Source organism: Solanum dulcamara, chromosome 7, assembly GCF_947179165.1.
Source record: "Solanum dulcamara chromosome 7, daSolDulc1.2, whole genome shotgun sequence".
Lineage (NCBI taxonomy): Eukaryota > Viridiplantae > Streptophyta > Magnoliopsida > Solanales > Solanaceae > Solanum > Solanum dulcamara.
The window spans coordinates 3,614,152-3,756,889 of record NC_077243.1 but is presented as its reverse complement, the minus strand read 5'-3'; the positions used below and the strand labels follow the sequence as shown (position 1 = coordinate 3,756,889).

At 33.8% G+C, this 142,738-nt stretch overlaps 14 protein-coding genes across 25 annotated transcripts; 5 read left to right on the top strand and 9 right to left on the bottom strand.

Annotated features, from left to right (window-relative positions):
- The first annotated feature begins 29 nt into the window (after nt 1-29).
- On the top strand, nt 30-650 carry LOC129894469 (non-specific lipid-transfer protein 2-like). The gene has a single exon (XM_055970177.1). The coding sequence runs from the start codon at nt 112-114 to the stop codon at nt 391-393; it is 282 nt and encodes a 93-aa protein (XP_055826152.1). The 5' UTR covers nt 30-111; the 3' UTR covers nt 394-650.
- A 595-nt stretch (nt 651-1,245) lies between these two features.
- Nucleotides 1,246-6,893, bottom strand: LOC129896495 (kinesin-like protein NACK1). 2 transcript variants are annotated; one of them, XM_055972416.1, is made up of 15 exons: nt 6,705-6,893; nt 5,715-6,026; nt 5,519-5,608; nt 5,316-5,416; nt 4,850-4,966; nt 4,681-4,762; nt 4,526-4,593; nt 4,363-4,422; nt 4,153-4,277; nt 3,723-3,921; nt 3,489-3,599; nt 3,315-3,404; nt 2,280-3,230; nt 1,837-2,162; nt 1,246-1,736 (listed from the first exon to the last, which is right to left on the bottom strand). In XM_055972416.1, the coding sequence occupies exons 2-15, from the start codon at nt 5,950-5,952 to the stop codon at nt 1,409-1,411; spliced, it is 2,886 nt and encodes a 961-aa protein (XP_055828391.1). In that variant the 5' UTR covers nt 5,953-6,026; nt 6,705-6,893; the 3' UTR covers nt 1,246-1,408. The 2 variants fall into 2 exon arrangements, with proteins under 2 accessions (XP_055828391.1, XP_055828390.1); XM_055972415.1 differs by having other exon boundaries at nt 5,715-6,012.
- An 11,866-nt stretch (nt 6,894-18,759) lies between these two features.
- LOC129896768 (LEAF RUST 10 DISEASE-RESISTANCE LOCUS RECEPTOR-LIKE PROTEIN KINASE-like 2.1) lies at nt 18,760-22,120 on the top strand. The gene is made up of 3 exons (XM_055972730.1): nt 18,760-20,007; nt 20,439-20,474; nt 20,822-22,120. Exons 1-3 carry the CDS (start codon nt 19,218-19,220, stop codon nt 21,979-21,981), a joined length of 1,986 nt encoding a protein of 661 aa, XP_055828705.1. The 5' UTR covers nt 18,760-19,217; the 3' UTR covers nt 21,982-22,120.
- Nucleotides 22,121-26,051: 3,931 nt separating this feature from the next.
- LOC129894223 (LEAF RUST 10 DISEASE-RESISTANCE LOCUS RECEPTOR-LIKE PROTEIN KINASE-like 1.2) lies at nt 26,052-32,218 on the top strand. Of its 2 annotated transcripts, none has more exons than XM_055969805.1 (4): nt 26,052-26,895; nt 30,623-30,658; nt 30,749-31,006; nt 31,112-32,218. In XM_055969805.1, exons 1-4 carry the CDS (start codon nt 26,121-26,123, stop codon nt 32,044-32,046), a joined length of 2,004 nt encoding a protein of 667 aa, XP_055825780.1. In that variant the 5' UTR covers nt 26,052-26,120; the 3' UTR covers nt 32,047-32,218. The 2 variants fall into 2 exon arrangements, with proteins under 2 accessions (XP_055825780.1, XP_055825779.1); XM_055969804.1 differs by lacking the exon at nt 26,052-26,895 and adding an exon at nt 27,970-29,017.
- Nucleotides 32,219-33,157: 939 nt separating this feature from the next.
- Nucleotides 33,158-36,536, bottom strand: LOC129896492 (protein SAR DEFICIENT 1). Its single transcript, XM_055972413.1, has 7 exons — nt 36,352-36,536; nt 36,190-36,265; nt 35,520-36,084; nt 34,538-34,698; nt 34,264-34,458; nt 34,054-34,150; nt 33,158-33,655 (listed from the first exon to the last, which is right to left on the bottom strand). Exons 1-7 carry the CDS (start codon nt 36,441-36,443, stop codon nt 33,510-33,512), a joined length of 1,332 nt encoding a protein of 443 aa, XP_055828388.1. The 5' UTR covers nt 36,444-36,536; the 3' UTR covers nt 33,158-33,509.
- A 15,845-nt stretch (nt 36,537-52,381) lies between these two features.
- LOC129895890 (glycosyltransferase BC10-like) lies at nt 52,382-56,346 on the bottom strand. The gene is made up of 2 exons (XM_055971672.1): nt 55,472-56,346; nt 52,382-53,011 (listed from the first exon to the last, which is right to left on the bottom strand). Exons 1-2 carry the CDS (start codon nt 56,087-56,089, stop codon nt 52,382-52,384), a joined length of 1,248 nt encoding a protein of 415 aa, XP_055827647.1. The 5' UTR covers nt 56,090-56,346.
- Nucleotides 56,347-59,659: 3,313 nt separating this feature from the next.
- Nucleotides 59,660-62,943, bottom strand: LOC129895371 (AP-3 complex subunit delta). Its single transcript, XM_055971080.1, has one exon. The coding sequence runs from the start codon at nt 62,855-62,857 to the stop codon at nt 59,945-59,947; it is 2,913 nt and encodes a 970-aa protein (XP_055827055.1). The 5' UTR covers nt 62,858-62,943; the 3' UTR covers nt 59,660-59,944.
- Nucleotides 62,944-63,712: 769 nt separating this feature from the next.
- LOC129895661 (histidine--tRNA ligase, chloroplastic/mitochondrial) lies at nt 63,713-76,198 on the bottom strand. Of its 3 annotated transcripts, XM_055971393.1 has the most exons (11): nt 75,787-76,195; nt 75,601-75,696; nt 73,979-74,067; nt 73,703-73,832; nt 71,511-71,603; nt 69,614-69,688; nt 66,726-66,843; nt 65,726-65,868; nt 65,428-65,556; nt 64,241-64,404; nt 63,713-64,127 (listed from the first exon to the last, which is right to left on the bottom strand). In XM_055971393.1, exons 1-11 carry the CDS (start codon nt 76,114-76,116, stop codon nt 63,989-63,991), a joined length of 1,506 nt encoding a protein of 501 aa, XP_055827368.1. In that variant the 5' UTR covers nt 76,117-76,195; the 3' UTR covers nt 63,713-63,988. The 3 variants fall into 3 exon arrangements, with proteins under 3 accessions (XP_055827368.1, XP_055827369.1, XP_055827370.1); XM_055971394.1 differs by lacking the exon at nt 63,713-64,127 and having other exon boundaries at nt 64,316-64,456; nt 75,787-76,198; XM_055971395.1 differs by lacking the exon at nt 63,713-64,127 and having other exon boundaries at nt 64,323-64,450; nt 75,787-76,198.
- A 2,975-nt stretch (nt 76,199-79,173) lies between these two features.
- Nucleotides 79,174-89,584, top strand: LOC129894202 (uncharacterized). Of its 6 annotated transcripts, none has more exons than XM_055969768.1 (13): nt 79,174-79,358; nt 81,402-81,560; nt 81,717-81,841; nt 82,658-82,822; nt 83,524-83,745; nt 83,934-84,011; nt 84,753-85,090; nt 85,166-85,276; nt 85,356-85,843; nt 86,825-86,990; nt 88,401-88,640; nt 88,748-88,882; nt 89,042-89,584. In XM_055969768.1, exons 3-13 carry the CDS (start codon nt 81,736-81,738, stop codon nt 89,165-89,167), a joined length of 2,175 nt encoding a protein of 724 aa, XP_055825743.1. In that variant the 5' UTR covers nt 79,174-79,358; nt 81,402-81,560; nt 81,717-81,735; the 3' UTR covers nt 89,168-89,584. The 6 variants fall into 6 exon arrangements, with proteins under 6 accessions (XP_055825743.1, XP_055825741.1, XP_055825744.1 ...); XM_055969766.1 differs by having other exon boundaries at nt 83,524-83,760; XM_055969767.1 differs by having other exon boundaries at nt 79,175-79,358; nt 83,539-83,760.
- A 1,545-nt stretch (nt 89,585-91,129) lies between these two features.
- On the top strand, nt 91,130-106,797 carry LOC129894970 (zinc finger protein BRUTUS-like). Its single transcript, XM_055970574.1, has 14 exons — nt 91,130-91,746; nt 94,907-95,116; nt 99,283-99,477; nt 99,593-99,957; nt 101,235-101,463; nt 101,750-101,918; nt 102,009-103,214; nt 103,341-103,512; nt 103,614-103,832; nt 103,911-104,048; nt 104,764-104,998; nt 105,125-105,184; nt 105,688-105,759; nt 106,284-106,797. The coding sequence occupies exons 1-14, from the start codon at nt 91,450-91,452 to the stop codon at nt 106,416-106,418; spliced, it is 3,702 nt and encodes a 1,233-aa protein (XP_055826549.1). The 5' UTR covers nt 91,130-91,449; the 3' UTR covers nt 106,419-106,797.
- A 2,637-nt stretch (nt 106,798-109,434) lies between these two features.
- On the bottom strand, nt 109,435-111,267 carry LOC129895158 (uncharacterized). Its single transcript, XM_055970820.1, has 4 exons — nt 110,870-111,267; nt 110,088-110,168; nt 109,926-109,997; nt 109,435-109,841 (listed from the first exon to the last, which is right to left on the bottom strand). Exons 1-4 carry the CDS (start codon nt 111,098-111,100, stop codon nt 109,707-109,709), a joined length of 519 nt encoding a protein of 172 aa, XP_055826795.1. The 5' UTR covers nt 111,101-111,267; the 3' UTR covers nt 109,435-109,706.
- A 5,930-nt stretch (nt 111,268-117,197) lies between these two features.
- On the bottom strand, nt 117,198-118,332 carry LOC129895287 (uncharacterized). The gene has a single exon (XM_055970979.1). It carries the CDS (start codon nt 118,061-118,063, stop codon nt 117,353-117,355), a length of 711 nt encoding a protein of 236 aa, XP_055826954.1. The 5' UTR covers nt 118,064-118,332; the 3' UTR covers nt 117,198-117,352.
- Nucleotides 118,333-125,845: 7,513 nt separating this feature from the next.
- On the bottom strand, nt 125,846-134,653 carry LOC129894122 (AMSH-like ubiquitin thioesterase 1). Of its 3 annotated transcripts, XM_055969652.1 has the most exons (14): nt 134,286-134,653; nt 132,981-133,045; nt 131,632-131,707; nt 131,363-131,554; nt 130,661-130,752; nt 129,937-130,042; nt 128,415-128,461; nt 127,872-128,202; nt 127,692-127,781; nt 127,544-127,606; nt 127,370-127,444; nt 126,936-126,998; nt 126,711-126,763; nt 125,846-126,413 (listed from the first exon to the last, which is right to left on the bottom strand). In XM_055969652.1, exons 1-14 carry the CDS (start codon nt 134,403-134,405, stop codon nt 126,239-126,241), a joined length of 1,548 nt encoding a protein of 515 aa, XP_055825627.1. In that variant the 5' UTR covers nt 134,406-134,653; the 3' UTR covers nt 125,846-126,238. The 3 variants fall into 3 exon arrangements, with proteins under 3 accessions (XP_055825627.1, XP_055825629.1, XP_055825628.1); XM_055969654.1 differs by lacking the exon at nt 132,981-133,045; XM_055969653.1 differs by lacking the exons at nt 132,981-133,045; nt 134,286-134,653 and adding an exon at nt 132,244-132,950.
- A 2,960-nt stretch (nt 134,654-137,613) lies between these two features.
- On the bottom strand, nt 137,614-138,546 carry LOC129893901 (uncharacterized mitochondrial protein AtMg00810-like). Its single transcript, XM_055969332.1, has 3 exons — nt 138,486-138,546; nt 137,863-138,377; nt 137,614-137,772 (listed from the first exon to the last, which is right to left on the bottom strand). Exons 1-3 carry the CDS (start codon nt 138,544-138,546, stop codon nt 137,614-137,616), a joined length of 735 nt encoding a protein of 244 aa, XP_055825307.1.
- Nucleotides 138,547-142,738: the final 4,192 nt, after the last annotated feature.

Genomic DNA, 142,738 nt, shown 5'->3' with positions numbered 1-142,738 from the left:
TTCCTCTATAAATAGATCCATTGACTGAGCTAAAATGCAGCTCATCCAAGTCCTATTCTCCAACTCTCTCTTCTCTATTGAAGGAAAAAAAAAACATCTTCAAGGACAATAATGAAGACAGCATCAAAACTTGCAGTTCTCACAGTTCTAGTTCTGCTTCTTGCTGAAGCACACATCTCTGTAGCTGTAACGTGCAGCCCAATTCAGCTGAGCCCTTGTCTTGGCGCGATCACATCAAATTCACCACCATCTAGACTCTGCTGCAGCAAGATCAAGGAACAAAAGCCTTGCCTCTGCAATTATCTCAAGAACCCAACTTTAAGGAACTATGTCAACTCCCCTGGTGCCAGAAAAGTCGCTAGCACTTGTGGTGTTCCCTACCCCAAATGTTAATACAACATTTGAAGAATCATCTGCTTCTTGCTAGGTGTTGTATGTGGGAAGTGAAAGCAATATGTTTGATGCACTCTTATCTCATGAGAGCCACTGTGTGTGCTATGATCTACACTCTTTGTTTTAGTTATTATGTATCTTTGCTTGCTTTATTTATGCACTCTTGAGTGAAAAGAGATGAAATCATGCTATGTCAACATATTTACAAGTTCTGTCATAAGTACTACTAAGACAATATATATGGTATTTCTCTATGACTCTATGTACCAATGTGCTTGTAATCCAGTTCTCAAATGCAAAAATAAATAGAATTTAACATGCAAGGTCTCAACTCGTGTGTGATCGATCCAGTTCTTTGTTGTTGCTCCTATTCGATAACCAGAACTTCCCAAACAGAGGACAAAAATAACAAGACAGATATAATTAGAGGACTTGTTGGCCCAAACAACAAATGACAGACTTTCGGAGAAAGGAAATAACCAAACAGACTCAAAATACTTCTGGGGAAAAAAACGATTCACCTTTAATTGAGTACATTAAGTCAACCTAAGTGGAGAGTTTGTCAAATCCACTTTGAGGAAGAAAACTAGAATTTGTTGTTGGGACCTAATAAACTCATAATGGGGCATGTTGTTATCGTTCTAGATGAAATTACAGTTCCATATCAAACCTAAGTGTAGGAGGACTTGCTAGAGGGCATAATAATAACAAACCCCTCTGTCTCCAGCTTCATCGATCCTCCTACTATGTGTATGCACAAAATTTTAGTATTGTAGCTAGTGTGATATCTTTCCCATAGACCAACATATGATTGATTTGTTTATTCAGACAAATGAAGCTGGTGGCATGATGTGATGCCTCAAATTCCAATCGTCCATACTGTTCTAAATTAAATCAGTTGTAATGGAACAACTTCGGAGGCTCCAAAATTGGGAGGCTCCAGAGTTTCATATACATGAAAAACAACATGCAATACACAATTAATTTACTTACACAAAAAGAATCTAAGCTTCTCTCACATATGGAGAAGGTCGGAGATTTGGTTCCAGCCAGCGAACCATGGCCTCCTATCTGATGGAAGGACAAAGTTAAGCTCAAACATCTCTCTTGACATGTTACCTCCTTCGCAGAAACCTACGAGCTTTGCCACTATTTCAGCGCTCTCTTTGACATGTTTTTCGTCATGTGGATTTGTCCAAAGCTTGTTAATAAATTGCATTTTCCTCTGTTTTCCCTCCAAAGGAATTTCCCATTTTATGTACAGATAATCTCTTTCTTCAGCTGTCAGACGGGTTGTCAATCTCTTGGCAAGGAATTCTCTTTCCCTCTTCAAAGCTCTAATGCTGAATTCAATTGTAAAATATAAAATCATTAGACTTTGACCATGAGCAAGACTCGCATTTAATAAATAGACCATGGGGAAAGAGAGGAAAAGAAAAACACCTTGATGATAAAGAGACTGTTGGCTCATTTCCAACACGAGCCGGGGTTGAGTTTCCAAGCTCTGCTAGGTGCTGTTGTAACCATGTCAAGCGCCTGAGTTCAACTTCCAGATATATTTCATCCGCAGAGTCTCCCTTGAATAACAGATAGAACTGTGACCTGTGAATAATGGAGACGTAGCAAACATCCCATAAGTCAATAATTTGCTGCCTCTGTTCCTTAAATGTTATTTGCCATGATACTGGGGACTCTTCTGGTATATGATTAATGTTTTCATCATCTTCTAAATTGTATCCAGCCTCTTCATTTGCTTCCAGCTCAAGCACCTACAGACACAAACAAATAATAAAGCAAAATGGAAGATAACTATAATTGCGGCAAAGGGGAGGAATTCCTGAAATATTCAATTAGTGTGACACAAAAACAAAGAGTACAAGCTTTACCTGGCATACGAGGAGCTGCTTTTGGTATTGAAGTTTGGCCACCCGTTCTTTAAGTTCTGTCACATACGATTTTATGTTTCTGACGTTCTCTTCTGCTGCCTCCTGAAACATCTTCTGCATCTTTCTCATGTTCACAGAACTGGAACGGCGATATGGAGTGCCTTCCTTTGATGAAACATCTCCTCCATCACTTTTTGTAGGAGTCTCAGTGTCTTGCATCGGCTGAATTTCACAGGACAAATTATCCAAATCTGGAGCTCTATTTTCAATCTCACAATCCAGTACTTGTCGTGCAGTTGACAGAGGAGAACAAGGAGATTTCAAGAAATTTTGCCTGTTGATACTGTTGCTTGAGGCCAATGGGAGCAACTTTTTCTTCTTTGATGGATGCTTTGCCTTTTGTGTGGTATCATTGCTTGACTGTTGATCATTATTGCTTGGAAGAGACATAACCAGTTTGTCTAATGATTTCTGAACATTTTCTAGCTGTTCTTCAAGATCAGCTATTGTGCTTCCTTGTGAGTGAAGTCTGGCTATCTCTTCCTTCAGGTTGGCACTGACACTCTTATTGACAGCAACGACATTTCCAACTTCAACTTCCTTGCGGACTGGCGGTACTGAACGCATTTCTCTGATCTCTGCTTGCAACTTAGCAATAGTTTCTGCAGCATCCTGATTACCTAGCCTATGACATGCAACTTCTTTTTGCAGTACTTCCAATGCTCGATTTGCTTCATCTCCAAGCTGCTCCTGGAGATGTTCGAGTTTACGAATTTCATGCATGAGCGTAAAAGGGGCAGCCAAAGATTGCCTCATTGACTGCCTTCCCATTGTGTTTCTTGTTCTTTCACCACGGACAGGTGCCTTTTCTTCAAGGTTTGGAGATAATGTGCCGGAGAATGAGAGACATTTCTTCACAATTGGACTAACTGATTCAGATGGTTTCAGTCCCTGATTCAGGAATTCGATATTAGCACAAAGAGACCTTTACTTCACTTTGAATTGTGCACAATACAAGAAAACTTAGATACAAACCTGGTCCTCCTGAAGCTTTCTGCGTAACTCATCAACTTGTGAGTGTGCAAGATCCCTTTGACGCTTCAGCTCCTCGATTTCCATTTCCATCTATAAAAGGGCCAGTCAGTGAGTTAGTTAAATAAATGTTAACACTTAAATTTCATTTTTTAAGGAAATTCATCATTAATGAACCTGTTGAATTTTCAAATCTTTCTCATTAGCTGGCTCTGGGGTGCGCAGCTCTGCTTCCAATCTGGCTACTTCCTTCTGCAAATGCTTGACAAGCTGTTTGTCGGAAACAACCTGATACAAAAGGGAAGAGAGAAGTTCAATATTTTTGTTAAAACTTAAAAGATAAAATGAAAGTACATCTCATAAAAGAGGTACATTCACAATAAGGTTATGACGGCAAGTTACTGAGTGTACCACGTTCACTTGGGCATTGTTTGTGACTTCTTTTGCACGGGTGGCGAAGAAGAGAGTGTTGCGAGATTGTTCAACATGACTAGATGCAGGGCTGAGAGTGCATATTATCGCAGTACGGGCATTTCCACCAAGTGAATGTTGCAATATTCTTGTCAACTTTGAGTCCCGGTAGGGTACATGACCACTTCTTTTTCCCACACTACTTACAGGAAAAAACAATAGAAATGAACCAATCAGATCGGAGAACTGCAGTGACAGAATAAGTTATCAACTGCAGTTAGCTGACAAACAATGAGTTAACTTTTAGCACAGAACTAAAGAAGCACAAAAATATCTGTCCAGATTTTACACTTCACAGCAACAGAGATGAAGAAATCAAGAAATAACTTGAACAAAAATTGAGCTGTCTGTCACATAAGTGACTGCAGACCTGAGCTTTCTAATTACGGTTGTAAGAGTCATCAAACTGAGATTGATATGGCAGCCTTCCCTAAGCCTGGCACCATCTGCATTTGTCTGTGAGGCTCTTTCACTCCCAGCCAAATCAACAAAGTTCTGCAGCACAGACATATTAGGGTAAACAGGTGTCTCTATTGCTTTCAAGTGTCCTCTAAGACAATCAAGGCGGAAGTTCATTTACCAAGCTTGCTACATAAGACCTCACGCAATCAGAACTTTCACGAAGAGTGCTTTCTATTGTCTGCATATGATAAAAAAGTAATAGTAGTCAAGAAAAGTCGTTCGTCTCTAAGGACATGTCAATTTGGGAACACAAGACTTTTGGCACACGATTGAGGACTGACCAGTCTTATTATCTGGTGAGATCGTGAGCTGGTATCGTTTAAGGCGGTTTCACCGACTTGCCTCTGAGCTGCAGAGATTTAAGTGGTACATTTTAAAGAGGGATTCGCTGGGGAAAACTAAAATGAAGCAACTTCAAAAAGAATCAAATTCTTACCCTCACAGATACTAATTAAATGCCTCAGATGTTGGTCATTGCTTGCTGTTTCTTCCACCAATTTCTCGACGACAGTTCCTTTCTGCAAATTAAAAAGATACCATGAAAAATTGATACAGAGAGTGAAGGATATAAATTTGAAGATCCATCAATTTTAGCACAAATATACCTCTGGATCATCAAGAAGCTTGAGATTTCGACCAGATTCAGAATTCAATAGGTCCCTGACATTTTCATTGTAGATCTCCAGTCCAGATATTCTTATTCTAAATTCTCTTTCTGGGGTCTATGACAATGTCAAATGACCAAAAAAAATTAAAAAATTAGGAGCAGTTCCAAGGATAATGGCACTTGGAAAGATTGAAGTTCTGTTTTATTTCAAGCTAAAAAAACTAGTATAAGAACTGTAGTATTTGTAGAAAATACAAGTAACAGGAACTACTTGACTTATCATTTATCACTCATCTAGGATAACGACAGTGTAAACTACATGCTTCAACTATCTCATAGAATAACAACTGTTATCCACTAATTCCAATAATGCCATTTGTGACATGTCTTCAATGACCTTGGAAAATTCTGACATCAAGAAGTATCAGATGACAACAGCAGTGCTTAAGAATGTTGAAGCTTACACTCATTATATGTGAATATATGTCGTTGACAGCTTTCTCAGTAATTCCTCTCATTGTGTAGGTCTTCCCACTGCTGGTTTGTCCATATGCAAATATAGTTGCTGAGATGCAAAGAATGGAAATTAATCCACGATCAAAAGGTTTCTCAAAAGTTATAGAGATTCATATAAAACCTCCCTTCAGAGTATGAGCAAGAGAATTACCATTTATTCCCATCAAAGAGGATAAAGCCACTTTCTTTACTCCTTCCTCATACACGGCTTCAGTTATACTATCTGGACCGAAGACTTTATCTGAGATAAAAGAAAATGTACATTCTCAATCAGATTTTATAGTCTAAATTAAGATAAGACAACGACGATAAGAACGTTAAAGGCAGTAGATGTGCCATTCAATTACCAAATGTGAATGAAGCTGGTTGAGCAGCACGTTCCTGGGGCAGTGGTCTATAAATAATTGTGTGATCATCAATGCACTCCCATGCAGCATGATCTTTGGCTGAAAGCTCCCTTTTGTTCAAAGGCCTTAATCTTACTGTTACAACGATTTTCTCCTCTCTAGTTCGATGTCCACTAGGGGTGGTTGCTGGAGTCCTTTCGATCTTTGAAGCTGGAGTACCAGGTGTTCTAACCGTCATCTTGACTGGAACTAGACTAATAATTCCCCAAAATGAACTCCAGCTGAAAAATGCAAAGGCCTGTTGACACGAGACTGAGATACTTGAATTCTTAGATGTCTTGATGATCTTATTGCAAAAAGGTAACCATTTACACACCTGACCCAGTGCTACAACTTACAAATATCCTTAAACACAATCGATTATGGTTAGGGAAATAGTTGTCTTGTTTTCTTAGCAAAGGTAAAATAGAATAGAGGCAAATCCAAGATTTAAGCCCGCGGGTGAGGAATACCACAACACCATGTTACTCTTTTGTGGCAGTGGGTGAACACTTGATAAAAGTATACACATTTAGAGATTACAGTTCATATTGAAGACAGTAAAGTGAGGAAACACCTCTAAACCTCTACAACACCTGACCCCTGCCAGGTACTACAGAACTGAACCCGATTTTAAAAAATCCAAGGGTCATTCACTTAGATATCAGACTAATTTCCTGTTCTCCACTTCGACAACCAATTTAAACAGCAGGCGTTCATAATTTGACAAAATAATCACTAAATTCCACCAAATTCAAGTCAACATTCGCAGTAAGTACTAACTAGAAAACAAATCGTTTAAGTTATATAATCAGAACTAGTACTTCACTACTACATAAGTGAAGATTATTGAGCGAAATAAGGAAAGAGAATTTAACAACATGAAGTAAAAATTGTTCCACCTGAAATTGAAAAAGGAAACAAAACTCAAAAATTGTTTCTGAGATTTACCTGAAAGGAACAGAAGAAGATTGATTGATTTGCGCCTGAGATCTGATTGAGAGAAAAAAAAGGGATATAGAAATGGAAAGAGTATGAGCTTTAATGGGGGTGTCTCTCTCTTTGATACCGTCTGTAAATTGGGATTTTTGAATTTCGAGTCCCCAACGGCTAGTTGAATTTCTCGTGTTTAAATGAACTTTTCGTTTTAGTCTCGTCAATATATCGCCGATCTTGCGGTGCAGCGCTCTAGGATTAACGGTTTTGTTGTCATTTGTAAATTAATTTCTTTTCAACAAAAGAGACAAAACTGATGGATGTAATTTGCTTTTGATGCCCCCTGAATTTAGGGGGAATGTTATCTTAGACTCTTCCTTTCCTAATATATTTCTCCTACTTTTAACTTTAAAGAGTCTTTCAATTTTGCCTGCCTATCATAAAAGTGTCTCTTCTGTTTCGTTCTTTGGTCCTCCTGTGATACTTGCACAAATAAGAGTCATTTTCTTATCATAAAAAATAGTTTATCGACTCCCGTAATATTTCAATGAAGTTGAATTAAAATAGTATATAATGTTAAGACATAATACATAAATATGTCTTTTAATTTAGCTTCAACTGACATTTATGTCATCTAATTTTGGGTGTGCACAAGTAGACATTTAAGTTTGTGTAAAATTATCATGTACGATACTACGTAAAACGAATGTGTTTATTTATTCAATTTTATACAAGTTTAACTAGCTATTTGTTCGCACTTCGAGTTAAAAGATATAAATATTAGTTAAAGTCAAGTTAAAAGGTTGAATAATCATCTATAAAATCGACTATAAATAAAGGATAACAATTAGAAGGCCCATTTGAGATTTGTCAAGCCCAGCCGTAAGCCCATTTGTTTTGGTACCCATGAAATTTCTCTTCTGTTTTTTTTCTTTCTGTTTTTTAGAAGTAAAAAAATATCCTGTTTTACGTTTCTGGAAAATATATAATAGACTTTTTCACAGTCTTTGTGGAAAATAGTAATCCGTGGAAAATTCATCAATACTAGCAGTCCTCCCTTCGTTGTCCATAAAAATTATCAAAGATAGGCATTTTCCATTAGTCAAAACTGAAAAATTTTATTCTAAGTGAGGTACAACCAACCAAACTTGTATGAGAATTCATTAAGTTTTTGACACGTGAATAGTGGGTTCAATTTAGCTGTAAAAGAGAACAAAAGATCAAGAGAGATCTTGTAATAAGATTCAAAAAAATTTAAATCTATAAATAAAATATTTTCCTTCGATATTTACATCATTAATACTTGCATAATCTAATCAGGGACCAAATAATTTCTTATAAAATAAAACAAAATATAAAAGGGTCACAGTCAAGAAGATTGATACAAAGGTTTCATCACTTATTTTTTCCACCTAATGCTTTTAATTTGATCTAAGGAAAAGTCCAATCTTGTGATTCCATAGTTTGGTCTACGTGTTTAGTCATTATCCTATTATCTTATTTTATACGCCAATCAGCCAATGGTATCAAGTTATGTTGAGTAGCTGATGTTAGTATTTTAATTTAGCATCTCGACAATTCTAATTTCTGCGCACTTTGAATTCAAAAGAATGAAAATGCCTCCTTCCTAGTTTATTGCGTCTAAAATCTTAAACCAGATTGAATTTTCCACAAAGAGAGCCAAAAATGTAGGGATATGAGTAGTAGGCAGTACTGCGTGCGAATACACTGAATTGAAGATTGGGCTACCAGGGTGTCAAACTAAGCTCAAATATAAAGGCCCACCCAATTCTTTAACATATGATAAAATTACTTAAATACATATCTTATTTTATCATAATCTCTAAAATTTCCTACAATTTAAAAAAATTACAAAAATCTCTTCTCAGATGCATCACTATCCCCTCTCGGATACTTCTCTCCCATTAAGTATGTACCATTCGCAATCCGTGAGCTATGTATCCGCAGGTTTCCTGATGTATCCGAGATCCTATAAATTTAAGGAATTATGTAATTTGAGAAAGAATAGGAACTAAATGTAATTAGCTCTGAAAAATATGGAATTTATGTAATTTTTACTAAAAATATTTGGGCAAACTTGTGATTTAGTGACGACAGAAAGCGGGTTGAAATTGAGAATTGAACTGGGCTAAGATGACAATTATTTTTAAATGGAGAATGCTCGAATGAGTTACAATTTAAGAAAAATACGTAATTAGACAAACATTCTTATCATATTTATTAAATCTCACTATGCTTTAAAGTGATTACATCATTTCTCGCTCTTTCTCGAATAGATTAGTACATATTTGATATTGGATAAACAAATACATAATATTGTGACACATAGATACAAAGACGTGGAGGGATGAAGAGGAGAAGAGGTGAGCCTAAGATGAGAGATGCTACATAGATTTGCTAGATATAGTGTATCTAGAGGCAACTCAGACAAAATATATAATTATGGACACTATTAATGCGTTGAGTAATTAGCATCTATACTACTCTGCTTTATGAAAGTTACTCAATTTACCCAGCTTTAAATTATCTTAAGCCTAATCCATAAAAATCTAGGTAGATTGAGCGGGTCCTTAGATTTGGGCTTAGTTTACACCCTTAGACTAATTCATTTTAACCTTTCAATTTCAATCCAATACACTCATTTGATAACCCAGCGCTAGCTCATTTGTTTGAGGACATATCCATGAAAATTAGGGAAGAAAAATAGAAAAGATGACAACATTTACGTTGGAACCTTACGCTTGTGTGGTGCAGGGCGAACTACAACCCAAGTCGCAATTTCTCTCTTCTGCACGACCCAAAAGATTTTGTATATATATAATTACATATATATTATAAAAAGAAGCCTTGTAGACAAAATTCAGATTTCTGAGGCTGGGTCTAAATTAGCCGAACCCTTTTTTATTATTTATTTCCTGCAATATTCTGACTAGGGTGTCAAATGGGTAGGTTGGTTGAAATTGAGAATATTAAAATTGTTGAAATAAAAATTAGGTTGGGTCATGATCCGCCTAAATTTACTTTGGGCTAAAATAAATTGAGCTCAATTGAGCTAAAATTCGGGTTGGGTCATGACCTGCCCAATTTGATCCGCTTAATCTCAATAATTTTAACATATTATTATTTACCTTTTCTAACCACAATTTGAATTTCAATTCAAGAAAATAAAAAAAATAATTTACAAATGGATAGATTAATACTGAAAGATATAAAATAGATAGTAATTCATATCTTTAATATGAAAACATATATTATACCAATGCAAATATAGAGCCTTAAAATGAATTAAAATTGGAGATTAAGTTGGGTTCAATTGAAGATTCTTTTAAAATGGGTTATGGCTTAAATGAGTTGAAACTGAATCAATACAAATTATCTTGAGCCCAACCCACAAAACTTTGGATGAATTGAACGAAATACCTATATTTGAGCTCATTTTCACACCCCTGACTATCAGCTTCATAAAATGCCAAAAAAACTTAATAATATACACGTTGTCTATAGGTGCAGGGGAGGCTGAGACCTTAAAAGCTGCTTTTTCAAGTGTCAGTATAGAGCGGTTTATCCCTGACTATCTTAGGGGAAGATTTCTCTATTCTCCACAATTTTGTAAAAAGCAATAATAAATTATAAGTAAAAAAAATAGTACTATTAGTAGAAAATTTAACCTTTTTATACAAGAGGAAGAAATTATTAAAAGTTTGACAAATCTAAAATACTATGTCTAAAAATAATTAAATAAATTAACTTATAATAAACTTCATAAAAAGATTAACGGCTCTATTCAAATTTGACTGTGGGCAACATACATATTTGGGCCGTCCTGAACAGGTGCAGTCTGCTTAAGAATATGATGTTATTTTTGGAATTTTATATTGTATACTTTACCTAAATTCCATAGTGAAAAAACCCAATTACAATACATTTCTCATTTTTCTTAAATTACCCGATTTTCCTTTTTTCCCCATATTTCTGATACATTACTTATTTTGCTGATACATCAGGTTTTTAGTGTAGAATAATTAATGTTGTTGAGTTATTTATGGACAGTAACATAATTTAAGTTAGGATTGGTTGTTTCAATCAATTACCGTGCTAATTAAGGGAAATAATCCTTAAAAAACATAACAGTTATGAAGAGGAAGAAAAACTCAAAAAATAGAGCAGAACTACAAACAAAAAATTCAATCCAAAATTTGATTTTCATCAAGCGAATCGAGATGAATATCGCGATACTACTGAGACATTCACGAGTTTGGCAATCCGAGGTGAGTTATGAACAATACAAAAGTGATGGAATCGTAGTCGACGACAATGTATCTTACTTGAATCTAAAAGCAGCAATCGTTGCTGAATTGACCATAGATGAATCAGTAAAAATATTGAAATTCGATACATCGTTCAAGGTAACTCATCGCCAATGATTATTCGTAATGATATGGGTGTTAATCTTTACATAGAGTTGAAGAAGAACGAGCTTGGATTCGTAAAGTATCCCCTATGCATAACAACATCTAATAGAAAGAGATGTGAGTTACAATCATTCGACGCTACATCTAGAGCAATTGTTTGTGTTGAATCAAATACGAATGAGTCAAAAAGATTTTGTTTAGATGAATCTGGTAATGTTGTAGCTTGTTATATACCAAAATTGGATGTGACGAACTACATAACTGATACAATTGGTGCAAAAGTGAAGGAGAACCAATTGTATAAGGACAAAGCAATACTAGCTGATCTAATGGTAAAATACAAAATTGATAATGGATTCAATTTCAAAGTTAAAAGATCTGACAGTAAAAGGTATGTGCATTTGCTTCTTTTGGAAATTTGATTTTGTAAAGTTAATTTTGTTGTTTTATATTCATGATACATACTAAGTATTATGTATCAAGTACAACAGTTAAAAAACTTGTTGTCAAAATGTATCAGATACATATGAATCTTTGTGTATCTGATACATGTTAATATTTTTTTATTTTTCTTGTCATTATACATCATAACATTATGTATCTAACTCAGTTCAATAATTTTTCCAGATATACTATTGATTTTGTAAAGTTAATTTTATTATTTTATATTCATGATACTGTAAAGTTAATTTTGTTATTTTATATTCATGATACATACTATGTATTATGTATCAAGTACAACAGTTAAAAAATTTGCTGTTAGAATTTACCTTTATTTGGTCATATTATGCATGAAACTCTATGTATCTGATATATGTTAAAAAAAAATTCTAAAATTATGCAGTTATGTGTTAATATGCTATTCAGACAACTGTTGTTGGAGAATAAAAGCATCATGTTGGAAAAAAATTGATATATTCAAAGTGAGATATTTCAATAGTGAATATTCATGTGCATTAAAAGATAGGATTTTCAACAAAGTTCATGCTACAAAGGCTTTTGTAAGTGCATTCACGATATCTAAATTGGTTAATCATAAGAGAATTCACACCCCTAATGATATACGAAAGGATATTAAAGCAACGTATGAAATTGATATTACCTATCAACAAACATGGCGTGCAAAAGAACATGCTTTGGAGATGTTAAGGGGAAAACCTGTTAATGAATATAAACAGCTGTTTGTATATATACATATGTTAAAAATCGTATATTCAAATTCGTACATAAGTATGCACAAGTCACCAACTGATGAGTTCATGTATCTATTCATAGCGTTAAGGCCATTGATGAGAGGTTTCAGTTTTGTCGACCTGTAGTTGTTGTTGATGGTGCTCATCTTGATGGACCTTATAAAGGGACATTTGTATCAGGTAGCACACTTGATGGGGCAGATCTTACTTTTTGTTACTGTTATGTATTGAATACCAGTGTATCATCTCATTTGACACATTTGCTGTGAATATGATGAATTATAATAGCTATGTTATCATTGTTAATAATTTTTTAGGTTACATATTGCCATTGGCGTATGGTGTTGTTGATACAGAAAATGATTGATCATGAACGTGGTTTTTCCAGAACTTCAAAAATGCATTTGGTGAGAGGTAAAATATGTGTGTTGTATCAGATAGGATCGAAAACATAATCAAGAGTGTAAGCATGGTATTTTCCAATGTCCCTCACTTTGCATGCATATGACATATATGGAAAAATGTGTGTACTAACTAAGGAGGAGCAAAACTGTACTAAGTGACCTCTTCTACTCGATGGCCAAGGCATACAAAAAAGATGAATTTGAAAAATTAATGGCAAAAGTTGAAAAAATTAATCACCAGGTGACACAGTATTTAAAAAATGTGGGGTACGAAAAATGGTCAAGGGTTTATACAACTGTCAACAGGGGGAGAATGATGACTTCTAACATCGCAGAATGTATCAATGGATGTCTTGTTGAAGCACGAGAACTGCCTATAATTGACTTTTTGGAGCAAATGAGAATGTTATTTAGTGCTTAGAAGTTCAAAAAATAGAGAAATAGCAACTTATACAAAATATACTTTGGGTAGAAAATTCTAAGATATCCTAGTATCAAACACAATGAAGTGTTCGAGAATGAAGGTACACACCAGTTATTTTTAAGTAGATATCTACTTAATACATAGTTGCTTGATACATAGCTATTTGATACATCAGTTCAGTATTCATATCTGTGATAATTATTTCCTGCAGGTTGTTGCTTCATCAGAAAATATTTATTTTGTTTATGAATCAAGCATAAGATACATTGTGTGTCTTGAAAGAAAAACATGCAATTATGGCAGGTTTCAACTAGACGAGATACCATATCCACACGCAATTGTAGAAGAGCAAGAACATTACAGACATGTACCCATACTGTTTTGATTACTACAAGCCAGAGGCGTTGGCAAATACTTATGAATTATCAATGGTTCCAATGCCAAATAAGAAAGATTAGTCTGTTCTGAAAGAAATTTTGGAAGAATTCGTCTTACCACTAAGATACAAAAGAATGCCAGGAAGACCGAAGAAAGGAAGAAAAAAGTATTCTAGTGAGAAGATAAGAACGAGCACAACTTCTTGGTCGTTGTGGCCATAAAGGCCACAACAGAAAGACTTGTAATTTCATTCCCAAAGAAAAATAATATTTTGTTATCCCACGATATATTCTATTTGGATCATGTAATTACATCTACATATTTTTTTTACAGTTTAGGGGTTGTGTTTGATATATATTTCAATTAACCAGAATAGTAATTGAATATTAATAATTGCTACATGGATGATTGATAATTATTTTCATTGTAAGTTACTTGGTAGTGATATAGTAAATTCGAGTTCGATAAATGAGAATAGCTGATACATAACCATTCGACATATTCGACATATAAAGGGTTGATATATTGAAGATTGTTGTATTAGTTTTCAACTGAATTGTGGTTGATACATAACATCTTATATTGATATAGGTTATAGATGTATCAAAAGTAGTAAAGTTTGATACATGACAATCTGATACATAAACAGGATGTATCAGAAGCAGTAAAGCTTGATATATGAGAATCTAATACATAAACAAATTGCATCAGAAGCACTAAAGCTTGATACATGAGAATCTGATACATAAACAAATTGTATCAGAAATATTAAAGCTTGATACATGAGAATCTGTTATAAAAAATGTATTAAAATCATTAAATCTTGATACATGAGAATCTGATACATAAACAAGATATATCAAAAGCAGTAAAGTTTGATACATGAGAATCTGAAACATAAACAGGATGTATCAGAATCATTACATTTTGATATATGAGAATCTAATACATAAACAAAATATATCGGAAGCACTAAAGTTTGATACATGAGATTCTAATACATAAACTAGATGTATCAGAAGCATTAAAGAATGATACATGAGAATCTGATATATAAACAAGATGTATCAGAAGCAGTAAAGCTTGATACATGAAAATCCAATATAAAAACACGATGTATCAGAAATAGTCAAGTTTGATATTTGAGAATATGATACATAGACTTTCATCTTATATTCGAGTTTGATAAATGAAAAAAACTTAAAAGTCTGCTAAATTGTTGAATAGCCAAAAAAAATATTTACTATTGGTGCAAAAACATAATTGTATATTCTACTACTATAAAATTCAAAAAATAAAACTACACGACATTCATCGGTTCTCCTTGACTAGGAGAAATAAAATCTCTCTTAGGTTTTTTTGGATCTTCGTTTTCGCTACATAACCATCCTTGGTCTTCCGACAACCGTAATTCCACAATAGTGCGACATATCTTGAACGGAAGAATTCGGCATATAGTGCAGTAGTTGGAATAGAAATTCCATCACTAAGATATTTAGTAGAAATAGCCAGGAAAAGACCACAATCCCTGCAAAAAAAAGGAATACACAACTTTTAAAAAAAAAATGACATATTAATAATTTAAATATGCATATTTGTTAATACTCATAAGCTATTGCTTTCTTGTTATGCAATTCCTTCAATGTATTCAACTGCAAAAGGGTGATGTGCTTCAAGCATGTTACCAGTTGATTTGTCCTTGTATGAATCAATCGATGACCAATCAGTACATTCATTCTTCTAAAAAAATCACTATCGTGAAGGTATGTAGGTAGCATTACTGCTATCTTTTGAATCTCTAGAGAAGGGTTGCTACTTTTTCTTCCAGGTGATAAATCATACACGCGTATCAACCTCTGTTTCAACACAATTACCGTAAGAACCCAATAAAAATTTCTATCATAGTTTATCGGGATGTTTTTGGTTCCTACAAATATAATAATAACAATTATTTAAGAAAATGACTATTGAAATGATATAATACCCTTAATAACTTTGTTCCTGATACATTACCTTTAATGTATCAGTTGAAACATGTTGTTCAAATAATTCTAGAACATCTGATACAATATTTTTTTTGATACATCATCCACTTGTTGTATCGTGTTGGATGGTTCAGCTTCCTGCAAACATAATAACATTTACTTATGATATATGAGCATGAAATGTATCAATATCTATATATCATCACATATTTAGCAGATACAAGATATATGATGTATCAGATTGGTCATAACTTTGTTCCTGATACATTACCTTTAATGTACAGTTGAAATATGTTTTTCAAATGATTATGGAACATCTGATGCATTGTGCTCCTCCAATACAGTAGGAATTTATTGTTGTTCCATCACATGGAATGGTTGAACAAAATCATCTTTTTTAATTTGAGATGATGTGGTAGTCATGTGGTGCACTATATTGTCAATGGCTTTCAAAAAATCAATATGATTTGAATCAATTTTATTTTTTAATTGCTTGAACTTTCGGTCAACCTTAATACAATAATATGAAAAATCAGAATGTATCAACTTATTAAAAGTAAAAATATATTGTGTGTGTTAAATCTTATAGTAATAACCTCCGTATTTCTTTAGAGACATCTTTATTGACTTCTTTAATGCTTTGAATTGCATATGAACAATTTGCTCCGAATGACCGAAAGATTCATCGCCTACCACTGACTTTGTCGCTGATTTTTTATTAGTAGAAACATGATTTTCTGATGGATTTAGTGGTATGACATCCTTATGCATGTTAGCTGTTTCTACTTGAATTGGTTCTTTACCAGGGTAGTCTTCCTTCTTTTGGGAGAAGGTGAAGAAGATGTATCAGCAACATGACTAGATCTTCTTAATAATTTTCTAGGTGGTTTTGTTGAAAAGTCCTCAAATCTGGGGACTTCTTGAGGTTCTGTAAATTTGACCTTGGCAGCTATGTAACAACTTCAAAATGATGTTCACTTCCAGGAATGACAATAGATTCCATTTCATATTGATATGGCATAATATTGGAGCATGGATACTGCAAAAAGACTGGTTGCTAATCAGAAAACAAATCAAGAAATATTATTGTATCAATGTCAGAAATATAGAATGTATCTTAAATGTTATATATAATGAGTCAGTGCATAAACGAATAATATTTAAGTATATTTAATAAGCAATAGATGGTATATTCATTTGCTATAATTATAAACATGATTTCATTAAATATACCTCACTAAAGATGGTAGACATAAAGGTCTTAAATTTTGGTTTGACGGCAACAACACGCCAATTAAGAATTCTGAAAATTTAATTACCCACTCTTACAACAATTTTAAAAGGCACCTGAGATGCACATTCGTAGATCCATGCATTCAGAGCGTATGACATGCCACCCAAACGATACATGTATTTGGCATTTCAAAACTCCTACCTCATTCCTTTTATTAATTTGAAAATTGTTATTTTGCCCCATGGGTATTGCTCATACCTACCATCCTCTACCATCTTAAAATCATCAACAGAAATATGTGAATTACCTAGTTGAGAAAACTAAAAGTGTGAATGAAGTAGAGAATGACCATCTGAACAACGTCTTCATTTGTTTCACATCCTCCAACTAGAAAACGTTGAACGAAACGTCCTTTGTTTACCCCATTTTTTGCACCAAGGAAATATCTAGACAACAATCTACTTGCTGGTGCATCTGGGTACCGAAAATCATTGATATTACCTATACATCGCAAACTAGTAATAATAGCAAATTTCTTGATTGTGAATCGGAGTATGTTACCCTGCACGTGACGAATGTGCAATTCCTCTTTATATTTTTGCTCTACCTCAAGAAGTAAGAGGCATTTGATGATTTGCCCTAGAAAATTGCACTGTGGCATATCTAGGTAGTGACCAAATATGGTTTGCCTAAATAACTATATAGCTTCTTCACCTATTGATGATTTGAAATCATCAATAAAATTAGTCGTATATGCAGTGTCGGATCTCAGGAAGTGTGAAGGGATCTTCTTGATGACGTACTTCATTTTCTGCATTAACATGGAAAATGATTAAATATAACTTGAACTTGATACATAAACAGGATGTATCAGAAGCATTAAAGCTTGATAATTGAAAATCTGATATATATACAAGATGTATCAGAAGCAGTAAAGTTTGGTACATGAGAATCCGATACAAAAACACGATGTATCAGAAGCATTAAAGCTTGATACATAAGAATCTGATACATAAACTAGCTGTATCAGAAGCAGTAAATCTTCAGAAAAAATGACATTTAAATAAATAAATATGTATATATATATATAAGATGTATCAGAAGCATTAAAACTTGATACATAAGAATCTGATACATAAACTAGATATATCAGAAGAAGTAAATCTTCAGAAAAAATGACATTTAAAAAAATAATAAAAAATAATAATAATAATAATAATAATAATAATATATATATATATATATATAGGATGTATCAGAAGCATTAAAGCTTTATACATGAGAATCTGATATATACACAAGATGTATCAGAAACAGTAAAGCTTGACAATGAGAATCTGATACAAAAACACGATATATCAGAAGCAATGAATCTTCAGAAAAAACGACATTTAAAAAAAACACATCTTATATGAACTCATACTTTTGAGAAATTAGGGCATGTTGTAACCCCTTCAATCTTCTTGTCTGCTTCTTTGGGTGCATGTTGAATTGAAGATTTTGACTTCAATTTCTCACGTAGCTTATCCATCACTGCTAGATCGTTACGATGTTTGGATCTAACCTCTTCTAACCTTCTCAAGAGGAATCAGAACCCGGTGAAATAAGAATTCCTTGATTTTTATTCAACTGTGTGATATCAACACTAAAAGATGGAGCGGATTCCATATGTATTAGTGAAGAATATGAGTAAAAAAACACAAAAATTTACAGAAAAAAGCAGAGGAAATCAAAGGAGGTGAGAATGAAGTGAGATTTTAGATAAGGAAAAACTTGAATATGCCTTAAATAGAATCTTGAAATTGAGTAATAGATGTAGAAATTCAAAATCCAAAAACTGACGAAGCGGAGCTTGAAATTAGGCGTGAATTTAGGATAGTTGAGTGAAGTAAAATGTAATGTATCTGTAAGATGGGAGATAGTTAAAAAAAGGGGGATTTTTGATATTTTCTCATATGGTAGAAGATATTAGTAAATATGGTATTATAATATGTGTAAATAGATAATTTTCCCTTTTATATTCCATGCAAAGAAAAAATTCTCAAACACTCATGTCCTTTTCCTGTTCAAGTGTTTCCGCCTCTTTTCCTTTCTTTACTCTGTTTCGTAGAAATTAGTCTAAACCTGTATTTATAGTCTCGACGGAAAGTTTCAAGGTCATTAAATGGAAAGTTACCAATAAGATTGGTATAAAATATTTATCCCTTTTTATCCATTAGAAATTTCTCCTTCTAGTTGTGAACAAAGAAGTTGAAAAGTAAAATTTTCTATAGCAATCACTGGAAAAGTCTTATAAAACGTGAGCAGCCATTTCTTTTTCCTCATGTTTAACAATTCTCAAGTGTGATATCTTTTGTTAGTCAAAACTGAATCAACGTTCACACTTGGACACCTCAATCGAATGATATATTTTGCCAAACTCTTCTAATACATAGGTTTTCCAACCAACCTAGTCTACCATTGATGAGTTCTCACAAATGCATGCTCAAAACATCCCTCTTCCTCGGCTCCACTCCATCATCGCCTTCCTATGCTTCTTGATCACGTCCTCGCCATCCTATGCCCAAGAGGATAAACAGTATTCCACTTGTAATAGCTCCTACAGCTGTGGGAATATTCAAAATATCCGCTTCCCTTTCTGGGGTGGTGATCGACCTCAAGAATGTGGTCTTCCACAATTCGAGCTTGAATGCGAAGCCAATCAGGATCCCCTTATACATATCGATGGTCATAATTTCCGCGTACTTGACATCAATGGAGACATCCAAACCATGAGAATTGCACGAAATGATCTTGAGGAAGACATTTGTCCTGATAGATTCGGTAACACTAGCTTGAATGATGCCCTTTTCCGCTATGGTCCTGACTTTGGGATTCTCATCCTGTTCTATGCTTGTCCTTTTGATATACCTTCTGAATGGAAAAAGTTCACCTTTACCTGCAATAACAGTGGAGAGTCCAGTCATGGTTTCTATCCAGATGCCTCATTTATTTCATACTGGGGACCAAAGTATGGGAATTGTGAGCGTAATGTCACGGTTCCTGTGGTGCAAACGGCATTTAAGCGGTTCCAAGACGAAGGAAGTATGAAGATATTGGAGCTATTGAAGCAAGGGTTTGATGTGGTTTACAACAAAAGCGTATATTGTATGGCTTGTGAGAGGTCAGGGGGATTATGTTGGTCAGAGACATATTTTACGGAGCCAACTTGCCTTTGTCGGTACCGAACTTATTCTTATAACTGCGGTTTTCAAGAACCGGAACAAGGTGTGTTCCATCTCCCTATTCTCTAATCTAACTTGGTTCTGTTTACCAAATATTAGTTGAATTCAATTGGCAGCCCAGAGTTTTCGTACTGGACTTCTGGAAACACTATCGCAATTCGCAAGTGCTGCAATAGGGACTTTTTTTCTGCACTAGGATGAGGCTAAATGTCGAGATTGCCTGAATAACAGAAGCCACTGTGGTGCTCGGATAATGAATCCGATCCCAAAGCAGAACGTGTCGTCATGGTAAATCAAGAAACTAAAAGTCGAAATCCACATTTGATTATAATTCTGTTAATGGAGTAAAACAAAACCTTCTTCCTTCATTGATAAGAAACAGTATAAGGTGATATCTGTTTATTTGTTATACTAATGAAGATCCTTTATTCTGGTTCTGTAACAACTCATCACTTGTTTATCTCTGCATTACAGGCAATAAACGCGATTTCAGGGTGAAGATAGCCCTAGGTAAATGTCTTTTGACCTTGTTCATATTATATTGTCCTTCTCAACAATTACCAAGAACATATATCTCTATATCAGTGAATTCAAACACTCTTTTTTCGTTTGGTTAATTCACTATAACAAAAACAACTTTCAGCCGCAATAAATATATATATTAACAAAGAATGTTAAAGTCTTTACTGGCATTAGTTAATTTTCATTAGATCCAATTTCGCTATAGGTTTTATTGATATTTATAAAGAGTCTTAAAATGTAATTGTCATTGGTAATTGTCAACATATTTAGCAACAATTAAGCAATTGTCGTTCATTAATTGCCACTAAAGATCATTTTTGGTGGATGAATTACAGGTATCTGTGTTGGGATAGGAACAATATTAACCTGCTACATGATCTACTGGTTTGTCTTTAAGAAATCATCTGGTACATGCCTTTTGTTACCAAAGCAGAGGAGGGAACATCAGAATATTGAGGCCTTCCTCAGGCAATATGGATCCCTAGCCCCTAAGGTATACAGCTATTCAGACATTAGGAAAATGACAAATTCACTTCAAGAGAAACTTGGACAAGGTGGTTATGGAGGGGTGTATAAAGGTAACCTTAATGGCCGTCCTGTTGCTGTAAAGATTTTAAATTCTACCAAAGGGAATGGAGAAGACTTTATCAACGAAGTTGCAAGCATCAGTAGAACTTCACATGTTAACATAGTTACTCTGTTGGGATTCTGTTTCAATGGTCGAGAAAGAGCTCTTATTTATGAATTCATGTCGAATGGATCACTCGATCAACACATCTATGGTGAAGATTCTAAGTTGGGATGGGAAAAGTTGTACATAATTGCATTTGGGATAGGTCGTGGACTGGAGTATTTGCACCGAGGATGCAACGCACGAATACTGCATTTCGACATAAAACCTCACAACATCCTTCTTGATGAGGACTTCTGCCCCAAGATATCTGATTTTGGTTTAGCTAAATTATGCCTTCAGAAAGAAAGCATGATATCAATGTTGGAAGCAAGAGGAACCATTGGTTACATTGCTCCGGAAGTATTCTGTAGAAACTTTGGAGGCGTCTCACACAAATCCGATGTTTACAGCTATGGAATGATGGTTCTTGAAATGGTTGGAGGAAGGAGGAACTACAGTGCTGAAAGAAGCCATCATAGTGAAATATACTTCCCGCGTTGGGCTTATCAACGCCTTGTGACAGATGAAGACTTGAATATACACTGCATCGCAACCAAAGAAGACGAAGAAATTGCTAAGAAGATGATACTAGTAGGTTTATGGTGCATTCAAACTGATCCCTCGCAGAGACCACCAATGAGTAAGGCAATTGAAATGCTGGAAGGTAACTTAGAGGCCATCCAATTTCCACCGAAGCCTTTCATATGTTCTCCCTCACGATCAGAAGGATCGTCGATGATCCTTTTGGGGAAGCCAACAAAGCCCTTTATAATTTCTTCTTCCAGTTCAACACTTGATTCTACAGAAGATTTGGTTACGTAGTCTTTCATAAATTTGTTTTTAGTTTTATGTCCTTTTGAAAGACGATAAGTTTAAAGAAAATTAAAAGTTTTAAGTATATTAAGAACGTAGTGTTTACTGAGAATTTTGATCACCAATTTAATTTGTTTTTAAAAAAAGATTTTAGTGACACTTGTAAAATATATCTCGTGTTGTCTTGTTTTCATTATGGAACACATTTAATATTTGGGAAAATGCCAAAAGTATATAGAAAAAGGTTAAAAAACCTTTATATCTAAAAATACTATTTTACTCGTTTTGATGTAAAAATATCCTTGCATTCATCTTTTTAGTTTATTATAACTCTTGAAACTAATAATTTTTTATTATTATTTTAAAAAAATATTTGTCCTGTGTCATTTTCATGTTGGATGAAATAAAAATTACATCTCCACTAAAAAAAATTCATAATTTATCTAAGCCAACAAAATATACCTATTCAAAACTCCAAATTTTTTTTTAAAAAAAAATCTAATAGTTTTTTGTTGTAGTAGCTTTTTCTTCTTATTTTTTTAAGTTTGTTTTGGATCAATGAAGAAGGATATTGTTTTGATTTGGATAAATTATAGGAAAAAATATCTTTTAAAAAAATAGTTTCTTATTTGCTGTAGTTTTTTTTTTAAAAAAATAATTTTTTTATGGTCATCAAACATGTAAATTATTTTGGTTTGGATAAATTATAAAAAAAATTGAAAAACGTTTTTAAATTTTTTTTTAGTTATACATATTATTACAAGCTAGTTAGACAATAACTATCTAAAACCTATCTTGTAATAACTAAAAAAAAAAATTATTTATTTTTTACTATCTTGTAATAACTATTAAAATAATTTTTAATTATTTTGTAATAACTAGAAAATAATTTAGTTATATGTATAACAAACATCTTTTAATTATTTTATTTATGCGTATTGTAAAAAAATCAATATTATTAAGCAGAAAAGAAAAATCAAGCAAAGAACTAAAAATATCTAGTCTTTTTATTTCTTTGATTAACCGAATAAACCAAATTCTAGTCTTATTTATCAACATAACTTTTTTTAAAAAAAAGTGACAGAGGGTTGTTTGACAAGGAAATACAAAACATGGATAGTTTGTCAAAGGAAAGACCATTCAACACTTGTTTCTTGATGAACGTGCTAATTCTGCTTAAAGTTTTTAACAAGATTACCAACCCCAAAGTTTTTAACTAGATCTCGAAGCGAGACTGAGATGGTTTGAGCATGTGAAGAGGAAATACACAAGTATTCCAGTATGAAGTTGTGAAAGATTGGTTGTGGATGGTTTGAGAAAAGATAGGCCGAGTAAGTATTGGAGGGATGTTATTAGACAGAACATGACACAACTTTAACTCATCAAGGACATGACTTTAATTAGATAGAACTCTATGCAGAAAACATATTAGGGTAACAGGCTAGTAGACAGTTGTCTCACTTATCCTTCCATACAACTAGTCATAATATTCCTCTTGTAATTACTTGTTCTTCGATTTTTGTTACGAGATGTTTTTTTTTAGTTCGAATATAATAAATTATGTTGTAGTTATTGTAATATTGTTCCTTTATTCAGAATGCTCTGTCATGCTATTTTTAGTATTTTGTCGTGGTCTCTTGGAGAAGTATATTTTTTTTGGCTTAGATAAATTGTGGGGAAAAAATTAGTGAAGGTGGAATTTTTATTTCATCAAATAAGAAAATGACATATGATAAATATTTTTAAAAAATAAAAAATAAAGAGAGAGTTGTTAGTTTCAAGGGTTATAATGAGCCAAGAAGGTGAATGGAAGGGTATCTTTAAACCAAAAGGTGAATAGAAAGATATTTTTAGACCAAAGGTGGATGAAGGGTATTTTAAACCTTTTCCTACAGTTTTGAAGGTATTTTTGGCCCTTTTTCGTTTAATATTTCAATCATTTAACAATTCAGTTTTAAGCAGGGCCGGCTCAACATAATTGGAGGCCTAAAAGTGAAATTTTAATTAAAGGCTAAAATTTAAATAAACTTCATATGTATTTATTTAAAATTTATTTTTCTAACTTTTTAGATGCAAACTATTACTTAATATTTTTTTTTATAAATGATTACTTCGAATACCTTATTTTTTTTAATTATTCATGTTATGTAAGATTTTATTAATTCAATATTGAAAAACATCTTTTTACTAAGGCAATCATTTATATGAATTGTTAATTTAATTTTATAAGTAATAAATTGACAAACTTTAAATAGAAATAAGAGTTAGAATCATAGAATCTGATTCAAGAAGCTGATAACTTGGTATAGCCTACTTTAATATGTTTGTTTGTAGTAATTGAAAATTTAAGAAGGAATAAAAAAGAATTTGCAATTCACTTTATTCAACACTTTTCGATTATTGATTCATATTTTTGACAAAATATTATTCTAACTTATCAAAGATTTGAAGAAAGAGAGTGCCAAAAAAATTTAAAAGATAAATAATGTGAGTGTTAGCGGAAAAGAAGGTAAGAAGGCAAAAAAAACTTTTTCTTGATTTCTTCTATTTGAATAGAATTAAGAAATAAAATAATATTACTTTTTAAAAAACACATATACTTTTTATTATAAATAATTGATATTTTAAATAAAAAATTAACACATAGGCCCCAATTTGCATATGCTGCACGAGCCGCCCATGGTTTTAAGTGTAGAATCGAGTTGTAAATCAATACGTATGGCTATGTCAAACAAAATAAAATAAAAGATTTTTTGTTTATGAACAAGAGTATGTGCATGCGTCACGTCGTGTATAAAGTTGTGCTGAGTCAACTGTGGTCAGCAGTGTTAATGAACAAGAAGAGAAGAAAAAATAAGGGAAGAAAATATATATATGGAGAAAAACATGCAAAGAAAATTTTGTAAACGAAATGCATATAAAATCCTACTATTTTTTAATATTATTTAAATATCAAATTGTTTTTAAAAACAAAATCAAATTTGAGTTAATAATTGAATTTTATCGAAGTGTACGATAGACGACGCATTTTTTTTAAAAAAAATTTCCACTCGATTTTTGAAGAAGAACAAGCAAAAAAAATTACATTTCATTCAAAACTCCAATAGAAAAATATTAAAAGTTGTTTAGGTGATTTTGCAAAATCGGAATTAAAAAATAATGACATATATGAGCCTTTTTTTCAAGCAGCAATGACATAAATGAGTCAAATTTTTAACGAATTGTATAAATAAATTTTTTCTCAAAGTTCGATAGTATATTTGAGCGTTTTTGAGTTTTATTTAAGTACCAATTAAATCTACGTCCAAATGCTTGCTTGTCTATGTTTCTATTTGTAGTGCTACACTGCTGTAATCTGCTTTTATTTACTCAATTTGCAAATAGGAAACTCCTTGTATTGTACTGACGAAGCTGCGTTGCAATTTCCTTCTCTTTTTTCCTCTTGTAGTAAATTGACCATCTTTTTCTGTGCATTATTTTGGTATCTAGCTATTAAAATTTGGACGGAGGGAGTAATTCATCTCACCTTCTTCCCCCATTCTTTATGTTTTCCCAAATCTATTTATATTTATAAAGCTGAAAATAACATGCCTCATTGACTTATATCACTATTTATCTATTTTTTCAGAATTTTGAATTTTCTCTTCATTTTCTGTTCAAATTTTTTTAAAAGAATTAATGTCTTTCCTCATTATTAGTATTTAGTGTTTCCTTCCAAAAGAATTTGTACAACGATAGATACATGATGTACAATTAAATTATTGCTTCAAGCCTTCAACCCACGTAGCATCAGTTATTTTGATGCTTTTAATCACCAATAACTAAGTTTACTAGTACAAAAATAAAACTAGTCTTCCAAAAAAATAATCCCACTAAGTCGATACCTTTATTAAGAAATCCAACTCTCAATAGTAAATGATAAAATAGTTTGATGCGTGCCTATCCACGAGACAATAAGCTTTACAATATATTATTTCAGCTCCCAAAATTCAACATTTCATACTTGACGTTGACAAAAATATATACTTCTTCCATTCTGGTAGTTCATGGCAAGTTCCAATTTTAAAGAATATTACACTTGAACCTGCGAAAAAATACTACTACATGTATATCAATCAGCTTAACAATTAGTTCAACATCAATTGACCATGTTTGCAGATCAATCAATCTCCTCCTCCTTCTTCTTCTTCTACTTTTTTGTGTCTCTGTTTTTCTCCTTCGCCAGATCCAGTGCAAATAATGATACTTCCTCCTATGCGAATTGTCCTAATTCTACCTGCAATGGAGTTGACATTTCATATCCTTTCTGGAGACTTGACAGTTACAACGCCAGCGTTCCTCAGTACTGTGGCTATCCAGGATTTGGAATCAATTGCTCAAAAGATCAACCACATCCGATTATTAACCTTCCAGGCGATGCTTACTACGTCAAAAATATAGATTATAAAAGTTATTCTCTCACTCTAGTTGACAAAGATGTTTTCGAAGTACAATGCCCCAGAGCACGTCATAACCTTACATTAGAGAAATTGCCGTTAAAGAATTCCGTTTCCGATTTGGAACTTACCTTCTATTTCAATTGCACGAAACCTCTAGCTAATTCTCTTCCCGCAGAATGTTTGAAATCAAATGGAAACATGAGTTATTTCTACGTTGGGGGAAATCAGCCGGCCGGTTTGGACTGGTTTGGGATTTGTGAGGAGAAAGTGGTGGCGACGGTAACGGAGAAGAGAAGCTTCCGGAACGATGATTGGATCAAAGGATTTGGTGAGGCCATGGGAGAGGGTTTCGTGCTGGACTGGCGGACCGCGTTGGAGTGCGGCCAGTGTGAGGAATCAGACGGGAGGTGCGGTTATAACAATTCAACCCACAACGTTTTGTGCTACTGCCGTGATGGTACCGTTAAGGTTAAACAGTGCAAAGGTACACCCAAAAACTCTTGCTATTTATATTTGTTCATTCTTATAGAACATTGCCGCTAAATTTTCATATTTTGCTCCTTAAGTCTAGCTAATTGTCTTATATGTTTATATAAAAAAAATCAAATCCATAGCTCTTTAATAGTTTTTTTTATTTAAGTTCACCGCTCTAAGAATTCTAACTCAAATTTTTTCATGACAAGTTTAAAAAGTTATTGTTATTAAATCAAGGTTCTTAAATTTGTCTTAAAAGCTAGTAAGTAAGTTTGACTCAATTGAAGATTAATATCGAAAGATATAAAATAGATAGTAATTCATATCTTTAATATGAGAACAATAAAGAGTCTTAAAATGAATTGAAATTGAAGATTAAGTTGAGCTCAATTGAAAATTCTTTTGAAATGGGTTATGGCTTAAATGGGTTGAGACTGAATTCAATATAAATTATTTTGAGTCCAACTCATAAAAATTTGAATGAATTAGACGAATTACTTATATTTGAGCACACCCCAAATTCTCACAATCAGCTTCACAAAATGCCAAAAAAACTTAATAATATACACGTTGTCTACAGGTGCAGGGGCGGCTCTATATGCTTATAAGAAAAGTAGTTGAGGGGCCTCAATTTTGTAAAGCAATAATAAATTATAAGTAAAAAAAATAGTACTATTAGTAGAAAATTTAACCTTTTTATATAAGAGGAAGAAATTATTAAAAATTTGACAAATGTAAAATACTATGTCTAAAAAAATTTAAATAAATTAACTTATAATAAACTTCATAAAAAGATTAACGGCTCTATTAAAATTTGACTGTGGGCCACATACTGAACAGGTGCAGTCCGCTTATGAATATGATGTGATTTTTGGAATTTTATATTCCATGCAAAGAAAAAATTCTCAAACACTCATGTCCTTTTCCTGTTCAAGTGTTTCCGCCTCTTTTCCTTTCTTTACTCTGTTTCGTAGAAATTAGTCTAAACCTGTATTTATAGTCTCGACGGAAAGTTTCAAGGTCATTAAATGGAAAGTTACCAATAAGATTGGTATAAAATATTTATTCCTTTTTATCCATTAGAAATTTCTCCTTCTAGTTGTGAACAAAGAAGTTGAAAAGTAAAATTTTCTATAGCAATCACTGGAAAAGTCTTATAAAACGTGAGCAGCCATTTCTTTTTCCTCATGTTTAACAATTCTCAAGTGTGATATCTTTTGTTAGTCAAAACTGAATCAACGTTCACACTTTGGACACCTCAATCGAATGATATATTTTGCCAAACTCTTCTAATACATAGGTTTTCCAACCAACCTAGTCTACCATTGATGAGTTCTCACAAATGCATGCTCAAAACATCCCTCTTCCTCGGCTCCACTCCATCATCGCCTTCCTATGCTTCTTGATCACGTCCTCGCCATCCTATGCCCAAGAGGATAAACAGTATTCCACTTGTAATAGCTCCTACAGCTGTGGGAATATTCAAAATATCCGCTTCCCTTTCTGGGGTGGTGATCGACCTCAAGAATGTGGTCTTCCACAATTCGAGCTTGAATGCGAAGCCAATCAGGATCCCCTTATACATATCGATGGTCATAATTTCCGCGTACTTGACATCAATGGAGACATCCAAACCATGAGAATTGCACGAAATGATCTTGAGGAAGACATTTGTCCTGATAGATTCGGTAACACTAGCTTGAATGATGCCCTTTTCCGCTATGGTCCTGACTTTGGGATTCTCATCCTGTTCTATGCTTGTCCTTTTGATATACCTTCTGAATGGAAAAAGTTCACCTTTACCTGCAATAACACTGGAGAGTCCAGTCATGGTTTCTATCCAGATGAGTCATTTATTTCATACTGGGGACCAAAGTATGGGAATTGTGAGCGTAATGTCACGGTTCCTGTGGTGCAAACGGCATTTAAGCGGTTCCAAGACGAAGGAAGTACGAAGATATTGGAGCTATTGAAGCAAGGGTTTGATGTGGTTTACAACAAAAGCGTATTTTGTATGGCTTGTGAGAGGTCAGGGGGATTATGTTGGTCAGAGACATATTTTACGGAGCCAACTTGCCTTTGTCGGGACCGAACTTATTCTAATTACTGCGGTTTTCCCGAACCGGAACAAGGTGTGTTCCATCTCTAACGTACTTTTTTTGCCAAAAATTAGTTGAATCTAATCGTAGGCCAGAATCTTCAACTGTCAAATAAGACTGCCAGAGAAGAGAAAAGGAGCTATAGGCTGCCATGTGGTCAAATATTTGGACTGGACAGACATCAAACTTAAATTGTCCATTCAAAATATCTATGAATTTTTTCCCATATTTTGGTTGGAAACTCCTATTCTTTTCACGCCTTCCTAATTTATTCCATCCGTTGTAACATTTATCGGGCATTCTTTATCAAGTTCATGAATGCCAGATAATAAAATATAGTTACAGTTTGCCCAGCAGAAGCCCTTTTTGATGATGCCTGTTCTGAGAATTTAGTAGTATTAGACAGCAGCAAGTTTGTATTTGCTTCCTATTAACTCATGTAAATTGTTGCTAAACTAATGAACTACTCTTTCTAAAGATAATGGGGTAGTTAATAGGGCAAGTGAATGACCTATAGGTTACATGAGTTACAAGGCCTAAATATAGAATAAAGAATGAAATGAAGAGATAGAGGTTACAAGAGTTATATGGGAAATTATTGCCACATTTCATCACAACTTAATGTGAGAAGTAATGCACTCCAACGTGCAGCAACAAGTTTTCACAAACATTGGCAATACAATAGGAAGCAACTTTAATATATTCTAAATATTAAAATGTTACTCCAACATAAAACAACTTTTTCCCACTCTGTTTCCATGATTTTACTTCTACCAACCTGAGATTTGAATACAGAATACTTCCCAAATTTCCTTAACTTTCTACTTCTTCTGGTCTAATTCGTGATTGAAATCTCTAATTCTTTTGCCGCATTGAGAGACTTTGACTCTCTTACCCAGTAGGTGGTGAAGGTGGACTTTAGATGTTTGTAAGACTTACAAATTATATTTCACCTTTTCACCTGACTTCAGGATTCAGGCTTTTCAAAATGTTGTTTTTACAACAGTTATTTTCCTTTTTTTCCTTCTATTATCTGGTTTTCTTGTTTTCTCCATTAATACACTAAGGAGGGGGGAGTTCATCAAAGACGAGAAATCTGATTTAAGTGTTTGTGTCCAAACTTAGAGACTCCATTTAGCTAGGTACTTAGACAACATCTCTTCTGCCCTATGACCATACACAACTTTATGAAAGGGAAACATATATTGTGAATTGCGCTAGCAATGCCATTGATCATTCTTTTGCGATTTTTCATACTGAGCTTCTAGAGCACTATAATTATAAGCTATCCAGTAGAATCATGTCAGAACCTTGTTTATGCGAAAATGAATTGCCAACAACTTCTACAAAAGGGAATGAGGCTAAACTGTCGAGATTGCCTGACTAACAGAGGGCACTATGGTGCTTGAATAACAAATCCAACCCCTAAACAGAATACGTTTTCATGGTAAACTCAGAAAAAGTCCAAATCCACGTTTAACTATGTTTCCATAACAGACTAGAAAATAACCACATAATTCCTTTATAGATAAGAAACAGTAAGGTGATAGCAGCTGTATTTATGTCTTTATGATACTACTGGAGATGTTTTATCGTGGTTCTGTATCATCTCATCACTTGTTTATCTCTGTATTACAGGCAATAAAAGAGATTTCAGAGTGAAAGTTGCCGTAGGTAATAATCCTTTGACCTTGTTCATCTTATTATTATCCTTCTCTTCAACACTGATCAAGAACTTCCTAGTCACATATTTCTCTCTTTCAGGTGTAGTCGCAGCTGCATTCACTGCCATTGTGGCATGTGTAATTTTCTTTCTCTATTATCACCGACAGAAGAAAAGTCCTGGTTCGTCTTTGATATCCAGAAGCATCCTTTCCAATTCCTCCTCAACAATGGACTCTGAAAAGGCTTCGCATTATTTCGGAGTTCACATCTTCGACTACAATGAACTGGAAGAAGCCACAAACAGTTTTGATTCCAACAAAGAGCTAGGACAAGGTGGCTTTGGCACAGTATATAAAGGTAAGAGAAACTATCCTGAAGTGGACTTTTTCTCACTGCCAGCCTGATACTAAACCTAAACATTTGATCTGATTCATTAACCATATGGTTGAACATGTGTTATAGGTAAACTTCGAGATGGACGTGTTGTTGCTGTAAAACGTTTATATGAGAACAACTACAAGAGAGTTGAGCAATTCCGAAATGAAATTGAAATCCTCACTCGCTTGCGCCATCGGAATCTGGTTACCCTTTACGGATGCACATCTCGCCATGGCCGTGAGCTTCTTCTTGTGTATGAATATATTCCCAATGGCACAGTTGCTGATCATCTTCATGGAGAATGCTCAAAGCCTGGATCACTTTCATGGAATACACGAATGAGCATTTCCATTGAAACGGCAAGCGCGCTAGCCTTTCTCCATAATTCAGAGGTCATTCACCGAGATGTAAAAACTAACAATATCCTCCTAGACAGTAATTTCTGCGTCAAAGTAGCTGATTTTGGCTTGTCTCGGCTTTTCCCTACTGATGTTACACATGTCTCAACAGCTCCACAGGGTACCCCTGGATATGTTGATCCCCAGTATCACGAATGCTATCAACTCACCAGTAAAAGTGATGTTTATAGTTTCGGGGTGGTACTAATCGAGCTTATATCCTCCTTGCCTGCTGTTGATATCTGTAGGCATCGACAAGAAATAAATCTATCAAATATGGCAATTAACAAGATTCAGAGCAACACATTACATGAGCTGGTTGATTCAAATCTTGGTTTTGACTCCAATGACAAGGTAAAGTTGATGATCACTGCCGTGGCAGAGTTGGCTTTCCAGTGTCTTCAGAACGACAGGGATTTGAGACCATCCATGCCAGAGGTTTTGGAGGCTCTACTGGGAATTCAGAGTATGGATGAAACAGCAACAGAAATAGAGAAGCCAAGTCCTGGTGATGATGCTGGATTGTTGAAGAATCACGTAGTATCTCTCTCACCTGATTCAATTATTACAAAATGGACTAGCAGTAGAAGTTCAACAACAACTGCTTCCAGTATTGGCTAAGTTTATGCCCTCAGTTTGTCTAGCTTGTGGTTTTCTTGATTGGTCACTGAAACCTGAATTTTCGTGTCTTTTCTTTTGAGTACTTTGGACCTTTTTCTATCTTAAAGAGATTGTACATATCTCGTATGCAGCAATTTAAATTTAACAATACTAATTCAATTCATTTCTTAAATTCTTTAGTTAAATTGTGTATATACTTGTTCAATTGATCATCTTTGTCATAGCAGATTATGAGTAAGTTTAAGCAGGATATTGCTGCTGAATGTATTTGATTAGTAAAGTTTAGTCTTAATGAGCAAGACAGTGTTTTAGAACTCTTCTATTAGGCCAAATACCTCCTCCCTGTTACTACTTTGCGTTCAGGTTTCCTTCCTCAAGTTAGTTTTTCAGTTTAATGACTCCATCATATATTTTGTTGTGCCTTCCTTTCATTGCTCAAAACTTAATGATATACAACATCAATAATATACCCAGTGTAATCCCACAAAATAGGGTTTGGGAGGATAAAATGTATGAAGACGTTACCCCTACCTCGTTAGAGAGGCTGTATCCGATAGATCTTCAGCTCAAGTAAAACATCTCAAAGCAGTTTGAAAAAGAGAAAACGATTATGAAAGAAGTGACAACAATGTAGTAGAGCATTGTGGAAAGCAATACATAGCTACAGAAAAAGAACAGTAACAAAAACTTACTAGTGTGGTACCCGAAGCACAGGAAACACAGATGATAACACTACAAGAATAGGATTAGCTAGCTACCGGTAATAGGGTTACCTACCGATGCTTGCCATCAATGCCGGTAAAAACTTATTTGCACTAGTGTTTACCTATATCAATGTATACACGATAGATGTCATTTCTACACATGCTTATCACTTAACCATAGTTAAATAATATTACTTAATATATTTTTTTTCAATTTAATTTTTAGCTGTTCATGTTACAATTGCTTGATTTGGTGTAGCTACTAGGTTTTGTACCTGCCAACTTCAGAAAAATTTTGGATTTTTCCAAAAAAGGATCTATTTTTCTTTTACCTACAATCTTTTTTTCTTTTAAGACAGAGAAGTTGTAGAAGGGTGTAAACAAAATAAACAAGTTATAGAAGGATGCATAATCAAAGTAAACATGTGCATTAATTTGTTCATTCAATTAAAATGAACAATCACTCTCTACAATAGACAATTCAAATTTGAATCTTAAAAAAGAAAAAGAAATTGAAACATAGTTCTAAATACTATTGCCAGACCACACATCTTTTACAAAGGGGTGGCGCAACTTCTACAGCAATTTTCAGCCCCTTATAGAGCAAAATTTTGTTCCTACACACTATGTACATGTAAGCATAATTTTCATTCCTTCATTGTCTTTCTTTTTAGACGAATTCAGTTAACTTCTATATGTTGACTGTGTAAAACACAATTCTCTATCTGAAGATCCACGCCGTTATTATCAGCAGGCGTATCAAATGCAGTTAGGATTACCCATCCAGTCATTGAATTCATCTAATTGTTCAGATACATCTGTCAAAATTGTGTTTCGTTGATAGGATCGTATCATTGGCTGTTGCTGCTGATTAACATTTGGATACTGACCCATCATTGGTTCTCCTGTTCATATGACAAAATTATTATATTAAGTATTAGTAGTAGTTAGTAACCAACACATTGTACTAAAATATAGAAGCAAAGTGCGTTGACTCTTACTAGTAATTCCAAAAATTTGAAAAAGACCTCTTTATATAATCTTTAGCAAGCACAACTAAAAGCAAACCCTTTTTTGTGCATAGTGGGCATATGTGATACTATTATGATCGAATTATTCAATGTAATGGATTGAGAACCATGAAGTTTCAGGTTTAAATTTATATTAGGTGATTTTTTTTCCATCTATTTAAGTTACCATGAACGAAGTTACTCATTATTTATACTGATGAAAAGTAAGGAATAACCCGTGAAATTACGCGAATTGCCCCCAACACCACATTTTTTTTGGTATGAAAAAGTACCTTGAGTTAGTAGTGCTGGCTCATTAACTAGACCATCAACTTCCTCTAAAGAGTTCCAATTGGCATAAGCCTCCTTCACCAAACTCTGGATATAGGCCTATTAACAAAGTTGTATATATATTAGCAAAATTGTTCAAGTACAAATATTTACAATTTCTCAAGAATCAAACTCTCAAAGTGCATATAACATATAATTTTTATTTTTTTTACCTTTTGTATTCCTGTTAAGTCACAAGTAGGATAGATTTGCCCATCAATAATTGCCCTAACAACTTGACAAATTGGACTAAGGATGAGAGTGTGGTTTGGCCCACGGGCCATGAATAACTTTGTGCCCATCTCACAAGTTTTTGCATGCTTGTATGTTACTTCCCACATTCTATCAGACATTCCACTTCCCAGTCTCTGTATAATCACAAACAATTAAGAGATCTTTGTAATTCATATGTAATTTTATATTTGTTTTGTGTGAGTAGAAGCTTACAGTTCTAAGTTGTGGTGTGTCAATAGTGGCCAACTTCAAGAAATCTTGTACAGTGTTGATGCCATTTGAAGAGAGCTTTTTGTGGAAAGTTCCATCTTTTCCAATCTTCTCAAGACGCCACACTTCATCTCCTAGTGCTGGTGGGTAATGTTTTTTGTACACTGCAATATGTTAACATGACACAAACTTGTCAATTTCCAATGGACGCAAAATAATTACGCATAACCGTCTGCAAGAGTGTGATTAGTAACCTAAAAAATAATCGAATTACATGCTATAAGATACTTTTTTTTAGCAGAAAAAGATTATAAATGGTCTTAAATTATGCGAAATTGAACAAAAATATCATTAGTTAACAATTTGGTGTAAAAATATTATTGTTATTAATGGTTTGGTCGATTTTGGCATAGTTTTAAAATATTCTCTTATTACATCCGAGTCACTAAGTAAGCTAATCACGACAAGAGTGATTGCTTGGATGTGAAAGATCTTAAGAGGATTAAAGAAAAAAGTGAGTTAGCAATAAAATACACTATTCTTATTTTCTTTTTAAAATAAACAACTGTCTAGTATTATATTTTCTCCGACTCATATTAAGTAAATTTGTGAGGTAATTCATATATATTAATAAAAATATTTAAAGACATAATTTAAATTATATTTTTCACTATTTTTATTTGTAAAATTATAAATATAACTTTGCAAGTAGTATGATTTATCTCCTAAAAAATATAAAACTTAAATAAATGAAAGGACAAATATAAAAAAAGTTTCAAACATAGATGTTGAACTTTAAATAATTCAATTATTTTGAACAATAAAAAATGTTTTAAAAATTTAATTAATATGAAAGGGAGGGAGTATAATTTAGGTCCTTTTGCAATCTATGAAATTCTGGACGGTAGAACTCAGAATAATGAGTCATGGATGTTTGCAAAGTTAGAAAATTAGCTTTGACTACCCAAAAAAAAAGTTTGCTTACATTCTCCGCGGTGATCTTTAACCACAAACGATTCAGTAATGGCTTCTGTAATTCGAACAGTAGTTTGATTGTTTCCAATTTGAACCACTTTTGCGCCAATTCTGAATTTCCGGCTCCGAATCCAGCTCGAATTATCAGTAAACTCGATTTCCCCAACGGAAACGACGCCGTCACGCATCGTGAAATTGAGTTCGCCGGTAAGCAATGGCCTCTTTCCGGTTCTCTCCTTAACGATGTTTTTGTCGAATTCTTCACGGGACCAATTGATTTCAGATTGTCCGGAAGGGAAATCTCCGTCGAGTACGACGAGTTCTACTTTGATAGGGTAAGGTAAGGTCGTCGGAACCATGCCTTCGCCGCTTGTATCCACCAGCAGAATTTGGAGACTCTGGCCGTCGCTGTCGCCGGCGACGACTTTGCTTCCGGTGAATATTGGGAGAGAGAGCTTTTTGTTGAAAATGAGGCGAAGATTTGATGGTTCTAATGCTTTGATTCTTAGTGAAGGAGATCTCGTTATTGTACGGCATGAGTAACGCCTTAATCCATTTTCCACCTCCTCATGAACCTGCAAATCAATTTCACGTGACAAAGTTAATTTTGTAAACTTATTGTTAAATATAAAACGTACTTGAAATTTATTCAAAATTAAATCGTACAACTAGGCCCATACCACTCGACGGAGCATCGGTTCCAGGGCAGAAGATACATTCTCTAGGAAATTTACCATCACCACTTCTTTAATGACACTACAAAAAAAAGAATTACTATATGTCAAATAGTTAATAGGTATATCGACATGAATTAATTGATATTTGAAAAATCGGAGACGTACGAAGCAAATGAAGGTTTAGTAGATCTTATGCGTTTGCAATTCGGTTGGTTCGAGTCGGGATCGGAGTCATCAAGGAACCGTTTAGCTGCCATTTCAAAGTGTGATAAGCTAAAGAAATTTTCAGTATGAGCAACTGCGAGCTTAGAGAGATGATGAGGAATGGGTAAGTATATAGTTATATATATAGGGGATCAAGATGGTTTATAAAAGAAGAAAAGCATATGTTATTTGTAATATTAAGGGTTAAATTGGGTAATTAGAGAAGTTTCGAGGAATGAAGAAAGAAATAGCGTGGCAAGAGAGGGTTATTCCCAACTTCCGAGTGATCTATGGCAGCCTGATGTAACGACTTTAACGTCAAGGCCCGCTTCAAGTCAACCCCATATAAATCCAAAATTAACACTTTGTTTGGATTGTTGTTATGTATTATATTGTATTGTACTGTATTGTTTTAATGAATATAATTTTTTAATATGTTACATAATCTTACACATTCATAATTTGAATGATAAACCTATAAGAAATTGTAGGGTACACGCTAGAACTATTATGAAATGGTAGGATAAATGGTAAAATAGAATTATTAAATAATAAGTAAAGGCAAAATGAGAAGAAAATATTAAAATAATGACACATCACACCAAATTGGTCATTACACAGAATGGGTCTTTTCGTCATTATCTAACAATTGATTTAAACGATACGATATAATAGAATTTAAATAACAATCAAAATAAACATTGTAGCTAAACCGACAATACAATACAATACAATGGATAACAACCATCCAAACAAGGTGTAAAACTCAATTCTTCGTATCGTTTACATAAAATCAATAAATACAGTATTGTTTAAGTTTATTAGTGGATTAAACTAGTTTATAAATATTTTTGGCTTATCTATGTGTTTGATAACATTAAAAATTATATAAGTTAAGATCAATAAAAAAAAGTAAGTTGATCTCCCATAATTTATGATTTCACAACTTATAAATATATAAAGTCGCAAGTGATTATAAACTTTTTGCAGCTTATAATTATAGCAGGGTGAAATATGTGAAGTCGTAAGTGATTATAATTTTTTACAGTTTTTAATTATAGCAGGACAAAAAATGTAAAGTCGTAAGTGATTATAAACTTTTACAGCTTATAATCACCTGTAATTTATAACCAAAATTATATATTTTTAAAAAATATTTTAAGTTATTAATTATTATGATTTATCATATTTTTACATAATTTCAAGAATCATATATGTCGACGAAGATATATATATGTGTGTGTTTACTCTTTTACTATAGTATAATATACGCAAAAGTTTATGTATATCTATGGATGCTAATTTCCTCATTTCCAATCAAAGAATTATTTCATTCTTTAAAGAATTTTATTAACTTTAATTCATCATATATACAAAAAGCTCTCCGAAATAATTCAGCTTATAATTTCTCCATAAGAAAAAAAAAAGTATAGATCGGAACAAAAGAACAACTAGTACTTAGTTAATTACTAGTAGTAGTATTAATAACGACACATACGAGACACTACTTATCATAGGTTTTAAAATTTGTTTATAAGGTATATAAATATAAAGATAATATTATAATTTTTGGTGTAATTTATGAGCTATTACATAAAAATAAAAATTTTATTTTATACACATTCAAAAAATAGCAATTGCAGATTTTTCATACCATAAAAAAAAACGCTTTAACACAATTATTATCAGTTGAGTAAATCACAAAATAAAGTTTTCCTCGACTACACAGTACACAACAAACACACACACACACACAAAAAAAAAAAAAAAGTTGACAAGAAGAATGGGACAAGAGAAGCCCAATAAAGCTCCACATCCCCACAAAACGAACTCCCAACCCCACACTTCAATTTTTGCCAATTGAATATATTTGAATATGTTGAACAAAAAGAAAAGATATTTTAATTTGACTATGTGGCTAGATACTAGTTAGTAGAGACACGTAGATTTTTTGTTGATCAATTATTTATAACTTTATAATAAAAGGACGTTACTTACATGGGGATTTTAATTAAAAGAGACTTTTGAGTTATCTATTTGAGGATATAGGACACAAGTTTTAAAAATTGGGTAAAAGGGACTCTAGTATAATTAGTTATTAATGAGTTATGCTAATTTAAAAAAGAATATTTTTATACACCCCAAAGTTTTGTTATTTACAAATAGGTCCAACATATAAGAGGGTTGTAAAAAACACCTAAACAACTTAGGGTTGTTTAAATATCTTCTGGTTGTTTGAACTAAACAACTTTTGATTGTTTAAACAACTTCTGGTTGTTTGAACTAAACAACTTAGGGTTGTTTAAATATCTTCTGATTGTTTGAACTAAACAACTTTTGGTTGTTTAAATATTTTTTGGTTGTTTAAATAACTTTTGTTGTTTGAACTAAACAATTTAGGGTTGTTTAAATATCTTCTGGTTGTTTGAACTAAACAACTTTTGGTTGTTTAAATATCTTCTTGGTTGCTTGAACAACTCATGTTTATATAAACATTTACAACATATACTCTCTTCTGTTCTCATCTCTTTTCATCAATTTTTTAATATAGTTTTCACAATCAAATCGAAGTGAAGAAAAAAATGAGAATGAAACATCCAAAGAAGAAGAAGATGAAAACACAAAAAGTTTAAACATAAAGGGAAAAACAGAGAAGGAAAAAAGTAAAGAAGTTAAGGAAGAAGAAGATGAAAGAAAAAGAAAAAAGAGCGTTAAAAAAATGAAGAAAAGAGAAGAGAGGAGAAGAGGGAAATGAAGAACAGAAGAGAGAAGAGAAAGGGAAATGAAGAACAGAAGAGAGAAGAGAAGAGGGAAATAGAGAAAAGTTTAAAAAGTGGAGTAAATGAATGAAAATTAGGGTTTTATTAAAAGTTTTTGATTTTTTAATTTTTACCCTAAACTTTTAAATATTCTAATTCAACCCCATCTCTTCATAATTAACATCTAATTAAAAATTTATAATAAAAAAAATTAAAAAAAAATACAAATCCCCTATCTTTCATTTAACTCTCAAAGATCTCTTTTACCTTATTTTCCCTACTTATTACATAGACTTGGGAAGAAGAAAAATAGGATGTGAACCGCGTAAATGTATGTATATAGTTTACTTTTAATTCTTAAGACTTTCTTGGAATTATGTTTTTTATCGTTCCCCTATATATTCATTTTCACAAAATAATAATAAGATTGTGTATACATAATTCTTATTAGACGTTACTCGTAAGATTTATACATTAAATATATTATTGTTAATATCTGTATAGGGGGAATGAACATATATGTCCACTAAATATAAGAAAATAATTGTACAATGATCTATTTTTTTAACTGACCTATAAGGGATCATTTGGTTTGAATACAAGTTATGATAGGATAAGTTGTGATGAGATAAGTTATGTTGAGATTAATTATGCTGAGGTAAGTTATGCTGAAATTATTTCTTATTGAGTATTTGATTTGTTGTATTCAAAATAATTTGCATGGCACAAAATTTAAGAATAAATTGTTTGTTTACAAAAATATCTTTCACTTTATTTAATTTTTTATATTTTATTTGCAAGTTTTGGTTATTCAATATCTATTCTTAAAATAAAACTTCCATCTTTTTTAGTTTAAATATTTTTATGTTGCATTTCATGATATCCATATGTATTTAAAAATAAAATTTTCTTCTTATTTAATTTAAAAATAGAATTTCTATTTTAAGTTTGTTAAAGTAAAAAATAATTTATGAGAAATCAAAATATAAATAAACATAAGAATTAGTCAAATAATTTTATAAATAAAAATTATATTATATTGTGTAATTTTTTAATAGAAAAAATATGAAGAATTATCATAAAAATAAGGAGTGAAGGTTGTGAATGTTGTTATATATGATATTAAAAAAATGCAAATATATATGAACTTGAAATGTGAGGTATAACAAGGATTTAAAGGGATATTTTTTTTATTTACCTATTTTATCTCGGGGTAAGTTATTCCGAAATTAATATACCACCAAAGAGGAGGTATAACTTATCACATCACTAATTATTAATACTGAGAGAAGTTATTCCCAACTTGCAAATCAAAAAACAAATTAAGTGTCACTATAATTTAATCTCATCACTATATAGTGTTATACTTCACACCAAACGACCCCTTAGAGCTGAAATTAACATTTATGTTAAAATTAATGGGATACCGATTCAACGGAACTTAATGTGGCTATATTACAATATACAAAAAAACTGTTGGACTTGATTAAAGATAAAGTCGAAATTTGAGGTTTATGAATTAATTCGGATAATGACTTTAATCTAATAAATAATAATCATCAACTAAGGAATGAATATTGATATTCAAAAGCTACTGAATTTCTCCGATCCAGTGTTTCACAGTGGCTCCGCTCTTGAATTTGATTTAGGAAAAAAAAAACAGTAACAAGAAAGAACTTTGATAGTAATAATTGTGATCATGAGTTGGGGTCTTGGGGAACTATTAAAAAATGATAAAAAAATGATTATTGAATTATTATCCATGTTATTAAATTTAACCTTTATGTTATGTCTCCAACTAAACTAAAATAATAGCACTTTATATCTTGCTGCTCAATAAATTTAAGTTATTCGATCAACTGTGTACGTACTTGTCAAGTCATGGTAGCTAGCTATATGTATTTTCCAAACATTATATAAAAAGCTAATTAAGGGCCCTTAAAGATATTATTAGTCCAAACTATTATACGTTAAAATGTTTTCAAATATTATTTCCGTAAAATGTTTGATTGTACTCCTAATTTTCTTGGATTAAATACATTATAATTAATAAATTTGGCTTAAGTAAACCATTTGAAACCCGCATAATTGTTCATAATATCCTCCCATATGCCCTTTAATTTATCCTCCTCCTATTTTTTTTTTTAAAAAAAAATTCTTTGAAGTTCGAAGTTTTGATATCTGGGAATAAAATGAGTTATACCTAAGGCTATCCACTTCGGTGGATTTTACTCAATAAAATATATGAATAAAAAATTGTATCGAAATGTCTACAATATATAGCTCATCAAGATAGTGCTACTTTAGAAAAAATAAAATAAAAAAATGAAGTAAAGGATCCATGTTTTTAGTTTTTTATATCATTTAGTTGGAATAAGGATGAGTCATTTTATTGGTTCACTTATGTTGTTTAATTATTAATAATTATAACAAACTTTTTAGTTTGGTCAAGTTCGGTTTTTCTATTAATGTAGGGACAAATTAAATGTGAGATTCATAATTCCATATATAGATCATCTAGTTTTAGATAAATAACACCCTGATTTAGAGTAAGAGAATTAATATACAAATATTAAGGGCCCGTTTGGAAAGTCATCCTTATAATTATATTTGATGTAATTGGGTGTAATTACACTTTCTGGCATATTTGGCTGGTCATGTAATTATTTGATCAGCAGATAATTGAGTATAATTAACAGGAAGTAATTACACTTTCCAGATCTCAGTGGGGTGGGGGGGGGCTGTGAATTGCTGTAATTACATGGTGTAATTACAAACTGATTACTTTTTTAATTTCTTCCTTATATTTCTTTCATTTTAATTTATTTTTTATTACTATTTTTAAAATTCTTATTATTTTTACTATTCTAATATTTTCTAAAAATACATTTTTTATTTTATATTATTTATATTTTATTTCATTTTCATTTTCAATCCTTACTTCATGTGATTCTATGCAATTTTTCGTGTTACCTTTTTTTAATTCTATGTTTATTTTTTCATTAACATAAATTTGTTAGTATTCTAATTTTTATATTAAAGTAAAAGTCATTGTTGAACAAAGTTGTAGACTTACGTTTTTCTTTTCTTTTAAATCATATTTATGTACTTTGAAATTTGACATAAAAGTAGTATTATATTAAAAAAAATTATTTTGAAATTTATGTTATATTTTTAGTTTTATTTATTTAAGTATTATAGACTTGATATTTCACATTGCAAACTATTTATTTTTTAGTTAGACTTGATAGATTATATTTTTTGTCAAATGTTTTAATAATTTTATGAAATTATATTTATAATATTAATATTTTTGTCAAATATGGATTTCATAATGTTCAAAGAATTCTTGTATTTTAAATTTTTGTAATAATTTAATTAAAATATACTAATTTAAAAAATATAAATCAATTATTTTTATAATATTAGTAAGAATGTATTATTAATTCATATATTTTCAAAAGACTATATATATATCTTAAATAATTAATTTAATATCATTGATAAAGGCCCTTATTTGTCTAATATAAAATTTAAGTTTAGATAATTAACTTTATTTTTTAAAATATAATATATCTTGTAATTATACTTGTGCAATCAAACAATACATTTATAATTACACTGTAATTAAACTATGGCAAACAAACATGTCATTGCAATTATTAAATTGTATAATTACTAGGTAAATAATTACTACCCTAATAATTACACCAATTTCAATTACCAAATAGTTTTCCAAACAGACATTAAGTGTACATTTATTTGTTTCTATGTGACGGAACACTTCTATAAGAAAATATTTATTAACTATTATTTATGTAGTTATTTGATAATAAAAATAACATGAAAAGAAAATAATATCTCTTTTTTGATTTACTAAAATAAAAAAAAAACAGAACAAGTGAAGATAAAATTTTATTTTTAATAAAAAGACAAAGTAAAATGAGACGCAGGGAGTACACGTAACTACTTAATAAGAAGATTCCCCTAGGATCTAGCATTGTGTACTTGAAAGGAATCCCAACATCGCAACATATGTAGTCTTTATTATAAAAAATAGAGAAAAACAAAAGGAAATAATAAAAATTGTCATCCCTTTTCTCTTAAAAAATTGTGTACTTTCTCACACACACATATTTATATATGATGATAGCATTTAGGATTTTAATTTTAAATTAACGTGTATTTATAAAATCGTCAAAATTCCTCCTAATTACTCCCTTCGTCCCCAAATTAGTGTGATAAAAAATAAATTAAAATAAAAACCGTCCAAATTAAGTAGTGTGTAGTTTCGCCGAATTGAGTTTCATTGAAATATTTGTTCATGCAATGCTGCAAATTAATTATTATGGGAAGTTTCAAAGAATTGCTTGAAAGTGAGTAATAATAGTCTTATCCCAGGATAAAATAAAAATAATAGTCCTCCTTATATGTTTGATAATACTTCCTTCCTCTATTTTTAATTGTTCATTTTATTAAAAATAGATGTTCAACAATAATTGTTTAATTTATTAAATCAAAAAATATTTTATACTTAATTCCTAATTTATCTTTATTATTAATTAGTATTTATTTTTTAAGATATTGTATTTATTAAATTTAAAAAAATGATATAGTAAAATTATTTTTCTATTTATAATTTTTTAAGAATTATGCAAAATCAATAATAGATAAGTAAAAAGGAACGGAGGGAGAAACTCGGTTTGTCTTTTATTTTCTTCTTCTTTTTTTTTTTTTCTTTTCATCTCTTCAATTCTACACACACAACAGGGGTGGAAAAAAGAGAAACAAAAATTGCAAGGAAACAAAGTCGTCCTTTCCAAGAAATAACAAAAAACATTTTGAAAATGGTACAACTAAACAGAGAATTAAATGCGTTGTCTTTGTCTTTATTTCCTTCCATTCAGAATAATTGATGTTCAATTGCTAAAGATTAATTTAAAATAATTCGTGTTTCATAAAATCAAAAAAGTATTTTAATCTCTTTTTTATATATATAATTGTGGTCATGTCTCGATTTACTTTCACGCATCTTGATTAATTTCACAAGATACATGTCAACTTTCATCAACCATTGATATCAAATTATTCTCTCCGCCAAAATTATAACAAATGAAAAGAAATGGCCTAATATTTTTATCTTTGCAAGCAATATAAACCTGAAACGTCATAATTCTCAACTCATTTTATTGACACATATTCCTAATCTCAATAATAATTATGTCAACCTAAAAAATCATAATTAAATTCATGTTAGTTTTTTTCCCTAATTCTAAAACATCAATTATTTTTGAATTTAAGGAACTAAAAGAATTTGAAAAACAATCACAATAATATAACTCGTGTAATTCATAAGTGGGGAACAATACCAATAATGTATTCAGTGCAATTTTACAAATGGATTTGAAAAAAGTATTCTTACATTGTAAGAATAGAGAAATTGTTTTTAATTAATCAGGAGTGTAGCTACCATTGCAGAAGGGGTTTCACATGGATCATGTTGAATAACTTGGTCAAATTTTTCAAAATTTTATTTTATATCCATATATATTAACTATGACACCTCTTGACATAAAGTAAAGAGTTAGCATAGCGGTTAAGGTGCTGTAAAAGCTCTCAATGGTTAGATATTAGATCCTGGAGCATTTTATTTTTCATTTTTGACAACTAATTTTTTGTCTAATTTTAACAGTCCTCAACGAAAATTATGAATCATTCTACTCAAATAACGTATATCAAAATTAGTAAGAAAAAATATAATAATGAAGAAATTATGTAGAAATAATGGAGAAAATATCAATATCAATAATAAATAATATGATAAAAAATAATAATTAACAAATAACAAAAAGATCAAAGAATATAAATAAAATAATAGAAGAGTGATAAACAAAGAAATCTAATTAAGGAGATCAAAAGTCGTTTTCCTATGAGATTTACATGCTCTTGTTGGCCCATGTCTGACAATTTTTCAAATTTTATATATATGAATGAAAGTCATATTTCGGCATTTATGTTTCGGCTATCAATTTTGTCACGATATTATAATGTTTTTTTTCTTCTCAGTTCTTCAATTTACGGCGCATTTAGACATAGATTTCATTTTATTTTTTTCAAGTTTGTTTCTCAAAAACCCATTTGGTTATACATTTGTGTCAAAAATTTTTATAGTGTCAAAACTTTCACTCCAATTTTTTTTTGAAAAAACTGTTTTAGAAACTTTTTCTTCACAAAACTTCAATGATTTTAAGTGAAATGTACGTCCAACCGCACGACTTCCAAATAACTGTTTTTTTTTTAAAAAAAACTTACTTCAAACTTCTTCTTTTAAAATATCACTAAATTAACTTCCAAATGCCTACATAGTTTATTAATAACTTGATGGCGATGGAATCTAATTAGGATGGTTATTAAGTTCAAGCAACAGAATGATTGAAACCTTTTCAGGTAAAAAAATATAAAAAGACACAAATGTGACCGTGACAAAAAAAAAATAAATATATATATATATATATATATATATATATGCTGCGGACTATTATATAGTAGTATATTAATATTAGCTATAGTCGTTATGTGTCCGAATCACGTTGGCCCTTTTGATTTCATTTTCCACAGTAGACTTGAATAAGAAATTACACATATAAACTTTTCAAATTCAAGCCAATTGAACGAGTATACCACACATTGCTTTTGATACTCGGTTTCATCCAAGTTTACAAGACTATCACACACCATCAAGCTATTTTATCCCACACTCTAGCTTACTTTAAACATATCTTCACTACTAGCCATAAGGAGTCTAGACGGGAGTATTTCTCTCACAATGTCTCTTTTCATAAACTTGACCTTAGTAGCCTAGATAGGCCCTTGCAAGACTGTGAGATTACTAAGGCCATAAATTCCTTTCACCCTTTCAAGGCTCCGGGTCCGGATGGCCTCCACGCTTTTTTCTACCAAAATTACAAGAATCTTCTTCAAAACTCTGTCAAAGTTTTCTGTGATAAGGTCTTCGATAATGGTTACATCCCTGAAGACATTAATCAGACTTATCTCTGTCTTATACCTAAGATTGCTAACGCTAATAACCTGAAAAATTACCGTCCTATAGGGCTGTGCAATGCCATTTACAAGATTATCACAAAAATCCTTGTTAACCGCATTAAGCCTTTCCTCCAACGTCTAATTGGACCCCTTTAGGCCAGCTTCATTCAAGGAAGGAGACCTTCTGATAATGCAATTATCGGTCAGGAAATTATTCATAAGTTTAGGTCCTCTAAAGGAACCAAAGGCAGTTTCATGCTTAAACTTGACCTAGAAAAAGCTTTCAATAAACACGAGTGGTCTTTCATCCATAGAACTCTTACTTCAAATTTCCCCCCAAAATCACCTCGATTATACTCAGCTACATTACCACCAGTTCCATAGCAGTCCTAGTAAATGGCACTAGGACTGATTTCTTCCCGCCAACTAGGGAAATTAGACAAGGCGACCTCATATCCCCTTATATCTTTATCCTTTGTATGGAACTCCTCTCTAACTATATTAACCATCAGGTTGACATTATGAAGTGGGATCCTATCACTCTAAACCCGAGGGGTCCTCAAATTTTTCATCTTTTCTTCGCAGACGACCGGTGATACACAAGTGTTACGTTAGCACTTGTGTGAACCTCTTTGTATTCCGAGTGATTTTTGTACTCTTATATTTATAGTGGATTGCTCATCTCCTCTTGTGGACGTAGATCAGTTGACCGAACCACGTTAAATGTTTGTGTCTCTTATGATATATTTCTCGTTTTTGTCTTCTTACTCATGGTCATTCAAGATTTGCTATGCTAGTTTCCGCATGACACCTTACTATTTTCGTTCCTAACAATTACCACCATGCACCACTGTATGGAACTCTTCTGTGGTCTTTCTGGGAAGACTATTAATCAACGTAAGTCTAAACTTATTATTTCCAAGAATTGTCCCCCTCACATATCTCAGCCGGTGAAAGACATCCTGAATATCGATACCTCGGCAGACTTGGGTTACCCTATTCTCAATAGAAACCCCACTTCGAGAGATTTTAATTTCATCCTCGATTAAAGTTGCTGCCATGTGACCAGGAGGTCACGGGTTCAAGCCTTGGAAACAGCCTCTGGCAGAAATGCAAGGCAAGGCTGCGTACAATAGACCCTTGTGGTCAGGCCCTTCCCCGGACCCCGCGCATAGCGGGAGCTTTAGTGCACCCGGGCTGCCCTTTTTTTATAGCATGGCTAGTAAACTTGCCAATTGGAAAACGAATTTCCTTACTATGGCTGGTAGGACGACCTTGGCTAAAACTACTCTTAATGCCATTCCTACTTATTATATGACCTACTTTAGGATGCCTAGCTCGACCCTTGAGAAAATTGATAGACTTGAGCGGGATTTCATTTGGGGGAGTACTCAGAAAAGAAAGATTCACTATCTTAACTGGGAGACTATTACCAAGTGTAAAGCTGAAGGGGACCTTAACCTTATAAAAGCTGATCATAAGAATAAAGTTATGCTTGGAGACTTTTTCAGAATCAACATAGTATCTGGGCTAAATGTTTACTTAGTAAGTACGCTAACAACAATAGACCCACTAAGAATGGCTCCATCATTTGTAAGAATATTATTAAGGGTTGGGAACTAGATCTGTAGCATGGGTATTCGGCGGATCATTACGGATGGGAAGAATATTAATATTTGGAATCACAATTGGATTCCTCCGCATAGCAGTCTTAGATCCATTATTACGGGCCCTATCCACCTTAATGATCTTGCCATGAAAGTTGAGGATCTTATCTCAGAGGGCTCCTGGAAATTCGAGAAGATCTCTTTTCACCTTCCTTCCCACATAGCTGAGCACATTAGTACTATCACTATTGACAAGGATATGGGAAAGGACTTCCCAATTTGGTCTTTTCTCTACAGCTTCCATCAGGAACTTATTACGCCCCCCAGATACTACCTACGCCTACCATTGGATCTGGAATCTATGCACCCTTAATAAAATTAAGTTCTTTCTATGGCAATGCTCTCATAATAGGATCCCCACTAATGTCTTTCTTCATAGCCTCCATATCACTGCCAATAACCTTTGCCAGGTTTGTAAGAATTCGCCAGAGTCCTTATCACACATCTCAGCGGATAGCATTCTGGATAGCAATGTCCTTTTAATTATAAAGAACATGTTGGAATTCTTACCCCCAGATTTGTCTAAGGAACAAACATATTCTATCTGTTCCTTTGCGTATTATAAGAACTACGTTATGGAAAGCAAATAAAGCAGTAACACACTACTTTATCGTGGAAACCCCGGCTCATCAAGAGTAAAAATCCACGACCTACACCTCTAGGATTTAACTTCAACTTCACTAAATTCTAAGCCTCAACAGTTTAAGATTACAAACCTATACAACCTAAGGAATTATAAACTCTAATTCCTAGCTATGAATCAACAATCACCCGTGACTGTTGAATCAACTTCAAGTTATGCCTTCAGATTACAACTCTTGCAATCCTAGGAACTAACTCTAATCTCTAAACTTCAACACAAACCTCCCAAGGTTTATGTTCTCAAGTCTTCAAGTTGCCCAACTTGAAAACTATATTCCTACTCCAGTTTATAACTCACTGGATCTAAAAAGCGTTTAAAATACAACTCGATAAAATGTATTGCAAGCAAACTTGTCTTAAGAACTATAAAGCATAAGCTTATGGATTAGGTTCTTCAATCTTGTTTCCTTGCGTTGGCTGCACTTAAATCTTCAATTAGAACTCTCTAAAATATGAACTCACTCTTACTTGAATTCGTTCTGCTTGATTCTCTCTATGTAAGTACGCCAGGTTCTTTGTGAAAACCTTTCTTTATTTATAGACGCAAGACTTCTCCTTCTTTGAGTTGAAGTTGGTTTCCTTTTACTGCTTCCTTTTCCTTGTAGACTTGCAAGACTTCTCCTTCTTTGAGTTGGAGTCGATGCCCTTTTATTATTTCTCTTTCTTTGTAGGAATCCTCTTAAGAAAGGAAAATTTACGCAACTAGACAGGTCATAAACGTGCTCTATCCACCGTCTTAGTACTTATGGTTTGTGTGGGTTGACTTTCTCTTTATTCCAGTCGAAATCGATCTGAAAGGAATATGTTGTAGCAACCTGTTTCTTTTATCTGTTCCTCTTTTTGTCAATCATCTAAATCTTTCTTTGATCTAACAGAACAAAATGTATGTCTTTAACAATTCCCTCCTCAAATGGGACATTTTCTTTCCCTTTGCACTCTGGCATATCTGGACTCATAGGAACCATAATGTCTTTAATAATTCGGCCGCCCCTATCAGTAATAGTTTCCTAGAACATAAAGTCATTGAGTACACCTTTGCCTCCAATTCCCTTAATCGAGACGCGGAGACTTCCCTCACAGTTTTTATTAGATGGTATCCTCCAGTCCAAAACTCCTTCAAGCTTAATATTGATGGATCATTCCATAATACCAACCGGATAGGAGGAATTGGAGGAGTCTTCAGAGACTCTAATGGGTTTTGGAAAATAGGGTATATGAAGAAATATAGGGCCATAAACCATACTTTTATGGAACTCAGGGCCTTGGCATGGCGGCGGAGCACCATCTCTACAACTTGGAGATTGAAACAGACTCTACTGAGGTAATCAATCTAGTGCAGGATAATAACATTCGAGTGTATAACTTTCTTATTCTTCAATGCAGATCCTTGTTGAAGAAATTGAGGAATCCAACGATCCGGCACACTTTCCGTGAAGGGAACAAAACAGCTCACCTACTAGCATCTCAGGCAGCACAGTTGGAAGCAACTAATATATTAAACGTTTTGTTATACCCTCCTCAAGGGGTCCTATCTACTCTGGCCTATGATCGCGAAGGACACTGTGAGATAAAAGAAGTCCCTCGTAGTACTGCAGCAAAATTAGCAACTTTTGATAATTGTAGCATCTGTAATGCCATGAATAGCAGTAATAGCATGGGTAGTAGCACTATCTATAACCCTCTGCACAATATGAGGGCCAGTAGTAATGTAATGAACTTCTAAATATAAATAAAATTTCATCAGTTCCAAAAAAAAACAAAAAAAAAAACAAGTGCTAACAAAAAATTATATTCAAGGGGAACAAAAAAAAATTCACGTAATGTGCCTGTCTAAAATACCAGGAATCATATCCAGGTTGTTGGAAAATTGTTTAAAGAAAATATACTAAGTTAGCGGCGGATTCAAAATAATTCTTTTTGAGATTTAAAATATAAAGAAATAAATATTTAAAAAAGTTAAATTAATGATTCATCATTATTACATATACTCAAAAAGCAATTTAAACATTGTATATGTAATATAATTTTTCAGTCAACGAATTTCGAATGGAACACCTTGCGGCTTGCGCCCTTTTAGCTATGCCCTTGTAAGTTTTTTTATTTAAACATTCTCATTTTACATGATATATATTTCTTTATAGTAGTCACGTAGCATGTTCTAAATGACATGAATCAAATTCAAAGTGTGTATCATATAACACATACACCAAAAAAGAGTTTGTGTGTGATGGGGGAGGTAGAGGGGGATGGGGGTGGGTAGTCAGGTTCTCGGTTTATGTCAAGTCTAGTCTGTTGAACAATTACAAAGAAGCTACCAAACAAAGACTAAGAAATTTTCAAAAATCCATCTCCTTTTACTTTTTTTCTTTTGGGGCGCAGCGATTGTCATTGGGGGTGTATAATTTAAATCGTCAAGTTAAGTCAACTCGATAAGAAAATCGATTTGTGGTTTGATCTAGCTAATTTGATGTTGAAAAAAATTAATCGATCATTGTCCATTTAGTTTGGTACAGTTAAATTGAATTCAAACCAAACCGACATAATACATATATTATTTTAATTTTTTTATACACAAAAAATATTTATTATAATATGCTTTATAAGTATTTTTTAAATTAGTTTATAACTTTTAATATTTACATATATTATTTCAAATTTGGGCTTGTAATTGACTAAAAAAATTGACATGTGTCTTGTCTTTATTGAATATTTGATATGTGTCTTGAATATGCCATTGTACATCTATTTTTTTTATTCAAGTGTTTTTGAAATGACACTAAATAATATAATCACACAATCAAGGGAACAACCTCTTCAATTTGATCTTTTTTTCAGTTACGATGTAATTGTAAAAAATCAGAAAATCAAAAAAACCGACTAAAATCGAAATCGAAAAAAATTGACTTTAGGTTAGTTTGATTTGATTTATAGGTTTAAATAAATCGACATAATTGGTTTAATTATTTTTTTAAAAAAACCAAACAAATCAAACCGATCGACCTATGTACACCCCTAGTTGTCATCGAAGGGACAACTAATTTTTATTAGGGTGAAAAATACAAATGAACAATCAGTTTGGAGCCTATCTGGAAGAACTTATAACTTATGAATTTTGGCGTAAAAATAAATATTTAAAATATTTTTTTATTTTACCCAAACTCTATAAATGTATTTAAAAGTTATTTTGATTTAAAAACACTTATAAGCTGTTTTCAACTTTTTTAGTGTTTGACTGACCAACTTAAAATTATTTTGTGCTTAAAATAAGTCCCAAAAAATAATTAGATTTATTTGACTTAGCTTATCTAAAACAGCTTATAAGCTGAAAACCACTTATAAGCCAAAAAAATATGTTGGGTTACCTCAGTTTTTTTTTTTGGCTTATAAGTTAAAAACAACTTATAAGTTGCTTTAAATAAACTAAGCTAAACAGATTCATTATTTTTTTGGACTTATTTTAAGTACAAAATAACTTTAAGTTGGTCAGTCAAACAATGAAAACAGTTTATAAGCAACTTATGAACCAATCCAAACGGGCTCTTGATCCTTTAGTCATTCTTTGTTTTAGTTTTTACTTTTGTATAACTTTAACCAATAAAGTCTTCAATTTTGATCTTCCACATCAATTAAGAGTTCATTATTACTCAACTAATAATTATTAAACTCATAAAAAGATAATTCTTAATACAAATTTTCTTCAATAAAAAAAAGTAAAATTTTAAAATAATAACTTATTATTTGAGAAATCAACTCACGTCAAATAACCGTTTCAGCTGTAACACATTCTAAGGAACTAGATATAATTCCCAAAAAATGTTGAACAAAAAAAAACTGAAACTGATTAATAATGATATAAGACAAAAAAATAGAAATATGAATTTATCCGAATTTCATAAACCTCAAAAGCCTATCTAAAGTGGTAGGCAAAAACTTCCTGGCAAACAAATAACACATGTTACTGGGCCGCCCATTATACTCACATTTGGTCCCATTTCTCATCCCATTAAGCAAATCTTCTGTCACTTCGGGCCGATTAAATTTTGTAGGATGAGGCCCACCTTTGGCCCAATCAACCCAAGTCAACGTTCTATTTTCATTTTTCCACCAATATTTCATTGTCACAAATGTTGGCAAATAATGTTCGTCCGAGTAACATGCTGGCCTACAAAATCTCTTGAATAAATGAGAATACTTTTGATCCGATATTATGTCGATCGCGATCTCACGATCGACCTCGAACCATTGGGACCCCTTTCGCCATTGGGCTAGGGTGACCCATGGTCTCATTCTCTTGTTGTAACGACCTCGTCCCACGGGGCTTAATAAGTCATAAGACTCCATGAAGGTATTCTTGGACTTCATGATATAGTTGTAGATGGTAGTGAAGTTGTATAGAGGAATGCATGACTCTGAAAGGAGCACGAAGCGCTCATTTGATAAGTCTAATAATGCGTTCGCTAGTAATCGTCGTTCTGCTTCCACCATGTTAAATTCTCCCCATTCTACTTTCTGCATAAAGGTTATAAAACAAACCATGTTAAAATGTTAAGCTTCTCATCTACTAAACAACTAGATCTTCCAACTAACTAGGTCGGGGGTAAAAGGATTTTTACAAAAGTAAATTTTAATGGACTCAAACTTCCCTAAAAGCCCAGATCATTATCCTTCTAAAGTGGTTTATTGGGCCGAGTTCAATATGGGCTCTGCTAATTAACCCGAGTAACCGCTCACTTGACCGTTTAAATTACATGTATACTAATTACTAACTATAAAAAGTTAACTGTGAATTTATGTAAAAATTCCATTTTTTTTGTGGAGTCCAACGTGCTCTTCTATTGTTCACGTTCTAAAGAGAAAGATGTACTAGGAATTTAGAAAAGTGTGGCAAGATATATATATATATATATATATATATATATATATATATATTATAAGGATAAAAGTGTTTTTTCCTCTAGTTAGCAATTGGAGTAGAATAAAAGAAATCTACAACAAAAAGTGCTTAGTAAAATCTTGTTTGGAAAGATAATATTGATGCTTAGTCCTCACACCCTCCACCCCAAAAAAACGCATTAATTTACCAATAGTACAATTTAAACTAAGACCCCAAAATTTCTGAATTTCATAGCCAACTATTTTGAAAATTTCCATTTTCAGTCCTTAGGATTAAATACTTATCATTATGCCGAAAGCTATATAGCTTTTAAAATATTTTATTGATATACTTAGTAGTTTTTAAATACATTAATAATATATGAGCAAAATCTACTCCCTCTATTCCATATTAACTAAATTTGTGAGGCAATGCACAATTATTAAGAAAAAAAATTAGAACATAAATTGAATATCACTTTCCACTTTCACCCTTTTAGTAATTGTCAAACTATTCTTGAAAATAAAAATAAATCAAAGTAAAATCATAAATATGAGCAATTAACTCTCTTGAATTTATCATCTAGAAAATGTAAATGAAGGGCAAGAATCAAAAATAAGTTCAAACATTTTTCTTAAACTTTAAACAATTCACTTATTTTGAAAAATAAAATAAATTCAAAAATTCAATTAATATGCAGTAGAGGGACTATTAGTTTTCCGTGAATCCATAGGTAGCACTTTGGAGTCTGGATCCATTATTATTAATAGTAAAGATGCAATTTTACTTGTTAATCAAGTTTATCAAACAAGCACCAAGTTTTTGGTACATCACATAAGCCTCACTCAGGGATATGATGTTAGAGGATTCATCTGAACCTCTTTCGATAAAAAATTATACTATTTATATATGGTAAAAATTATTTTTATGTATGTATATAATAAATATCGAACTTTATTCGATTTTTTTGTATTTACTTTTTCACATTTGTTGAAAATCTTAGTTTTGCCACTGGCTTTGCCATAAGCATCATAATTGACATTAATTACAAACAAGTGTCGTAAAATAGTCCTATCTCATAATATTCTAGCCAAAGAGTTCCAGGATTCTCGGTAATTAATGCTAAAAGACAAATGGTCCAAGTCAACTATCAAAATCTGCTAGTATTTATTTATAATGCATCATCAACAATATAAAAATTTATATTTGAAATCTTTAATAATGAATCTGGACACGCCTATCTCTGCTTCATCGACAAATCCAGTATTTAAATTCTATTAATTTAATGGTATTGTGAACTCATTACAGATTTAAAGTTAAGAGCGTATGTCTACTATTTTATTGTAATTTTAATAATTTTTAAACATAAATTTATGGTATTCTATTAATTTAATGTATTGTGAACTCATTACAGATTTAAAATTAAGAGCGTATGTCTACTATTTTATTGTAATTTTAATCATTTTTTAAACATCAATTTATGTTTGGTATCGAAGATACATCCGGCCTTGCTCTGTTTCCGTGCTGTCTAGTAAAAGACGGACCATTTGATACGGCACTAGTTGAGTTTTTCTCCTCCTCAAATATCATATTATTTATTTATTTCACTATACTAGGTTTGTATGTAATACTTTATAAATGAACTTGTAGATCTGTGACCATGAAAACAAACAAAACATTACTTTTTGTAATTATTAAAAAAGATTATCATTGCATGAATCAGCTAAGAAAAAGATTTATAAGATATATACATAGACACTATAAAGATATTGTCTAACGAAAGGTTAATTATCATTTTTCATCACATTAAAACTAATTAATACTTATTATATATTAGTTAAGGTTCAAGCAAAAATAATATTGTTTTTCTTATCTATTCAAGCTTTTGATAAATACAGTTATTCAACAATCTGGCCGAAACACCATATTTATCAAAAGGGTGCATGGTAAATCCCAATATTCGTAAAAATGCTAGGTGTACCATTAAACAAGCCTTATACCCTAATAATGTGTGGTAACGATCAAGACCCCAAACAACATCACTAGAATAACCAAATGCAAATTATATAATTAATAAATAGTGATGGTAAACTTACCTTACTTGGTACTCTTCTACCATGAAAAATAGGTCCTTCTTGTGGAGCAGTTCCATTAAAAGATGGTTGAGAATGAATATAAATAGAATAAAGACCTTCATGTCCTTGGAAAAATCTTTCCCATAATGGAGCTAATGGTAAACTTCCTCTTGCAAGAAACATAAAAGCAATCTTTGGCTTACTCTTAAATGGCAAAGCACGGACACGTGGCAACATTGAAGCCCTCCCTATTAACTCTTCATCTTTCATATCATGTTTACTTAATTTTGGTGCCTCCATAAAATCTTTTAACCCTATTCTACTAGGGTCTAAAATTTTGGTCTCATTATCTAAAACAAAAGGAATTTGTTGTTGAGGTTGTGGAAGTGATGGTGGGGGTGGGGGTGGTGGGGGTATTGGTGTACTAGGGGGTGGGGGAGGGTTTGGTTGGATTATTTGGGGGAAAAATAATTTGTTTTGTAAAGTGTTGGGTAGATCTTGGAGATAAAAAAATAGTGATATACCAATTACTAAACCAGACCCAAATAAAATAATATAGGACACAAGATTATGGAGGTACCTTTGAGAAATACTGAATAGTTTTGTAGTAGAGAGTTGATGTTGTTGTTCATTCTTCATTTTCTTGAAACACTAGGAAAAAAAGTACAACAACAACGTTCCTTCTGTAATCCCCACAAGTAAGGTATGATGAGGATAAGATATGTTCAGACCTTGCTTATATTTTTGTGGGATAGAGAGATTGTTTCTGATATATAGGTTGCAGAAAGATCATGGATTGGATTATCCAGCACATAATTACACAGAGTGAGAAGAGAAGAAATAACACAAGGATGAATAAGCGTACAATTATTTTTGAATCCCTCAATCCTACTAGATTTTCTTTCCAAAATCTATTAGGACAATGAATTTTCTAAATTAATAGGAAATAGAAATTATGAGTTTCCTAAAAATATATAAAGAATGAAAAAAAAATTAAGACATAATTACTCAGATAGACCCTGGGCTCGAAAGAAAAGAATTCGAAAAAAATACTAGGAAGGGGGAGAAGAAATGAAGGAAAGGAGGAGGAAGAAATGTATATAGTTGAGATGGAAGCAAAAAACTAACTACATGCTTTTCACTAGAATTAGAGAGAGACAGATTCTAATTAATTAATATTATAACTACGTTTTTAATCTCCAAGACATTCATGTAAGATTTTAATAATATGTAAACATACTTGTATTTAATATTTACTTTGATTTACCTCTCCTATTATTGTTTTTCTACAACAATCTGAACGCATTATATCAAACACAAGTATTTGTAAAAGAAAGGTTCTTATAGAAAAGAAATTTACAGAAAATACTTACTAGTCTGGATTAATATTAATTACATGAATTATATATAATGTAGAAGAAGATAAAAGAGGAAACGTGATGATCTTATCATTGTTGGAAAAATGTAAAAGAGGAAGAAGGAATTGAGTAATTGTGAAAATTACCAGAAAAAGAATATTCTTGGAGTTGATGTTGAGACATGTTAAGGGAATATTTATTTATTCAACAGATTTAACAAAAAAATGATTAATTTTTACAGCTATAATTTACAAGTTTTTTGAGTTTTTTTTTTTTTGAGAAGAAAGATGGGAGGAGGAAGAAGAATTTGTGTTATGCCAAGTGGATCCCAATTAATCCAAAAATATTTCCATGAAACAACCTTAGGCATTGGCCAGTCCACGTACCTACCTCGATTTCCGGGTCATTTCAATTTTGGGTTTTTGTCCCTCATAACAATCAAATTTTTGGTGAGACATGAGTTTATATTATCATAGCATAACATTCACACAAGTTATTCTTGAGTATAACTTTAGTTTCTAAAGATCTTGTAGCTGGACAAAAATTTAAAACCAACCCATAAACATTCAATTTTATGTCAATTTTCTTGCTAGTACATGTATTCTTCCGTTGTTTCTAAAAGTAGAGTCCAAATTACAAGGTTGTGGTTGTTCAATTAGTAATTAGATCAAGCTTTGTGCATTAAGTCCCGATATATTATTCACAAAGTGTCAGACTATGCAATCTTATGTCAGCATGAGACGAGTGATCTTATGATCATATGACTATTGACACTTAATATATTACCTCTGCCTCTGCCTCTGCCTCTGGTTCGTACCGCAATGATTTTACATTCAATAAATAATAAATTGTGAAATCTAGATTTATCTCTGCTAAAGCCCCTTCTGGTCTTTCAGTTGACAATGATTAGAGAAAATCAAAGGCATTTTTTTTTAGTTTTTTAATATTGAGATACACTAGCGTCCGTCATAACAGAACATTTTCTTTGGGAATTGGGATGAACGTTGAAAAAAGTGGAAGGTAATTCCGTAACGGTAAGGTTGAGTATAAGAAATGTACTAGAATACATGTTGTTACGTGAATTTGATGTGTGTTATTATCAATAAATATTTGCTGATTTCCTAAAGAGAATGTATCGTCAAATAGCAGCCATGATTTGTGGCATTTCTTATGGCTCCCCCTTTTCCACTTGACGTGTCCAAAGTGGTACTATTTGACTTCTCATTTCGTTGTTTTTCTTCGAAGCAAATAGTGCAGCAACAAGACAAAGACAAGTCACATGGGCATTGTAGGTTGAGCTAGTGTAGAAGAATTGAGCTATTAGTGGTAAAGTGTTTTAATGTTGAACAATGGATCAACTTTCACTAAACTGAAAATGAGAAAAAGAAAAGGAAAGGGAGCGAAAAAGAGACATAAAAGTATAAGAAAATGAGGAATCTTAATATCTGAATTTTCGCCTTACTGGTGAGAGTTTCATTCCCCTCCCCCTTCTCCCATGTATATCAAGCTCTTTGCTTAGCTCTGCAGACCATGCAGAAAGTGTTTCAATCTAGAGTTTTCTGAGATCACATCTCCTCCACCCAGTATCTTATGACAAAGTTAAAAACAATAACAATTTTTTGATAGGAATAACAGAGCAGAACACATACTAGGCAGTCAACATTAGGGTAAAAGAAGGGGGTGGAGGGGGGGGGGGGGGTCTCTGCTTTCATAAATTCTATAATGTGATATTTCTACGCCAAGATATTTCCTTTTTTCTTTCAGACACCTGTATGCATCTTTTATTTTTATTTTTGGATAAGATAACATCTACTGCATCTGTCTGCAGTAACAATAGATTCACACTCATGGATAGAAAACAACAGAAGAAGTTTCACAGTATAACCTCATGCCAGCAGAATACAAGTAAATAGCAAAGAGTTGAGTCAGTATAAAACCTCCCTCAATGTGCTCAACCAGTTCAGAGCTGTTACACAGCCGAAAATCCAAAACTGAGGTGGAAGTCCAATATTGACAGCCATACCATTTCCGTAATGTGTTAGTTATGGCAGTACAAAAACCATAGTTGTTTAGAAGGTTAGAATGCAAGAGACTAACCAGCTTCCTGATGATAAAAAAAGGGACAACAAATAATGGTTTCAGCTATTTAGAAGGGACTGCTTGGGTATTGCTTCCTCTTCATACACCTATCCACATTCCACAAGGATCCCACTTACACTCAACAGGTGCAGAATCTACCTGTTGGTGGTAGAGGTTCTCTACCATGAAGCAAGCCTCACCTCTGATGGTTTTTCTTAATTTAAGGGAATACAACTCATTTTCTGAGAGAACGTTTTTTCTTTTGATTGGCATTTGCTGAAGGAACTGGTATTCTCAGTTATAGCACCAATGTACAGCAGTCCTACAAGCAGCTCATTCTTGGGCACAATGTCAAAAGAGTATTTCGCCCAAATTCTTCAACCTGTGCATATTTTCTCATTACCATAATCTAAGCATGTCCATATTCTCTTTTCTCTAAAAAAAAAAAAGCATGCCCATATTCTCTTCTTTTTCCTGAGTTATTATGAACTCTCACCAAGCATGTATTGGCATCATGATGAAAATTCATAAGCATCATATCTTATCCACCAACTAGAGGAGACTCCCTCTGCATGTATTGATCAAATCTTTTAGCTTTTTCCATAGAGTATGGTTTAGCCCTCTTATATTCTTATCAGCCACTATATCATTTTTCTTGGGACAGTTATACAACGACTATAAGTACACTTAGTTTTGATTTTGGAAAAGGTCTTATGCCTATCTTACCTTTCATCAAACTAGCAAAGAGTGTGAGTGACCATGCATAGATAGATGAGAGATAAATAGAAAAATAAATAGAACCAAAGGATCATAACCGGTCAAGGCCTTATAAAGGTTTCCTTGTACAAGTGTTAAGAACTCAAAAATATACCTTTCCCAAAAGAAATTTCACACGGGAAAAATAGAAAAAGATGGAGAAAAACCACTTCACCAATTGCAAGTATAATGAGTAACCAAAACAGAAAAATAAATAAATGAAGTGAATATACAGAAGAACTCACCTAAGCCGTATTGATCAAATTTATCATATTGATGATCAATATCCCAGCACTCATTGCTACAAAAGAAAATCAGGAATAACAGGTGACTGTGCTGCTAATGTTAGAGCCCCGTCTGCCTTTTGTCTGGATTTATGCTTGCCATGGCGATGGCTAACCTTCTGCTTATCTCCCTCTTCATGTTCATCTCTATCTTTTGCAGTACTTCTATGTTTCTTCTCTTTACCACGAGAATGGCGTTTGCTTCTTCTCAAATTTGCATCTTCTAGTTCAGAATTCTCCATCATTTTAGAATCCTCTTTTGGTCCAGAAGACTTGTCTATATCTAACTTGTCCTTTTGTCTTCTCTTACTCAATGACTTGTCAGACTTCCTAGTTCGTGATGATGATGTTGTTGCTTCATCACCTAAAAGAACATCTCTCACAGCACCAGAGATTAGGTCATCTTTTGACTCTACCTTTTTGGCAGGGATAAAAGGTCCATCCCCATCATCCAGTTTCACTACTACAGGCCTAGGCTTTGCTTGGTTTGCCTTTTTCTTAGGGAAGAGAGATTGTTCTGTCAGCTTTATCAGATCATCAGCCTCATCATCAGCATTATCTCCAGCCTTAAGGTCATTAGCAGGTGGGTAATCATCATATACCATCTCCTTTTTCTGTGGCTGTAAATAATATAGCCCGTGACGTTTGCGATGCTCAGAAAGAAGAGACGTTGATTCAGTTGATTCTAATTCTTCCTTACTTTGCCGATCAGACATGGTAACATCATCCTTCTCAGAGGAAATTGATCTTCCAAGGGAGAAAGAAGTAGGTATGTGCAACCCAAGGTCACCACATATGGCATCCAAATCATCCAGACTTTGATTCAGCACCATTCCTTCGGGCATAGGTACCCTTTCCTGAGAACTTGCTGAAACTGGACCAAGCTCTTCAGAAAAGGCTTCAGCAATTAGTTTGATCATTTCATGAGTCTTCTTTTGTCCCTTTTCATTATCTTCTTCCCTTTTCACCAAGTAACCGGGTAATTCTTCTCTTATCAGTTCAACCAAACCAAGGACATTTCTTGACCTCTCCAGTATCTCCACCTCATGGCTTCCTGCTAGTGGCCCCAACGTTACTTCTACAAGATCTAATATGTTAAGAATAGACTCTTCAGAAATTGGCTCCACCTTTGAGGAAGTCAAGGACAACCACTCATGAGCAACAGACATATCCTCAAAACTCTCTACTGAAACATCCCTAACAGATCGATGTAACATCCTGGGATTCAACCCCCCATCATCTGTGTCACTATCAGCAACTGGTCCAGTTCTTACAAACTGAGAATTCTCCTGTACTCTTCCATGCATCAGATCTGCCACTCCTTGGGAAGCTGAAGAAATAACTCCCTTGGTAGAAATAGAGTAATGCAGATAAAAGGTAAGTACTTTGAATGCAGACTGGATATATACTGCTTTTATTGATGATGGCAATAAACTGGTTCTTGGTTGCAGCAGTGCTTCCACAATTTCCGATGGATTTTTTGAAAAGCGAACATACTCCCCAGACACCCAAGCAGCTGCTGATAAAATCCTGTGTACGAAAGGATTGCCAAGCAATGCAGGATCAATTAGCAAATCACGGCCAACTCGAACAAGTTCTGGTCTTGCATCTTTGACTCTCATACCTATATCCACAAGCTGGTTCTCTATTTCCTCCCCCTTCTGACAGTGCGGAATTCTCGACATTTCCCCAAGAAGTGATACATACCAATCGAAATCCACAATTATCTCATACACATTTCTTGAACAAGTCAACAAGATACATCCCAGTATCTCATTACAGAACTCTGGGTCTGACTTAAGAGCATAATTAATCAAAACTTTGCAAATATCCACCACATTATCCTCAGAAACCATGGACAAAATAAGCTGCAAGGCCTCAAGTTTAATATTTGCATCCGCATCACTTAACGATTTAATCACAAAATCCTTGTTCTCCATGACTGCCCACAAATGCTTTGGTGCAACAATGGTAAGTGCTTGCAAACCAAGATACTTGAGATTCGGATCATCTTCATTCAAGAACTCCTTAATCTTCTCAACAGCAAGCCTCACAGCAGACTCATACTCACTGAAACTACTAACAATAGTCCTCACACACTCAAAAGCCAATGACTTTGCACCCGTTCTCTTCAAATGGTCACAAATCGGCTCCACCAGCCTTTTCCCCAACCTCGGCTCCAATGGAGCCAAGTTACCAAAAATCTTTAAAACTTTAATCAACAGCCAATTATTCCGAGAATCCGCCAATATCTTATAAAACTCAGGCGCTAAAGGGAGATACGATTTGGGTTCTTTACAAGCAAGCTCGCAAAAAACACCAACAACAGCAGATACAATACCCGGATCAGAATTCTCCAGATTTTCCACTAATCTCTTAAAACAAACCCTAACGGCATCTGGGTATAACTCAAACAGTCTCAAAATAATAGCAATAGCTTTTTTCCTAGTAGAACCCTTGTTACTATTCAGTAAAGTAAATACCTCGGGAGTTAAATCTCGGGCTAAATCAGGTGTAGAAATGAAATACAGAGCATGAAGAGCGAGGCTTACTTCGTGCGAATTAGGCGATTGAAGGTCCTTACGAAGCTGATGAGTCAGCAGGAGGATGACGTCAGTAGTCGAAGGATCGAATGAAAGAGAAGCGGCGAGATAAGCAATGCGTTTGAAATTGAAAGACTGAGAAGAAGAGAGTTCTATAGCATGAAAAGCAGCCCAAGACATGTCGACGCCATGGATGGAATGCAAGTAAGTGAGTTTCTGAAGAGCAGTGGCTTTTGTCTGTTGATCGGTGGACTTGATTTCACGGCGGATCTCGTCGACGGATTTGGAGATGAAGGATGATTCATCGCCGACGAAGAGACGGAGACCTTTGATTAAGTCTTCTAAAGATCGTTGGAAGAGAGAATCGAGAAGAGAAGGACCGGCCATTACATCAATTTTGCTTTGCAACTCAGAGAGTAGTTGTTGAGGTTATTTTACATAGCTGTAGAAGTGGATTGAACTATTGACAAAATTTGGTGCAATTTTTTTTTTTTTTTGGGTTGTTTAGACAAAAAAAAATATATGCATTTTATGAGTTGTGTTTTTGAGAATGTGATTAATAAACTCCATGTCAAAAATGTTATTTATAAAATACATATATATTAAATGTAATTTGAAATGCTCGTACTAGTGAAATTTTTCAAATGCACGATTGTCATTTTGCACTATATTCGATCGATGTTGAATTTAGTTGAAAGGATAAATTTATCTAAACTTAATCCTGAGATATCCGCATGAACCAAAGTACACCATATAGGTATAAATGAAAGAGTGCCTAAATCGTATACCCAGAGTTTCCACATATGTTCCCTTCTCCAAAGAGTACGCATAGTTTTCTATCAAATTAATAAGGTTTATGACCATCAAAAATAACAATATATGAAGGAAACAATAGATAAAGCAGCCGAAAACATGTTTAGGGTTATGCATGTGGTGAAATATCTTTTCCATATTAAAAATGTTGATTTAGTTGATGCAAAGTTTTGTACTTAGTAGGAGATATCCGTGTATATCCTTCTATAATTATATAACATAGTTTTGCATCCAACCTTGCCTTGGTAGTTATTCAATTTTGCCCCCCTTTTTTAGGTTTCCCCCTCTTCTGATAGCAATCAATTTATTATTATGGTTAGACTTGGAAACTTAAATATTCATGTATGTTAAGTGTACTATGTCTAAAACTTCTAATTTTGAAAATCTCCAACTTGCCTAAATTATTCAGACTTGGAATGAGATGTAACGTAAGCAGAGTCAAAAGAACACACTGGATTTATATGTCGAATTCAGTTAGTTTTATATTGAGACCTAGTTATTTTAATTGCTATTACACAGGCAACGAAAATTTCAAGCCTGAAATTGGATAAATGGGTTTTCTTTCAACAAGATAAGAAAAATAACAACAAAATTTAATACCTCATTGCTTCACCATCACTAAAGAAAACCCAGCTAAAGAAGCAACTTAGCATCATTATAAAATAAAAAAAAGGCAAAAAAGCTATTTCATACACCAAGACCCCGTTACTCCAGTTCATCGAGTTTTATCTCCAATTGCTCACCTGTTGAAAGAGTCTTAACATTGACCATGCCTTTTTCCCATTCAGCCTTCCCGACCAAAATCAATCTGTGTGCATTTATCCGTGCTGCTCGCTTGAACACCCTTCACAACAAGAAATGGAGAATGAACCTCAAAGTGAAACAGCAAAGACATATAATGGAGCTGCAAACAGCTACATCAACAAGGAGATGGTGAATCTATAGATAGTAATGTACCACTTAAGTGGCTTGTTCTCCAAAACCAAATCAACGCTTTGCCCTTTTTCCCGGAGAATGGTGGCAACTACAGATGCCGCACCTTGAAGTTCCTCATCCAATGAGCAGACAATGTTCTCTACTTGAAGGTTAAGTTCTGGTAGAAGTCCCCTCTCCTTGAGCAGCTGAGTATTCCCCCACAGAGAAAGCACAAACAAATACTGCTTAGGCCTAAATCTTCCAACAGAAAACATACAGATGAGACAAACAAGCTAGAAAATGTCTGTTCCTGCAACTGATGGTGGTTCTCAAATTGGAATTATGCAATATAGGTATAAAAGATCACTGCAGCAATTTCAGTTCACTGATTTCAAAATGGAAGGAGGAAGCTTAGCAGAAAAAGAAGAGTAAAGTACACAAAACAGTGACTAGTGGCAGCCAGCAACAAGGACCCCCCCCCCCCCCCCCTTCCTGGAAGTAAAAAGGATCAAAATACAATTTTAAAAATGACAAGCTCAAAGATCTTTAGGTGTTCTCCTTTATCCTGTACTCTAGTGATGACGCATAGTCAAAAACTATCATGAGCGCACAGACATTGTGTAAACCTCACATAAAGAAAGCTTAATCCCTTTGCTGACACCTTTCAATAGCAAATCTGCTCAGGTACTCAATACTCCATCTTTATCAGCAAGACTTATCCCAGGAGAAACCCATCTTAGTGAGCAACTATTCCATGAAATAAAAGGTTATAGATCTCAGGAAAACAAGCAAAGTTGCGAAGACTGCCTTAGTTGGAGCCCTTACATGCAATCACGGAATGTCAGATAAGATGGTGGTGATTATCATTTGCGGCATGTTTGTGCGCACGTGGGGATCTATTTCATGCCCTATGCCTACAAGTGTTGCTATATGCAGGCCAAGGATACAGTCATGGAGAAAACAGGCTGTGATGTTCAAAGATTAATCAATTCCACAAGAACCAAAAACTTGAATTGGATGGAAAACTGAGAATAGTAGTGGTTGGAAGCAACGCAGGCAAAAGAAGTCCATCTTGACAAAGTCCATTAAGTTAATGTGAACTTCCACCTAAGTTCAAAGTAGAAGCAGTTCATACTTCACTGATTAAAACATCAATTGAAAAAATCGACTGATTTTTTATCTCTAGCATCCAGAAAAAGAAAGGACAGGAAACAGGAAGCTCTACTCACTTCTACTATCACAGCATCACCAAATCCAAATCCACAAGCTGGAAGATCATCGCTTCCAAAGGTAGACAATAGCCGATCATATCGTCCACCACCACAGATTGCCCGGAGCTTTCCTTCACGATCAAATCCCTGCAGTAAACTGTAATTACTCAATGAAGTGGAAGAGATACCCCATTTACGAGCAAATAGTTTATCAGTAAGACGAATCCAACATGCAGTTAACCAAATCCAAGTCTTCTTGAAATACACTTTCATGCACAAAGTTCAGAATACTAACAAAAAATATCTCGAGTCTAACCTCAAAGACAATCCCAGTGTAATAAGCCAAACCACGGACAATTGATGCATCAAACTGAAGCCACTCTGAATAGCCATACTTCTCAGCAAGTGAAAATAGTTGCTTCAAATCAGATAGTGCTTCTCCTGAGGCCCCAAGTTTCTCTGCACAAATAAAAAGGTATAAAGACCAAGATAAGAAACCTCCTAGCTTTTTTGTCTGTTAATTTTTGGTTGTGTTGATTTTTGTGGGCCAAGTGTTAGGCTTAGATCAGATTTGTTGTCTTTTTATTAATAAATGGCATTTGGGCCAGTATTAATTTTTTTAAAAAAAAAAAAGAAGAGAGAAACCTCCTAGCTACAATATTTGCTAATACATCAGTAGACGATTTCAACTGTTCCGTTTCTAACACAGGTAGAAATACAACCTTCATCTGGAAAATTCACATAAGTTCAAGAAGAGGACATCTTTTTAAAAGTTCTATCACTTCATATTCTCGTAAACAGTGTACAGCCAGACTAGAAAAAGCTTTGCTGCAATTCATACAACATTCATGGATCCACTTCCCGGGTGTTTAACAGGTTCTAGTAAAGAAGATACTTACATGATATAAAACTTAAGAACTAAATAGATTATGGTACATACGAAGGGGTATTTTGGACCATGCATAACGCTTTCAACCCCAATTATCTTTTGAAAAATTTAATAATCTAACAACATAAATTTCAAGTCTGAAGAATTTATTTTTGATAGGAAATGCCAACATAAGCTGCTACTGGATTTTTACCCATCCAGAAACATTATGCACCCTCCAACAGCTAATGTAATACTTTCTGCTGTACAATTCAGGTAATATACAAGGTCAAACTAACTTGTTCGTAATCATTTGCATTAACTAGTGGATAATAAATAACAAGTGAAGAAACAAATTTCAAGAGATGATTATTTAAGATACTTCTTGAGCAACAAATATAAGAAGACCACAGGTAACCTTAGTGAAGTAAATGCTATAACGGCCAACCTTCTAACTTTGCCAAAGACTTCAGTGATAGGACTTGCAATAGCTCTTCAATAGCTACCTCTGACATATCAGCAGACAGCAGATCTTTCCTGATATCATCCATTGGAATCTTTCCAATCTATTCAGCCAAATGGTAACAGAAAGCTGATTAGAACAAGAAGACTGAAAGTACAGTAGGAGATACGTAAATCAACTATATTATAAACACTGGCTATTCATTAACTGACCCTCACCACGGTCACCAAAAAAAACAAAGAAAAAAAGATTGAGCTCCTAGCAGAAATAATAATGCTAGGTTCTTTAGAAGAAAAAAGCTCTAAGATGTAGTGCTAAAAGGGTGGCTTTGAAAGTGAGGGATAGCCTAGGGGAAATGACTCCACCTCCAACCTTAAGGCTGGTAGTTCGTGTCACCAAGAGAGAAAAGTGGGAAATAGGGCCACTTTTGACTCCAGGTTGAGGGGTTTGTGATTGAGCTTACCATGTGAGAAAAATGCAATAAGCACAACTCAGGTATAAGTAAATTGCACTTTTAATTGAAGATCCTGAAGAGCAAACATCTGACAAATACTTTCAATTATTTACAGTATTTTTTCCTAAGCAAGGTTTATAGCACAATTTTAAAACCAACAATGTTATATGGGAGTGAATGTTGAGTTTTCATATTATGAAAGTTCAATAAATGAAGATATTAAGATGGATATATTGTGTAATATAAAACTACACAAGATTAGAAATGATCATCCGAAAGTTCAAGTAGTAAACATAGCTGATAAGAAGATAAGAGAATGCTGTTTAAGATGGTTTCGCAATGTCCTACATACAGTTCCATATGAATCAGTCCATATTGCACCGGTTATTAAAGGATATTGAATAGGATGAAATGGACCTAAAATCACATGATCAGAAGTCCCAAAAGACATCCAACCACTCATAATCAACGTGAACTTAACTTATAAAAAATACCATAAAAGCAAAAAATCTCACATAGGCAATACTAACCAGTTAGGATTAAAGCCTAGCTAGGAGTCTTCTTATTCTAGTTCAAAACTTGTATGTCCATGTAGGAGAGCTTAGCTAAAAACATACTCCCTCCATCCCACTTAACGTGATGGTATTTCTTTTTTACTTGGTCCAGAAAAGAATGTTACTTTTCTATATTTAATAAATAGTTTAATGTTAAACTTTTCATTTTTAATTTATAGCCACACATATATCTATAGCTTTCTAGGGAAGTGGGGACATCGATAATGATGTCACACATCGCATTGGGGCGGCTTGGATGAGATGGAGGCTAGCCTCTGGAGTCTTGTGTGATAAAAAGGTACCACTTAAACTTAAAGGTAAGTTCTACAAAGTGGTGGTTAGACCGTCCTTGTTGTATGGGGTAGAGTGTTGGCCAATCAAGAACTCACATGTTCAAAAGATGCATGTTGCGGAGATGAAAATGTTAAGATGGATGTGTGGCATACTAGGAACGACAAGATTATGAATGAGGTTATTCCAGAAAAGGTGTGAGTGGCCCTTGCCACAGACAAAATAAGGGAAGCGAGATTGAGATGGTTTGAGCATGTGAAAAGGAGGTGCATTGACGCCCTGGTGAGGAGGTGTGAGAGGCTAGTTGTAGAGGGTACAACAAGGAGGGGTAGAGGTAGACCGAAAAAGTATTGGGGAGAGGTGATTAGACAGGATATGCCGCAACTTCATATTACCGAGGACGTGACCCTTGATAGGAAGGAGTAAAGGTTGTGTATTAGGGCAGGAGGTTAATAGAGGTAGAGTGTTGTCTTTCCTTTGTTATCTACCGTCATTTATTGTGTACTGTGTTCCGATCATCACACTACTTGTTGGAATTGTTCCTTTCTTGTAGACGTTACATTACTTTTTATATTTATTGTTATGCTTTCTTCATTGTTTTCTTCCTCTTTTACTTGAGTTTGAGTACTTGAGCCGAGGGTCTTTTGGAAACAACCTCTTTACCTTCACGAGGTAGTATAAGGTCTGCGTACACCTAGAGGGATTTCACTGGGTATGTTGTTGTTGTACATATATCTACAGCTTGTTTTACACCAGAAGATTCAAAAATCTATCTTTCTTTCTTAAACTCCATGCTCAGTCAAACACCATCACATAAATTAATACGCAGGGATTAATACAATAAAAGCAACAAGTTGGGATTAAAGTAAGGTTTCCACATAAGCGATACCAACTAGTTGGAATAATGCTTAGTTATTATCACATTTGCGTCATATTTGGTATATGCCAAGGGGTTTATTTAATTTTTGCTAGAGACTTGTATGTCCGATAGCGGTAAGTGTGAAACTAAGAAACCCTTAATTTGCCATTAAAAGACAAATATTTACTATTGGAATGAAATGGATTCAGAATAAAGTGAAATAAAGATATAATCGGCTTCAACTAACTTGGGATTATGTTATTTGATAGAGTACTCTATCTGTATCATATCAAAAATAAAACAGAAGTAGACTAAGCAGAATAGAATTTCAAGCAGGATCTTGACATCAAGTTTCTAAACATATTCCACTACCTCAGAATAGAATTTGCATAAGTATCTACCTGTAAGAAAGTAGCCTTTTTATAAGTAAGAGTAAGGCATAATACAACAACAACAACCCAGTGAAATCCCACAACGTGGGGTCTGGGGAGGATAAAGTGTACGCAGACCTAACTCTTACCAAGGTAGGACGGCTGTTTCCGAGAGACAAGTAAGGCATAATATGATTAGAAAATCCATAACCTTCTCCCACTTAATGTCAAAGAAACAGTTATCCAACTGAAAATGAACAGATGCAATCACAGTAACCAGTATGTTCTAGTTTTGGAATACCATAGATCAAACAATAGGAATTGAGTTACATTATCAAACTAACCTTGTCTATAATGATGCAAACTCTACCAAACATACTTTCTGGGACGGAATAGCACCTCAATACTTCTTGCAACACCTATCAAATAGTACATGATACTTTCAATACAGAGTAACAGATCAAAATCCCATTAAGTTGTTTAAGCTGAAAAAGCACCATAAATGACATCCTTAAGAAGAACAAATTGTATAACAGTCATTATTCTCAAACTTGTTTCCAAAAAGATTTATCTAACTTCTGCCATACAAGAAAATTCGTTAACTCGCTGACTTTCACTCTTCCAACTTTTCTACTCAATTCCAAGACAAAATCTCTAATGATATTCCTAGGACTGACCCTCCTCACTTTGGTAATTAGGTTCATGTAATGCATGTCAAAAGGGAAAAGAAGGAGCCACCTAAATTCCTTATGATATTTGCAAGCCTCTTCCACCCACCTACTTTGTAGCTCCCATTTGTCAGGCTAATGCTCAGCTAAACAACATCATAGATTTATTGATTGATTTTTTAAAATAAAAAAAAAACTAGTATTTTGCATTTGCATGGGACGATATCATCAATATAAAGACCAAGTTATTTGTAAAACATGAAATTATTATCTAACATAATTATAATCTACTAAAACCCTTCAGAGTGGCCTAGTGGTTGGGCTTGGGACTTCCACGTTGGAGGTCTCATGTTCGAAGCCCCTTGTCAGCAAAAGCAAGGGGTTTGCCTTCTGGGTCGAGCCCATCACACCGGGCTTGCCAAGTCAGGTTACCTCTCTTGTGTGGTCTGCGAGCTATTGCATAAGAGCGGGGGTTTTACCCTTGCGCACCCAAAGGGTAGCGGCTACAGGTTTCCCTTGTCATTTAAAAATAATAATAATTATTATAATCTACTGAGAACTAGGCTTCTTTTAAGCTTTCTAATAGGTTTCAAAAAAATTAAACGTGATAATAGCTACTTTCTTATTTCAGTGTATGGATGTTGACGAATTAAGTAATAAAAGTGTGCTCTGTAACAAGTTAAGCTTTGATTTTAGATGAGATGGCCACATACTTCAACATTGTAATAGAGTTAGACTCAAGTCAATTCTTGGCATCACATTTAGCCAATGTTGGGCCCCATGTTATATTGTCCATGCTTGTCCTGGGTGTGGGGTGGTCTTAATTGTCCCACATTGGTTGAGCGATGGGTTGTTTATCTCCTTATATGATTTTGGATAATCCTCACCTTTTGGGATTGAGTTACAGGAGGCAGTGTCCCTAAACTTTAAGAACACAAAAAAATCATGCAACACAACTTATTAACATCATCAAGAACCATCCCTTCTTCAGTGTCTATTGTTATTCTCAAATGTAAAACCACTACTATCCCCTTTATATTACCATGCATACTGAGGTTGTAAAGGTCCATTTCTTCACAATGGGCATCACAAGTAGCCCTTTTTTGCACGACCCATCAAGTAACTACTACTGTCTCCTTGTGTTCTGATTTAATTTGTATACTATGGAATATGGATGTAGTAGAAAAGAATGTGAACAAAGTAACAGTTTATAAGCTGGTTAATCAAGTAAACATGTCATATTTGAAACTAAGTTTCTAACGATTCAATATTATAATAAAATTGTTTTTTGTAAAAGTAATATTATAATTAAATTGTGGCAGTAATATAAATATTGCATTAGTAGCATAAATTTCGGGATGTCACTAAGTAGAAAGTGGGTCACGTAAATTGAGAAGAAATGACAATAAACATACGATGAATCTCCGATTGTACGATATTGACACGAAACAACAATTAAATCATGTGTTCTTTCGCCACATATCTTTTCTGGTAACTGAGATGCAAATAAGTAGCAAGAACACAATAGAGATTGTTCTGGTGAATAATAGAAAAAATAAACATAAGCACACACCTTTCTACTAGAGACCTTAAACCCAACATCTGATGCTGTGAGGCCTATGCGCTTGAAGAAGGTAATAATTGCAGATATCAGCTCTGCTTCACCCTAAAAGAAAGAGAAATTAGAAATAACTTTGGTGAGTGAAAATGTGAAATTACCATCTCTGCCATTGCATTATATATTTAAAGCTTCAGCAGCAAAAAAAATCTCTCTCTAAAAAAGCTCAGAACTTACAAGCAACATATGGAAGAGGGAAAAGAATACCTCAAATAAGTGCTAAGCATACAAGTTACATTTAATCTAACATAAAAGTTACATTCAAGAAGAACTTTTTATAGCAGCGATCAGGATGCTACAAATGAGAACACAACCTGAGTTAGATATAATGACAAGTAATAAGGGAAACGGAATTTGATGCTGATTGAAAGATTAATCCTTGAACTTGTCTACTTATCTCTCTCCGAGTCTAGTTTGTGTTTTGTCGTTATGTTGCTAATTATATTATTTGATGTTTTAGGGTTTTGTCCTGTCAACTTTGGGGTTCTGTATGCTGTTTATTAGCTTTTCAGTGCCACAATGATCAAACTTGGTCAACCAGGTGAATTCACTCAACCAAGACTTGAAATTTTGAAATACCTTGAATACATACATCTGCAGTTTTTTCTCCCACATAAACCTGGTTCATACCCTCGCAGACCCAATTCAGATTATTTTTATCAATCCTTATCCTGCTAGTAAATCATCTTCCTCTTTTCACACAGATTATTTTTGTCGAACCTTATCCTGATTGTAAATCTTCTTCCTCTTCTAACAAGAGAAATGATGATGTCACTGTTTATGTCAATTCGTTCAAATGACTTGCCGCTAGCCAGAAAATATGCTCATCTTTCCATTTCTTTTACACCTCGTCAGATATTTTCATCTCCAACACTAGGCTTAAGTTACTCTGTCGTCTGGTCAGATGACAGATCTTACAATTGGAATGAGAAAGAGGCTAGATACTATATTGGGGTTGCTGCGATTTGAAGTTGGCTATAGTTTACCGGGGAAATAGTCTGAAACTTTGTCAAAGAAGTGGAATTTTGGCACATTACCGAGAGAGAGAGACAAAATGATTTTCTTTTTTCTTCTTAAGGTGTTATTTAGAGGCATCATTCCTCCTCCCCTCATTCCCCAGCTTATTGGCACATTAGTTACTTCTAATCCAATTAGTCTCCACACAGCGACAACATCACTGTTTTGTCATGTCAAAGACCCATGATGTTAGCCTCGTACATACTTCTCCTATTTCAGGTCATGATTCATGTTCACACTTCAGTCAAAAAGAATTTGTTTCTCACTAAATCACCGCTTGTGATAATATTAGACACTCATATTAAAAGAGTTGTGCACCATTGCAACCATATGAGAGTGGTCTAGCTTTTACTCGCATAATTACACCATGCGGTAAACCACTTCATTATCTATCTATATTCCTTGGTTTGAGTCTTACCTTTACTTATTATTATTTACCAAAAAAGGTGAAGTGTGGAAAATCAAATAAAGACACCATTACTGAGTAAAATGACCTATTCAGAAATCAAGCTCTGTCCACATCTAATAACTTAGGACTTCAATTTCCGACATGAGAATATTATGATCCAAGAACCAGAACTAATCATTCCTTTTGCCAAGAAATATCATCATGTCTAACCCAAAAATCTACCAAGCCTTTTTACTTAGAAAATCTAATCCTACCATATCTTCAGACTGATTGAAGCGTAGTTGACTAGTTCCGGATAGATATCATATGTAAAGTAATTCTCAAAGATCAACAGAATTCAACTAGGTCTAAAAGGGGTATTTTACATAGAAGTTGCTTCATGTAAACATACAAGTACAAAATTGCAGCAGTTGGCAATAACTAAATTTTTTAATGTTTTATTATTTTTAATAACTGTGGTTACAAGGTAAGCTTGCACCACCTCGACTAATTCCACAAGGTACTGCCACGTCCCACCAGTACAGATACCGGGTAACTCTGTCCATCAAGGCTTAGGACATTAGGAAGAAATCACCTAGTGTTTTTGCCTCCGCTGGAATTTGATCCTCAAACCCCGTGGTTCTCAACCCACTTCATTGACCACTAAGGTTGCCCCCTTGGGTTCTTTTCAAATGCTTTATTACAGTAGCAAGATCAACTGAATAGATAGAGCTTCACCTACCGTTACATCTGGTACACCAATTACATCCATATTCCATTGGTAATGTTCACGACGTCTTCCCCTGGTCATTCTCTCATAACGCCAGCACTGTCCAATAGCAAACCATTTCAATGGAAGAGATACAGATTTTCTGGACAGAAAAAAACGTGCAGATCAAAATGTGGCATCCCCGCCTGGATACAAAAGTGTAATAACATATAAATGAATGGTGAACATTGAAAAATCGCTGCAGAATCATGACTTTCTATGCGCAAGTAAAACTAATTAGATATTCACCCTTTCTGTATCACAAGTCTTGCCAACGAAGGAGTCAGCTCAGGCCTCAATGCAACTCGACGGTTTCCACGGTCTTCAAAACAGTAAAGCTGCAATAAAGAAAGAGAATAAAATGATATTATGGTTCATCGCATTTCAGTTTCTTTCTTTGCAATGCTTACTTTAGCTCACGATAAGCAGAGTAGTCAAAAGAGAAAAAGGCCAAAGTCAACTGGGATTTCAAACGCAAAGTTGAAGGGGGCTTTAACAAAGTATCGCGCTAGAAAATAAAAAAGGGATAATTACAGTAGATGGCCATTCGGTCATTTTCCAAAAAAATGGTCATTCGGTGTATATTCATGTATATTTGGTGTATATTTATGTATACTCAGTGTATATTTCATGTATAGAATGTATCATTATGTATATTCAGTGTATAACTCATGTATAAGTAATCTATATTGTATAGTCAACGTATACTTTCTACGACTTTTGCAAGCTATATTGTATAGCCACTGTATATTTCCTATGATTTTTGGCTATTTTTTATGTAAATAAAACATGGCTATATTTGTTGTAAATTAATTAGTTTATTGTATTTATTTGAAATTGTCCCAAGAAAAAATAACATATGTGAGTTTAACTTATATACACCGACAGTTATTTGTTGTTTATAGGTTAAGTCATGCTCGCAAAAGTACTTGAAACGTGTAAAGTAGTAATATGTAACAATACTTCAAATTCTTGTAGATGGGAAACTTTTCAATCTCGAAAATGGGATTGTTAGAGTGGGATAAAAAGAAACAGCATCAAGTAAATTCAACCATGAGTTGTAATTAACTTTTCAAACAGTATATCACCTATTACCCTCTTTTAGGCATTCACACCCGTACTCTCAAGGAATGTCGGTAAGAGAGAATTGGAAAAATATATCTTTTATAAAAAAAATGCCCATTTCTCTCAGCACTTCAGAGAAGAAATACCAGCAGGGAACCAAATCATTTCATGTAATTTTTCCTAGTCTTCTTTCTGAAACATGATTTTATCAATATCAGAAGATCAAGTCACAAAATCTACTTAGCAAGTGATTTGGAGTAACTTGAGAGGAAGTTTGTAGAAGATTGTTATAGCTTAATATTTAAAAGTTTTGAGTTCAAATTGATACTTTTCTCCTTATTGGGATAGAAAATAAAGCAACGACGATAGAAGAAAATGCAAGTCTCGAGTTCCCAAATACAAAGGTGGCTTACAAGAATAGCAAATAAGAACTAAAATCAGTTTATAGCAAATTAGAACTAAAATCAGTTTATAGATATTCTCATGCCAAACCATAACAAATCAACTAATATTTTTCTTGATAAACAAAAGAAAAAAATAAAGTAGAGCAAAATAAATACCAACACTTCTTCTGTAGAACAAATCATATCATGCACCGACTACTAATTGAGTAAGAGTAAGCTTAAAAAAAAACTCTAATATACAGGTAAATGTTAGCTAGTTTGATCCAACAAAATCAACACACCCCTCCTCGTAACTTAGCTCATAATCTCCGAGTATTTAAGCATGCATGAACGAACTTAATACCAAACATATACGTGCAGTGTGTCAAAATTCACAAGACAACAAAATAACCAGACACAAACCTGGTCTCTAATTTCCTCCCCAGCCTTCCTAATATAAAGAGCCTCTGACTCTAGCACAGGGAAATCAACCTCTTCAAACCCGAATTGCTGCGATACCTGAAATATATATAAAAGCAAATTAGCAAATATGCAAGGGCGGCAGCAGCAGCAACAACAACAGACAATGTAATCAATTTATACAGATACCTCTCTAAAGTTATGGAAGAGCCAATTGCGGAGGCGCATGTCTTCAGGAGGGAAATCTCGGGTACCTTTAGGAGGATTGACGTCGATTTTCTGAACAGTATCGTGTTCGATTGGAGGCGAAGTCGACGACCCGGACCGTCCGGTTCGGACATTGTGGTTCGCCGATGATTCAATGGATACTGAAGAGGAAGAAGTAGATAAAACTCTGAGAGTAGTGCGTGAAGTTGAGAATAAAGAGATATTAAGGTGGTGGCGGAGTGAGAGTACCGCCGTCGACAACGGTGGGTGGTGGTGGAGGATAAAGAGGGAAGGGTTTAAAATTGCCGGCATGGTTTCACTTGTCCGGGGATAGAGGAAAATCTACACAAGCCAGAAAAAATATTTTTCAATTATCTCATATTTTTCCCCCTTTTTTTTTTTTTTTAACCATTCAACCCCACATGTTTAAAATATTCATCCTGAACTTAAAAACAACTGCGAAACAGGTTCTTTGTTCTTCCCATAAAAAAATAGATGTAAAAATGCTGTTTCTGAATATTGCAGTAGTTTCTTTACATAAACTGTATTTACAATTTATTGCTATTTATATTGATGATTTTGAGTCAAGTATAAAACAATCATCGGGTAATTTGTGTTTTTCTTTTACATTTTTTATCATAAAAACATTATCACTTTTAAAACATTAATAGAACGATGTCTATAATTCTGACTCGTTTAATTTTTATTTCATCGATCTTTATATTTTTTAGATTTTTTGGAATAGAATATTTAGGTAAGTTTAATTTAGAAGGATGAAAATGTAGTTTTTCTCCAGAAATGTAAGTTTTAGAATTGAAAGCGATTGCATTGCAATCTATAATTTCAATAAATGAATTCTGGAAAAATCAAATGTTATGTTAAAGTCTTTTCCATTCTATAATAGTAATTATCTGTGGATTTTTTTTACTTTAAAATAATAAAATTAAAACAAACAAGTCGTCTGAATTTGATAGAGCAATAGATATAAGAAAGCATAATCTTGTAAGAAGGGCAAAACTTTTTTGACAAATTGCATAACATTCTTTAATAAAACAAAAAGAAAATAAAATAATCAAATCATCATCTCTCAATATACAACTAACAAAAATTTATATAATATTTATATATGTAATTTATAGCTTTAAGAGGAAGTCTGTATAATTCTTTTAATTTGAGTTTTATGCAATTTAAAATTCTTCAAATCTTTCCTTATTGTATGAAACTTAGATAACACTTCATACATTGCATAGATGTATGTTCTAAATAATCCAAAATGACTAATTAATCCAAATATCTACTATTGATAAGTGTGTATATGTTGTCATATAGAAAGGATGGATAATATCTTTAGTATGATCATATTTTGAGAAGTTTTTCTTTATTTATTTAATGATTGTATTTATTAATATATTTTGTGATTACAGATTTAACACATAAAGAAACAAAAAAAAATATAGAAAAAATATCTTTGGGTTTGATTCTCCAAATTGTTCATAATAATGTTGATTGTTGTTGGTTACAACGAATTTTACTGGCTAGAAATTGTGGTACCATGAGTGATGATGGTGATTCCCAGTAGTAGTTAATGGTATGGCGGTTGACATTATCAACAATGGTTGTTGATCGTGGTAATTAATAGTGTCAACTAATAAGTATGGTGGATGATAATGATAATTAAAGATAGCAACGAATGATGACGGTGAATGATGACGATGGTTGACGATATATAGTAATTGATTAATTGTGGTGAGTTTATTTAGCAGATTGATGGTTGGTGGTGGTTATAGTAAAACATAGCTAATGATAGTAACAACTGTCTTACATGATCGATATTGACGACGATTGTGATAAATGACGCTAGATGGTGATACTTGGTAATGGTGGATAATGACAATGACAATGACGGTTACTAATGAATAACATGTCAGTTTTGTAAAAACACTTAAATATATATTTTAATGAAATTAAGACTTTATGATAGATTTTAATCATTTAAATATATGTAAACCTTGATAAGTGATTGTAAAATCATAAAAGCAAATTCACTTAATGATTAATATTCAAACATTTAAAAAAAATCTATCGATTGAATTTTCAATAGTTAAGAATAAAATCTTGATCAAATGCCAACAAATATTTTTTTTAACAATATTACATATACGTAGGGGTGTTTTGGTTTGGATAGGTTATTGGTCAAAATTAAAATCAAATTATTTTAATTAGTTTTAAATTATTTAAATCAAATTAAATCAAATATACATCCATCGTTTTGGTTGTTATCAGTTTCAATTTGATTTGGTTCGGTTATTCGGTTATTAACCATACATAAAATAAAAGATATTATTCATTCAAATGAGAAAAATACAACAATTCATTAATTTTTTTTGTCTTCGTTCAATTTTGCATCTTATAATTACAACAACAACAACAACCAAGTAAAATTCCACAGCGTGGGGTTGGGGAGGGTAGAGTGTACGTAGATCAAAACTTCAATCATGTTTTAACTTCCTGCTTATATTGTTAGCTAATCCAATATACCAAATAACATAAACTTACAGAATAATTCATAAACTAATGATATTGCTGCACAAATAAAAGAGGCATCATGCCCAACTTTTTAAAATTAATGTGCTACATTTTTTGCATAAAAAAATGTTCATAAAAATAATATATCATGTATATATAATTATAAAAAAATATTTATATAATTTATCAGTTTGGTTATTTCTTTGTTTTTTATTGAACAAAATCAAAATCAAATCAAATATTATTGATTTTTAAAAATATAAACCCAAACTAATAAAAGTTAATTTTTTAATCAATTTTTATCCAAACAGTGAACACCCGTATATATTCGTATGTTTTTTATAACAATAAAGTCTTTATGATTGGATTAACTTGCGCACATTGATTGTATCACAAAATACCACTATCTCCAATCAATTTTTTTTCCTTTTCTTTAATTTCCTTTACAATTTTTATTTGCCATTTTTTCATTGTATAACGTTCATCCAGATTTAGGTGACAAACATCACTTAACTTACTTTTATTGGCACAAATAAAATGTTTTAATGTTTAATTAGTATGTGCACTTTTTACCCTTTCAAGGACATCTCTTCGAAAAAAAAAGGACATCTTACAAAATTTATATATGCATTTTAATAATTTATTTGTGAATTTTTACAACAAAATTATTAGGTGCTAAGCTATTTAATTACTGATATTTATATTAAATTCCTACATTTTGCTGTAATGTAATTGCAGAAATATTTTCAATTGTCTAATATTTCCGATATAAATTATCAGGAGGTGAAAATACATATTTTAATTACTAATTATTTCGTTATTCTCCTTTTTTTCACGTAGTTCCGTATTTAGGAAATTTCGGGAATGAGAAAAAAAAGAAAGGCATAAAACAGAAAATAAAGGAAGCCAGAAAGTTCTTTTACAGGGAATTATGGCTGAATGACGAATCATCAACATCGAAGCAAAATCACACTTCTCAGTACTCTTTCCTCCGATTCTGCGACTGTTCTTCGCCGGAGTTGTCAGCTGTAAGCTTACGATTCGAAACCCTTGATTTCCTTCTTCAAATTAAGCAATTTTGGACCGTCCATTTATGTGTGTTTCTTGCTAATTGTTTGTTACTCAGTTTGTCTTCTTGTATTTAATTTGAACCACAACCGCATTGATATGGTAAATTAGTCGTACTCATGCATTGTGTTTAATTTCTTGTTATTCAGTACATGTACTTTTGTCATTTACTTGTGTGAGATAATTATGCCTTTTGGTGAATCGCTTAGATCTTGTATTAGCTTAGATAAGAGTTTATGGTTTCACACAATTAACAGTTTTAACTCCTTAATTTTGTAAAGTTAAACTATTACTGTAAATATAATTCATTAATTTGAGATATATAACTACTATGGATTAAATGATCAAGTTGACTCTACTGCCAAGTACCAAATAAATTCAGTACTCCATCCGTCCATTTTTTTTTCCCAGTATTGACTTGACACACCTCAAGGAACGATAAATAGAATAACAATTTTATTATATCATCCATTGAATATACTAAATTCAATGTTTTAGAGAATTCATTGAGAAATGACTATAGTTAATAACAAAGGTAAATTAGGAACTAAGTGATAAATTATCTCTTGATTTTCTAAGCTGGACAAGTGAAAATGTACATTTGTTTCCTTTTTAGTATAGTAAACTAGTAGAAGTGGACGGAGGGAGTAATGTTTTCCAGCCACCACATAATTTGTTATCTCTATTGGGACTGAGGTGTAGTTGCTGTTGTTGGGACTTGAATCTGGTAATACCAATGCAAATTAACCCTAGGATTCAAGTACTATAAAATGGTCTACATTGCAGTTTTACGAAGACCGTATTGTTCTACCTATTCAGTATTTATAGAAAGAATTTAATTTATCACACACTCATTTTAAACGAAGGGGAGCCTTGGAGTAACTGGTAAAGTTGCTGCCATGTGACCAGGAGGTCACGGGTTCAAGCCTTGGAAACAACCTCTGGCAGAAATGCAAGGTAAGGCTGCGTACAATAGCCCTTGTGGTCAGGCCCTTCCCCGGACCCTGCGCATAGCGGGAGCCTTAGTGCACCGGGCTGCCCTTTTACACTCATTTTAAACAACTAGTGTAGTTTGACCGCTTGAGCAGGTGAAAATACTCTCTTTTCCTGGTACTACCAACACTCTATATAGAGAGTTATTTGCTCTTGTTATTGTTGGTTTTTTAAATAACTGATTGTGTAAAAATTATTTACATTATCAATTAATTAAATTAATCAACGGATATTCGATCCCCCAATTACGACATGACTCTTAGGTTATATTTGGTATGACAACAAATGTTTTCTGGAAAACAAGTAATTTTTTTGGTGCTTTGGTTGCCGGGATTTCCTTATGAAAGCAGCAACTTTGCTCACTTTTGAGTGGAAGTCATTTTTTTTCCCACAACCATTTCAACTCTTAACTTCATGTTACTGCTCCAAATGACGTTTACTTCATACTAAAAAAATTCATCAATACACTATCCAATTTGTTAACGTTGAAACATTTTCTGTTTACTAACCATATACAAGAAATATTTTTCAGCAAGTAACTTATTTTCGAGAAGTTTTTATTCCGACATACTAAACACGAACGGTTTCATGTTTCTAGTGTGCTACTGGCCAATGAGTGTTATACATTTGTAACTACTAAGGTGATGAACTAGCTGGATTCTAGTCTGTTGGGGCTCAAAGTTAACTCTACATTTAAACTTGACGGTCTTCTATGGGATTGAAACAAATAGTAGAAGGAGACATGTCGTATAGACATCTATATACATACACGAGGATAAACACTGAAAACTGAAAGACATGTATATGACATTGTTCCTCCACGTCATATCTGCAAAGAAAATTTACTGGAACTCATAATTCTTTTATCTTCCTTTCAAGAGCTTGTTTGAACGGATTGAGAAGCTGAGCGATATAACATATAACCAGTTGTGAGCAGAGATAGGATGAACTTTACGAAGAAACTTAATTTAAGCTTTTTTCCTAATCTAGTAGCTTATTTGATTGGACAGGAAACTTTAAATCTTCTTCCCCCACGCTCAGCACACTCAAAGAAGACGTTCCTGTCTTCTGTGTGTATTTTATGAATTTTCTACACGATTGGGACAAGATTTCCTGGTCTGTAAATCAGTTGGAGAAGATTTTTTCCAAATGAGATCATCACCATCAAGGTAAATTACATTCATATATAACTTTATTTCAGTGTGGCAAAGGAAAATTGTGTTTTGTTTTACTGTTAGCATTGTTGAGCTAACACATTATGTTACACCTTTGGTAATCTGGGTTTGATTTATCAAGAGAGTAACATTCAAGTACATGATTTTTAGGTATAGCTGAAAGTTCACGATGCCTCGTAAGGTAAATTATGGAGTTAACTACGAGGAAGATTTTGATGACTATGAAGCTTACGGTTATGACTATGATGAAGGGTATGATTGTGCTGAGGAAAATGGTGAGTACCTCACTCCTTTCTAGGGAGCTTGTGAGATTCTCATGCTTAAGATCTTGAGGCAGCACAATCCTATTTCATCTCCCCTCAACCCTTAACAAACAAGAATAGCAAAAGACATTAATCATAATGAGATTACTTCTTTGTAATGCAGTTACCTCTGTTGATGTCATGTTTGGATAAAAGTATTTTATGTACTTCCAAACGCATTTCTGCAAGCTAATTAAAATTCATGGTGTATTGTCCATTAAATTGTAATGGCTTGCTGTATTGTGTTATTTTTCTCTGAACTGTTACAACAATCATTAATGTGTCATCATTCAATTGTTGACTATGTTTCTTGAAGTAGGTTGGTGGAGAACATTTAGTTGTTGTGTGGGACTTCTCTATACTACTCACTGGGATTCCTTGAAGGATAAAATAGTTAACAACTTACTCAAAACTATTTCCAGGCTTAAACATATGATTTGTTTAACTTCTTGGAGGACTCCCTAAAAGTTACACTCCCCATATCTCAATTTTTGTCTCCCATGCTGGAACATCCCAAAACTTTTGTTACTCTTCTGCAGATAATGATATCCTATGCAACTTCATGACCATTTAAATTGAGGTCCTTAATGCCATGCTTACCGTTCTACACTAAGTTTACAACTAGTACTATTACATGAAAGAACACAGGAAATACCAATGAGATTTCTTCTTTGCATAGTAAATGTTTATGGTCGATCACCATGATCGCAGGTCCTGGAAATAGCGATACCCCTTAAATGTTAAGATAACTTAGAAGAACTCAATATGCTTTTTAACTATTTGGTGCAGGTGTGCCGCCAGAAACAAGGTCAAAACAGGAGTTGGTTAAGTCTGGAGTTTGGCGTTGTCCCATTTGCACATTTGATAATGAAGATACTATGAATGTATGTGATATATGTGGAGTCCTTCGTAATCCATTGGTCAAAAAATGTGTCAGCAGTAAAGAAAATGCAGGTTAGCAACTCCTGAACCTGCCCTCAGGGTCTAAATCTGTGCGTCTCTGTGGAATTTGTTTCTATGCTTAACATTCTTATGAACAGATTGCTTACTGTATTTTCCATCTCCATTAGTAATCATGAGAAAGTATTTACTTTTGGGGGTGCCAGGAAAAGGAAATGTTTTTCTGTTCCTTGGTAGTCCATTGGTTGCACTTCTCCTTGATGTTATCTCATGCTTTACTTATTGCTAGCTTGTCTTTGTATATATATGCTCTCTGTGGGGTTGGGAAGAGGAACTGTGTCCTTGGGTAGTTTTAGTTGCATTCTCCTTGATTTTTATTTCATGTTTGTCTCTATGAAAATTGTTACTACCATATAGCAGACTAGCACTCATGTGAAGTTGTGAACTGCTTTTCTTACTTGCACTATGGACCAAAGCATATTACAGAACATGAGAAAACATTTCCTTTGGGGGTGGGAGATGGAATTATTGTATGGGTAGTCCATCTCTAATGTTATTTCATGCTCTATTTACTTACCTACTATAATACAAGGCTTATTTGAAGGTTTTGGGCATTTCTACTCTGTTCTTGGTCTGCCTATTTTAAAGGTTATTTTGTGGAATGAACAAACTACCTTGTTTACATAATTATATATAGGTCTTATCTGTTCTGCTTGTTGTTTCATCTGTGGTCTGCTTGCTGCTTCATAGAGTAGATGGTTCCCATGCAGTTGGTGGCAAATGTAAAGATTCTGGAGCATCTATAATGGCTGAGTTTCTATTTCCATCACTGCTACTTCAGAAAGCAAAAAATGCTATAAACTTTGAAGCACAGAATTACTCTTTTAAGACCGAAGATTGCTTTAACTTCTACAAGCCTGGAAATATATGTGGACAGTTTCATGATTTACACAGAGCTTTTTGCTCTCAAAGCCACTGTAAGATTGATATAGGTCCGCACATGATCAAGCACAGTCTGGTCTATATACATATGCACTTCTTTTTTTACCCCGCTCCCCTTGCTTGAAAAATTGTGTTTGCTGCATGATGGTACTTCTATTTCTGTTCAGTATATGACCATCTTTACTTTTAATTCATTTCCTCACATATGCTAATGATGGTACAGTACCTTTCAAGTTTGACTCTCCATCTCCAGACGATTTAGTACTGAGTGGAATAGCACCATCCAAATTACGTCCCAAAGGTACTCTATTCACGCTTTTGATTCTATTTTTACACTTATTTTGTGTCCTATTTCCTTAAGGTGGTTCTTTAGTTAGGGCAATAGTACTTCTAGCATTGAAGTCCATGGTGTCAATGGTGGAGGTTGCACTCGCTTTAGCTAACTGCAAAAATAAACGAGAAAGTGAAACGAAAATACCCGCAATCAGTGAATCTTGATGCATTGGCCTAATTGACGAAGAAGGAGCCTTGGAAATAGTCAATGGAGGGTCACTACAAGTGTCCTCCTAGTCAGAAAGATATAAATCATTATTTTTTGAGATTTATGTGAGAGAGCAAAGGTGTATGGGTGTTCTCTTTGAAACACAACTGGACACTGAGTGAATCATGTTCTTACAATAATTTACTGCTCCTTACTTTTTTTCTCCACCATAATCTTCTTACTCTTCTCCTTGGAAGAGTGAGTAAATACATGGAATTTTAAGATTTTTCTAGTGGTTTGCCAAATAACTCAGTATTACTAACTTAAATTTCTTGTTAAATCAATCTCATTTGGACACGTGGAGTTGTTAATTTAGAGTTTTTCACGTAACTTCTGCTTTTCTTTTCTTTTTTTCTATCTAACTTAGGTAGGGGTTCATGAATACCCTTTTCTAGGTTTGTGTTGAACACTCAGTCATGAAACTGTTTTCTTATGTTTTTATATATTTTTTCTTTTTGGAGAGTTTGACATATTTTATTTGCATTGTTGCTCTCCTTTCAGCTGATACTGACACGATCTTACAGTTAAATATCGCATCAAATAACAAAGAACTGAGTACAGAAGTTAAAAAGGAATTGGTTGCTGAAGGGCATCCAAACTCTTCAGTATCATTAGCAAAAGTTAAACATGATGATCTGAAGGATAGTGGTTCTTCTTCGAAAACTAGGGGAAATAATGGTCTAACAAGCAACTTGAGCGATATGTCTATATCATCAAAGCCTCATAGTGTGGTTACTGGAAAGAGTGACAGTGCAACATCAAGCTCAAAGAGCAAGCCTCAGAAAACTGTACAGGCTCCTCAAACAGAAGACAACTTCAACCAGCTAAATCTTGCAGTTGTAAGTCCTTCGTTATATTCTCTTGATTTAATGTATATTACACTGCGTTTTAGTCCCAATTTTTCCAATATGTAGGTTGGCCATGTGGATTCTGGGAAGTCAACACTGTCAGGAAGGTTGCTACACCTTTTGGGGCAGATATCCCATAAAGAAATGCACAAATATGAAAAAGAGGCTAAGCAGCAAGTGATTATTCTTCATCCTTTTTGTATGGCACAATCAAATGTTTACCAGTTTATGACAATTCTGTTGTCTATTCAATCAGGGAAAAGGGTCTTTTGCTTATGCTTGGGCATTGGATGAGAGTGCTGAAGAAAGAGAGAGGGGAATAACTATGACAGTAGGCGTTGCCTACTTTAAGACAAAATGTTACCGTGTTGTTCTGCTTGATTCCCCAGGCCACAGGGACTTTGTCCCAAATATGATATCAGGGGCTACGCAAGCAGATGCAGCCATTCTTGTAATTGATGCTTCAGTAGGTGCATTTGAAGCAGGTATTGATTCTACTGGAGGTCAGACGAGGGAGCATGTACAACTTATCAAAAGCTTTGGGGTGGATCAGATTATAATTGCTGTTAACAAAATGGACACAGTGGGATACTCCAAAGAACGATTTGATGCAATTAAGAAACAATTAGGCACATTTCTCCGTGCTTGTAAGTTTAAAGATACTTCAGTAGCATGGATTCCCCTAAGTGCCATGGAAAACCAAAATTTGGTGACAGGTCCATCAGAGTCACGGATGTTGTCCTGGTTAGCCTACTAACCAACATCCTCTTCTTTTTTCTTCCTTTTTTTTTTGTGTGTAATGGGCGCGTTTAAGAAAGCACAACCTTACTAGTATAGTTAATGCTACTCACGTCTCTCAACTTTATCATATAACAAAGAGTTCTTATATAATAGGTAGCTGGAATTTGAAACATCGAAAGTCTTCTTAATATCAATAACTTAAAGGTCGACTTTACTTGTTAAGATGAAGATTGTGTACCATTGAGTTGAATTTTGTTAGTAATTGTAGTTCTACACTAAATGGAAGTGTATATTGGACCTCTAAAACCAACATACCCGTAAGATGAATGTTGTAGATATACACAGATAGAGATGACCTATTCAACAAATAACACAAGCACACATAGCGAACAAAATGATAGAATGTGGCCCTGAGATTATTCACCATATCCTGCATAAACCTCCATGTGCAGCAGTTAGTAGTTGGGGCATATGGTGATTGAAATAATCTAAGGGGATGAGGCAGACTTAAAACTACAAGGAAGGAATTTGTCTTATAAAACCTACATTCTCTAGAATCAGTTAGAATTAGCTATAAATAATAGATCCATTAGGCAATACCAACTAGTAGAGTTTAAGGGGTAGTTGTTATAGTGTGCCTACATTAGATATTTAGATTAGTTTTTTTCAAGACTGTTTTGTTTTAGTTAGAATTTTTTACTTATAGAGGTAAGTATGAGATTTATAGAACTTTTAATTTTATGAAGCTCCTAATCTGCTTCAAAAAGCTAATTAGTATTGAATTGAAATGGATTTGAATAGAGCAGAATGGAAATGTAGGATTCAAGTGTCTGAAAATCCAAGTACTTTCGGACTGAGGTTTAGTTGATTGATATCGGTTTATCAAAATAATTTAGCTTGTTTAACACTAATTACTGGAGGTACCTTTTTGTCTTGATTCTTGACAAACTCATGAAGTAAGAACATGGCTTCGAAAACTTGCAGGTTTCGAGGTCCTTGCTTATTAGATGCAATAGACTCTCTCCAACCTCCTCAAAGAGATTACTCGAAGCCATTTTTAATGCCAATATGTGATGTAAGAGCACAGTCTCAAGGACAAGTGTCAATATGTGGTAAGTTGGAGAGAGGGGCTCTTCAAACTGGAAATAAGGTACTGCAGATTACTACAAAATTCCTTTCTTTGTACCCTTTCTTTCTCGTTGTAACACATGCTTTTGGGAGTCGTATTCTTACCTAATGGTTTATGTGATCACAAACATTAACCTTTATCCAAATTAGGGTCAGAGGGAGGAAGTTTAACCTAAATAATTCCTTTTTGCAAACTAATTACCAAAAAAGATGCAGCTTTTAAAAAAAAATTCGAAACAGATTAAAGGCATATATGAGCAACATTTTAAGTATTAATTTATTCAGTAATTCCAATGGGCAAAACCTAAGGGTTGACGGAGAACGATGAAAGCTTTGTATCACAGGTTACAACGTATCATTTAAATGTGTCAGTAACGTTACTATAAATTGTGGTATTACATTGGGCATGTGTTGTTGTTGTTGTAGTAACATTACTATAAACCCGCTAATATTTTTTAAAAAATTCCAAAAAGGATACTGGAACATGTATGTGGCAGAAACATGTATAGCCTCTATTGTCTGTAGGACTTTCAATGTCATTAATATGTTTTCTATGAGGCACTTTTTATCCGGGAAAGGTGTTGGTTTGTGCTTTTGGATGCTCTCCTGCTTCAAAATTCGTGAAAAGTTTTGAAAAACATCAGTTGCTATTTTTGAGATTTAGATATTTGTTATATTAGAATCATCTTTCTTTGTGTATCGTTGATTGTATTTGTTATATAAATATTGTTGAACGGTTTGACTCAACTTTGTTAATTAGTGTTTGAGTTTCTTTACCGAAATCATTTTGTGGTTCAATATCTGAGTTTTTTTGGTGGGTTCTGTTGCAGTAGTATCTGTCAGTTTGATTTGCTGTTTTTTCTTAATTTTATGATGACTCAGCTGGAGAAAGGCTCTGAACATTTGATATCTGCAAGAAACTCTTGAGAGATAATTTAGAGAAATAGAAAGCCCTAGGTACCTTTCGAAAAAGCTGAGCCAAGTTTATTGACACTAATTGTAATTTTTACAAACAATAGGATGAGGCCATAAGATGTCATAGACACTATTCTTGAAAATTGGGGAGAATATGGAAAGAAGAAAACGTGTCTACCACGCAAGAACCTGAGATTTGGTCCGTGGAATTAAGTACTAGTAGTTGTAACCTTAATGGGTATGAGTAAACAACATTTTAGAGGCAGAACTGTGTGAGTATAAAAAGATGCTTGAAGAGAAAAACAAGAAAATAAAGAGTTAGGAAGAGTTATAATGGTGGAAGAAGGGAAAAACTTCGCTGATTGTAGTAAAATAAAGAGTAGGAAAATGTTCCATTTAGCAAAGAGCAAACTGCAGCTGCGAAACTTCAGAAATCTACTTTGTTGGCAGTGTAGTTCAATTATATTTGACAGACTTAACATCTATGCATTTAACACCGAGTTATGAATATGATCAGGTTTTAGTTATGCCATTCAGAGCAATGGCGACAGTGCGTTCTTTGGAACGTGATTCTCAGGTTTGTAACACTGCAAAAGCTGGAGACAGTGTCACTATCAATCTACAGGGTATTGATGCAAATCAGGTGATGGCGGGGGGTGTCTTGTGCCACCCTGAATTCTCTGTTCCAGTTGCAAATCATTTGGAACTGAAGGTCCTCATCTTGGACAATGTCAATCCAATTTTAATTGGCTCTCAGGTACCATCCATTAATTAATCGTTCTAGTGAAGAAGTTCAGAAAATTCCGTGCCAGGTCTTATGCATAGTTAATGATTATAGAGCACTTAATATCTGGAACTATGCAGCTGGAATTTCTTGTACACCATGCTAAGGAGGCTGCAAGAGTTGTGAGGATTTTGTCATTGCTTGATCCAAAGACCGGAAAGGAGACCAAGAAATCACCACGATGTCTTCTGGCAAAGCAGAATGCAGTGATTGAGGTTTTTGAGAAAAGCAACTGTCATGTTTCATGTTTATTTTGTGTATTTCTTTTTCTTTGGTGGGTGGATGCAGGCAACATGCTTCTGCCCTCCATGTGAAGGTTTAAAATTGGCTTGTAAAGATAACTCATTTCGATAAGCTTATTTTTGATGGTTTAGGTGGGTTTGCAAGGAATGGTTTGCATTGACGAGCATTCTAATTGTAAAGCTCTTGGAAGGGTGTCCCTCCGATCTTCAGGAAGAACCGTTGCCCTTGGTCTGGTGACCCGAGTTATAGGGAAGTAGGAATAAAGAAATTCTCAGAACTGGAATGAGAATCATGGCATGACCAGAACACAGCGGCAAAAGTACCTGTGAAGATCTGTAGCTTGAATGAGAGACGACATGGACAGCAAAAGCTGCCCGAATTTATCATCTTCTGTAAATTGACTGGTATCCTCTTTCTATTTCTCTGGGAAAAGTGGAAATCTATGGTGGGGTTAGTCATGCTTTACATGTGCATTACATTTATTCTGATATGATTCCTTTTCTTGTTCTTTAGTATAACTCTAATTTTATTATGTATTAATGTACTATTTACTCGGAAAAGCTCAAGCCCATAGGTTATGAAGTGAACAGCTTTGATTCTTTCTTTCTAATTAGGTGCACAAGTATGGTATGAGATATTTACAAGTTTCTATATTTGAGAGTGTGTATTGCGAATGGTTAGCTTTGTTTAGACTGAGTTTGGTAGGTGATTCTATTCCCTTCCACACTCTGCACAAGCTTTTTGCGTGCCATACATTTAATATACTATTAATAGTCACCTCCTAACTTTTTTAACCAAAAAAAGGAAAAAGAAAAGAAGAATATTGCTTGTCCCATATGAATGAAGTCCATACCAAGTAATTTAAGCTGAGTCACTTTTTTTAGTAATTTATCAGTTCTGTATTTCGCCAGTTATTAACCTATTTGTTTTGGACATTCATTGAACTGGAGAGTTGAATAGTTGGCTATAAAAAAGGCATTAACATTTTATTTTGCTTCTTTTTCATTCCTGAGTGGGAAAAACCAAAAATAAAATGAACAAATAAATACAAAATTATGTGAATCCTTATTGTTTATGATTGGTTGGGTTAATTCCCTAAGGGTAAACTTCATATCAGAGTTAACAAACTATTTATTTCATATAAAAAGCGGGATAGATAATTCTGTTTATAATTCTGAGATAACCTCATCTTGAATCAAATGATCTAGATAATTTTATATTGGTAACAACATGTCAATTAAATTCTTAAAATCAAACACACAAAATAAATGAACAGAAAATTGCTCACACTGCTGACAGCACTCATGACTCATCTATGTAGAAAATTTACGGTCAAAAGGTTTTAAATAATGCAATAAACAGTAGCACAAAAAGTCAAAACCTGTTCAAGTTTATCTCCCAACTAAAAGTTGACCTAACGAAAAAAAAAAAGGCTACCCCAATTTACAAGATACTCCCTCGGTTTTTATTTACTTATTAAATATTTTTTAATTATTTATTAATTTTAACAAATCAAGAAAAAATAATTTTTTCTTTCTTATTATATCCTCAATTTATTAATATTGAGTTGATGTCTTTAAAAAATATAATAAATAAATATATTTAAAATTTTATTAATTTATAAAAATAAAATGATAAACTCACTATATTAATTATTATTTTATTAATAGGCTTTCTAAATCAAAATTCGACAAAAAAGGAACGAGGGAGTAATTGAGAAAGTAATCAGCAATCAATTTTGAAAATCTCATCCATTTACCATTTCTTTCCTTCCTGATCCACAGATATCTTTCTTTTACTTTTGTCTTTATTTGATGAAATCATACTTTCTGATTATGTGGGTATAATCCAAGGGACTGTGACAAAACGACAAATTCATCCCTACTTACTTTTTTTTTGATCTTTAATTAATTAGTTTAGACGTTACTATTCCAAACAAAGTAAAAACATATCAATAAAAGTTTTGATATCGTATAAGTTATTTTAATTTTTTAAGTATCAAACTTTAGTATGTATATTGGTACCATATCAACAAAGGAAAAAAAAAAGAAAAGAAAAATCCAACGTGGCTGTATCTTTGCCACGTGGGGTCCGGGTCAAAATCTGTAGAAAAGTATTACACCAGTTCTCATCCATAACTAGGAATCCCCCACCTTTCACCGTCGAGCCAAATCTCCCATATAATGCTATTTTTATTTATGTTAAACAGATTAACTACTTATGTATATGAATTATTAAGAAAAGAAGAAAAAGGGGGAAAAAAAAGGTAGAAGGCGTACGTATGATATGCACACGTATGAGTGACTAGTCACATACAGACATTTCTGGCGGAGTCTCTGAATGCAAATTTCTATTCTTCCATATTAGAAACTACGTGTAACAAAAACTCTGAATTCACACCCACAGAAAGAGAAACTGTATTGTGTTTTTTTCTGCAGACGTGAAGGATAAAAAGAGAAAGCACAAAGTGCCATTTCTATTTGGGAGTATTGAGAATTGTTGAAAATTTTGGAGAAATTAGGGCTAGAAGCGGTGGAGAATGGCGACTCAGGGAAGAGAAGGAGGTGGAGGAGTAGCGGTTTTATGTGGTGGTGGAGTAAATGCGGTGGATTCATCTGCATCGTCTTCTAATGGAGTTTTGGAAAAGGAGAGTAAGCAGGATTCTCCTATTCTATTTTTTCTCTTTTTTCATAAGGCAATTCGGCTGGAGCTTGCTGAACTTCACCGTTCGGCGTTAGCGTATGCTAATGGACAGTTGGAAGATATAAAGCCTTTGCTAAAGCGTTACCGTTTTCTTAGATCAGTTTACAAGCACCATTGCCATGCTGAGGATGAGGTAGCAAACAACTTTTGAATGCTGAATTCAGTTCCACTAGCAGATTGTTTTTGTGTCTTAACATTGTTGGTATCAACTGACATTGACTTATTTGTATATGGAATTGCTAATCAAGCCATTCTATTAAGTTACTAAAATGTCTTTTCATTTTCCAACAGTAGGCTGCTCCTCCCTGTTTACTTTTTGTCTAGCTCTGTGCTCCTTCTTATGATTAGTGGTTTGGGTGCATGTTTTTCTATTAATCTCTATTCTGTTTTTTTGTCGAGGCAAACACTTTGATCCTTATCAATCAATACTTCTCACTTCCAATTTCTTGGCACTTCTTCTGACGGTCTTAGTTTTATTTTCATGAAATTCCTTTTTGGAGCAATCTAGGTATAGCTTCTTATCAAAAAGTAAAAAGAAAAAAAAAGCTATCTAGTTGTAGCTAATGCTAAATAGGTTGTTCCATGTTTGTTGAGGACAAGAGTCTTCAACAAGCCTTATAGACTGCTCATACATGAAAGTAATCCCTTTATCAGGCTACAATGTGGATTTGAATACAAATTCCATTCTTCTTCTACTGCAGATTAAGGATTGACATCTTGTTGAGAAAGAGAGAAATGTTGTATGCTTTGATGGTCTAATGGTTAAAACAGGGGACCTTAGTGCTATTGCCAATTGGCGCACGTGACCTGTTGTACTTCCATTTGGAAGTCTGTTTATTCTTTTTATTATATTAAATGATAATGGATTTGGGGTTAATGGTGAAGCCTTAAGCTTAGATCTGCAGAGGCCACCAATATGACACTCACCCTATACAATTTAATTGTCGAAGTTATATTATAATAAATCATAATGGATTTTATGTATTTTTTGTAATTTAGCTTGGATACCTTCTAATAAAAGTTGCGGAAAATGCAAAAAGTTGGAGGATAGCAAGACTCCTTTTAAATGTTGTATGCTTTGACGGTCTAATGGTTAAAATAGTAGATCTCGGTGCTATTGCCAATTGGCGTACGTGACATGTTTGTACCTCCATTTGATAGTGTGTTTGTTCTCTTTCTTATATTAAGTGATAATGGATTTGGGGTTAATGGCGAAGACCTTAAGTTTAGATTTGCAGAGGCCACCGATATGACACTCACCCTATACAATTTAATTGTCGAAGTTATCTTATATTAAATGATAACATATAGTATGCCTCTTTACAGTCATTTCTATTTCACCGAGCCTCTCTCCGAAATAATGCCCAGATCGTTATGCCTTTTTTCTGTATTCTTTGTTTAATATTGCTTGAATACCTTCTAATAAAAGTTGCGGAAAATACGGAAAGTTGGAGGATAGCGAGATAGTGGACCTCGGTGATTTTGCCAATTGGCGTACGTGACATGCTTGTACTTCCATTTTGTAGTGTGTTTATTCCTTGCTTATGTTAAATGATAATGGATTTGGGGTTAATGGTGAAAACCTTAAGCTTAGATACCTTGTTTGTGTATTCTTTGTTTAATAGAGCTTGGATACCTTCTAATAAATGTTGCGGAAATACAGAAAGTTGGAGGATAGCAAGACTCCGTTCAAATGTTGTATGCTTTGACGTTCTATTGATTAAAATGGTGGATCTCGGTGTTATTGCCAATTGGCATACGCTACATGTTTGTACCTCCATTTGATAGTGTTTTTTTTCTCTTTCTTATATTAAATGATAATGGATTTAAGTTAATGGTGAATATCTTAAGTTTAGATTTGCCGAGGCTACCGATATGACACTCATCCTATACAATTTAATTGTCGAAGTTATCTTATAGTAAATGGTAACGGATTTTGTGTATTCTTTGTTTAATATAGCTTGGATACCTTCTAATAGAAGTTGCGGAAAATACAGAAAGTTGGAGGACAGTGAGACTCTGCTCAAATGTTTGATTCTTTGATAGTCTAATGGTCAAAATAGTGGACCTTGGTGCTTTTGCCAATTGGCATACGTGACATGTTTGTTTATCCATCTGGTAGTGTGTTTATTATCTTTCTTATATTAAATGATAACGGATTTGGGGTTAATGGTGAAGACCTTCAGTTTAGTTCTCTAGAGGCCACCGATATAACATTCACCCTATACAATTTAATTGTCGAAATTATATCATATTAAATGATAATGGATTTTGTGTGTTCTTTGTTTAATATAGCTTGGATATCTTTGAATAAAAGTTGCAGAAAATACAGAAAGTTGGAGGATAGCGAGACTCCGTTTAATGTTGTATGGTTGGATGGTCCAATGGTTAAATAATTGACCTCGCTGCCATTGCCAATTGCCAGACGTGACATATTTGTACTTCCATCTGGTAGTGTGTTTATAATCTTTCTTATATTAAATGATAATGGATTTGGGGTTAATGGTGAAGGCCTTAAGTTTAGATCTTAGAGGCAACCGATATGACACTCACCCTATACAATTTAATTGTCAAAGTTATCTTATATTAAATGATAACGGATTTTGTGTATTCTTTGTTTAATATAGCTTGGGTACCTTCGAATAGAAGTTGCGGAAAATACAGAATGTTGGAGGATAGCGAACCTCCGTGTAAATGTTGTATGCTTTGATGGTCTAATGGTTAAAATAGTGGACCTCGGTGCTATTGCCAGTTGGCATACATGACGCTTTTGTATACAATTTAATTACCGAAGTATTTCTCTGGTCATTTGTGTATTCTTTGTTTAATAAGCTTGGATACCTTCTAAAAAAAAGTTGCAGAAATTATAGAAAGTTAGAGTATAGAGAGAATAGAGACTAGAAAGGTGCAATATGGAAGACAAAACCTCTTGTGCATTTTTGGATGATTTGGCTAGAAAGAAATTGAGTAACTTTTGAAGGAGCAGGAAGAACAACATAAAAATGTCGAAGGATGCCTTTCGTTTCAACTGTGTTTTTGGTGTAACCATTCCATTTTGTATAGATAGTTAGATGATTTTCTGGATACAGAATGGCATACTGTTTGTAGAAGTTAAACCATCTTGGTGTAATATGCGATGAAATCCTTTTGGATTATAAGAAAAAGTACCGCGGATGATTGACTTTCTTTTGTCATGCGTGATAAAGTGACATGTTTCCTAGTTGGTTCTACTTTGTAAATGTCTCCTTGTCATGCCTTTGCTAAAGATGATAGAATGATTATAACAATTGCAGGTGATCTTTCCAGCTCTTGATATACGTGTGAAGAATGTAGCGCAAACATACTCCTTAGAGCACAAAGGTGAAAGTGATCTTTTTGATCATCTTTTTGAGATCTTAAATTCTGAGAAGCAGAACTATGAAAGATTTCCGCGAGAGCTAGCATCTTGTACTGGGGCATTGCAAACTTCTGTCAGTCAGCACATGTCAAAAGAGGAAGAACAGGTATTCTTGTAGGAGACACTGCTTAAGTTTCATGTTCAAGGATTCCACATGTTACATATACCATCTCAGTGGTCAGTTTTTACAATTTCTATTAATCCAAAAATTGTATGTTCTTCTGTGAGTGATGTTACATCATTTATATTCTTCTCCTCGTATGGGATTTCTTCCATGTCCTACTTTATATTAGCCATGAGATTTTTACCATAGAGAAGGGAAAGCCAACTTTCAGAGCCTTCAGAGGTATTGTGGCTTGTGTGTGCTGGTATTTCGGATACTCTAGCTATTTCAGCAGCAGTTAAATAGGACCGATCACCTAAATATGGAATCAACTAGTGGATCATCAACACAATGTCACAATTAATTTTTCAAATGACTTAAAGTTGGGACTACTCACGTGCAACCTACCCCAATTATACACTTGTTTATTGTTTTTTTTTTCCCTCGGAGTCTATAAAAGTAAGTTGAAGTTGAAAAACTTTCATTAAATATTCCATATGAATGTAGTGCTCCAATTATCAAATTTGACCAATGATGGAGTACCGTGTTTTTTTAATACTTGGCGCGATATTTGTTGAGATTCAAATAGACCTCCTGCTATTACCTTTTCATTATGAGCTTATTTATTATCTTTGAATATTTTCATCTAAAAATAATTTAATCAAGAGAATTTCATAGATTTTTTTTATTATTACACAGGTAGTATACCAAAACGCAACGAATCTACAACATACTATGATTATCTATGAACAACACCCATTCTTCTGGACAAACTGGAACTTCATTAACAGAACAAGAACATACGCAGTGTAGTCCTAAAAGTGGGTTCTGAAGAGGGTAGAATGTACGTGGACCTTACCCCAACCTCGTGGAGGTAGAGAGCTTGTTTTCGAAAGACTCTCGGTTCAAGTGCAACAAATCAAAGTAGTTATGAAAAAGGAAATACGACAGTGGAGAAAACAAGTCAATTAATATGGAAAGCAGTACAGGTGATCTAGAAAAAGAAAAGTAACAACTAACAACAACGAAATAATGTGGTAACTGAAACATAAAAAAACAAATGGTAACAATTATCAAAAACAAGAAACTACATGTATATGACTAATACTACGACATACACGGTGCCTCCAGGCTCCCACCCAGCCTAATCTCGCCGAAAAGCGAGAAAAAGCTCAACTACCTACTAATTTTCTATCTTAATCTGCGATCTCTATACTCTTCTATCTAAGTTCATATCCTCAGTAAGCCGAAGTTGTGACATATCTTGTCTAATCACCTTTTTCTAATACTTCTTCAGCCTACATGTATCTCTCTTCATATCCATTATATCCAACCTCTCACACCTCCTCACTGGGAATTCTACACCTCTTCTCTTCATATGCCCAAACCTTCCCAGCCTTGCTTCCATTATCTTGTCCACCACAGATGCCACTTCTACCTTGTCCCAGATATCCTCATTCCTAATCTTATCTCTCCTAGTATACCCACACATCCATTTCAACATCCTCATTTTCGCAACTTGCATTTTCTGAACATGAGAATTCTTGACTGGCTAGCACTCTGCCTCATACAACAAAGTCGGTCTTACCACCACTTAATAGAACTTACCTTTAAGTTTTGGTATCACACAAGACTCTGTATGTCCTGAGAAGCTATTCCTCAAATACAATTATTGTTTATATCTTCCAAAACTCTTCAAATTTCTCTCATTCCACAGGACGCACATGAGTGCTAATGGCTCACATTTAATGCTAGATGTCCAGCTACAGAGTGTCTTACATAACAAGCGAGTCGCCGCCTGACAATGTAGGAAGTTGTCATTTGCATATAAAGCACCAACTAGCATAAGTAATCCTTCTTTTTCTCAAAATAACTATCAATATTGCTTCTCTTGCTGCCAACCAAGTAGAAAAGCACATCTTTCTTGGTGTCCTACAATAATATGATTTTACTGAGAACAATCCATTCCCCCCCTCCCCCCCCCCAAAAAAAAACCCAACCAACCCCAACCTCCATGAACTTGGACAAGACTCTCTATGTGCTTCTTTCAATACTTAAGAATTATTAATTTCATAGGAGATTTATATTTTTGTCCACTTGATATGCTTTAAATTTCTCTATTGCACTTGATTTAAGTCAAGTTTGCAAATAATCTAGCTTTGTTGCTTCTCAGAACAGTAAGATATGCGTGTGGGGATTTTACTATTTTGACATGTACCCGGCCTGAGAGGATCGGCAAGGTCACTGTGTGGTCACCCGTCCGACTAGTATCATCTTGTTTTTTGTTTCTTACAAGAAAGGGTTTTTACCTAGTGTATATTTTGTCCAAATATAATCTGCCTTATGTGTAACCTGGCCTGACAATGGTTGTGTTATTACTTTTTCTTGCATATTCCCATTTTTGCCCTCGCTCTTTTTCGTAAGACCATTCCCACTTGGGCCTTTGTAATATGATAAAGAAATAAATCTTGGGCTTAACTTAACGCCCGTGAGGAGATGATTGCCCAAGACCATATAAGGAGACCAAATGATCTTATTCCACCGATGTGGGATACTCAACACTCCCCCGCATGCCCATGACTGGACATCTGGAGTGTGGACAATATAAGATGGGGGTTCCAACTTCGGAACAATGAATTGGGATGGGCCTGACTCTGATACAATGGTAAAGCAATGGACCTTGGCTTGGGTAGCTCATGAGGGGAGGATTGCCCAAGACCGTAGAAGGAGACCAAATGACCCTATCCCGCCAATGTGGGATACTCAACATAATTGGTGTGACCCAGTAGTAACTTTGTATGAATCTCTTCTTGCCACTTACTACATTACCTTTCAGTTGGTACTCCCTCCATTTTAAAATAATAGTCTTTTTAGCTCAAAAAAGTTATTCCAAAATAACCTTAATGCAAAATTAAGGTTTGGAATAATTTTCAACTATACCCTTATAGTTCTTTCTATTATTGTTCAATTTTCAAAAAGCATCTACTAGGGTAACTTAGTAAATAATACGTTATATTTATTGTTTTTCTTAATGGGCATGAAAAGGCTAAAACAATAATTAAAATGGGATGGATGGGGTACTTTCTTAAGGGATGTATAAAAAATAAACATAAGTAAAATGGACCAAATGAAGTACTTTACTAAATACTTTAATTATTATTTATTAGTTTCCTTATAAGATCATTATTAAGTTAATTTCTGTAAAGGCTCTAAATTAAGGATATAACTATTGTAATATAAACTTCAAGTTAGTGGAATTTTTTGTTGTATTAGATGATTCTATAAATGAAAAATAAATTTTGCAAGAATTCGTACCACATGAGATTATGAATGACATTCAAACTTAATAATTATCGAAATAAATTATTTCTATCTATAACTAAGAAATTACATGCTCACAGATTCATAAGTCTGCCAATGTTTTTTATTTATGATCTTCGTCAAACTGTTATTATTTACATAATTGAAATCATGTTATTTTATAAAATATCAAATCACTTGGTCCTTTTGATATTTTTCTAATTCTCCAGCAAACTTCCTTCCTCATAAATAATTTTTTATTTAAAATTTTCCAATTATGTGATAAAAAACTTTAATAATTACTAAGACTTATTAACAAGACTTGTTTAACATGTCATTGGATTATATTAAGTATAAAGTAAAATAAATATTGTACAAATTATACTTCTTTAAGTAAAATCATTATTTTTATATCTTGAGTTTGAAGCCCGTGCCTCATGAAACATATTTATGTGTATGTGTTGTGTGCGTGTGCATGTATACATAAGGGAGAATATCAAGTTTTGTAGTCCTCACAGGAGTAAATCCGGAATTTGAATTCTTTGGTGATGTGAAGTTGCCATACACGTCAGTTGGTGTTGTCTTTTTCTTGCATATTCCCATTTTTTCCCTCACTCTTTTTCTTAAGACCATTTCCACTTGGGCCTTTGTAATTGGTGTGACCAGTTTGTAACTTTATATGAATCTCTTCTTGCCTCTTATTACATTACCTTTAAGTTAATACTCCCTCCGTTTAAAATAATAGTCACTTTAGCTCAAAAAAATTATTCCAAATGTCCTATGTGATGTCAGTATTAATGTCACAAAATCAAATTGCTTTGAAAATCCATACAATTTACATTTTTGTTGACTACAAATATTCCTGACAGGTGTTCCCTTTGCTCACTGAGAAATTCTCGATGGATGAGCAGGCATCACTTGTTTGGCAGTTCCTTTGTAGCATTCCTGTGAATATGATGAAAAAGTTCCTTCCCTGGCTTTCATCTTCTATATCTCCCAGCGAGCATAAGGATATGCGGAAGTGCTTGTCTATGGTTATTCCAAAAGAGAAGCTTCTCCAGCAGGTTTTTTTTAATGTCTAGATGCTAACCACTTTTCTCTCTCTCTCTCTGCCTTGTTTGCCTTTTCTATTTTCTCCCCTCTTAAACTGTGTTATTTGCTATGCTTCTTTTCTTGAAGGTAATTTTCTCCTGGATGGAAGGTGGCAAGTGTGTCTCTGCAGTTGGTGGGCATGATATTGTTGCTGAGCTTCCATGCTCTGTGGATTTTAACTCTGTCTCTGAAACTGGTGCATCAGGAAATGTGAAGTGTGTGTGTGAATCTTCCAGCCCTGGGAAAAGAAAATTCAGGCCAAAGGGTGATACCTTTGAATCTGATTCTGGAAATCCAATTGATGAAGTATTGCATTGGCATAATGCTATTAAGAGAGAGTTAGATGAAATAGCAGCAGAGGCTAGAAGAATTGAGTTAGCTGGAGAATTATCTAGTTTGGCACCTTTCTATGCAAGACTTCAGTTTATAGCTGAAGTCTGCATATTTCACAGGTATTGGTCTATGAAAATTCTTATTCACTATTTGATAGATAGAAATTCATCAAATCTTATGACACTAAAATGCAAGTTTACAGTTTCATTGAAGGTACTGTGTGTGCCATGCTGTCGTTTCTATTTTGATCTCCGTTTAAATGAAAGAGCATAAAGACATAATTGATGAGTCTTCTTGTCCTTTCATGATTGATTTTTACTTCATCAAATTCTATAATGCCTCAACCTGCTAGTAGACATTTTTGCATATACGAGATCACCTAGTTGTTGTTTCTTGAAGCAACTATATCATTGACGCTCTTCTTGTATGTTTTTGGTCATGAAATCGTGATATTATTGTTTATGACTGAAAAGTAGACCTTTTGGGAAAGAAAAGATATTGTTTGTTGCCCATAAAGCCATACATTTTACTTGTGTATAATGGGTAAAGCTGATAGTTGATACGTTGCTCAACAGTTTTGAAGGGTTTAGATGTTGAAAGCAACCATCCTTTGGATCTCTTCTGTATGCTATGCTATGAGGGACAATAGCATTGCTGATTTCTAGTTTGTTAAGTATTACAGATCTTTAGTTTCTTTAAAAAATAAATAAATAAAAAAACAGTACAAGTTTTTAGTTGAAAAAAAAAAAGAAAACCTGCGTATATAAGGCGGTTGCAAGGACTGGTAAAGTAAATTCTTTTAGGGGTAGTTTGGTTTATTGGACAAGCATAGATAATCCTGAGATAAAAGTTTAGCACTCCCTTATCCCTTGTTTGGTTACTAATCTTGGGATAGGACTAGTAGTTAGTATCGGGACAAGTTATCACTGCCAAAAGGTGGAATAATAGTATCGGGATTAAACAATGAAAATAACAAAATTACCCCTAAGGTCCCTCAAACCCTTTTTCTAAGGTGGAGCGTATTTTTGTAAAAAAACAACTTCTTAGAAATTATGCAATGCATGTCATCTTTGATACAATAAACCAAACAGTCAATAAGAAATAGTATCAGAATAACTAAGCCCAACATAACTAGTCTTCAAACCAAATGGCACCTGTCTTTAATCTTTGAAAAAGTTCGGAGAGCTAATCTTGCTTCTGGTCTGACATTTTGAAGCTCTGTCCAACAATTCAACTTATATATCCTGCTTTATTGATGAATGAGCTTAATGTAAGAAACTGTATTGTGTGCAATTTACTAATGCTGATGAATAAATGTTACACATTCATAACAAACCGCCTTCTTTTTTCCTGTCTTGAACAGAAACTTTAATCTTTAGATTTACCTTATTGGCAGCATTGCTGAGGACAAGGTCATATTTCCTGCGGTAGATGGAGGGCTCTCCTTTTTCCAAGAGCATGCTGCGGAAGAAAGTCAGTTTAATGAGCTTCGTTGCCTGATCGAGAGCATTCAAAGCACAGAAGTCAATTCCACCTCAGCTGCTGAATTTTTTTCCAAATTATGTTCTCAGGCTGACTTAATTATTGAGACAATTAAACAACACTTTCACAATGAAGAAGTTCAGGTAGGGCTCATTATAAATTTATTGTTTTCTTGCTGAAATTGTTTAGTTATTATGTGTTTAATTGTATATTTACATGACCATATGTGAATAAAATTGGCAGGTATTAATTCCCAAAAGTATGAACTCTCACTGTAGGTTCAATAAGCACCAGAGTCTGCTTACTCCATAAATTCCATTCGGACTCGCATCTACTTTCTAGATAATCTTGTAGATATTGTTTGCCTTCTCTCCAAGTCCACAAAATATCCTTCAGAGCTAAATGATATCTGTATTGTCCTTCATATAGGTTCTTCCTCTTGCTCGAAAGCATTTTACCCAGGACAGACAGAGGAAACTTTTGTACCAAAGCTTGTGTTTAATGCCATTGAAGTTGATAGAAAGAGTCTTACCCTGGCTAGTGGGAGCACTGTCTGAAGATGAAGCCAGAAATTTCTTAAAGAACTTGCAGCTAGCAGGTATTGCTGAATTGTTTTGTTGCTAGAGCAGTTGATATTGAGCAGCTTTGTTTTTTTCCTGAATTATGTAATTGAATTCTGCTCTTGCAGCTTCAGAAGCTGATACTGCTTTGGTGACCCTATTATCTGGTTGGGCATGTAAAGGACGTACAGATGGTGTATGTTTGTCTTCTAGTGTCATTGGTTGCTGCGCGGTTAAAAGGTTTGCTGACATTGAAGAATATTGTACTCGAGCACTTTGTCCATGTTTTCTCTCTGTCCATTCTGATGATTCTAAGAGGCCATTCAAAAGAAACCTTACTGCTATTTGCACAAAAGATGATACATCGGACTTGTCCAAGGGTGTAAATGCTTGTAATATATCTTGCAATGATCAGTCATGTTGTGTCCCAGGATTGGGAGTTAGTGATAATAATCTAGGACCAACTACTATATCCACACCAAAATCTCTTCGTTCATTGACCTTCAGTTCTGCCGCTCCTTCTCTTGAGTCAAGCCTCTTTATCTGGGAGACAGATTGTACCTCTTCTGAAAACCATAAAGTGCATCCCATTGACACCATATTCAAATTTCATAAGGCGATACAAAAAGATTTGGAGTATCTTGATGTTGAATCTGGTAAGCTTAGTGACTGTCCTGAGACTTTTCTTCGGCAGTTCATTGGAAGATTCCGGTTGCTTTGGGGTTTGTACAGAGCCCACAGTAATTCCGAGGATGAGATAGTTTTCCCTGAACTTGAATCTAAAGAAGCACTCCACAATGTGTCTCACTCCTATATGTTGGACCATAAGCAGGAGGAGAAACTCTTTGAAGACATATCATCTGCCCTCACTGATCTTTCGGAACTTCATGAAGGGTTGAAGGAGGCCTACCAGAAGGAATCTGGGAGGAGTATTGTTGAGTGTTCTGGCATGTATGATAGGGATCGCAAAAGAAAATACAATGAGCTTGCCACAAAGGTTCAAGGAATGTGTAAATCAATCAGAGTTAGCCTGGATCAGCATATATTCAGAGAAGAACATGAGCTATGGCCATTATTTGGCAAGCACTTCTCTATGGAGGAACAAGACATAATTGTTGGTCGTATAATTGGAAGCACAGGGGCTGAAGTGCTTCAGTCAATGCTGCCTTGGGTAACTTCTGCTCTTACTCAGGATGAGCAGAATAAGATGATGGACACATTAAAGCAGGCTACAAGAAACACAATGTTCAGTGAATGGCTCAACGAGTGTTGGAGACGAAATCCTGAAGTATCTTCACAGCCTGAAGCCTTGCAAAATAGCAATACAAACAGAGGTTATTACTATGACCTTAATTATTTCATTCCGTATCCTGCTTTTGGATCTGCACTTTAGTGCTTAATTGATGGCTTGACCGTTTATTGCATCTAATGGACGTAACATCTTTTCTTTGATAAGACAGGTGTTGATTCTCATGAAGGCTTGGATCAGAGTGACCGAATGTTCAAACCCGGTTGGAAAGACATTTTCCGTATGAATCAAACAGAACTTGAGTCAGAGATTAGAAAAGTTCACAAGGATTCAACTCTTGATCCAAGGAGGAAATCTTATTTAATTCAAAATCTGATGACTAGGTTTGTCTTGGCGCTTCCTTTTGCTATTATTATGTATTGCATCTTGAACTGTAGATAAATAGACAGTTAACCTCAGCTTGGTCATTTTTCCATGTACTCAGCCGTTGGATAGCCTCTCAGCAGAAATCACAAGCATCAACAGAAGAAATCCCTCGTAGTGAAGATGTTGTTGGGTGTTCACCGTCCTTTCGAGATATGGAGAAGCAGATTTTTGGATGTGAACACTACAAAAGAAACTGCAAACTTCGTGCAGCTTGCTGTGGAAAATTGTTTGCATGCAGATTTTGCCATGATGAAGTGAGCGACCATTCAATGGACAGGTAAACTTTAGCTAGAAATGCTTGAGCAGTTGAACTTGTAATTGGGTTCTTTATATCTCATGTTTATTCTTTTTCTAGGAAAGCGACACTAGAGATGATGTGCATGCGTTGTTTGAAAGTTCAACCAATTGGACCCAGCTGCACGACACCATCATGCAATGGATTTTCCATGGCAAAATACTATTGCAGTATATGCAAGTTCTTTGATGATGAGAGGTAGACGAGTCAACTCAGAATTTTGTTTTAAGAGTTTGGCATAAATGTGTTGCTTAAACCCTACTTCACGGGTTTCTCCTTTGGAGTGCATCTTTTAAGTGAGATTGCATGATCTGTTTTTGTCAGCTAATGACATTGGAATCATCCTAGTTCTTGACAATATCACCTGGGTGTAGGTTTATCTCTTACATAGGTCATTAAAGGATCGTTTGGTTGGAAGGACTAGGAAAAATAATTCATCCATAGCTAATGCAGCTTTTGGTTGGCTGTATTAGAAGTCCTAACTAATGCATAATACCGGCATTAAGTTGTGTGAGAATCTATGTATTATTTTGTGCGTAATAGATGTGGAATAAGAGTGTGTATTAGCAATATGCGGATAAAGTACTTAAATATAAAAATGTCCTTAAAGTAGTACTCCCTGTTACATTCCATGTATTACTATTTAACGCAGACCTACAATAGTATTCACAGTATAACAGCCCCTTTCATTTTATTCCCTGCATAAACGATCTCTGTATTATAATCCGAACAATAACTAATATTTGAATCGACCCACTCATAACAACATTTTCACTATTTCTCTCGAGCCAGGAATGTGATTGACAATGAAATAAAAGAACACAATTGGGATTGACACATCCTCTATTTCTCTGGAAAATGATGTATGAGAACAGCCAGTTTTCTTCTATTGAATGTCTCTTTTCTGTATCAGGCCGATATATCACTGTCCTTCTTGCAACCTGTGTCGTGTTGGACACGGTCTTGGAATTGATTTTTATCATTGCATGAAATGCAATTGTTGTCTGGGAAAAACTTTGATAGATCACAAGTGTTTGGAGAAGGCGTTAGAAACAAATTGTCCCATTTGCTGTGAGTTTTTGTTTACTTCCAGTGCAACAGTTAGACCTCTGCCTTGTGGGCATTACATGCACTCGGCTTGCTTTCAGGTGAAAAATCAAATCACATTGTACAGTATGCGCTCTCACATATATTTGCTTTGCCTTCTAAAAACTTTTGGGAACTGATTCACTTTATTTAAGCTTGCTTAAGTTTAATCATGCTCTCTCTGCCAGGCATATGCTTCCCGTAACTACGTTTGCCCGATATGCAGCAAATCCATGGGTAATATGGCGGTAAGAGAATCTTGTAGTGATCTCCATTTATAATATTCTTTTTAGGTTGCACTATGTGGCTAAAATGTTTATCGCTGCTGCCTCCAAGCACGATAGCTGGCAAAGTGAGCAGTACGTGCATGTTGAAATTGTGAAGTTTTTTGATCTTTGTTGTTGAGTATCAGGTGGTCTGAGGTTTTATGATCACTATTTGAAATTATCATACAGCAGCTATGAAGAGTGTCCATTTGTTTGAAAATTCAATGATTTTCTTTTGATTTGTGGGTTGTGCGTCTCCTCGCTGCATCTTTTTTCTCCGTTTTCGTGTTCTTGATTTTCCTGGAATGGCAGTCTTTGAGGGTTGGTTGGATGGGTCCTATTCGATGAGCTGTTGCAATTCATAAAATTGTTCTTGAAGGTGTAATTGGTGCGAAGGACTTCTGAGAGAATTGGATATTTTAAGAGTAATGGTGTTGTGCTTGAAATGGTGTCCTAAAGTTTCTGTAAAACATTTTTCCTGCCAGGTTTATTTTGGAATGCTCGATGCTCTGCTGGCTAATGAGGTTCTTCCAGAGGAGTACCAGAATCGTTGGCAGGTTTGCCTTCTTAATTAACTTTTCCATTTCACATTTTCTTTAAGTTCTTGGACTTGCGTTGGCATCTTTGGCAAGGTTTTAAATTTGTTGATGGGATGGAGAACATGTATAGTATGATTTTTTGTTCATGTTGGTGGGATAAAAAAAACATATATAGCATGATTGTTTGGTCGTCTTTGTAAGTAATTTCTTTTGTTTGCTCCATAAAACTTGAAGAAGTCTAGAAGGATCAGAAGAGATGACAACCAGAGGAGTGCTCTTGTTTTGTGAGTACTAAGATGCAATATGATGACATTGTCGTTATGACTCTTTTAGCTGTCTGGAGTCTCAACATCAGTAATGTACTTATATTGGAAAAAATACTACAAGTACTTAATTTTGATGATCTGTTTGGTAATAAGAACAATACTATATAATTTGGTGCTAGGTGTTCTGTTAGAATTTGTATTGCGTGATGATACTTGTGTGGTGAACCCGTATTTTTTTCCTTACATTATACATCTAATATGACATCTCAAATACAGGATATTCTTTGCAATGACTGTGAACGCAAAGGCAGGGCGCCCTTCCATTGGTTATATCACAAGTGTGGGTTCTGCGGATCTTACAACACGAGAGTCATTCAAGTGCCCACAATAGATTCTGACTGCCCTATCTGAAATGAGTCTGGAGTTGGGATTCTCTCCTCTGTTCACTGAGCTTTTGAACCTGTAAATAATGTACAGACGGCTAAGATCCCCACCCACCCCTCTAGTGTCAATAGACTCTATACTATGCAAAAGTAGTAGTTCTTCTAAACAAATATGTTTATTGCGCTATTAATATGTAATCTAAGTTTTCGGTTTTGTTATATTTCTGTTGGTCAAAAAACAAGTTTGCTTCTATTATAAAAAGCCTTGAATGATGAGCAGATCAGGCTTGCTCATTTGGCAGTCAAGAATAATCACAAATCGTTTGATTTACCAAAAAGGGTAAGACAGTCAGCATTAACGACTAGAACCCAAACGAGTTTCTACGAAAACATCTGTCTGTGGAAACTAAGAGGGAGAACGACCAAGACCAAGGACCAAGCAAGAGTTGCTAATTTCATAATATATATACTTTAGCGCTTTCATCAGTCAAAATGTTCTAGTAGCCTATAAGTTTATGAGAACCATAATTACTTAATTTTTTGTTAGTAGCAAATAATGGAAGTGGGAATAATGCTACTTATGTTGTTGAATCCTCCGTTTAATAATCAGAAAAAAATGTCACTTTACTAGTTTTCTTTTATCATCATTACTACTTTGCTAAGAAAAAAGCAAATTCAATGTTATAATTGAAGACAGTTGAATTCTCTTGAGACGACAAAAATTGATAACATATCAAGCCTAGAAGTGTGACCAATGCAACATTATAGGTCATAAAGGAAAGGAAGTGTGCCACCGAAGGTTTGGGGATGCTAAAAATCCTCAGTTTCCACCAATAGGTCGTTATAGAAGGAACCACCAAATTTTAGGTGAATTGGAGTTTGAAAATTAAAAAAATTAGCATGCATTAGTATACATGAAAAAAAAAAACTATTGTGACGACTTAGTCGCCGCAAATGCCTCTATTAGTCGCCACTAAACTAAGCATTTTTAGAAGCGGCTTCTATCGCCACAATTAGCTTTTTTATTCGCCGCTAAAAGTATATATTAGTCGCTACTAAAAGTAATCATTAGCGGCTTTTGTCGTCCCTATAACTCTGTAAGTCCTCGCTAAAAGTTAGTATTAGTCGCCGCAAATATATATATTAGTCGCCTCTGGAAAAAAAAGGTATTAATAGCGACTTTTGTCGTCGCTAATTGCAATATTAGTCACCTTAAAAGTTTGTATTAGCAGCAAATTTAGTCGCGACTAATAGCTATACAAGTCGCGACTATAGATGTAATAGCAGCAACAATAGTCGCCACTAAAACCGCTTATTTATTGCTGGCCTCTATTTGTCACAACAAAAACCACAATAAGTCGCCATAAAAGTGTCTGCTTGTTGCAACCTTAAGTACCACTAATTTTTTTGGTTTGCACTAATACATATCATCGCATTAGGGATATGTATAACAACTTCTATCAATACACAAGTTTAAGAATGTATGCAACAAAAGTACCAATCAATGTGTTCATAGTGCTTGCTACAAAGCTTAACTGTTTGTTATCATGAAATACTATCGTTAATAATAGAAAACTTTTTTTGATGTATTATTAATTTCCAACAATATAATAGTATTTCAAAATTCACAAATACACTGATAGTATAGTTGATTCTCACAATATTTTCAAATTTTCATTTGCTTTATTATCAAGTGCATCTACAAATTATGCAGATTTCATTCTTATCGAACAATCTTAAATGGAAATAGTCATTCATACCATCTCCATTACATTGATCAAAGAAAACAAAATCTTTCTTAAATATGCCAAGCTAAAAATAATAACTTTATGAAAATTGTCCTCCTATTCTTGAATATGCATGCCTTCAGTAGCATTAAGTGAATCAACGTGAATTCATTGGTATTTCCACAACACAAGGATGCAAACTATTTGTTGCTTAGCTACAAAGTCACCTTTGTTTTCTTATGCATCGTCCAGAAGGCAGCATAGTATCCATTCTATAATGAAAAGGCTAAAGTTTAGTGTAGATGTATAACAATTCCACATGCAACAAAATAGGAGGATTTATGTCATGATCCAAGCCCATGTCAAATATTGTTTGTTTTGGCCCAACATGCTTCTCGGATTTGTCCCTCGGGATAGGCATCATCGAGCCCAACACACACATACCATGTGAAATGCATTAGGTCTTCACTCTCCTAAATCATTTGGATGTGGATTCGCCTAAAGTGTCAAGCACTCACCCCTTCTTCTTCAAAAGCTTGTCAACCTGCTAGTACTTTTGAAGGAGGGCACGACACCTTAAGCGAACCTACATTGGAATAGCAAAAAAACGTGAAGATCTTTATAAGAAACAAAACAAGTTTACATAGCAATCACGTTTTTTAGCTAGAGGATAACATAGTCCGAGAGATAAATTCATAAGGGATGTTGAGAAAAGACATACAACAATATATTCCATGAGTTTGGGTCATGACAATTTGAAGGAGAATATGAAGACCAACACGAAAATTGTAGACAATCAAAGGGAAGGAAAAGAGTAAAACAAGTGCAAAGAACACATAGCTAATATATCAAAATTGTTCTCACCAATACAAGATAATTTGTTTGATTGCAATCTAATAATTTGTGTCACTAAACCTAATACATAATGCATGGATTTCGCAGAATATACCAACACTACTTCACGTGCTAGTTTAATTTACCGCAATTTTGATATATAGTGTTCGGAGTTTTCTCATTTGTAAAATTTTATTTCACTACAACTTAACAAGTGATGTAGGCATTGTAAAATATATATAATGCTCTGTTGAATTTAAGTAATGTATGAATTGGAAAATGTGGGGAACCCAAATAAAGAGAAAATGAAAAGCCATTTCTATCCCATTGCTAGAAAACAAAAAGTTTTGTTCTTATATCAGTCTTGAATACTCAAATATTAGATTTGAGCATGCAAGTGTTAGATTTGGGCCTGAAAAAAACTAAAGTGACAACTAAAATAGAATGGAGAAGTGTAATAGACTTGTCATTTGACAGAAAGAATGATCATAAATAGTTGGACATTACTAAAAAGAGCAAGACATGTCATTTGATTAAATTCACAATCCACTTTCAGTTTACCAACAAGAGTCAATACTACCTAAGAAAACATCCGATATTGCCTGAGAAAACTAACATAGTTAAAAGACAAAGCAAGAGTTGCTAATTTCAACATGCATGTACATTTTCCAAAACACCACCAAATAAATAGATGGCCACCAAAAAAACATTCACTACCAAGAGGATGAACACGCTTTTTATGAGTACGTTCTTCTTCATCCGAGATGATTCAGGTTCAGTGAAGGAGCATCTGAAGCAGTTCCTTTAGACAAGTTCATCTCTGCATCAGTTACTCTCATTGTATTAGAGAAGGCCACCACATTCTTCATATTTCCTATTATATACTCGTACTGGAAAAATAAGATTATTATTAGTCTTCGTATCTTGCAAAATACTAAAACAAGGCTTAACAAATGATGTGGAATAGCGCTTACTGCATCAACTTGTCCACTCCTGTAGCTCAAATCAATGGCTTGCTTATGGTTTTCCTCCATCAAATCCTCAACCTAGAGGTGACAATAAATCGTCCGGATCAGCGCTCATAAAAGCAGCATAAAGAATGAATCCATACAAATGGACTCATAAATAAGCAATACCTTTTTTTGCGAGTCAAAATACAGAGTTTTGTAGTTGGTATCGGTCTGTGGAACTTTACTTCCAAAGGGCCTTTTGCCTCTCTGTTCAGTATTCAAGTAGAAGGTTTCATACATATAAAAATAAAGCAAGTTATTAGAACAACATCATAAGAGACCCATAATGTTGGAGAAACAACGAAAAATACAACAACACACCTTATTGTTTATTGATAAACAAGTACAAATAGTATTTGAGTTATCCTAAGAAATTATTTCAGTAATGTGAAATATTACCCCTGAATTAAACAAACTTTCTCTATAAGAGAAGCAGGAACAACAAAATTTAAAATTTAAATGACAAATGTCAAGCAAGCAAAGGAGGTGACAACAAATTTAACACTTATATCACTTTCTTTTCTTAAAGCTTCACCACTAGAATACTTGTATAAATGGTTGAAAGATCTTTACAAGAGAATGATCATTACAAAATCATAATCCTCTTTTTCCAACTTGTGCCTATAAAAGTTTCTCACTAAGCTATCGACTCTAGTTTGGCAATAGATATTGAGAGTAAATTTCAAAAAATTATCTGAAAATCTGTTTGGCCATGAAATTTGATTTTCACAAGCCTGAACAATTTTTTGGATTTTTGGACTTGAGATCACGAAACTTCAAATAAAATGTATGTCCCAACACAACTTTAAATTCCAAAAATTACTTTAAAAACTCAATAACAAAAGACACATAAGCGTATGCAAATAAAAGAAAGCATAAATAATCAAACATAAGAGCAAAAAAAGAACCTTATTATCTTTTGCTTCCCTGATGGCTTTGATCTTCTTCGTCTTTGTTGGCTCATGAGCAATTTTTGGAACTAATTCGGTCTTGCTTGTAAATCCTTCTGATCCGGCAACTTTTGGATTCTTCTTAGGTATTGCTTCAACGGCGACTATAGGATTAATCACACTTTTTGCTACGGCTATCCGCTTGCTCACCCGGATCGGGTCGATTGAAGCTTTTGGGTTTCTCCCCATTTCTGATCTCAAAAATAAAGTTAAATCACAATAGAAAGCTTTGATTTCTTCTTTCTCCTCTCAAAAACAAACAAAAAAAACTGTACCAGTAATAAATCTATCCCCTCTCTCTCTCTCTCTCTCTCTCCTTCTCGAAGACGAAAAAATTGAAAGCAGTGAGCGCTAACCGAGACTGATAAAGCTGTAATGAAATTGGCCATAATTCGTACAGAGCAAGGGTTTAATCTCTATCGTTTGATTCGAATCCTGACTGCAACGTGTAAGGTGGAGATTTCTTTGAGTTTGCTTCTTTCATCGAGTAAATGGAATCGTCTTATTTGGCGCCAAGTCCATTGCCTTTTTCCTTTCTCCTGGAAAAAGGTTAGGATATACCCTCTGCTTCTTAAAGCTGACAATTTTTTTATAAAAATGATTTGCAAATAACTTATATAAATTCACGTCATTCATATATATCTTTCACCATTATAAAAATAATTCACATATACCTATCTTAAGAAAGTAAAAGTTACTTTTTAATTTAAAAAAATAAATCATGTAGAGATATATTTTATTTTGAAAAAGTAACAAAAATAAACTAAAAATATATACACATATATGGGTATTTTTTTTAGCAAAGTTTAGGATTATATTTAATCTTTTTCACATATAAATTATTTTTTGATTTTTTAATTATTATTATTATTTAAGCTTCGTATTCTTATTTTATTTTTTTCTTTTATTTTTTGGTGTAAAAATAAGAGATTTTTTTTTATAAAAAGAGTGAAGGAAAAAAGAAAATTAAAATAAATTAAAATTATTTTTTTGTGGCTATATTGTAATTTAAAACTAATTTTGTTTATGTTAATTGTAATTTAGTTTTGTATCTTTAAAAAAATATGGGGTATGTGTAATAAATTTTACAAAAGTAATGAGAAAATAAATTTGACCATCAAAATAATAAATTCAAATTAGTCATTGAATTAAAAGAGTCAAAAAAAAAAATTATGTGTGAAAATGATCAAATATACCCCTATAGAAATTATTATTTTTAATTAAAATAAACTTAAAATTAATTTTTTCACTTTTGTTAAAGAAAAGGGTATATGTGAATCATTTGTATAACAATAGAGGTATGTATGAATCATTTTCATAATAATAGGTATATCAGCTATAAATAACAAAATTGAGGATATATCATGTCATTTTCCCTAAAAAGATAACAATTTTGCCAATAAATTTTTATTTTATTGATAAAAGTCTGATTCTGCACCTCGTCATTCCCTTTCTCATTTTATCTTCCTCTATCAATTAATTAAATAAATAATGGATGGGGTAGATGTTTGGGCAATTTGGATTTAAATATGAAAAAATTGTCCAAATTTAATATGAATAAGCTTCAATTGGATTGAAATTTTTTGTGTTTGATTTTGAATTAATTTGTTTGGATATTTCAAATTTTCACTATAAGTAGGCTATAATAATTAACAACCTCAATTCTCTAATAATTTATTTCTTAGAATATATAACTTTCTATCGTTAATAAGAATTAAGGTCACCTATTATTCATTCCATATAATTTCATATTGAACTTATATATTATAAAAAGAAGGATCGTAGTGTACTAATCTATTAGCCCTTTGGAAATTTAACTTATTAATATTTGACATGTATGATATGGATGGATTGCTTAAAAAATATACAAATTTTAAATTTTCGAATATCAAAAAATTTATAGTACTAGATGATATTCAATTCAAAAATTCATAATTTTTTTAAAAAAAATCTGAAATCCAATCCATAACTTAAATAAATTAAATTTCGATTTAAAATCTGAATTGACCCATATTATGCTCACCCCTAAATATAATTGTTGTGAGGGATTCATGAGTTGCTCGAATAACTGTTTATTAAGATGTATGAAAATGAATCACCTATACTATTTTTTTTCCTCTTTAGCATATCAAATTTCCACATATAAGTTGAAATAATTAATAACCGATTTTACCAACTAGTAGTACAAAGAGTCAAATTAAGAACGTGCTCATAATGACACTAGGTAGCCTGTTTGGATTGACTTCTTTTTAAGCAGCTTATAAGTTAAAAATTATTTATAAGTAAAAAAAAAATAGGTGCAGACCAACTTTTTCTTTTGACTTAAAAGTTATTTTCAAGTTATAAACTGCTTAAAATAAGTTCATCCAAATAAACTCAACTATTTATTGGGGCTTATTTTAAGCACAAAATGACTTTAAGTTGATCAATCAAATACTCAAAAAAAGCTGAAAACAACTTATAACCAGCTTATAAGCCAATTCAAACGGCCTATAGGACCATCTAATGACTATACTCTCTGTTTCCTCAGTCTCATTACCCATTCTCTATATATTTGGTATACGTATTAGAATTTGACTAAATTTATATTCGTATCAAAGTTTCACATTGAGGGTTAAAACGTTATTTAACAAAGTGGACTTAATGTTAAGGGCTCGATTACAGGACCGTCTCGACCATAAGATCATTAAAGCAATCGTATTGGGGCCCCTATTTTCTTTCAAAAATGTATATATATGTATACGGTATATATATTGTTAAAAAAAATCTTATGTATTGAGAAATTTGAAAAGAATCTTTTGGGTATAAAATATAATAATTTTTTACCTTACTTAATATTTGAATCGCTGTAATAATTGAGAAATGAAATGGTGTTTAGTTAATTGTAGTATTCTTTCTTATGTTGCTATAGTTTTTGTTGACTCATTTATATTCTGACGATTATCATGAACTAACATTATTATTCTTATATTTACTTTTTTGTTTCCCTTTCAGTATTTTTATTTTCTCATTATTAAATATTCTAAAGTCTCTCAAATGGACAAACCTTCTACATTATGCAAAATCTATTGTTGTGTGTTAATAAAAAAAATCAAATTTATTTTTGGTGTCTTTCTCAAATTTCAAACACTAAACCTAATCAACATTTCAACGTTGTTTTAATATCATTTTACCAACTTATCAAATTCAGTGCAATGTTGTTTCAAAATTTATATAAATTTTTAATTTTTTAGTCAGTTTTTATTATTTTAACTTTATATTATATATTTTTCATTGAAACTTTACATTATTTACATAGCTATCCATCAGAAATAGCCGTATTCCGTTGCAGGCTACTATAGAGACATATAATTTTTCAGGTGCCAATTGTCTTGCCGATACTCAATAGAAATATCAACTTTACAAAGGCTAGCGGGTGCAGGTTATAAGGTCCGTTCTCGCCTGATGTCTACTCAATAACTGCAGAATGTCTGTGTATATCCCACCTCTCCAGACCTCATTTGTAGGATTACATTGAGTATGTGATAATTATTCAATTTATATATGTCAATTAAAAAATATAAGATCTCTCCATAAAATTTAGTTTTAGGCCTCCAAACTTATTGAAACAGTCCTGGACTCAAATCAAAAATCTCTAGTGAAGAATGAAAAAAATACTTACCATTCTATCGAGACAGAATCAGAATTGTTCATTCAGGCGATTCAAATAATAAAAAAAGAAGTAACTCACTGGTTGACTATTTCCCTTGACCTAAAAATGCTATTTTTGAACCACCAAAGGAGTTCTTTGATTTGAATTGCTCTGGCTGGATATATATTTAGTCGTGCAAAGCATAATGAATGATTCTAAGTTAATTATCTACCAATTTTGGTGGCCTGATGAAATGACTTTTAACTATTAATATATTTTTAACTATCCTGCTTGCCAATAATATAACTAAGTATTGAGTTTTGACATGATTTGGTTGAGATTTCAAGAAAATAATATTTAAATTAAGTCAAAAAATGATATTTAAAAATTGAAGTTGTGTTTTCGATATCATAATGGAGTTGGAGTTTTGAGAGTGAAAACTTGAAAAATCTTGAAAAACTCTTAATATCTATTTTTCAAATTTCAAATTCTACATTTAAGATCGAAGACGGAATAATTGGCGAATTTAACAAACAAAACACTTATTTGAAATAGTCTCTGAATATTTTTTTCAAATACTTTAAATGTTATTCATGGCCTAATGGCGCCTAGCTAGCAAGGGATCTTTTTCCCCTTTCTTTTATACGTAATATAATGATGTTTTAACCAACTTGAACACGCTTAAGCTAATTTCACCAAGTACTTATTATTTCTTATCAACATAAATATCGAATAACGTTTCTTATCAAATTTTCATTTTTAATATATATATGCTTGGATTTATGTGGCTGTAAAGGGCTCTTTTCAAGAAGATAATTTCCAGTATAGAAGAAGCCATGATACACACATAAACATAGTTTCCTGAATTCCAGTAATATATATTACCAGACCCCACGATGTGGGATTTCACTGGGTTGTTGTTGTTGTTGTTGTTGTTGAACTGTTAGGAACTAAAAAGAATTAGGTGTCATGCGGAAGCTAGCAAAGCAAACCTTGAATGACCATGAGTAAGAAGACAAACGAGAAATATACCATAAGAGACACAAATATTTAACGTGGTTCGGTCAACTGACCTACGTCCACAAGAGGAGATGAGCAATCCACTATAAATATGAGAGTACAAATAATCGAGAGAAATAACCTCACACAATTCACTCGGAATAAAAAGAGGTTCACACAAGTATTAACGTAATACTTGTGTCTCACTGTTTCTCCCCTTACACAAAACTCTCAAAGCCCCTAGGACTACATTGTGAATGCTACTAAGTTAGAATGAATAAGCCTCTATTTATAGAGTCATTAACCTTTTTCCTATAAGAAAAAGGACTAGCCATTTAGAAAAAGAAAAACCTAATTATACTAGAAAAGTCAAGGCAAACACCTAACATGAACTTGGTGAGACTCATAGTTTTGACTTTAGAAGGATGATACTATATTTTCTTATTAATCCCACAAAATCAGACAAAAACAGCAGTGGATACAGTAAACCAGTTTTTATGTAAAATTTGAACCTAATCACTATATGATACTATCTCACAAAATGATAGATAGTCTAAAAGTAATCTTGAAATTCATATAAAACAATACATATATTCAAGATAAATAAAAGAAAGAAGCCACAATAGACAATCATGAAATAAGGTTTATATCTATGTCTCTGTGTCTCCTTAGACTATGACATTGGGGGATATACATGAATGTGTACGTTTTAACTTATCCACCAAAAAATCATCTTTGAACATAGATTTTTTAAAATAAATAAATAAATAATACTCATATTGTTTGGTTATACATTCTAACCAGGTGAAAGAAAAAGATTTCCACTCACAAATTTCAAGATAAATACATATGCAAAAATAACTTTAACTTATAAATTACTTTGCAACTTCAACTTCAAAACCCCTTTTTTATGTGAAAGGGACAAACATACTTTTATACTATCAAAAATAATTTAAATATATTTTTTGTTACATTTTCGATCCAAATATATTTTTTATATTTTATTTTCAATTTAAATATATTCCTTTTATTATATATTTACGTATATTTGCCCTTATTTTTAATAAACGTATACACTGTGAGCTTAAAAACAAATAATTCCTCTCCAATTGTAAATACCCGATTTACTTTACAAACCAGTCTCTTCACTAGATCATATAAGGTGTTTGAATATAATTTTTTTTTCCTTTTTTCAAAAAATTGTTTGGTTATGTATGTGAGGAGGGGCGGGGGGGGGGGGGGCATTGACTCACAATTTTATTGCTTTTTCAAAGTGGAATATACGTTCAAACACAATTCAACTTTGACATACTTTAATTTTATCTTTAATTTTAAAAACTCAATTTTTTCAAAATCTCAGCAACATTTATGTCCAAACGCCAACATATACTTTTGGTTACTACTTCGTAAATCTTTATTTGTCTATTATTAATTTTACATAATTTTTTTAAAAATAAATAAAATAATAATTTTATTATATTACTCTTTAAATATAATAAATATAATGTCTTAAAAAATATAATAAAAATATAAATATTAATTAATAATAAAAATAAATTAAATATAAATTATCTCTTAATTTTATAAATTGAACAAAAATATTGTTGAACATTTATTTTTAGCATACTAAAAAGGTAAAGATGGAGGGAGGGAGTATTTGTTATCATCATGATAGCCAAAAATAGTGCCAATTCTGCAGATATTCAGAATACAGTTTCTTTCCTTCTGTTCAAATGACTCAAAAAAATCAAGAAATCTTGAATCTATAACAAACTGTGATGCATTTCATATAGTAATTGGTACAAACAAAATCATTTCTTACTCTTTTTATGTTTCCCATTACGAAACAGAGACCCTAATCCAAATAGATTTTGTGATGCAACATTAAGAACTGGACTAATTCGAATACCATTACCATAATTAGTCCCTGCTGCTCCATAATTCTTCCTTAATGGTGGCTTTTGAGATGATGGAAATGTGTAAAAACTTGCTGGTGTTGATGAATTCTTGATCTGCTTTAATTGCAGAGTCCCCTGTTTCTTGGAATTTGGTACTGAACCAGTTGAATTGCTTCGGGATAATAAAGGTAATGACCAAAATGAACTGCTTTTCTTGTGTGTATTAACACAATGAACACTACTGCTTCTTTTAATACCCCAAAAAGAATGATTCTTTTGTTGTTCTGATTTGATTTCTTTTTTTGGGTTTTGATCATTTTGAGGAAGGGGTGGAAGAGAATTGGCTAAAGATTGAGTCTTTTTTGATAAAGGGGTCTGTTTTGAAGAATTGACAAATTTATCTTGAAGTTGAATTGGGCGTATTAATCCATCTGAAAAGAGTTCATCTGCTGAAGAAGTTTCTGTATTGCTGATGCAGAAATCGAATTCAGAACTAGAAGGAACAGGTTCTTGGACTTGTGGGTTGTGAAGAATATTAACATTTGTAGCAGAAAGATTGTGGGAAAAAGAGATTCTTGGACTTGTGGCTAAGCTTGGAGCCTCAGATATCATATCAATGGCCATTAATTTTGTTTTTTGTTTTCTTGGTTCAATTATTGAAAGGAAAGAAGGGGAAAAAGAAGAAAGATTAATGTGGAAAGAGGACAAATATTCAAATGTGATGTGGGAATACTGACATACTTCTGAGGGAAAAAGGAAATTTTCAGAGGATGGTTCCCAGAGTCAAAAGGAGAGAGAGGGGGAGGCTAAATAGGTGGTTTGAATTTTGGGGCACTTGTAGTTTGACAAGGCTGATTGGCTTTTGTATCCAAAAGAAATACTACTATCTACTTAAAAAAGTATTTGTTATACCACCCAAGAATGATGTGCAATGAATAAATTATTTCTCATTTAATTAGAAACCTCAATTTTGAGTTTTGACTATTTAAATTTCTTTAATAGAAAGTGATTTTTTCCAAATAGACTCTATGTAGGCTGAATTTAAACTAATCGAAATTTTATACCAATACACAATATCGAATAGAACCCCAAACCAGAAAAAAGAGATGGTTCAAAAGAAATAGTACCATGTACTTTAGAGTTCACACGTTCAATATAAAAATATATTATGATATTTATCTTTTTCAATATAATGTACGTAGACCCTTATTATTATCTTAGAGGTAGAAAACCTAATTCCAATAGACCTTCAACTCAAAAAAAAAAGGAGAAGAAACAATTTAAAGTAGGATAGAGAGAAAGAACATAAATGAAGATAGTCATGACAAAATACTACACACAATAGTACAAGTCATCCTCAACAATAGTCACAGCAAGATACAACGATAATTAAAATGTAAAATAGTGACCAAACCCAAAGGACAAAGGCACTACAAATTTACTACTTGTAGTACAATTAATAGTATAGAGAAAATAGCGGGACAATGCTCAACTAACTAACTAACCTCCTATCCTAATATGTGTCCTTCATAACCTCCTATCTAAGATCATGTCATCTGTAAGTTGAATCAATGTCATGTCATGTCTAATAATATCTCTCCAATACATCATTGACCTACCTCTACCTCCTTTGAAACCATCCATAGCCAACCCCTCACACATTCGTACTGGGGCATTCGTGCATCTCCTTTGTACATGTCCAAACCATTTCAGTCTCGATTCCTGCATCTTGTCCTCCATCAGACCACTCTTACCTTATCACGGATATCTTTATTCATAATCTTATCCCTCCTAGTATGTCACACATCCACATCAACATCCTTATCTTCTGAATATGGGAGTTCTTGATTGGCCAACACTCTGCTCCATACAACATAGTCGGTCTAACCATCACTCTGTAAAATTTTGTCTTTAAGTTTTGGTGACACCTTTTTATCACACAAGATTTCATATGCAAGTCTCAATTTCATGCACGGTGCACCTATACAATGAGTGACGTCATCGGTAATCTCCTCATTTACTTTCTAATAAATTTAAGTGAGTTGTTTATAAATATCTTGGGGAAAATAGAAAAATAGATCGAATTAAGCTTTGCAAATAATCTGAAATTGCCTTTTTAGATGATGTCGTTAGTCCACAAGGGCAAAATCGAGTTATTTCACATTGTCTTGGGCAGTTTTGACCCTTGGGGAGGGGGGGGGGGGAAGAAAGCGACCCTCTTTTGCAGCAGAGTAGAAAGTTGAGCTTTCCCTCGCGTAACTCCATTCAGAAAGAACACAAAAAGTTGAAAGAACATTATTTCACGGATGACGACTCAGTGATAAAGGAGGTAGGGGTGTAGAGACAGCTAGAAGGTTTGTCTAGATCAATTTCAAAGTTATGACAAAATTGTGGGCTCATGACTTGCTTTACACCTATAGTTTAGAAGTTTCGGGCTAAAATAGAATGAATCCAATATTGGATAAAATTCCTTACACGGGGAAGTCCAAGATGGGATTGGGGAATCAAAAAGAAGTCATAGTCCGGGTGGGAAACTCTTCGAGCGGATCAAGCTCTTCTTTTCATCCTTTATTTTGAGATCCGGAGAAAGATCTTCTCGCTACTTTCATAGAAAAAAGAATTTAGGAGATGAAATTCCGATTACATTACTGCAGGCCAAAATTGGATTTGAAAGATCAAGCCAGAGAAAAGAAGCATTGAGATAAAACCTTTCATCCTAATCTCATCTACTGAAAAAGGGAGCCCTCGTGGAAAAGAAAAGGTCGGATTTTCTTTTTCTTTTATACCTTGATTAGACGGAACTACTTGAAAGTCTGACGGTACTCCATGAAATCTAAGTCACTACACCTATCAAGTCTTCGGCCCCTCCTCACTCCTCTTTAATAAAGCGGAGAAGGATTTTTCAATAACAAAAAAGCTTTTCTTCCCAACCGAGGTGATAGACCACCTTATGGCTGATGTGATTACCAATCAAAGGGCAGAAAGACGGGGTTGAATGCGACTCTACCAATACCAATCTCCTCTGGAGCAAGGAAGTCCTTGCTAGGAATTTCGGGTAACTTTCTGTATTCCTTAAGGTTACAGGTGAAGTTTACTTCCTGCGGTAAAGCCCTCTCTCTAGGATATGGCACTTCACTGCTCGGAGAGGAATGAATTCTTCTTCAAATCATTTCTTCCTTTATTGGCAATGGCACTCCAACAAGCTCGGCAGGGAGAGAAAGAAGAGAAAGAAAAGAGGAAATAAGACTTCAATAATTTCTATACTCTTGTGAAATTTTTAATACTATTAGTATTAGGTCAAAAACTATAAAAAAGAAATGTGAGATTAATAATATGAAAATAAGACAATTATTGCTACAGTAACTTAAAAATATAGTGAGACTAAAAGAACTCTTATTAAGTGTAATTGAGTTAAAGCAAACTCTTCATTCATTGGATAGAAAAAAAAGGAATTTTCGCAAATAACCACTCTAAAATACTTTAATTATGTTTTATAGATATAGTTTGCTAAATACAATTCGTAGTTATAGTTATAACATCATTTGTATAATTCGCGCAACATTTGTATACGTTTGTAAAATTCGCTATACAATTCGCAGTTTTTGTATAACGTTGTAGACTTCACTATATAATTCATGCACAACGTTTGTATAATTCGCTATACAATTTGTAGTGTTTATATATTTCGCTATACAATTCGATTCACGCACAGTGTTTGTATAAATCACGCGAATTATACAAAAGTCAACTGTATAATCGCGCGAATTATACAAAACTCAAACTGTAATTACAGTTAGATGTTTGTCACGAGCCATAATTAATTCAAACTATAGCTATATTAGCTAATTAACTAGTATATTTTTGTTTATTCGCTTTAATTTTCCCTTTAAAAATCACTAAAATTTTGCGATCCACTATAAAATTTATTCCAATTCTAAAAGTTCGACGCTTTAACAGTTGGACAATGTTAAAAGGAGCAAAGAGTTACCTTCTTACTACGGCAACGTACTTTTTATGAAGCATTGAATCAGTCTTTATGTCATGATGTTAATTATTAGCCTTTATTACACATGAAAATACCATAATTCTTCAGAAAGAAAATGTTATTTTTATTTCTTAAAAAAAATTGCTTTGTAAGAATGTGCAACACGTGTCAATGTCCAAATAGAAAATTATAGTGAAACAATTTAGGGTAATAATAATAAGTAGAAGACATGAATGATTTACTAGCACTTTGAAGCAACATACATCATTTATACGAGCATTAGCATACCTGTTATATTATTTCCCTAGCTCTTGTCCCTACACATTTTGAGTCAATGGGCCTAAATACAATTGAGTAATTTGACCACATGCCTAATTTTGGGTTATTGCCACTCAATTACGTTGCTTTTTCTATCTTGAAGCACAAGCTAGTATTTTTTAAAATTTTAATCCTACAATTAAATTGTGCCACAAATTTTTTTAAAAAATAATCTTTGACCCAGATCATGTTTTTGTAATAAAAAATTACATAATTTGTATAAATAATTTATTCAAAATAACTAACAAACAAATAAAAAAATTACGATTCAAACTTTAAATTTCTGAATTCGCATCGAGTTTTAGTTATGATAACGAGATTCTCTTGAATAGTAAATTAACAATAAAACCTCTTATATAGCCGTTTTACATTGTAAATTCAAATTAATCAATTCAATAAATTTCTCTAATAGTTAAATAAATAAAGTCAAAGGTACTACTTTCTTATCCTTGAGCAATATATATGAATTTTGTTTAGGGTCTTTTCTCTATTTCTTTCTTGTTCTTCCTTTCATCATCTAACCCCTCACCCACTTGCTTATTTTTCTTGGTCTTGGTAAATGGTAGTAACATTTTAGAAGAGGGAGGTTGTGGGTTAACCCCTTTCTTCTCTTGAATTGACTTTTTGGTGGCTGCTAACTCAACCACCGACTTAATTATTATATTTTTTTTTCTTCTTAATTATTTGTTTCTAGACAACAAGCTTAGAATTTAGATGAATGAACTCTTCGTAAATTATTTATTAACTAGGCAAGTCCTATGTTTTGAACACACACCCCACAATTAGAAAATAGAAAATAAAAATTAAATGTAGAGAAAAAAAAGAAGATTTATGATTGTTTGTACAATTAGGTTTAAGTATGCTTAATTATTGAAACATGATAAAGTAAAACATGGAAATTGTTGATTACAAGGCTGGATAATCCAAAATCTATCATTGATTTGTAATTGCTAACAACATAACTAGGTCTCTGGGAATAATTTATCTTGATTGTACCTTTACCAACTTTTTTGTTTATAGTTAATTAATATAAATTGGAATTTAATAAGATACATTTGTCTATACTATAATCACTTTCTTTGCGGATAAAATCAATTACACTTATTTCTACAAGGACATCAAACCTAACTTCAACGCTCTTTATGATGACTTGTGTCATGCCTCTTATAAAAATTATGACAATCATTATCACGAAAGGTGAATTTATTGGGTCATACTTAATTCAAAGTCAATTAACATTTTATTAAAATTACTTGTCCCGAACATAATAAGCATAGGTCTATTAGAAATAATTTATTTACCTTCACAAGCTAGAAATAATATTGCATACATACTATTTTTTTCCGACTCAATTTATAAAATTACATTAAATATGCTATGGTTCATACTATATACTACTAAATGTCACTATTTGTTAGTGACTCCCCAAAATAAGAACTGAAATATACTCTACCTTATTATTTATTGTTATTTGACTTTTGTTACTACTTCCCTCGGATAAATTCCAATATAATACTTTATTTGTGTCACACATTTTGATTTGGTACTGTATTTAAGAAAAAAAAGTTTAAAAATTATGATCTAAAATAATTCTTAGATATTTGTGCGGCTGTAAATTATTTTATTAAGGGTAAAAGGAGAATTTTAAAACTAAGTTATTTCTAATATAGTAAGATAACATTCTTTTTGGGACGGATTAAAAAAAAAAAAACGTCACATAAAATGAAACGGAGAGAGTAGAAACCATTGTTGATTGAGATTAATAAATAATCATTACTAATATTATTTCAATTGGGATTAGTTGAAAGATTGTGTCGAAAGTTTCACGTATATTTGGTCTGATTCTGATATTGAAGACATGTTTTCCATTTCCTTCTAAACAATGACATGAAAACAACAGATTAAGCAAAAAATACATGTTCTTTGCTTTGACAGAGCATCAATAAAGATTAGAAAGTTTCACAATTGTGCTCTGCAACACTTGTACGTTGGCTTGGTCTTTTCTTTTTTGTACCATTTCCTTATAGAACTAACATGGAAAGGATTTCTTTGTTGCTAAAACTAGTTTAATATTGATTCTGTTGTCAAAATTGTAGATTTATATCAGCTTTGGAAGATTCTAAAATTGAATTGGAATCACTAAAATGGAGGTATTTAGAGACGACCAACAAAATCATTGAATATAGCAAAAAATTAAAAAATCCCCAAAGGTAAAGCCAGGATTTGAAATTGCAAAGCTTAAGAGGTCTCCTGTACTACCGTTGAACAAAGTGACTGCTTTGTTACAAGATTCTCAATAGATATTTTCTATATATTTAATAAATTTTTTAATATAAATATAAGATTTGCACTAAAGTTTCCTACCCTAGATCCCTTCACCCCACGCCACAAAATGAATAAATAAATAGATTTAGGCTTCACGTGAAAGGGAGCCTTGGAGTAACTGGTAAAGTTGCTGCCATGTGACCAGGAGGTCACGGGTTCAATCCTTGGAAACAGCCTCTGGCAGAAATGCAAGGTAAGGCTGCGTACAACAGACCCTTGTGGTCGGGCCTTCCCCGGACCCTGCGCATAGCGGGAGCTTAAGTGCACCGGGCTGCCCATTTAGGCTTCACGTGATTCGAGTTTTTTTTTTTTGGGGTGTCTAGCAAGTAGCAAGAACTTGCAAAGTGTGATAGAAGAAGGTAGACGAAAATAATGTAACACGAACCATTATTATAATATGCTTGAATGGCCTGTTGGATCATGAAAAGCAGTTCAATCTCACATTTAATGAGTAAAAAAGTTTTCCCAATTTATCGAAAAAGGAAAAAGAAGAATAATTTAGGTTGGAAAATGCTAATCATGGTAATGATTAACGAAAATCTAAGATTAAAAGCAAAGATGTCTGATGATTAAAAGTTCAGATCCATAGAACTGATGGACATAAGTGGGAGATATACATCCATCAATGACAGCCCTTGTTCACCACAGAAGGTTGTGTCAATGTTCCAGTTTTTTGACGGACGAACCATATTTGAGACTTGACATGTGAGCAATTTGTCCACATTCTGCAATTTAGGCCCAACAACACACCTAAGTTGTGGATTCCCAAGCCATACAGTACTCGCGGGTTGGCCACAATTCATGGCATTCACAACCCTATAAGAGAACAGGGTCCCAGAATCAAGTATGCACTTGTTGCTATCAAAGAGGTAGACCAAACAAACAAACAAAAATAGTATGTCAAATCAAGGTGCTATTTTAGTCCCTGACAGAGTTGATCAATGAGTACATAACTCGACAAGGACTAGCAATCTTCTGAATGAAGGGATGCACATGACACGTTAAGCGAATCTCGCACAAAAATAAGAGGAAAGTGAAGAGGTTGATAACACATATCATAATTCACATGATACACTCACTTTTGGACTCTAAATATTATGGCGTAGCCCAAAAGACAAATTCATCAGATTTGTTGAGCCAAAATAAACAATATGACTCATGCACTTGGGTCGTGTTCAAAGCTCCCAACGAATCGAGAGACAATCTAATAGGCTGATTCAACGCCAACCGACCATCCACCCCAAAAGTTAATTGCCTCGACCACAAGAAAACAAACAGTAGAGCATCAATTTAGCCAAAGACGATAAACCAAATTGGAACTCGACCCCAACTCTCTTCCGCAAACAAAAAGAAGATAAGATTGAAGGGAACAAAGAAAGAAACAGCTAAGAAAAAAAAGATTCTACAGAATACAGACTAGTACTGCCGACTCTAACAAAGGCAGGAAGGATTATACTGCAGATCTCTTGAACAGACACTTCTTCCTACATTAATCAGGGGCGGCTCTGAACAACGCAATAGGAAATATCATGGACAAGATCATTGGAATTTGAGCACCATAAAGCTTTGGATGCATACTGAAAGATATAAATTAGTACCTAATAATGCTCTCCAAATTTAAGTTGTTAAATCATTTAATACAAAAGTCAGTCTTGGATAAAGAATTCTAATCTGAATCGTATTTTTTCTTCTCAACCTCTATTTACATTTTGACAAAAAGCAAAACCTCTCTTTGATTTTTTAGTCATTCTAAATGATGAAGAGAGAGAAAAAAAAAATATTCTGAGCCAACAAAACTGTATTCGCCAAGTACATGTGACAACTGATGCACATTTACAACAGCTGTGACGTAAATAGTTTTGACCATTTTGCATGTTTACACACGATGATGCCTGAAAAGGAATTTCTATTTACACAGATTGTTCTTAATTATACGTATGCAACGATGCAGTTCTATAATATCTGCAAGAATGCCAGGCATGAACCTTTTACAACCTTTAACTGCATGCAAGCTGCAGCTTCAAAGGTAAGAGTTACCCGATAACAACTATCAAATTGAGTATTCACAGATTATGTATTAAATCTCGTAGACCAACCAACATTGCAAAGGCACAACAAACAAGCACCATGGATGAAAGATGTATTTTCCAATCATTAATCAATGATCAGAATCATCGCAGATCAATGACATCAAACTTCAAGTTAGAATCCATATAGACATCTGTACAATGCTTGTAAATTGGGCTACCATCAGGAGGGGGGTCATGCGGATGAAAACCACGCCTTGGACATTGTCGTACAACTGTCATACCACCCGGATTTGTCAATCGGAATATTCCATGAGTTCTACACACATTAGAATATCACAGATTAGCTAGATGAACATCATTAACTAGAGATAAAAGGGAAGATTGTCATTTCTCACTTGTAGAATCCCACCCACACCAGGACTATTTTATCCAATTGTGGAAAATAGCTAAATATTTTTTGGTTGAGTAGCTAGGTTGAATAACTAATCCCACCAAGCAAGATATATAAACCCTATCAAATGATTGTGAAATGCCTATCCATGTACCAAACATGACCAAAAACGGCATACACCAACTCCAAAACCTACTTCAACAGGGATTGAGGCAACTTTACCTCGAACTGTCTCTTGGGGCCATTACAATTGCAATTGCTTCAGGCAACATGATCTGCTTAAACATTAGTAAAGGAAATAAGTGAATCCAGGATCAGTGATGAAATCATACCAATAATTAAACATAAATTCAGGTCTAATAGGCCATATAAACTTTGCCTCAGTCTTCGTAAACAAACTAGAGATAAACCCCGGTTGAGGAAGTAGAGAGTTAAGAGTACAGAAACCTGATATGAATACTGGGTGTGAACATCAATGGATGACATGAAACATGATTGCGTTGGATGTGTCTGAAAAAGAATGCAAAGTGAAGAGTCATTAGTTGACTTTAATTGTATCATGGAGTAAAAACTTTTCAAGGTTCCTTTGAGATAAAATACCAAAATTACTGGAAAAGATGCTGTAAAATAACTTGTAGAAGGTACCATGGACAAAATTTCAAAAGACAATTCCTATTATGACTCAATAAATTACAATGAGTATTCTAGGTGTTCTACCCGCTACTTGATAGTTCTTCCACATGTTTTCTTACAAAAGCATAGCAAACTCCACCAGATCACAGAAAGTGAACTGTGACTTGGTACAATAGTTTACACTTAACATGACGTCGTAATTCAGGAGTTATTTATCAAGGACTAGGATCCTCGCAAAATAGACTTACATGAATCCACCCAAGAGGAAACAATGATTGCTTATCTTGAACTTCAAATATTTCCTCCTCATTTGTAGTTTGACACTGCTTAGAAAGAATTCAATCAGGATACTATCCAGGAAACACATCCAAAGAACAATACAAGGACTCTTTTTTTGAATAATATAAAGGGATCTTACTTACCGAATCTGATGTCGATTCCTGCTTAGGAATGATCAGAGCTGTCACATAAAATTTTCGGTTTTTCTGAAACAAGCAATAGTGTGGATGATGATACAGCTACAAAGAGATTGTAACTGAAAACACAATGATAAGAGTTAATGGGACATACTAGTGATCCAGCAAGAACACCACAGGTTTCAAGATTTTTGTTAGTATTGGACTTTGCTAACTTCATGAAAGTATCCATCACAGATGCTGACTACAAAATGAGAATAGGTGAAAGTATTTTATAATGTGAGACAAGAAAAGGGAATAAGGAAATGGAGATCCAAATGTAGAAAAATCTCACAATGTGCAATTGCAGGGGATCTTCAGAACAGATTAGACCATCAGGTGATGCTTTAACCAATCCACATTCCACCTCTTCGACTGGACATGCTGCGGTTGGCATCAAATCTTGTACCTCCGCAAGAACGGGTGGAGGAGAAGGTTGTCTAATGATTTCTGATTGTAGAGGGCTTTCTTCTGCATCAAAGGAAATCAATGAAGCAGGTTCCTCAAGACGCAGCACTGGCTTGTCACTGTTGACTGGTAATGTTAATTCTTGACATGGTTTTCCACATTCTGAACTGATTTTATCCTTCTTATCAGAAGATTCATTTTCCAGAGGCTTCAGGAGGCTGTTTACCCAACAAGGATTAAGAAATATACTTAAAACTCAAATGCAAGCACACTGAGAAATAAACTTATACGGTAAATAATATTATCTATTGGTAGCTCAGGACTGCATTATAAGCCCTGACAATGTTATTACTAGTATGTTGCAACAGCGGAAAAAAATTCACAAATGATAAAATATGTTGAAAAGAAATCAATTAACTAAGAACCTCACCTGGGGATCAGAACAGGGGTGAAGTCAACATTACTTGGATAAGACACCTGCATTTAAGAACAGAAGTTGTAATTTGTTAGATTTTAGTCCTTACATTTACTTGAACAGGACTTTAGCTCTTATATTCCTGAAAAAGGATTGTTCGCCGGGACTCTCAATCTATGCCTATGCCATCTCAAGAGGGCTTCACTTACGTCTAACTGTACCTATGCTCAAATGCTTCTTTTTCTCCAGATAATGAAGACAGAGAATAGATAAGTCAAATGGAGGGGGAAAAGTGAGATGAAAGCACAGTAGCCTCTGGAAAATTGTTTAGCACAAAGAGCACGTGGCTCAGTGCACAGCCCTCCCCACCCGGATTCCACACAGAAAAGGGACCCCCATGAAAATCTCCCCTGTAGCCTGATCCCCACTTTAGCAATTTTGCATCCTACCGAGAGAATGCAGAGCCACCACCTCTATAATCTATTACTCCCTCTGTTCCTATTTACTTGTCAAATTTTGACTTGATACACCTATTAAGAAAACAATGATTGGTATAGTGAATTTACCATTTTACTCCTATTAATTAATAGAGTTTTAAACATATTTACTCACTATATTTTTCAAAGACATTAACTCAATGTTAATAAATTGAGGGTATAATAAGAAGAAAAAAATTGTCCTTTCTTGATTTGTTAAAATTGACAAGTAAAAAGGAAAATCAAATTAAGAAATATTTGACAAGTAAATAGGAATGGAGGAGTATCACATTAGCTCTTCCCTTTTGTGGTAACCCCTTTAGCGGCGCATCCTTTGAGGATAGGATCGCTGAGAGAGTTAAGGATTTGACAATGTTAATTCCAAGAGCAGAAATTCATCCATTCCTTCCTTCTGTCTGCCCCATATAACTTACCACTTATGCATTCATCTTCCTTTTGAATTCCAAGAGCAGAAATTCACCAATTTTGAATAATCAATCTGGTAAATTGCTTCTATCTAGTATTCACTCAATTCATAAGAACCTCAATCGAGTAATAATTCCAGTATAGGGTGCCATCTTTCTTGAAAAATTAGATAAATGACAAAAGGAGATAGAACTCTTCATCCCTACCTGAAAGGAGAGATTGAAAGTGGATAGTGGACAAGAAAGATGAACTAACGTCGGAAATGAGAAGAGATGTAAAAGTGGTGATTTATATGGGGCAGAAGGAAGGAATGGATGAAGGTGGTGGTGGCTGGTTTTTGTCAGAATTTTCTTTTCTGATGAAAACACGTCTCTCAAGTGTTGCGGACCTTGTGCCAGACTTTGATTGCAGAGATGCATGAGAATGAATCCAACAGAAAAGACAATGGAGACTACAACACTTACATCTTGATTAAGAGTCAGGATTTCATTGACTTCTCACTTATGAGGATTAAAATTGTATTTTACTATGCCAAAGTAATAACAATACATCCTTCACTCTCCTCTGTCACTAGTTTGAGGACTATAATCATATTTTACTAAGCCAAAAATACAAACAAAAATAATTCTTCATACCCCTCTGTCACTAGCTGGAAGCTGAAACTGTCCTCGAAGTCCATTCGGACCCAAAATGGAATGTCTGTTCAGAGTTTCATCCTTTGGACGCGGAATATTAAGTGACCTAGAGAAGCAATAAAAAAATCATAAAGAAGAGCAACATTGAATAAATAGTTGACATCCAGCAACATAAGCTCAGTTTCACCTTGACTAATGCATTCTACCTTGCTCATCATTGTTTCTAATCCACATATTGTGCCAGCCTAAGAAGAGATTTTAATTTGTGACTGCTATACTATGTGATTTCAGCATGTATATGTGTGCTTGCTATGCTTTGCAGACAAGTTAAAGCTACGGCAATTACTTCTGGAATGCATACAATGCAAAATGTATCATTATCATTCAATACTCATGGCTTTCTTGACATCTGCAGGCTTTACTTTCATAATTTGTAGGTTCCAAGGAATAATAAATGTACCACCCTAAGGATGAAAGTTACAAAGAAGTATGTCCTACTAAAGTCTGCTGGCGGTTCGTGTATAAACGTATAAGTGATTCTATAGGTCTTCAGCAAATTTTAAGCAATGTAAAATGAACAGATTCCACATGCAACATTCAGATTTAGCAAGAGACCCAGACTAGAGCCAGAATTAAGCAACTACTCCATGCCATTAAAGTGGATTGATTGGGCACATTGCATCTAGCAATAAATTACCGAGTAGTCCTTATTGGAGAGACTTACGAATGGCGGATATGCTCATCTACTGGCTTCACAAGTAAAAACTGTGTGGTTGTTGGAACTTGAGACCCAAATTCTCGAACAGGTGCCGCTATCTGTGAGATGTGGAAACAACGTCCATCAGAATAGACCATTAATACAAGCTGTAAAAGTTCCAACTAACCATGAATCTAGTGTTTCGTTCACCACCTTTCACCTTATCTTAAATAAAATCTTCTAAGGCAATCTAACACACATAATCTCAACATTTAACATTTTAAGTGGAGAAGGGTAAAGGGGTGAGCCCATTATCCATTGAGTTTTGAATTCTGCACCATTGCCATTTGGGAATTTCTCGGTTATCGGAAAAATAAATCAATTTTAAGTAAGACGAAACAACCTATGGTTATGATAAACCAAAGTTTTCTTGTAATTTTGAAGTTCTGTTTCCGGCAAGCACCTTACTTAGTGGAATTGCAATTATTGCTTTGGTAAGCTTCAAACAAACAGTTTCTTGACATCTTCAATGCAACTCTTGATTTTTAGTGTCATAATTATAACAGTGTGCTTGGGGCACTGCACACCAGTAACCATACACTTTCTAGAAAATATGAAAGACAAATAGAACCCTCAAAACCAAACTTGCACGCATTACAACCAAATTCAAGACAGCCAAACAAGAACACTTGAATGACACATAAGAAGCAGAACGTACATGGTGCATACCTTATTTGTCCCCCAAGCCTTAAAGCTTTGCTTATTGGCAGGAGAATATTGCCCTGAGAATCCTACAAGATTATTTTGATGATGATTGTTCCCCTTATTCACTTGATATCTGCTTTTTCTGTTAAGCTCCTCAAGTTTCTGTTGAACTATTGGCTTCAATTCCTCAAGCTCAGCCACAGCATTTAATAATTTCTTGAGATCAAATATAAGAAAGTAAGATTAGGTAAAGCTTACATATGAACACAGAGGAAAGGCATCGATTGCCTTACCTTTTTCAAATAAATTTTGTTGCTCAGCAGTGATGCTCGATAATCTCGATGGCAGGGTATTGTCTCAGAGACCAAACTTAAACAGAAAAACACAATAATTTAAATACATTGTCAAGCGTTCAGAACAAAGTTAAGCACACCAAATCATTGAAACCACTTAGTAATTCAGTCTAGATGCTTCTATTTTAAACAGAAAATAACCTTAAAACATAAGGGTTGATTACAGACAGTGGTGAACATATGTATTATGGGTGCTTAATCACCCACTGCCTTTTGTGACAAACATTATTATTTATGTACAAAATTTAGTAAAGCATTGAAACATATTAACTGAGCACCCATTCTATGTATCAATTCCGAGCTAAAAATAGTTGAGCACCCATGATACAAAATTTCTGGATCCGCCACTGAGTACAGAGCCCTAACTTGAGGTTACTCTATCAGACATAACCCATCTTTAATTAGAGTTACAAACTTACAACACTAAAAAGATTAGAGAAACCAGAAACTATTTCTATATGTAAATTAACCTACAACAACAACAATAGATCTAATGAAATTCCACTAAGTGGGGTCTGGGGAGGGTATAGTGTACGCAGACATTACCACTACCTTGTGGAGGTAGAGAGGTTGTTTCCGAAAGACCCTCGGCTCAAGTGCATCAAACCCAAGTAAAAGAAGGAGAAAAAACAATGAAGAAAGCATAGCAATTAATAAGAAAAGTAGTATAAAGTCTACAAGAAAGAACAATAACAACAACAAAAAAGTGTGATAATCGAAACACAAGGGTACGACTAGCACCACGACAGGCACTAACAAGCCTAAACCTTTGCAAGGCAAAACAACACTCTACCCATACTAACCTTCTACCATAATACGCCACCGCCACTCCTTCCTATCTAGCCCACTGGATAAGAATGTGGATTCAAAACAAATAAAATATTTATTCAAGTATTTAACAAGCTTCTAAAACTCAGTTTTTAAGGAAATCTGGTGGATAAGAGAAAGTTTTGGAAGACTTGAGCATAAAATTTAGACAACACATTTTGTATGCTTCTATGTACCTTATGTTAGCAAGTAATTAGGAGGAAAAAAAATAACTTTGATGCATGCACTATTGACAAATGGTCTTCTTAGGAGATAATACTATTATCCAATAGGGCATCTTGGTCAACTCTGTCGAAAAAAAAAGAAAAAAGAGTTTGGCTACTCAAAACTTGAAAGGGAGGTCTTCTAGCATCCAACCACATCAGAATTAAGCATAATAATAAACATAAACCTTAATGCAAGTCTCTGACATTAACCTGAAAACAAAATATAGTTTTGGATCATTTGACTTCCCTTCTCACCTTGAGAATCTAAGAAGCATGACATACAAATCTATGAAGTCTCCCTCTGCGCGAAAAATGTCAGCCTACAATATCGTAACCATATTATTTCCTGCAATGTCGCTATAGAGAATAAAGAGGAATTTGGACTCATACAGAAAGGTATTTTATAAACTATTCCTAATAGCAAAGCACTTTAGCACCAAAAGACATTCCATTGAATGAGTCATAAAATGACATGAAAGTTACTAACCAGTTGCATATCAGAACAGACAATTCCAATAGGCAAAAATGCACCACCAGACAAGTACCATGCTTTAGTTGCGATAATACTAAGAATGCAAAGAAAAGGCTCCAGAGTAATAACCAGGTATAGCATCCAATAAAATGGCAGGTTGATCAAAACAAGGGATAAATTGTAGCTAACAGAGAAGAACTAGCAAATGATTCTAAGATCATAAAAGCAACAAGCATCATACAGATGTGATAGTCATTGGATAAACTAGAAGCAATCATGTTAAGGATATTTGGTGACTTCAAATAATATGGAGATACCAATACCCAGCAGAGCTTAATTCTAGCTAATACATCTGCTTAGAACTCAAATAACATTATGACATATATGATTGCATGTTCTTCTGTACTTCAACCAAACAAGAGTATAAATAGAGTAAAGGGAATCACATATGCTACTTGACTTGAATAGGATCAGAACAGGCCCAAGAACTAACCTTGATGCAAAGCCAAATCTTAATAAAAATCCAGCATTGGACCTAAGTACTGACCTAAGAAATGAGCATGTATTGTGCCCTAAGTAAATCAAACTGGAAGAGCTTCATTTACTCTGTTTCAACAAAACCTTAACCATCCAACCACCTAAAAATTTAATATTCCATTTTTCGATTCAACAGTTGCTTATTTTAGCTAGAAAGCGTTACAGAAGCTAATGGTGAACTCTTAGCAGAGATTATACTAATGAGTCAAAAAAAATGTTTCTAAAGCATGCCAGTCTCTTCACTATTGGTTTATCAATTAAAGAAATTATTATAAATAAGTAAATAAATACACTCACAACAACAACAAAATACTCTCAATAGTTCTCCAATATGAAAACCCTTTAGTGGCCAATTTTTCCAGTAAGCATATAAATCAGATATACGTTGAGAGGGAACATCAGTGATTCAATTTTCAAGCTTAGGAGTTGCACATGCAATAATATAGCTTTGATCATTGAAAAAGCGATCTAAATTCACTAACTTAGTTCACAATTCAAGGAAATGCAAATAAAGATACAAATTGATAAAGTAGCTTATACAAAAGGAGGACCTGTTTGAGGACATTATCTGCGATGCGATAGTAAATTTTCAAAGAGAGTCGATCATCCACATCGAGTTTCTTCGTACGCGCTGCGATGTTGATTTGCCCCGACGACGACCGAGTCATCATATTGAAGAATTACGAGATTTTCTTTCCTTTATTTCTGCTTTCTTATCATTCAATTGAAGCAGATCGTAATTCGTAACGTTGATCAGACACACGAAATTGAGTCTTCAATGGCTGCTCGTACTTGGAAGAAAGAGAGAAACACAGATTGGGGAAGGGACGGGCGAGGAGTACAAAGAGGTCATTGATGAATCGTACGGGGGTAAATGTGGAAAGACGTTATTAGGGCTCGTTTGGTTGAACAAACATTGTTTCTTTGGAGAACAACTGAACACTACGGGTGTGTTTGGTGTGAAGGAAAATGTTTCCAATTTTTTCATGTTTGGTTGGCTTAAATATTTTGAAAATATTTTCCTAATTAACTTATTTTCCTCAAATTCAAGAAAAATGACTTCCCTTGAAAAAGTAAGCAAAATATTTTTCAAAATCATTTTGAACTTCATATCTCAACTTTTCATCCTAACTTAAGTCTCGGATATCGATTTACAATATTAATCCTAAATCGACTCATGATTCTTGATTCAGACCCAACACTCGATTTTCGAATTGAGTCGTGGTCGGATATCGAATTAGGATTAGAGGTCGAATTTTAGATCAAGTGTCGAGGTCGGATCTCGGGTCGGAGTCTCTGGTCGATAGTCATGAGTCAAAAGTTGAGTGTTGATGTCGGGTCTCGGGTCGAAGTTGAGTCTCGGATCGAGTGTCAGGACCGGGGTCGGATTGAGTATCAAGGTCGGGTCTGGATCTCAGATCGGTTGGGTCGGGGTCTCGGATCAAGGTAGGGTCGGTAGTCTAAGTTGAGGTTGGGTCTCAGATCTTGGAGCGGGGTTTCGGATCTGGATCAGAGCTTTGGGTCGGATCTCGGATCATGAATGTTTGATACATAACCATAGCTGATACATTCGACAGATTAAGGGTTGATACATTAAAGATTGTTGTATTAGAAGCAGTAAAGCTTGTTGTAGTTTGGTAATTTCTTCTCTTAACAATTAGGCTTCAATCTCTATATTCCAAACATTACCAACTCAGTAGTGACGACACCAACAATAAATATATTTCTTGCTCGATTTATTTTTTCATCAAAAGCCTTTACTTTTTTCAACAAACCCCAGATCACTTTATTTGCTTGAGGAGGGTGTCGATCTTCATACCAATAAAAAAAATCACAGCCACCCATTTTCTACAAAATCAATCAGAAAAAAAAAATTAGAAGCCCACAATTAACTATATAATTAACTTTAAGAAAATTAAAGAATTACTTTACCTTTGAAAGTTTACAAGTAAAAAATCTACGATTTGGATTTATTTGGGTCCAAGAAGTCTTTAATAGTGCTTCATTACCACATTTACAATATCGAAATTCATCCAAAGAGGCCATGGAAGAGTTGGAGAAGCTCGTCATGGAAGTGTTGGAGAACTTGACATGAAAGGGAGAAAACTGATTTTTTTTTTAAAATCAGAGAAAGAAGCTAAGAATTAGGGTAAAATTGAAGAAGAAAGGGTATAAATACATAGATGGGAGAGATACTACCGTTATAGGCCAAGTATGAAGCCACATCAGATTAAAAAACAGCTTCTACGCGCCTCAGATGGGTGGAAAACACGCAAGGTGCCAACTGTGTAAAAAGTATCAAGATGACACATTCGATTCTTACATAAGATGTCTAAAATGAACATCTCCTGATTTAGGTGTCTAAGTGAAAGTTGGTGCCAACTTTAAGGGGTCACCGATGAATTTCGTCTTTTTTAAATAAGCATTCGATGTAATAATGTATGTGTACCATGTGCCCATTTATATATTACATTCATTAATTTGGTATTAGTGGGTGTGGACTTTGACTACCACGCCAGTTTTGTAACTGTTTTCGATAGAGTATTACTTTAAAGGAAAAAAATTAAAGTAATTCAGAAAAATAAAGTAATAGAAATAACATATAGTAACAAATAACAGATAATAATAAATCTTATTTATACCTTAGATAGAAAGATTATTTTCAATAGACCATCGTCTCAAGAAAAAAAAGTCTAAAGTACTAGAGGAAAAAGTAGTAGAAGAACAAAAAATAGTAGATAGTAACAAACAACATATAGCTACTAGGACAATAACTACAATAAAGTAATGTGATAGTTGAAGTACAAAACAACAAATAATAACAAAAATCAAAGGATCAAAAACTACGGAAATAATACTATAACTACTAGTATAGATGAATAACAAGACACACACTGTTACTACTAATCGTCTAACTTGATTTGTATCCTCCACAATCTATTATCTAAGTTCATTTACTTGATAAGGTGGAACATCACCATTTCCTCGATAAGGTGGAACAACACCATTTCCTCGATAAGTTGGAACAGAGACATGTCATGTGTAATCACCTCTCCTCATTACTTATTCAATCTACCTTTATCTCTTTTGAAACTATCCATAGCAAGCCAAACATCTGTTCTTTATATGCCTGTACTATCTCAGACTAAAATGACTCCCACTTTATTCCAAATATTTTCATTTTTAATTCTACCTCTCTCCATATACCTACATACACATCGCAATATTCTCATTTTTGTAACTTTCAACTTCTAAATGTGACACTGGTAGTGATCCATAATGTTATTTTTCATCCCTGTACAACCAGCCAACTATCTACCAAGTAAAGAAGAGAAGAAGAGAAGAAGTAGCAGCAAGTAGCAGTGAAATTTCATTTTTGTATATCTTTACAATGCATCATACATGACTCTTATATAGAGTACTCAACTTGTTCTTCAAGCCAATTTTGTAACTGATTTCAGTTATAACAACCTAACAAACTCAAGGTCTAATTTGTAACTAACTTCTTCCAACCCATCAAGTAGTCTCCAACTAATTTCCAGCTCAGCATTTAACCACTTCTACATTATTTAACACACACCCTCAAGCTGGTGTGTGGAAAGCATTGAACATACCAAGCTTGGAAACCAGTAACTTATGCTGACCAACACCCAAACTCTTAGTTAACACATCTGCAATTTGTGAAGTTGTGGGAATAAACTGTGGTTGAACCAGCCCACTCTTGATCTTTTCTCTAACAAAATGACAATTAATCTCTATGTGTTTGGTTCTTTCATGGAATATAGGATTAGAGGCTATCAGTATGGCTGCTTGATTGTCACAATACAATGTAACAGGAGTAGGAACATTGCAGTTTAACTCTTGCAGCAGCCCATACACCTAAGTCAGTTCAGCCACTGCCATCGTCATATTCCTATACTCTGCTTCAGCTGAGCTTCTACTGAATGTTTGTTGCTTCTTTGATTTCCAGAACAAAAGAGCACCCCCTAACTTCACTACATATCCTGTGACTGACCTTCTGGTGCTAAGACAGGCTGCCTAGTCAGAGTCACAATATATAGCTAACTCTGATGCTGTATTGGATGGAAAGAATAGACCAAGACCTGGTGATCCTTTCAAATATCTCACCACCCTCATAGCTGCATCCAAATGAGATTGTTTAGGCCTTTGCATGAACTGACTAAGTACCTGGACAGCAAAACAAATGTCTGGCCTAGTGATGGTGAGGTAGATTAATTTTCCAATCAATTTTTGATACCCAACCAAGTCTTCTACTTCAAGATCAGCTTTGTTTCCTACATGAACATCATAATCCACTATTGTGAGCTTGTGATTTGCTTCTAATGGTGTAGAAGCTGGCCTTGCTCCACTGAGTCCTACTTCTGAAATTAACTCCAAGCTATACTTCCTTTGGTTGAGGAGTATTCCCTTCTCAGACCTCATAACTTCAATGCCAAGAAAGTATCTCAAAGTTCCTAAGTCCTTAACTTTGAAGTGAGCATGCAAGGTCCTTTTAGCATCTTCTATCAGTTCAGGTGTGTTACCTGTTATCAACAAATCATCTACATACACTAGTATAATAGCAATGTCCACCCCTACCTTCTTTGTAAATAGAGAATGGTCATATGTACTTTGTGAATACCCTGCATTGACCAATGCATCTGTAAGTTTGATATTCCACTGTCTTGAGGCTTATTTCAAGCCATATAGAGATTTGACAAGTTTGCAGACCTTCTTGTCTCCCTTTTTACAGAATTCTTGTGGCATATGCATATAGACATCTTCATATAAGTCCCCTTTGTAAGAATGCATTGTTAACATCCATTTGTGATATAAGCCAATGCTTAGATGCAGCCAAACTTATCACAGTTCTAATAGATACCATCTTTGCCACTGGTGAGAAAATATCATGGAAATCTAACCCTTCCTTTTGATTGTATCCTTTGGCCACAAGTCTAGCTTTAAACCTCTCAATTTCACTATTAGACTTGTACTTAATTTTGTATACCCATTTTGAACCTATAGCATGTTTGTCAGCTGGAAGATCAACAATATTCTAAGTATGATTCTCTTCCAAGGCATGTATCTCTTGTTTCATTGCTTCAACCCACCTCTGATCTTTAGAAGCCTCTTGGAATGATTGAGGTTCAAGTGCAACTGAAAATGCACTTAAGTATGCTTGATAGTTAGGAGCCAGATTGGTATAGGAAATGTAATCATAAATGGGAAACACAGATGTCTGACTGGCTGTCTTCTTAGACACTACATAATCCTGTATCCATATGGGAGGTTTGGTTGTCCTAGTACTGATTCTCCTTACTTCTGGTTCTGCTAGACCTTCTCCTATAACCTCTTATGGAAATGTGGTATCTTCTATCACAATCTCTGCATTGTCTATTACAGCTTCAGTTAGCTCTACTACTGAAGATTCAACAACATTCACTTCTTCTACTGGAAAAACCTTATTAGTCTCCTCCTGCACAGCCTGTTCTCTATCAGTTGCAACTGGAAAAGCATGCTCATGTGTTTCTTGTGCAGGGGCAGGACAGAAGATATCATCAAGATCTGTCTTAGCCCCCTTAAAAGGAAATATAGATTCCCTAAAGCTGACATCTCTACTAACCAGAAAAGTACCAGCTTCCATGTCAAACAGTCTATAACCCTTTTATGTTTCTTCATAGACAAGTAGGACAGTCTTCCTTACTCTAGACTCAAACTTGTTCCCTCTAGGTAACATTGCAGCAAAACAAAGACAACCAAAGACCCTGAGATGATCTAAGATTGCAGGTTTATTATGTAGGACCTCAAATGGTGACTTCCCTTGTAGGACATTAGATGGTAACTTGTTGATAAGATAAACAACTATTTTTATACAATCACCCCAAAACCTATGGGGAATACCACTTTGAAACTTCAAGGCTCTTGCAACCTCTAAAATGTGTTTGTGTTTTCTTTCCACAAGTCCATTTTGCTGAGGGGTATAGGGGCAACTACTTTGATGCACAATCCCTAAAGAGGAAAACAATTCATGAAAGCTGGAATTGATAAACTCTTTTCCATTATCAGATCTCAGAATTTTGACATTGACATCATACTAATTTTTCACTTTATACAAGAAGTCTTTCAACACAACAATCACTTCACATTTAGATTGGATTAAACAAATCCAAGTGTATCTACTAAAGTCATCTATAATAGTCACAAAGTAGTGCTTCCTATCATAGGTGGGAACCTTGAAAGGTCCCCATACATCAACATGTAATAGATGAAAACAACTAGTAGTTTTAGATGTACTAATGGGAAACTTGAGCCTACTTTGTTTAGCCATATGACAGACTAGGCAAAACTGTTGTTGTTTCTTATACATTTTTATTTCTAAGTCACCAATGCTATTGAATACCTCCATGGAAGGATGGCCAAGTCTGTTATGTCATAAGACTAAGTCTGACTGATCCTTTTTACTGCTTCTGCTGTGACTGATGCTTCCTCCTTCAGCCAGTACAATCCATCATATTCTCTATCAATCCCCAACACCTTGCCACTGTAGAGATCCTGAAATATGCAAAATTCTGGAAAAAAATTGACTGAACAACAAAGCTCCTTAGTTATCTTAGATACTGATAACAAGTTGAACTTGAAATCAGGCACATATAAGACATCTTTAATTTTGTGATTTTTAAAAATAATTGTTTCTCCTGTGTGTGTTATATCACACTTATCTCCTGTAGAAACCTGAACTCTATTATTTTGTTATATGTCAACAGCTTTAAGATTATCCAAGACTCTCCTAAGTGGTATCATATGATGAGAAGCTCCTGAGTCTACTATCCACTCACACTGTTGTACCTGTGATAGCAAAAATGATATACCTGTAAGATTGCAATGATATTCACATGTGTGATCTTGTGACTGCTGTCCCTGTGTTTTTCCTTTCAAGTTCATGTAGTGATGATATTTTTCCTCAGAAAGATAATGACCTCCACCTGATGATCTAAAGTTTATTTCACCTCCAGCTTCAGTTACAGCAGCTCCTTCAGTTATAGCAGCATGATGTGCTTGTGGATAGTTCCTTCCTGGATTACTTGGTCCTGTATTATTACCTCCTTGTATTGCTAGATGTTTCTTACTTTTAAAATTAGGAGGATAGCCCACCAACCTATAACAATTCTTCTTTAAATGACCTTTATATCCACAGTGATCACATATAGTACCAGGAATAGTACCTACAGTTCCACCACTTATAGGCCTTTTAGATCTAAAGTTACCATCTCTACTCGCAGCCAGCAAACTCAAGGAATCTCGAGTGAGATCAACTACTCCCAGTTTCCTCTGACTATCTTTCTGTACCACTACAGAGTATGCTTGATTAACACTTAAAATTGGTGTTCTAAGAAGAATATCACTTCTCGCATGGCTGTAAGTCTCATTTAATCCCATCAGAAATTGTAGCAATCTTTGATTTTTCAAATGCAATATGTATTCACCTGATTCTGCACCCTCACAGATATAAGGCTGAGGTGCTAATAACTCTGTTCATCCCAACAATACTTCAACTTAGAGTAATAGACAGTGATTGAATCTGTACCTTGTGTCATCATGACAATTTCTTTCCACAGTTGATATATCCTAGTGAGGTTTGATTTGTGAAATCTCTCTTTAAACTCATCTCACACTTTATTTGCAGTCGAGGCAAGTACTATACTAGAGATTAACTCTGGCGCAACCACTCCACTGATCCATGAGAGGACTAGAGCATTGCATCTATCCCATTGTTTTGCCAATTCTCCCTTGTACATGCTTCGAGTGCAGCTTCCATCAATCATACCTATCTTATTCTTTCCCAGTAAAGCTAGTGCCATTGATCTACTCCACAGTGTATAATTTTCTGGTCCTGTCAATTTCAAACTAATCAATGTAGCCCCTGGTGTATCCGAAGGCTGCAAAAATAGTGGATGAGTATAGTCTATTTGCGAAATCTGAGTGGTTTCTTCTTGCGACTCCTCCGACCTATCCATGGCTTCAACTATCGAGCTTTAGCTACAATGATCGACGCTCTGATACCATGTTATTTTTCATCCCTGTACAACCAGCCAACTATCTACCAAGTAAAGAAGAGAAGAAGAGAAGAATTAGCAGCAAGTAGCAGTGAAATTTCATTTTTGTATATCTTTACAATGCATCATACATGACTCTTATATAGAGAACTCAACTTGTTCTTCAAGCCAATTTTGTAACTGATTTCAGTTATAACAACCTAACAAACTCAAGGTCTAATTTGTAACTAACTTCTTCCAACTCATCAAGTAGTCTCCAACTAATTTCCAGCTCAGCATTTAACCACTTCTACATTATTTAACACATAATATCAATATTCTCATTTTTGTAACTTTCAACTTCTGAATGTGACTCTGATAGTGATCCATAATATCAATGAACACTCTGTGTCTTTTTGCACTATCATTTTATGTGATGATATAAACACTTTCAAATAAAAAAATCGCAAAAAGATAGATGAACCCCGTCAATAAGTATTTTGACAAAATAATAAATCTTCATTTAGTTCTAATCAATCACTCCAGCAAATGTTTGGGATTGTTAGATAAAGACTGGAATGGAGGTATTTTTTTTATTTTGTCAAAAAAAAAACTAACGATCCTCATCTATTTTTTATTTAAAATTGTGTATCATCTCTAGCAAAATAATGTGCAAAAGACTTGACAAAGTCTAATGAAAATTGATCATTACAAGACTTGCTTTGTAGTCAAAGGCTACAAGCAACAATGCCGAGTTCATGAAATTATTATTTGTCAAATGTAAAATGAACTTTGATAGCTTTTTTTCCCCCGAAATTTGATATTTGAACGTATTTTTTGAAAAAATAACTAAATATAATATACTTATCAAATATTGATAAAAGTACTTCTCATATTTCTCAAAATAAATAGTCTTTAATGACTTTTTTTTGGGTGCAAATAGTTTTTAATGGCGTTGTCTAATTGGTCTA

Bases quoted from the DNA above. Each gene is read 5' to 3' on its own strand.
- LOC129893901 (XM_055969332.1), bottom strand. From the start codon at position 138,546: ATGCATTCTTACAAAGGGGACTTATATGAAGATGTCTATATGCATATG. The intron at 138,378-138,485 runs GTAAAAAGGGAG...TGGTCAATGCAG, and splicing joins GCATATGCCACAAGAATTCT to GGTATTCACAAAGTACATAT. The intron at 137,773-137,862 runs GTGAGATATTTG...GACTCTGACTAG, and splicing joins TGGATGCAGCTATGAGGGTG to GCAGCCTGTCTTAGCACCAG.
- LOC129895287 (XM_055970979.1), bottom strand. From the start codon at position 118,063: ATGGCCATTGATATGATATCTGAGGCTCCAAGCTTAGCCACAAGTCCA.
- LOC129894202 (XM_055969766.1), top strand. From the start codon at position 81,736: ATGCCTCGTAAGGTAAATTATGGAGTTAACTACGAGGAAGATTTTGAT. The intron at 85,091-85,165 runs GTAAGTCCTTCG...TCCAATATGTAG, and splicing joins ACCAGCTAAATCTTGCAGTT to GTTGGCCATGTGGATTCTGG. The intron at 85,277-85,355 runs GTGATTATTCTT...CTATTCAATCAG, and splicing joins AAAAAGAGGCTAAGCAGCAA to GGAAAAGGGTCTTTTGCTTA.
- LOC129894122 (XM_055969652.1), bottom strand. From the start codon at position 134,405: ATGATGACTCGGTCGTCGTCGGGGCAAATCAACATCGCAGCGCGTACG. The intron at 127,782-127,871 runs GTGAGATTTTTC...CTCATTTTGTAG, and splicing joins ATCCCCTGCAATTGCACATT to TCAGCATCTGTGATGGATAC. The intron at 126,764-126,935 runs GTTTCTGTACTC...ATGTTTAAGCAG, and splicing joins ACACCCAGTATTCATATCAG to ATCATGTTGCCTGAAGCAAT.
- LOC129895371 (XM_055971080.1), bottom strand. From the start codon at position 62,857: ATGGCCGGTCCTTCTCTTCTCGATTCTCTCTTCCAACGATCTTTAGAA.
- LOC129896495 (XM_055972416.1), bottom strand. From the start codon at position 5,952: ATGACGGTTAGAACACCTGGTACTCCAGCTTCAAAGATCGAAAGGACT. The intron at 4,278-4,362 runs GTAAATGAACTT...TCTGTGCTGCAG, and splicing joins GGTCTTATGTAGCAAGCTTG to AACTTTGTTGATTTGGCTGG. The intron at 2,163-2,279 runs GTAAAGCTTGTA...TTGTGTCTGTAG, and splicing joins AGCAGCTCCTCGTATGCCAG to GTGCTTGAGCTGGAAGCAAA.
- LOC129894970 (XM_055970574.1), top strand. From the start codon at position 91,450: ATGGCGACTCAGGGAAGAGAAGGAGGTGGAGGAGTAGCGGTTTTATGT. The intron at 95,117-99,282 runs GTATTCTTGTAG...TATTCCTGACAG, and splicing joins TGTCAAAAGAGGAAGAACAG to GTGTTCCCTTTGCTCACTGA. The intron at 101,464-101,749 runs GTAGGGCTCATT...TCCTTCATATAG, and splicing joins TTCACAATGAAGAAGTTCAG to GTTCTTCCTCTTGCTCGAAA.
- LOC129896768 (XM_055972730.1), top strand. From the start codon at position 19,218: ATGCATGCTCAAAACATCCCTCTTCCTCGGCTCCACTCCATCATCGCC. The intron at 20,008-20,438 runs GTGTGTTCCATC...TCTGCATTACAG, and splicing joins TTTTCAAGAACCGGAACAAG to GCAATAAACGCGATTTCAGG. The intron at 20,475-20,821 runs GTAAATGTCTTT...GATGAATTACAG, and splicing joins CAGGGTGAAGATAGCCCTAG to GTATCTGTGTTGGGATAGGA.
- LOC129896492 (XM_055972413.1), bottom strand. From the start codon at position 36,443: ATGGCAGCTAAACGGTTCCTTGATGACTCCGATCCCGACTCGAACCAA. The intron at 34,151-34,263 runs GTAAAAAAAATA...CTTTGTTAATAG, and splicing joins ACTTAACAGGAATACAAAAG to GCCTATATCCAGAGTTTGGT. The intron at 33,656-34,053 runs GTACTTTTTCAT...TCATATGAACAG, and splicing joins GCCAGCACTACTAACTCAAG to GAGAACCAATGATGGGTCAG.
- LOC129895890 (XM_055971672.1), bottom strand. From the start codon at position 56,089: ATGAAGAATGAACAACAACATCAACTCTCTACTACAAAACTATTCAGT. The intron at 53,012-55,471 runs GTAAGTTTACCA...ACCTTTATGCAG, and splicing joins GTAGAAGAGTACCAAGTAAG to AAAGTAGAATGGGGAGAATT.
- LOC129894223 (XM_055969804.1), top strand. From the start codon at position 28,228: ATGCATGCTCAAAACATCCCTCTTCCTCGGCTCCACTCCATCATCGCC. The intron at 30,659-30,748 runs GTAATAATCCTT...TCTCTCTTTCAG, and splicing joins CAGAGTGAAAGTTGCCGTAG to GTGTAGTCGCAGCTGCATTC. The intron at 31,007-31,111 runs GTAAGAGAAACT...CATGTGTTATAG, and splicing joins CTTTGGCACAGTATATAAAG to GTAAACTTCGAGATGGACGT.
- LOC129895158 (XM_055970820.1), bottom strand. From the start codon at position 111,100: ATGGGGAGAAACCCAAAAGCTTCAATCGACCCGATCCGGGTGAGCAAG. The intron at 109,998-110,087 runs GTATTGCTTATT...TGTCACCTCTAG, and splicing joins ATTTTGACTCGCAAAAAAAG to GTTGAGGATTTGATGGAGGA. The intron at 109,842-109,925 runs GTAAGCGCTATT...TTATTTTTCCAG, and splicing joins GGAGTGGACAAGTTGATGCA to TACGAGTATATAATAGGAAA.
- LOC129894469 (XM_055970177.1), top strand. From the start codon at position 112: ATGAAGACAGCATCAAAACTTGCAGTTCTCACAGTTCTAGTTCTGCTT.
- LOC129895661 (XM_055971393.1), bottom strand. From the start codon at position 76,116: ATGCCGGCAATTTTAAACCCTTCCCTCTTTATCCTCCACCACCACCCA. The intron at 74,068-75,600 runs GTTTGTGTCTGG...TCTTTATTGCAG, and splicing joins GGGAGGAAATTAGAGACCAG to CTTTACTGTTTTGAAGACCG. The intron at 65,557-65,725 runs GTTAGACTCGAG...AGTTTACTGCAG, and splicing joins ACACTGGGATTGTCTTTGAG to GGATTTGATCGTGAAGGAAA.